Below are 144179 nucleotides of genomic sequence, written 5' to 3' on the forward strand. Positions count from 1 at the left end.
ACCAATGTACTTAGTTTTAAACTCACTCAAAATGAGGCACAAATAAAAGCAGTAATGAAAGAAAAAGAAGAGGGACAAGACCAATAATATAGAACAGATATAGAAAAATAAAGTTAACCATTTTATTTAATATAATCTACAAGTATAAAAGACAATTTACTTCCAATTACTTTGGTGAGAACATCATTGTTATAACTAACTCTTGTGGTTTGTTGTTATTACCAGAATCCCTTGAAGAAAGTTACTGCTAATGTATAGTTTGGGAATGGGATGGACACATTTATTCCCTTTGTTGGATGACAATACAGTTTCAGTTTCTCACTATATCATTGACCATCTGTATTCCAACAGACTACGGGAAAAGACCTAATGAATGTGCTCATCAGCCAATCGGAAACCTGGTTATCCATAAACATCATCATAAGTACAGCAAACTTCAACAAACTGCTTTCTGAGTGGCTGATAGGGTTTTGTTTCAAGTGGACGAGGAAGGAGCATGTGTTGTTTAATTTTCTAAGGGAAAAATGGTAAGTGATCAGCAATCAGAATGGCTAGCTGTCGGCCCATTTGTGTATGTTGGAAAAATTGTTTGACAGGAACGTATGCTATTATATTTCTGTCCTCTGAGTAAATTTACTTTCCTGCCTACTGAAGTGGCAATGCAGGTCACTACTTTGGCAGGTAAGAAGAAGAAAAAAGCAAGGCCACCTTGCAATAGTATGAAAAAATACTTTGGGTGCCAGAAACCTTCAACTCCCATCAAAGCTATACCTAAAAAAATGAGTATGAACAAAGGCAATGGGAAAGGAGAGTGCACCACTCCTTGTAGAAAAGAGCCTCAATGAACAGTCACATTCTTATAAGGCCACTTGTGCACTAAACAAAGGACAACTGAAAAGTCATTATGTAGACATTTATTTCAGGTATGCAGTTTACACGCATATTATTGAGCAAAATTGAATTGCAAATATACAAATACCATAACAAGCATTACCAAACAACAGAACTGGCACTAGTGTTCTAAGCATGTTAATGAAGTCGGTGGGGATAAGTCATGGAAGAGGACTGCAGCCCATGGCATTTTTCTTTTTACCATACCAAACTTTTGGTAGCACCATAATGGCAATACTTCCCAAGAACACAAGACAGAACATTGTTAACTGTTGTTCTGATAGCCACAATTTTTTTTTCAGTTTAATGAATTATGCAACAAAAATTGTAATAGTGCAGGCGCTTTTGCCAACTTCAGCTTGTGTTTAGTTGTGTATCTTCCATAAGCAAATGAAAAAAGAAAAGCCAGTCAGCTTTGGAACCCATCTTTTGTACTTGTGCAAGCTCTGCACTGTGCTTTAATTCTGTGACTGAAGATGTTCATGCGTTTTGCAAACAGATGTCATGTAAGAGTTATCCACTAAAGCCTGAGTGAGTCTTTGGTAGGCTAATACTTCATTATTATTATACACATTATCTACCACAGTCATTTTATTTTCTATAAAGTTTTCCTTATAGTCCAAGGTGACCAAAGAGGACATTCTGGAAAACATTACAGTAAAATCCTCAAACGACCAGGCACTTAAAACCCAGTCTATCCAAAGGCACCAAGAATCAAAGGGGCACTGTTCTTCCATTAATGAAAGGTGACTGTATCTGCTTCTCTGCAATGTTTATAAATCAATGGATTCTTACTTTACAGTTTTTATACAGTATATGTAGCCATATCTGATGCATATATAATTGAATTATCTGGACTGTTCTTCATAAGGAAATGTCACCTTTCTACCACATATTAAGTTCCAATTTTCTTTATTTCAGAATTATGCAAAATGCCATAACCTTGCTCAAGGTGTACAAGTATACAAGCACTTCTGAAACAGGCTGCACCCAGCTCTAAATGTGTGATTCATTCTAAATGCAAACATTTGAAATTTGTGTCCAGTTATGAGGCAAAATGGTCAGTACAAAGATTTATTACTGACAAAGATTTATCACCACTCAGGTCTCTGTGACACTCATTTCCCCTAACTAGCGTTCACCCTAGAATGGTTTCATTAGTTACTACTGCTGATCTATCACCCACTTATCCCAAGCCCCACATTTTTCAAGTGAACAGTATAGGACAGATTATTCAATTTAGCATTTAACATATTATGAATGAGCCAATTGTTTATCTGACTACACAAAGTATATACTTTCAAGCAAAGTTGTGGCAACAATACAAAACAAGATCATATTGTCCTGTTGTAATGCACTTTGTTAAAGCCTTCATATACTTCATACAGGTCTGTAACAAGATCCACATGACGCATTCTGCCTTACTAGACAGGCATATATAAAATGTAATTGCATCAAAACCTTGCTTCTGCTGGCCACTTGAAACTTACAGAAGTCACATGTAGTTCAACCAGCTTTCAGACAGGGTTCTTTAGTGGTAAATCTATTTTTGCAGCACTTGTAGGTCTAAATTTCAGTCTGAATTGCAGTGTTTAATTCCACAGCATGCTGTGAAAGGTTGTTATTTGTTTCTTTCAGTGTTTCGCCAAGACCTACACCTACATTAGTTGAAGTTCCATTATTAACACATTCTTCAGCAATATAACTCAGCTGTGGAACTTCAGTGCTTGGGGCAAGCACAGGAATTGCACTCTGGTGTGGAGAGTTTTCCAAACGGTCATTTTCTACCTCAGGGAGGACACTAACTGTAGTAAAGCGAGAATGATAATCATTGGAACCATGGCTACATGAAGTTTTCATACTTTCCATATCAGAGCAACTAAACTCAGAAAAATGACTTGAGTGGGAATCTGCTACAGATGGGATACTGTCACTTAGAGAGGGAGAGTCAAATTCACTGGAGTTTGTGCTTTGTTGCTCCAACAACTGAGCATCCATGTCCTCTCTGGTCTCATTTATCTTCATGCTACTCTTTTTTCTCAGTTTACCTTTACATTTTTTTCCTGCTGTCGTTTCTTTGGACCACTTGGTGGCACTAGATTTACTTTCTGGCAAGCAGGCCGATGAACAACCAGCATTACTGCGACCTGGAGCACTGCCATCATCAACACTACTGCTTCCACTATTGTGTCTGAATTTAGCTGGCTTCGATTCAATATCAACTTGCACTTCCATACTATTGCCTTCCCTAGAAAATGAAATAAATGGTCAAAGCATCCATCTTTAAGACAACTTACAAACAATTTCATCCTCAAAGCAAAACATGCCCTTGCCTGTTTTCTATGTATATGACAAGAAATCGCAATATTCAAGGTTAAACAAATCATTTTATACATTTTAAAGGTTTTTTTTTAAAATCAAAATGAATTAAAAGGAAACGAAATCTGGGATAAAACTATTTACTGTGCTACCATGACAGTATTCCCATTGGAAACTTAGTCACCCAATTATTTATCATTAGCTTGGCAGCAACCAACACTTGCATATTGTAAACTGTGGTGTGTAAGATGCATATATATGCATAATTCTGAAGGTAAATCTTGTAGATGGAATCCCTTATCAAGATAAGTCATTTGGCCTAGTACACTGGCAATATCCTTTATCAACTAGATTCATGAGTCTTCTGTTTTCATCATATTGTTCTTACCTGTCTAATGGGATATAGGAATTCAGAATGGATCCTGCCATTGCTTTGGTACTGGCATTGTCACTAACTGTTCCCAAGCTAACTGTGCCAGATTCTCCACTCAGACTGTATCGTTCTTTCTGCACATCTGCTTGAACTTCCAGCCTTAGAGAGATTTAAACAAATAAGAAAATTTCAAAAGTTACCTTCATAATATTCGCAAAAAGAACAGGAGAATTGTGGCACCTTAGAGACTAACAAATTGATTTGAGCACAAGCTTTTGTGGGCTGCAGCCCACTTCATCGGATGCCTAGAATGGAACGTATAGTGAGGATATACATATATATACATACAGAGAACATGAAAAGGTGGGAGTTGCCCAACCAACTCTAAGAGGCTAATTAAGATGAACTGTTGTCAGCAAAAAAACTTTTGTAGTGATAATCAAGACAGCCCATTTAAGACAGTTTGCCAAGAAGCTGTGAGGATACTTAACTTGGGGAAATAGATTCAATGTGTGTAATGGCTCAGCCTTTCCCAGTCTCTATTTAAGCCTAAGTTGATCGTATCTAGTTTGCATATCAATTCAAGTTCAGCAGTTTCTCGTTGGAGTCTGTTTTTGAAGCTTTTCTGTTGCAAAATTGTCCCCTTTAAATCTGTTACTGAATGGCCAGAGAGGCTGAAGTGTTCTCCTACTGGCTTCTGAATGTTATGATTCCTGATGTCAGATTTGTGTCCATTCATAATATAATTACCATAATTGATATACCAGGCTTAAGAGTCAGTATCTCATCTTGTAAAGTTATCCACCATGTGATATCAAGAACAGATGATGAGTGTCTCCCCAACACTGAAAGATACCTATTTACTGAAATGGTCACTTCTCTTTTGCTCCATCAGTCACAAATGCTGTCTCTTCAATTCAGGAAAATGAGACTCATCGTAAACTAAAAATGAACTGCCTACCAAAAGAAAATGTTGCAGGCCAAGCAGGAAAAATGAGCATTATGAGAGACTTCCAGACTAAGGTACGATCCTTTTGCAGACACTTCCATCATCTAGTAACCAAGAGATAACCACCACAAATTAAGAAGTGCAAAGAACATTTCTGTCTGCCAAAATCTAACTTCAAGCCATTACATTTCCCATGTTCCTCCTGCAATAGTAGAAGATATTGCCAATCAAGGAATGCTTTCTGTGATAGTGATATTATGTATGAACCATCGGATGAGAATTACAGAAACCAGACCATCCAAATTCAGGTGTGAGCAGGTATGTAAAGAAAAAAATCAGTTTAAACATACAATTGAGATTTTAACTATTGTCTACCCATAAATTCTGACAATGAACTGGAAGCAGAGAGAGATGTGTTATTTTTTCTTTCTAAAAAGCACTTCTCTTCACTGTAACAGAAAAGATCATCGTACAAGGCCAAGTACCTCTGCTTGAAACCTTTTCTCTCTAGAATGTATACAGTGTCAAAACACGGATTTCTATCCTGTCCTTACCAATTCAACATTTCCTGAATATCTGAATTGTTTAAACCAAAAAATGGTTTTAAAGAAACAAAGGTGAGCTCCACCCTCACTGCTAGGTTTTGACAATTCTCCCAAGAGACGTTCTACTGTCTCTGGGGCGGAGAATGGAGCATGGCCAACAAAGCAGCTAAGTGCTTCAGATTACTCAGAAGTGATTCCTCTGGAGTTAATAGTGGCATTTTGAGCCTCAGATGAAGTCTCCAGAGTCCTTCTTGGCAAAAGGAAGGTAACTGTGATGTGAGGACATAATGGTAAGGGCATCTGGGATCCAGTATGAAGGTGAAACAGCCAATGATTATACAATAGCATCACATTGTTATCAGTAAAAGAAAAGTTTTTGTTTTCTTATACAGACACATGGAGATTATGTCTGTAAAAGAAAGGTGTATGTGAAGGTAGAGTGGGCACTATAATATCATTAATGCTACATATTTGGGGTGATTATAGTACTTAAAAATGGCAAAGCCTTGACCCTTCATATTTGGAGTCTGGGAAACTTTCTATTGACTTTGGTGTGTGTAAATATGGCCCATAATGAACAATAATTAGATTAAACGTTAAGAATTTGTTTTATAACCTGGGTTACAAACAACTAGATTGTTGGAAGATAATACTGCATCTTGGATTGCTTCAGCATATGGAATTTATCTTCCTGTGTAAGGCAAAGATTTCACAATCCACGTGTGATTTCAGAACCCAAGATGGTAAGCTACATAACACAGAAGTTCACTATAGCTGCCATTTCCACATTCAGTCCTGTCAGAAAAATCTTCTCAATCTCACCCTTTCATTCACACACTAAAACTAGTTTGACTTAAAACAAGGTGTTGGTGTCATTTACTCCTTACTGAAGTCCACTGTTCAGTTTTTCTGCCTTTTTAAAAAAGAGACTTAATTCTGAAGAGTAGGTGGCAGGTATCTTCAGTATTGCTGTTCATTAATGCTTTGTTAAGCAGTGATAGCTCTGACAATAGATTGTCTGCAGCATGGATATTATACAAATCCCTCTGATTCCACTGAGACTTTGCATATTAACATTTAAATGATTAAGTGAACAAAGTGTTAATGCAAAATATTCTTGCTATATAAAATATTGGTAAAATAAATTGCATCACAGTGCTCGTTATTCATTAGTGTATAGTGTCCCATGATGTGCTATGTACTTCACAGAAAACAGGAGTAGTCCCTGGGCCCCAGAGCACTTACAATGAGGTGAGGACAAATACAACTGTGCAGTTACTCAGTTTAGGCATGTGCACATTATCCATTCAAAATAAGAATACTTAAAATACACATCATAAAATGAGACAGATGCTGATAAGTTTTTCATTGAGTATTTTAAATGTGGGTTAGTGCAAACAATTATTGTCAGTGGACTCACCTGTCAAGGAACAGACATATTAAGGATATTTAAAATTGTGACATCATAGTTACAGATAGATTATGAGAAACTACAATTAATTAACTTTACTCCAGCTTATTTTAAACATGAAATGATTTGAATATCAAGACGAGTCACACTCCTCCCCCTCCCCCACATACTCTTCCCTCAGATTTAAAGCTAGATACAGAACAGCAGAAAGCGTGTGTCTTACCTGTTAAAACAACTGACCATTGCACTTCCTGACAGACTCCCTGTTATACTAGCTCCAGCTAGTGCCATGGTGCTAGCAGTTTCACTCAGGTTGTCCCGAATGGCTCCTATTCTATCCATGTGGCTACCACTTGCACTCAGGCTTCCAGTCAATCCTCCAACACTTCCTTCCCCTATACTAGGGTTATGACGTGCCTCTGCTACTGAAGTGGTATCTAGACAAAAATGTAACAGAGTTAAAACTTTCCATTTCCTTTGAATTTCAAGCCTGTCTTAAATGTGGATAAGAAAACTGCTTCTGGAATAACATCAGAAGGAACCAGAGAAAGAATCTAGACAATTTGTGAAAACACTCTATTCACCATGTGAAGATTACAGTATGAAATAAAACAGGCTCTCAGTTGGGACTGCCAGAGTGGCTGTGGCTGAAACCACACATTTATTTGATTATTTGCTGAAAGCTGAAAGGCTTTAAAATACCTGATGCTACATAGGAATGGTAACCTGAAGCCACCTTACATGTAGGAACTCTCAGCAGGGAGTCTTGCTGTTTGATTAAAAAACAGATTTATAAAATTCCAGAAAGCAGCAGAACGACATCTGACAGGATTTGTTTTTTCCTCTTAGGCTATGTCTACATTATAGACCTTACAGCAGCACAGCTGTACCTCTTTAAGGTTTCCCATGTAGCTGCTCTTTGATGGCATAATTAAACTACCCTCAACGAGCAGCATTAGCTATGTTGGCAGAAAAGCCTCTCCTGCTGACATAGCGCTGTGCACACCAGCACTTTTGTCAGCGAAATTGATGTTAGTTGGGGTGTGTTTTTTCATACCCCTGACTGACAAAAGTTTTACTGACAAAAGAGGTAGTACAGACAAAGCCTTAGAGATGAAAACTGACCGCATCCATGAAGTAAATCATCTTATCTCGCTCCTTTCAGCCTGCGGGAGGACATACCCAGAAGTCGGCACTTGATTAGAACAAGTGAGAAGAGCTTTTTGCATCACTTCTTTGAATTTGCACTATGGAAACTAACTCTTCGAGAAGGGACACAAGCCTTTGTTCTCTCTCAACTGGGTCTAACACAAGCTATGGACTTGTGTCCAGTGATTACCAAGAGGCTCCAATCAAGTGTCCACTCACACAGATCAACGATCAGGGCCTAAGAAAATAAAATGTGCTTGTTTTGACTAGAACTCTCATTGTTAAATTATTATTTCTGAGGGAGCGGATGGTACAAAGGGAATGGTAATGCAATAGAATGCTTTTCACCTCTAAGTCACCCATTTGCATTCAGCTTAGATCAAGAGTGAGAAAGCGGTAACCCTCTGATGGCTCTTTGATGATCTTTTTCACTTCATGCACTATTAGAAGGCACTCAGGTATTACAGTGATGAGGGTTGTTTAACAACCTATATAGAACAGAACATAAGACATAAGTGTAGTGGGCTCAGTCCATGTCCCAGTAGGCAGCCAACTGTATTACAAAACACTCCATGGCATGGAAACAACTACCCTCACTGCTGGAGATGGGTCCTTTAATATGCAATTTAGGCACACAGGTAAGGCAGCATGAGGCAACTTGCATTGTTGTTACCTGCACCGGAGCTCTTCTGCAAAGAAAGATCTTCGGTTTCCTAGGCTTTCAAATGTGGCAACTATTACATAACACATTTACAGACAAAATAAAATACTGAATTCTCTTACCTACTGCTGCATTTGTTCCACCAACATTTATATCATTTTCATCATCAAATTCTATCCTGACACCCTTTCCATTGCCTGCAGACACCCCACAGCCTCCACTGCGACAGAGGGAGACAGGAACAACTCCATACACATAAGCCAACATAATAGGAACACCAATACCTACAAAGGAAAATATGAAGTTTTTCATTCAATATTATTTGCTTCAGCATCTTTTATAAAATTATCCCAGATTTTGTAACTATATTATTTAATAATACACAATTATAATAAATCTATAGCAGAGGAGAAAGAAATTAAGAAAACATTTGGTTTTCAGGTGAGATTTGAGAACAGATGGCAAATCACTAAGGTGGAGTGAAATTGGGAAACTGTTCCAGACAGCAAAAGAGGAGGGAACTGGAATGGTGTCAACTCACATGCCCTATTATAGCCTCGGCTGCAAGCACAAGGGGGATGCATGGCATGCATGTGGATCAATAGGCACTGCTATGAAAACCTTCCAACTCCAGCGCGTGACATGCATGCGCACTGCCCATTTGGGATCACCATGCAAAAAGGTTCTCCTACCAACAATGGGAGACCAAGACAAGTAGACATATATGCTATGCCCACTACAAATATATATTACACTTATTGGATTTAATAAGCTTTGCCAAAAAGGATTAAAAAACTTTTCTGACATGAAAGCATGGAACTATTTCAAAAATCTTTAAAACCACAAATGCCTACTACTGCCAATGTAATTAAAAGCTCGATCCTGCTCCTACTGAAGTCAGAGAAAGCTTTGCTACTGACTTCAATGGAGGTAAGATCAGCCATTAAGAAAGTGTCATTGTGGGGTTTATGTATCTCAGTTTACCAATGAAAAGAGAAAACTGATGAGCAAAGCCAGTGAAAAGTATAGTAAAAAGGCAGTCTGGGCTAGGCTGCACTCACACACACACACATCATCATCATTTCCCACGTGCTGTGGGAGCTAATCATTTGGCCCAGGCTCTCTAACACTATGCGCTAGACTGTTGTTCTGCTTTGCTGATGGAAGCCTGTGAAGTTGTAATAAAATGTCAGGCTGTGCCAGGCCAAACTGACCCAAATGGAGCAAACCAGCTGCAATACAGATTCAGTTCAGAGGCTCTTCAGTCTGCCCTAAAAGCAAGGTCAATAGGTTCCAATTACCTGGTGCAGAAGGCCCTAAGAGGCAACCAAAAGTAAAAGGAGTAGGGAAAAAGCCTGCACTTACCTCTGTGAAGGAGTAATAAAGAGCTGTAACGCATGAGTGAAGCCCAGGTCAATGGATGCCCATGTAAAAAAAAAAACACGTTTTTTCCCCCTCCTAACTGCTAGCCCTACAAACCTGTACTGGGATTGAGACACACACGGTTCTTTTTTCCCCTTTTACAGCCAAAGATACCATTGACTGTATTAATTATCATTATTAATGTTTATTACAGTAGTGCCTAAGGGCAAATCAAGACTGGGGCCCCATTGCGCTAGGCACTGCACAAAACACAATAGAGAGAGTTCCTGTCCTGAAGAGTTTACAATATAAACAGACAAGACAGGTACAGGATAGGGGGAAGGAGTAGAACATACAAACAGAGTAAATGTGATGTCAGCAAACAGCATTCCATGGTATTTTTTGTTTTGTTTTGTTTGTTGGGTGGGCTTACCTAGGGGCATAGGCTAGGTGGAAAGAGAAGGGAAGAGAAGTGAAATGGACAGAGGGAGGGAGAAGATGGTAAGAGGACAGGTATGGAGTGAAGCTGGGGTGAAGAGACTGTGGCAGACGTAGGGGGAGGGTTGGAGCAGAAAGCCTATCAGCAAAAGGCAGAGGAAGTCCATACAGAAGTGACAAGAGACGGTTCTGTCCAGAGGTTCCTGCTTTGGCTGCTTCTGCTCCTACTGGCTGGTGTATCCAGCTGGCTCCTCTCTGCAGTTTCCCCTCCCTCAAACTGTGGGCTGGGAGAGTAATAAGGCAGCAGCCAGGTCCCAGCACCCACAGAATGTAAGGGGTGTCTGTCCTACACAGCTCTGGGTCAGGAATGTACTAATGGTGGCACCAGCTCAACCCTACTGTTCTTCAATGCAAACCTCAGTGACACCTACAGAAAGGATGTGAGAGAAGGAAAGAACCCAATTTGCCTCCCAAAGACCAAATTTGAGCTTGCAGTGTCAGATATTAAAGAATTATTTTAAAAATTTAAACATTTTCAAAATTCCAAATTGAGCAAACTTGCTCTGGAATCACTGACACACGTAAGAACCTCATGGTGCCATTTTTAGAGTACCTCTTTAAAACAGTTTTAAATTACCTTATATACTCGTTCATTAGCCCGTTCGTTTATAACCTGACCCCCCCGCCCAAGATGGATAGGTAAAAATAGCAATAATATGACCCTTTCATAAGCCGACCCTATATTTCAGGGGTTGGCAAACTTGGCTCCTGGCCCGTTAGGGTAAGCCGCTAGCAGGCCTGGACGTTTTGCTTACCTGGAGTGTCTGCACGCATGGAGCCCCTCAGCTCCCTGTGGCCACGGTTCACAGCTCCCATTGGATGGGGATGGCGAACCACAGCCACAAGGAGCTGAGGGGCTCCATGCCTGCAGACACTCCAGGTATACAAAATGACAATGTATTAGATATTCAATTCAATGATTCCATAGAGTTTAAAAATCATCAAATTTTGGTGTAGACCTCTTTATAAGCCGAGCCCCACTCTTTGATGCATCTTTTTTTACGAAAAATATTCGGCTTATGAATAAGTATATATGGTATATTTTCTTTTTAAAGAAAAAAATGTGATGGTGAAAAACTGAGAATAGCTTCAATATGAAAATAATAAGATTAAAGAAGTGTTTTACAATTTTTCATTTAGATACAGCATCTCTAAAGTCTAGACACTAAATTGCACTGGAGCAGAGACCACAATGTAATCTGGAGCAAGTCACAACATTTTTATCCCTCCATTTCCCCATCTGTAAAAATGGAGCTAATACCTCCTAATTCACTGAGTGTGATTTGTTAATGAGTGTCTATAAAGTCTTCTCAAATGCTTGGTTGCAAAGTACTACTCTCATGCAGTGGTGGTATTTACTTACCCACAGTTACTGCAGCTACAACTGGAGAAACTATTACAGACAAGGTTACACCACCTGCAATAGCCAAGTTTCGTTTGTGTTTCGAAATGTCTTTGCCTTCATATCGATTGTGAATCTTGAGGGAAGAAGAAAGAAGAGGGTTTCAGGATACATTGCACATACCAATGTAAATAGTCTTGGCTCTGTTCTGCTATACTGTTCTACTATGCAGTCTTGTGTGCTCTCAGCTAGAGACTATACATTATTAATTTAAATCCTTACATACTCCTTAAAAAGTTAGCCTCTCAAAGAGGGACATTAAATAATACATCTTTCTTAGTGATTTTACATTAATGTATACATTTAAAAAAAAAGCAAGCATAAGTATTAGAAGGTCCTATAATCCCCATGTCTGACATTCCAAAGGGTACAATCCGGACAGATGAACAGCTGTGTCTCCTCAAGTCTCCAACCTGGGTGCCTTTTACACTGCTTCCCTGTGAGAGCAACCACTTCTGGCCTGCCCACACACAGCTTCTAGCCTGTAAATCACTCCCAGCTATACTCTACGAGTACTATAGTTAGCCACCAATGAATTATGCAGCAGCAACACCAGCAAACTCCCAGTCCCACACTTTCCCCACCAAATGTGCATCTGGTACTGCCAAACACCCTCCTGGACAATACAAGCTCAAATAAACCCCATCATTTCATAATAGAAAATATGCACCAATGTTGTTATCCATTCTGAAGTTTCCCAAACTCTTCAGTTCAAACAAACACTGGTTTAGATAAAGCAAAGTTTATTAACTACAGAAAGATTTTAAGTGATTACAAGTAATGAGGCATAAAAGTCAGAATTGGTTACACTGAAATAAAAAAGGTAAAATGCAACTAATACCTTACTTAACAAGCTAAGTGAATTCAAAGCAAAGGTCTCTCACTACATTCTAGCAGTCTTACTGGCTGAATCTTTCAGACAAAATTCCACGCTCCCCAAGTCCTATGACGTTTCCTTTATCCTTCAAGTGCTGTCGATGCCATGAGTAGAGATGAAGGGAGAAATTATTTGGGGCTTCTGTTCCCCATTCTTGACAACATTGCTTAGAAAATCATCATCTCCAGCTTAGGTTCAGGAGACAGAAATTCCATGGGATGGGAACTTCCAGATGTTCGGGTTTTTTTTTGCCAAGATGTAAATTCCTTGGCCACACGCTTTTTCCTGCCAAAAAATAGTTTCTTATCCTTTAGGGGGGAGGGATAACTCAGCGGTTGGAGCATTAGCCTGCTAAACCCAGGGTTGAGAGTTCAATCCTTGAGGAGGCCACTTTGGGTCCACTTAGGGACCCAAAATCAGTACCTGGTCCTGCTAGTGAAGGTAGGGGGCTGGACTCGATGACCTTTTGGGGTCCCTTCCAGTTCTATGAAATAGGCATATCTCCATATATTATTATTATTTATATTATAGGTGATAGTCTATTTGATTTTGTTGATACTTGGCTGAGGCATCAGTTTGCCTTTTGTTTTTGAGGAACTGGTTTGTGCTGGCTTCTCTAAACTTGGAATATGTCTCAGTAACTTCATACAGTAAAATCTTCTAACCTGACACACAATTTTGCCACACATATTTTACAAGGACACTGATGATCAGCAAATTAGGAGTGTTCAAATGATCTCTCACAAGGCACATTTTGTCCAAAATTTATCGTAGTTTTGTAAAAGGAGTGAACATATGGGTACAGACTGTCACATCCCCCTCCTTACAAAGCTGCAGGAGGGTTAGCCACTGGATGACCCATGGGCAGTAGGTCAGGGCCCTCTTTCCCGGACAGGGCATCTATCACCATATTTTCTTTTCGGTTTATCTGCACAATTTCCATATCAAATTTTTACAGTATGAGGCTCCAGTGTAGAAGTTTGGAATTTGAGGTTTTAGCTCTGTTTAGCCAGATCAATAGTGAACGATCTCTTAAGACTTGAACTTTCTGCTCAAAAGGTAGGGCTTCAGTTGCTTAACTGCTCACACCATAGCATAACATTCCTTTTCTGTCACAGAATAGTTGGGGTCAACTTTTTACTTAAGGCAGCAATTGGGGGCTTCTTGTTATTCTCCTGTTTGCAGTAGCATTGCACCCAGACCAATGTCTGATGCATCTGTATAGTCTGATGCACCCATACACAGTTAAAACATTTTGTCAAAATTAGGGTTTGCTGGGACAGGCTTTGCAGACAAGATTTTCTTATTTTTTCAGGCATGCTTTTATCCCAAATGACTATTTGGCTGGGTCTTAGGACTTGGACTTAGGAGTGGGCGCTTGCTGGCCATGCCACTCCCTCTCATTCACCGACTGTACCACCAGAGAACAAGGGTGAGGGTGAACATAGAGATACTCGTATCCCTTGGATGGTACCATATATTTCCTCTCCACCCCTCTGGCAGTAGGAAGAATAGATGCTGGGGACTGCCAGATCATATCGGCATTGGACTGGATGGTCCTAATGAAAGGCAGGGCGACACGTGTGGGTGCATCTGCTGATAAAATGTCAACCACAGGATCCTCCATTTCTGCCACCTCCTCCACCTGCAGGTTCATATTCTGTGCCACCCTGTGCAGGAGATCTTAGTGAGCCCGAAGATCTATCGCGGGGGTCCAGAAGAGGACGTGCCTGCTACTGCCTCTTGAGGTGAGGAGCAAGAGGAAAGCCCAGGGACCAGTGGATCCTGGGGAAGTTCTGGCTGTGGAGGGTCCTGGTGAGATCCTGGGTCTGGACTGGCGGAATAACAGCCGCATCTGAATCTAATGGGGGAGGGTGGCTGACAGTGACCTCAGGCATCCGATGGTTGGAATGAGCAGACCGAGAGGCACCTGAGGGGGCACCTGGGGCTTGATGGTTATGTCCAAGGCGTCCAGAAGGACCATTGTGGTGGTCCCTGATCAGGGTCTTGACCATCATATTGGCCTTGACTAGCACCCTCTACGTCATGGCCCTGGGTGTGGTAGCCGCTCCTCGCCTGGGACAAAGACAAATTGTGTCTTGAAGGCCGAGGGGCTAAACGCCCATGTGACTCTGCACTGTCCCGCGCTGTCAGCTCACGGGTTGGGGCTGGAGACCAGTGCCGGGATCTTCGGTGGTACCGCAATCGAGACTGGGACCGATGGTCGTAATGGCACCAGGAGGCCGACTTAGATCTCGACGAAGATCTGCAGCATCTGGATCGCCTGCGAGGCGACCGGTACCGGGATCGGCGCCAGGACCCGGATCGGTACCGACCGTACCGGGAGGGAGTGCGTGAAGCGGAATGGCACCGCAAGAACGATCAGCGCAGTGATGGAGAGTGGTGCTGGGACTGGGACCGTCGGCAGGATCGGGACCGCAACCTGAACCGGGATCGAGATTGGTGCTTATGTGGAGCTGGAATCGACAGTACTGAAGTCTGCGGCACTGGAGCTGACATCCTAACAGGACAGTCCAGTCTAGGCTGTTGCTCCGATTGCGGCAGGGGCGGTGCCGGAGCAGCATGGGGTTTATGCTGCTTCTTAGGCCATGCAGACAGCGAACGATGCCGCGACTGTACCAGTGCTGGAGACGGCTGGTGCCGGGGTTCTTTGCCGGTGCCAGATCGCTCCGGTGCTGGAGGGGCGCTTCGGACCGAAGGCATCTGTTCTGTGCGTGGTACCAAAGGCACCAGGCTAAGTGCCGCTTCAATTAGGAGCTATTTTAAATGAAAGTCCCGCTCCTTCTTTGTTTGAGGCTTAAAAGCCTTGCAAATGCGGCACTTGTCAGGCTGATGGGATTCCCCCAGGGATTTCAGACAGGAGCCGTGGGGATCTCCTGTTGGCATCGGCTTGAGACACACCGAGCAAGGTTTGAAGCCTGGTGACCTGGGCATGGGCCCTGGTACCGGGGCAGAGGGAAGGGGATGAACCCCGATCCCTCCAAGTACTATCTACACTACATATACACACAATTCTCTATTAGCTAAGTATAACTAGAAAAACTACTGAACTATTCATAACTAAATACTATCTACAGAAGAACGAGTAAAGTTAGGGAGGTGGAGATCAGCTATGCTGCGCTCCACAGTTCCAGCAACTCTCACGGGCGGTAAGAAGGAACTGAGGGGGCGATGGGTCGGCAGGGGCAGATATTCGGTGCCATAATGGCGCCACTCCAGGGGGCGCCTCAGCCAACCCACCGAGTGTTGCTAGGGTAACAATCTTCTGACAAACATGCACGTGGCGCACACACACCTAATTGGAATCGATATGAGCAAGCACTCGAAGAAGAAAGATTGGCCTGTACCCCGAACCAAAAACAATTTAAAATGGCTTCAACTTTCAAAGGCTATGGAGATATTTGACACTCCCCCTCACTCTCCCACAACCCAGAGTCCTAAACAAAGGACGCTGGCTGCTTGAATTTTACATTAGAGGCTTTCATGGTTAGGCCTGCTTCCTTGAGTTTTGACAGCTCAATTCCCAAGTGTTCTTTTTGATCACCCCAAGTGTCACTAAACACTGCAATATCATCCACATATGCTCTTGCAAAGTTCTGTAAATCATTTAGCACTTTGTGGACCAGCCTCCAGAACATGGCCCCAGCATTAATTAAACCAAATAGTAACACTGAGAATTCAGAGTCTATATCAGTGATGAAAGCAAACTTTTTCTGTGCATCCTCATCCAAAGGGATATTCACTATGACTCATGCCAATACTCCTTTTAAGATTTCTAAATTTCACCCTATACACTTCAGGGGTGATTTGAAACTTTTGTAAAACAGATTCCTTAAATTAAGGATACATCACAGCTTCCTGAACTGGCAATTCATTAAATACATTCAAAAATTTGCCAGACAGTTATGCAACCAGTGTGGGGATTTTCTTGTCCTCAAGAATCTTATGAATTTCACACAGATTTTCAAAAGTAGTGAAGAATTTCTCAGTGCAGTCTGTCTTTCTGTATGTAGGACACAGCCGTCCCAGCCATGGATTCCTCGAGTTATGAGAGATGTTGGTGACTCTGGGATCTTCCCATGCTTTTCTATCAGCTCCAGATTATATTTCCTCTCCTTCTCCTCAGCTTCTTGTCTCAGCTCCCTGGCTTGCTTATGGGGTTCAGCTTCCTGTTCCTTCAGCTCCATGGCTATTCTATGGGTGGCTTCTTCAGCTCCCCATGCAGCAGGTGCTTCTTTCAGTCTCATCTCTGCTTTCCACATTTGGTACTACCTTCTCTCTCTTCTTCAGCTGCCTCCACTCTGGCCAGCTCCAACTTTGTAATTGTTTCACTTTTGCTCATTTTTATACTTCACTATTTCCATTTCCCTTACCTGAAATAAGGAAACAGAAAACAACAAACTATCCCTCCTTGAACTGTCTCCAGCCACCACACTTGAGACTAACTTAAAATTGCTGTACCCATGCTTAAAATGTAAACTTCACTCAAAACAACAAGCTGTGCATATCCTCTGCTCCTTGCTGCGCCACTGAGGCATCCCCAGGGTACAGTCTGGACTGATAGACAGCTGTGTCCCCTCAATTCTCCAACCTGGGGTGCCTTTTACATTGCTTCGCTGCGAGAGCAACTACTCTTGGTTTGCCCACACACAGCCACTAGCATGTATATCACTCCCAGCTATACTGTATGAGTGCTATAACCAGCCACTCATCAATTATACTACATGGCAACACAGCAAACTCCTGTCCCAGACTCCCCCTTACCAGAAATGTGTGTCTTCTACAGCCCAGCACCCTTCTGGACAACACAAGCTCACATAAAGTCCACCATTTCATTAATAGAAAATTATTACAGCTGTCAAGCAATTAAAATAATTAATTGCAATTAATTGTGTTATTAAACAATAAATACCATTTATTTAAATATTTTTGGATGTTTTCTACATTTTCAAATATATTGATTTCAATTACAACACAGAATACTAAGTGTACGGCATTCACTTTATATTTATTTTTATACAAATATTTACACCGTAAAAAACAAAAGAAATAGTATTTCAATTCACCTAAGTACTGTAGTGCAATCTGTTAATCGTGAAAGTTGAATTTACAAATGTAGAATTATGTACAAAAACACCTTCATTCAAAAATAAAACAATGTAAAACTTTAGAGTCTATAAGTCCACTCAGTCCTATTTCTTGTTCAGCCAAACAAGTTTGTTTACATTTACAGGAGATAATATTGCCTGCTTCTTGTTTGCAACGTCACCTGAAAGTGAGAACATGCATTTGCATGGCACTGTTGTAGCTGGCATCTCAAGATATTTACATGCCAGATGCGGTAAAGATTCATATGTACCTTCACGCTTCAACCACCATTCCAAAGGATGTGTCCATGCTGATGAAGGGTTCTGCTAAGGATCCAAAGCAGTGCAGATCCACAGATGTTCATTTTCCTCATCTGAGTCAGATACCACAAATAGAAGGTTGAGTTTCTTTTTTGGTGATTCAGATTCTGTAGTTTCCGCATCGAAGTGTTGTCCTTATAAGGCTTCTGAAAGCATGCTCCACACCTCCTCCCTCTCAGATTTTGGAAGGCACTTCAGATTCTTAAACCTTGGGTCTAGTATTGTAGCTATCTTTAGAAATCTCACATTGGTACTTTCTTTGTGTTTTGTCAAATCTACAGTGAAATTGTCCTTAAAATGAACAACATACACTGGGTCATCATCCAAGACTGCTAAAACATGAAGAAAATGGCAGAATGCGGGTAAAACAGATCAGAAGACAAACAATTCTCCCCCTGAGTTCAGTTACAAATTTAATTAATGCATTATTTTAACGAGCATCATCAGCATAGAAGCATGTCTTCTGGAATGGTGGCCAAAACATGAAGGGGCATATGAATGTTTAGCATACCTGCTATGTAAAGACCTTGCAATGCCTGCTACAAAAGTGCCATACAAATGTCTGTTCTTACTGTCAGGTGACAAAGTATGTAAGAAGCGAGCAGCATTACCGCTTGTAAATGTAAACAAAACTTGTTTGTCTCAGTGATTGGCTGAACAAGAAGTAGGACTGAGTGGACTTGTAGGTGCTAAAGTTTTATATTATTTTGTTTTTGAGTGCAGTTACGTAACAAAACAATCTACATTTGTAAGTTGCACTTTCACGGTAGAGATTCCACTACAGCATTTGTATGAGCTGAACTGAAAAATACCATTTCTTTTATTTATCGTTTTACATACAAATATTTGTAACAAAAAATTATTATATAAAGTGAGCACTATACACTTTGTATTCAGTGTTGTAATTAAAATCAATATTTGAAAATGTAGAAAAACATCCACAAATATTTAATAAATTTCAGCTGGTATTCTACTGTTTAACAGTGAGATTAAAACTGATTAATTTTTTTAATTTGTCATTAATTTTTTGAGTTAATCATGTGAGTTAACTGCGATTAATTGACAGTGCTAAAATTTATATGCACAAATCCTGTTATCCCAAATGAAGTTTCCCAAACAAACACACACTAGTTTAGATAAAATAATAAAACAAATTTATTAACTACAGAAAGGTAGATTTTAAGTGATTAAAAGTAATGAGGCATAAAAGTCAGAATTGGTTACAATGAAATAAAAAGTAAAACACAACTAATAACTAACTTAAACTAAGTGAATTCAAAGCAAAAGGTCTCTTCTTACCACATGTTACAGGAGTCTTACTGGCTGAATCTTTCAGCCAGGATCCCTCCCCAGTCCAATGATTTTCCTTTGTCCTTCAAGTGTTGTTGATATCACAAGTAGAGATGAAAGGAGAGATGATTTGGGGCTTCTGTTCCCCATTCTTCATATTTTTCATAGAAAATCATCTCCAGCTGAGGTTTCTGAGACAAAGTCCATAGGACAGAAACTTCCAGCTTTTTTTTCCAGCCAACATGTAAAATCCTTGCTTACACCCTTTTTCCTGCCAAAGAATGGCCCCTTGATCAGGTGATATTCCATTTGATTTTGTTGATACGTGGCTGAGGCATCAGTTTGCCATTTGTCTTTGAGGAACATGTTTACAGAAGCAGGCACAAACTGGGAATATGCCTCAGTAATGTCATACAGTAGAATTTTATAACTTTACATACAATGCTGCTACACATTTTACCATGACAGTAGTGGTCAGCAAATGGCGAGTTTTTCAATGGTATCTCACAAGGCATTCTTTGTATAAAATTATCATAGTCTTGTAAGAGGGGTGAACAGTCTGCTACACCATATATGCTTTGCCTTTAACATATATTATTTGTGTAGCTGCAATCAACTTAAAAAGGGAGGGATAAACCATTGCTTCTTCCTTTCAATCAACTTTATTAAATATTAAGCAATGACAATATCTTAAGTTAATAACTTGTTTTTCCATATAGTTTTAGTAAAGTGGGACATGAGAAAGGGCTTCAGCAGCATAGCCTTTACCAAGGTTCGACTGAGGAGGAGAGGGACAGAAATGTTTCCAGTGCCCTTTTCCCCACTTGAGATGAACTTGAGAGGAGGGGTATTTCAGCCCCTCCATGTGTCTTACTGCTCTTACCTATGATGAGTTTGCAGGGTCAAACCCCTTAACTATAGCCTGCCTCTATAGGACTTCAGAAATTTGCCAGGCCAAACTGCTTGTTTGCAGCAAATCTTACATGAATTTGCAAAGTCTTGGTGACCACTGTTCCACAATACTTGGCTAGTAAACCATCTCCATAGCTTTTATGGTCAGGAATTAGAGACTTGGACTCAGGCTATGTCTACATTACAGCACTTTTGTGCAGCTGCTCCGCTGTAGCACTTGTGGTGGAGATGCTCTAAGGTGACAGGAGAGAGTTCTCCCTTTGGCTTAACTCCTGCCTCCACAAGAGACAGTAGTTATGTCAGTGGGAGAAGCTCTTTCACTGAAATAGTGCTGTCCACACCAGTGCTTAGATTGGTATAACTTACATTGCTCTGAAGTGTAGATTACTCACATCCCTGAGCCAAGTAAGTTAGACTGAAGTAACCTGTAGTGTAGACAAGGTCATAGACTTTAAGGTCAGAAGGGACCATCATGATCATCCAGTCTGACCTCCTGCACATTGTAGGCCACAGAACCCCACACACCCACTCCTGTGATAGACCCATAACCTTTGGTCAATTACTGAAGCCCTCAAATAATGATTTGAGGCCTTCAAGTTACAGACAATCCACTATTTACACTAGTTTAAACCTGCAACTGACCCTACCCCATGCTGCAGAGGAAGGTGAACACCTCCCAGAGTCTCTGCCAATCTGACTCAGGAGAAAATTTCTTCCCGACCCCAAATATGGCGATCAGTTACCCCCTGTACATGTGGGCAAGACCCAGCAGCCAGATACTTGGGAAAGAATTCTCTGTAGTAACTCAGAGCCCTCCCCGTCCAGTGTCCCATCATTGGCTGTTGGAAATATTTGCTGCTAGAAGTCTCAGATCAGCTACATGCCATTCTAGGGAGTCCCATCATACCATGCCCTCAATAAACTTATCAAGCTCAGTCTTGAAGCCAGTTAGGTACTTCGCCTCCACTGCTCCCCTCAGAAGGCTGTTCCAGAACTCTAACCTCTGATAGTTAGAAACCTTCATCTAATTTGAAGCTAAAACATGTTGATCACCAGTTTATATCCATTTGTTCTTGTGCCCACATTGATGCTTAATTTAAATAACTCCTCCTCCCTCCAGGGTGTTTATCCTTCTGATGTATTTTTAGAGAGCAATCATATCTCCTAAAGCCTTCTTTTGGTTAGGCTAAACAAGCCAAGCTCTTAGAACATAAGAGCATAAGAACGGCCGTACTGGGTCAGACCAAAGGTTCATCTAGCCCAGTATCTGTCTACCAACAGTGGCCAATGCCAGGTGCCCCAGAGGGAGTGAAGCTAACAGGCAATGATCAAGTGATCTCTCTCCTGCCATCCATCTCCACTCTCTGACAAACAGAGGCTAGAGACACCATTCCTTACCCATCCTGGCTAATAGCCATTTATGCACTTAACTACCATGAATTTATCCAGTTCTCTTTTAAACGCTTGAAGTTTCTTCTCATAAGGTAGGCTTTCCATTCCTCAGATCATCCTATTAGCCCTTTTCTACACCTGTTCCAATTTGAATTCATCTTTCTTAAACATAGGGCAGACAGTTTTCCAGATGAGGGCTCACTAGTCCTTTGTATAATGATACTAAACACTTCCCTATCTCTCTTGGAAATGAGCCGTCCCTTTTTTGACATTACTCTTAAGGTTAGGCTGTGATGTAAAGGGACAATACTTCTCTACCTCACAGGGCTGTTGTGAAGGTCAATTCATTTATATATGTGTGGTGCTTAGGTGATATGGGTTTACAAGAACACAGAGATAGAGGGAAGAGCTATTAGTAATTTGTATGGAAATTCAACAATAGCCATTGTTCTTCTCTTATGCCAGGGCCTAGCAAGTGGGCTAAAACATGAGGGAATAGTGTGGATTATTTTTGAAAGCAACTGCAGTGGAAAGTGACAAATTACTGTAGAGAAAGGACTGAAAAAGGAGGGGCCTGGAAGAGATGAAACTCCACAACTCCAGACCAGCACTGGAACCTGGGCAGAGGCAAAGGAAAGGAATGACAATTTCTTGGAGAACCAAGAGCAGACTGGCAGATGCAAGCATGGACCAGTCAATGGCACCATGAGTTCAAGTTGATAAAACAACATAAAATAACCTGAGAATTTAAGTAGTTCAGGATAGCATAACTCAAGCGAAAGATCTGGCATCTTAACACTTCCATAAACAGCATTTCAAAAGGTCTTTGGATAAGTTACTTTGTGACCCTGAATTACAAAACTAGGAAAAGATAGAATAAATACACAAGAATAATTTTATCTGCTATTTGTTATTTGCTTTGCACTAGTAGCCCTAGTAGTAGTCCTTATTGCTAGAGGAAAGATATAAACTACTTATTGGTTAATGTGTTAATTCCTTGTCTATTCCACATTAACAAAAACATTGAGTTTAGCTGTGGGTAGTTGCACTTGGTGATCAGTATATGTATATACCCTAGTAACTTAATGAATTTATAAGCCATTAAATACAAACACAGAAATGTGCAGGCATACGCATATGTATATAGCAGGATTTTCAACTAATATGTCAATGACTTCTTTTTTGCTCAGGATCCAGAGGGAAAAGCTAGGAAGTTTTTTTTTAAAACCACCTTTTCCTCCGTATTGTCCAGGTCTGAGTACGATTAGGGAGATTGGAAACTCAGGACTTTTAAAAATCAGGTCACTTATTTAGGTGCCTAAGTAAGGATTTATGGGCCTAATTATAGGAATCAATTTTAAAATATTTTGGGCTGTGTGTCTGCAAATGGAAGAGCCACATTTTGAAAAACATGGCCCCGCACAAATAAAATGAGGATGCTAACCATTTTCCAAGTTATGTCTGAACCTATTTGGGAAGGAATGGTGGACAGAGCCAACTGAAAGTACACCAGTGTACATGTTCAAGAGTGCTGTATTTTAAAACCAGAAGCAAGGTAAGCAGCACAGTGCACTTTACCTTACGCCCCACATACACAGGGATTCCAATAATCATAGCAGGAATAGCAATGCCAGCTATTAAAGCAATTCCTACAGGAGCTCCAACAAGCGTTCCCAGTTGCCACAGTATTTTCTTCTTACGGCTCCATGGTTTCTTCCCCCAAAACGTACAACCTGATGGGCTAATAGAAACAAACTGTAAACACACACATACAACTGCTTAGAAATGAGCCAATGATAAGTTACTTTAAGACATGACAATATCTAATAAAATTCATGTTACACAGATGGCGATTGAGTGTCTAAAAACTACTTCTTTAGACCTTTCAGATGCGCCAATGTCCTTTGAAAGGTACTATGAGTCATATCACATAACGTCTTGTACTGCTCAGTGCTAACACAAGTTATTACTTTTACATGGAAACGATAACTTCCAATTATATCAATTTAACACTCAAAATAAACGGTCAGCACTAGAATTGCAGTTAAAGTAGCTATTGTGAACATCTATACCATTTCATTTTGTCACACTAAATACGTGCTGCGTCCATCTTTCTGAGCTTGAAATTAAGTGAGAGAACATTTGATTTTTGTTTTCTGAAATAAGATGAACAAAGTGACTATCTTAAGCACCTACATGACAAAAAAAATTATTCCATTTCTCATACCTAAACACTAGAGGCTTAATTCTCTATTCTGTTGAGACACAAGATGGCTTTTGGTTGACTGGACAACTTGGCCCTAGATATTTTAGCACAAAACATTTATTCATTCAAGCAGAACTTTAAATCAGTCTGCACTAGTATAACACTCCAGTCACTCCTGAAGTTAAACAAGAAGTCAAAACAGGGAAAAGCAAAGTAATGTAAAAATCAGGAAACAGGATGTAAGTAAAATACTGAATGTATAAAATGAGAAAATATTTGTCTCAGATAATCTATAGCTATAACTATTTTTCCTAAACATACCTCAGATAATGTAAATCCGAGATCTCCTTCATGCATAACCAACAGAATTCACAACCACACACAGCACAAGTCATGTGGTTGCAGCTTCCATCATTCATTTTTATTATGTAAGCAGCACAACGTGGGCATGGCTTTATATCATCAGCTGTTTAAAATGAAACATGAAGATCATACTTTTTCTATGAAAAAGTGAAATTTACCTAAACGCAGACAAGAAATACTTATGATATTTGACTGATCACAGTAGTTCTGACGCAGACATACCTAAATCTTTGTTATAAATATGCTTTACTAAATCCTTAATTGCAGGTGGCTTTTGGTCATAATCATTACAAACCATCAATAAAGTAGAATTAATCACAACAAATTAAATATAGAAAAATATATCACATTTAGATAGATCAATAGCTTCACACACACAAAAAGATTTTCAAAGTCAATAAAACGTAAGTTAGATATTAAACAGGCACATGAATAAACATGAATGATGACAGGCAGTCTTTGCATATAATTCGCATTTTTCATACAACCCTTATTTCTTCTTCATACTTAATATGCACTTCACCTTAAATATTCCATATCTTTTGTTCTCTTTTTCACTCCTCTGCTCTTGACTCCACTCCATGGCCTCCCCTTAATGCTCTTGCTCCCCAAAGCAGATACATTTATATTTGTTACATAAACAGACAAATCAGAATCTGTCTAATGCTCCTAATTGAGCTTAATACTGAAAATATCACTAAGGGTTTATTTCTGTCACTGACAAGTATAAAAATGAAAGTTCCCCAAATGGTAACCTTAATGATAGGAAAGAGAAGATACGGCATACTGACAATACTCTTTCTGTTGCGATTTATGGACTATTTCCCAGATTGTTACGCTGATTCAGAATTACAGGACAAACAATTCACTCACCATAACAACATAAATCACCCCTGTGTAGCAATATTAGTTATGGAAAGCACGCCCCATTGGTTAGCTGGTCCAAAATAACTGCTCATGCAGAAGAAAGGCGTAGTACAGTAGGCTTTTGGTGGAGAAAATGGGGCAGTGGAAAACTCCTGCAGATTCCATCTGCTGGAGACATGCCTAGCAAGGGAGAGTCTGGAGTAGGTGTCAAGTCAGCAGAACCAGCTCCTATACCCACAGACCATGGTGCACAGGAAGCAGGAATGATGAGAGTATGGTGCATGCTGCCAATTCCCAACTGGCATGTAATCTCTAGGGGACCAGATGCAAACTGTACAAGTTAGAGCTGCTCCTAGGCTAGGATTAGGTCAGAGAATCAGGGAGACATAACGGGACACAGAACACAATCTTTCCCCTCATATGTCTAATTAGTTTAGTCAGAGAGAAAAGAGTCAGTTGGGCAGAGAGAAACGAGCAAGAGTTTCGTTTGACAAAGCTTGTGTCAGACAAAACAGGTAACTCTTGGCAATACCACAACATTGCTCCACTGATTATTCAAACCTTCCTTTTACTCAGTAACAGTTGCAATAGACTTAATTTTCACATATCTGAGTTATTTAATTTCTGGCTGGCCAATGTAGAAGCACTTAACTGACTAGCAGAAATGACCTTGATATATCCCTCACGTGGAGTAACAGTTTATGCATTCTTATACGGGTGCGGGTATCGGTAAATCAATAATCATTTTGCTTTTTCAGATCTATTTATACCAGTATTATAAACTGTGTCAAAATTCCACCTACAGGGGAAAAAAATGTGTTTCAGCTGTGGAAGCTATACAATTAGGAAGAGAGTGGTTCCAGTCAACCAGCAGTACTTCAAGAATGCTTGACTTCAAGTTCACTGCATTTTTAAACTATGAAACAACTCAAGATTTAAAAATCCTAAAAAGGTTTGTAATAATTGAAGCCATCAGCACTACACCCTCATGATTTTACCGCTACTGAAAACCAAAAATTTCCCATATTAGAAAAACTCAGCACTTTTTTTTTTTCATTTAATCTAAAGTTGTATTAATGTTTTACGGTTCTGAAACTGGTACAAAAAAAGAAAGAATCAGGGCTGAAGCTAATTAAGTCATCACATATTTCTTTCTTTGGTAATATTAATCATGTAATTGTACTAGTAAGACATTTTACAGAGACACACGATCATAAATACCTGCTGCTCCAGACTCCTGGCTATAACTAATAGATGAAGAACGAATTGTTCTCAGGCGCAGACTATGGGCTCTTTCCTGGCGAGCAGCATCACAGGTCTGGTTTGGATGCCAAATCTGTTTACAGTGGTAGCAGAACTCAGTACCGCAGCCTTCACGCCCACAGGTAAGTTTGGGACAGCTGGCACAGCCAAAAGCAATCACAGCATATCTTAAATGATCAAAAGGGGGTGGGAGAAAGATTTTTGTTAATACGAAAATAATATCTATAGATAAGATAACAGGGCAACAGCAGAAGCAGCTTAAGCATGTACTGTTGTACTAGGGAAGAATGGGGCCCCTAGCTAAGGTCACCCCACCCACCTCCTCAGATCCAAAACTGTGCAGAGCAGATACCTCCAGGGGCATGAGGACAGATGCAGAGTTTGGGGGAAAACTGCAGGGAGGAGCTAGCCAGAAACTAAAGTTGGCAGAACTCTTGTAGGAGCAGTTTAAGCAGGGACAGATAAGCACTGAAATTATTTTTCTACAACTTTGCCTGGACTCTCTCAGCTCTGCCCCCCAAAAACAATCATAGGCTAACATTATGTTTGCTACCATCACACTAAGCACTTTGCTTGTAGGTTAGAGCTCCTTCCCCTACCCTTTGTATTATCTATTGACAGTGTAAGCTCTTTGGGGCAGGAACTGTCTACTATTCTATTTATACAGTGCCTATCAGAACTGGTCCCCAATCTCAGTTGGTCCCTAAGCACTAAAATAAACAAACATGATTTATAATAATACAGGGATTCAGTATGGCATAGTCCCCTGAAACAAACACTTCTTGGGGGAAAAGTAAAGTCAATACTCCAGCACGTCTGACGCACTAATGAAACACCTACAAACATGAAATGATAAATTGCCTTTTCAGATATCTATTAAGTTAACTTGGTTTTAGAAATTTAACTTATCTTTTAGGGGCAAATGCGTGTTTGGATTAGGAATTAGAGGACAAAGCCCAGATTTTTAAAAGTTATCTAGGCCAGGGGGCAGCAACCTTTCAGAACTGGTGTGCCGAGTCTTCATTTATTCACTGTAATTTAAGGTTTCACGTGCCAGTAATATATTTTAACATTTTCAGAAGGTCTCTGTCTATAATCCTATAATATATAACTAAACTATTCTTTTATGTAAAGTAAATAAGGTTTTTAAAATGTTTAAGAAGCTTCATTTACAATTAAATTAAAATGCAGTGCCCCCTGGACTGGTGGCCAGGACCTGGGCAGCATGAGTGCCACTGAAAATCAGCTCACGTGCCGCCTTTGGCATGCGTGCCATAGGTTGCCTACCCCTGCCTTAGTGCATAGGTATTATGATAGTTTTTAATTACTTAGTCACATACTATTTTTCCACAAGACTCATCTTACTCAGTGCACAGAATGGATGGTGCCCACTTAATGAGCAGCTATTCAATATTTTGTGTTACCCTCATCGTTCAGTGTGTGGACCTGGCCTTAATTTATTGCACAGTGCTCAAACCCTGCTATGAAAGACAGAATTAAGTTCCTCCTGAGCTTTTCTGTGGTGCCTATTACTATAGCATGAGTTCTTCACAAACACCAATCAATTTATCTTCACAACACGTAATAGGTGAGGGGACGGTATTATCCCCATTTTACAGATGGGGAACAGAGGCAAAGGGATTAAGGTCAAGGAATCCACTAAATTTGGATGCCAAATTTGAGACTCTCAGGGCCTGAATTTTCAGAGTATTTAGCATTAAATAGTATTTAATATGCTCAAAGCACAGCTCTCACTGATTTTAGCTTTAACTTTGAGTGCTCAGCACTTCTGCAAATCAGACCCCTGGGTATCAAGCTGGGCACCAAAAAATGAGGAACATACCATTAGTGACCACCTATAAAAAAAGATGGTTTAAGTCATTTGCCCAGCATCCCATAGAAAGTTTGGCAGTGGCAGAGATTCAGCTAAAACCCCTCACTTCATTCACTACACATCTTCCAATTTTTGCAACAAATGAGGCAGGAGTCCAACAGACAATACACTATTACACAACCCTGATTCACCCCCAGAGCAGGTTCATCCTGAACTCAATGTGGCACACTGAATATGGAAAAAATAGTCTTTAATGGGAGAGGGATAGCTTAGTGGTTTGAGCATTGGTCTCCTAAACTCAGGTTTGAGAGCTCAACCCTTGAGGGAGCCATTTAGGGATCTGGACAAAAATCTGTCTCGGGATTGGTCCTGCTTTGAGCAGGGAGTTGGACTAGATGACCTCCTGAGGTCCCTTCCAATCCTGATATTCTATATGATCACTTACTTTCACAACCCATCAATTCTGGCATTTCCAAAAACTCTTTAGTGCTTTACAATGCAATCTTAATAATGTTATTTTAACAGTTTATTGTGCAAAATGTCCCAAGTTTTTTTTAAAAAAAAAAGCAAACAAAAACCAAATTCCATCATCTAGCATTATATTGCCACCCACATGACCCATCAGCAAGATTGGATCCACTGCCTAGATCTCTGTCACTTGAGCTGAGTAACTGATAGCAATAACAGGCTGTCGATTTGCATGTGGACCAGCACTAGAGGGGCAGGAGACACAGTTGGTTTCACAGATATTTCCTGACATCAGAAAAATGCTGAGATTCAGAAATCTTTAGTCCCATTTCAGGCTCTGATTGGGAGTGTACTCTTCTAGTGGGCAGACAACTCCTCTGTCCTTACCCACCAGCTTGAGCCTTTCTGCCTTGTCCCAACCCTCTCTTACACCTCCCACCCACCATGGCTCCTTATTTCAGTCCTGTTCTCCTTCTCTAGTCAATCTCAATCCCCACTCCTCAGGCTTTTAATCTCTATCCCTTTGTCCAACCAGGCCCCCTCTTCCATTCTGGATTTGCTGTATAAATCCATGTCCCCCTCACGCCCAGTCTCTCCTCTTCCCTACCTCCAGTCCCAGCCTCACCCACCCTTCAACCCCTTCTCAAGTCTTTGTTGGACCTGTCTCTCTTGTCCTTGCTCCCCTGCATTGGCCCCCAGGCCTAGTCTCCCTTTTAGTTCCCGCATCCAATCTCAGTCTTCTGCCCACATCCTCTCCTTGGTTCATAGATTCCAAAGCCAGAAGGGACCTCTGACCATCTAGTTTGACCTCCTGGATAACACAGGCGATAGGACTTTCTTGATCAGTTCCTTGTCCCAATCCCCCACTTCCTGCCTTCTTGTCCCAGTCTCTGCTCAGACAATTCCACTCTCTCCCTGTATCCCATCTCATTGTCAGAACTGCCTTCTGTCCCCTCTCACACACTCATTCCTACTATCAGTCTCCTTCTCCAGCCAGTTCCAGTCTTGCCCCTTCTCCCAGCACCTCATCCAATCCGTGCTGCACTCCAGCCAACTAGTCCCCATGTCCCCACCCAATTTTCCTCACTGGCTTTCCAGTCCCAGTTTTCCTGATTCCCAGTCTCCTTGTCCAATCAGTTCCACCCTCCTCTCACCTGCCAGCTCACAGTCCCAGCCTCTCCACCCAGTCCCAATTTCTCTCCCTACCCCCAGTCCCAGTCTAACCAGACTCCTTTTCCAAATCTATTCTTTACCGCTACACTGGTCCACCTTGTTTTTCCTCTGCATTTCAATGGGATTGCTTACGCCTCGTGCTGCCTGGGGGCCAGCAAAGTGAAGGAGGTCCAGCACTGAGACAACAGAAAAGACAGGTCCAGTTAGGGGTGGCTCCAGGCACCAGCATGCCAAGCGCATGCTTGGGGTGGCAAGCCACTGGGGGTGCTCTGCCGGTAGCTGCAAGGTCCGCCGAAGCCGCGGGACCAGCGGACCCTCCACAGGCAAGCCGCCAAAGGCAGCTGCCTGCCGTGCTTGGGGCAGCAAAATGCCTAGAGCCACCCCTGGGTCCAGTGCCTGGACTCCTATCCCTGCCCAGAGCAGCTGGAAGCAACCATTTCAAGGAAGTCTGTTGCCCTGGGCTGGAGCATGTTCAGTTGCTGTTTGAGGGTGGCACAAGTTGAGAGATGCTGGACCATGTAAAGATGCAATCTTTGGAGATTTTAGCAGTTAAACTCTAGACTGTCTCTACAAAGCATGTGTAAAATACAATTCTTAAAAAGGATGATTTGGCCAAAATTTGGGAGAGTTTCACTTGGACAGCAAAAGGCACATCTCTAACACAAAAGGTCACCCTGCCCTTCTTCTGTCAAATATCAAGTTCCTGCTCCCAAGCATGGGGGGTACTAAGAGATTTTGAAAGAAAAGGTCACCAGACTTTTTCTCAGAAATAGCTGAACCGTTTTGGTTGATATTTTCTAAAAATATTCTACCAGAAGCAGACACCTAGCATGGAAAATTCTATCCCAAATGGTGGAAGTCTGATGAAGTTAAAAACCACTGAAAACGGTCTTATAATGAAAATTGTCAGACAAACCTAACAGATAAGGCTAGTAGCACCACCTATAACACACGCAAACTTAAGTAGGCTCAAAAGATACTGTATTCTTATTAAAAAAACTATTAGAAAAGCATATGAAAACACTTAGCAGTACAAAAGTGTACATGCCAAAGTACTGTAAATTTTTATGACTAGTTATGAAGTTGTTTCTTGTTTATACATCAGTACAAACAAAATTATGATGAGACTGTGTGAACACCTTAAACATGTGTGTTTTTAAATGGCACTTCTCAGTTTAAAAAAAAAAAAGCATAAATTTTATAAACCCACTGTTGATACAAATTTAAAGTGAAGGAATTAATTAGGAACTCCAAATGGAAAATACCTCGATTAAATTTGCAAAGCAAGTATGTTCTTCTAAAATATACTTAAATTCCAAAATTCAGTTTTTTGTTAAAAGAGGGTTTATACAGAATGTAAAAAAGTTTTCATAACACTAAAAAAAAAAAGAAAATAATTTGTATGTACATGTTCCCCTACAACTGTAACACCATGGTAGTGCAGGAGAACAAAAATGTGAAGCTACTCTAGTCTTTGCTCATACTGAGTGAAGTACAGAATATAAAGTTATAAGTATCAGATTTAACAATTTTTTGTTTTAAGTTGCTAAGTTTTTACGATGCAAGCAAATTTTAAATCAATGATTGTACTTCAATTGAAAAAAAAAAAAAGAAAAGAAAAAAGTTAAGATACAAGCACAGCCCTAGCTTGCAGGAGTGACTGAGAAACTATCACAAAACTGGACAATCCAAAGGGGAGGGAATGAAGGGGATGAAACAAAAAAGCAAGAGACTTTTAAAAGAAACTTGCCTACCCCAAGAATTTTTTGTAAAGCTTCCAACTAGTGGGAGCTCCAATATAAATAAGGCTCCTATAGCTAGATCCATTTTTACCACTGTGTCCATAAAATCTGCTTTTCAACAGATTTAAACCAACGATGGATAAGGGCTGATGAAGACTTGCCTACACTAGGATTCTGATTTTACAAACACTTATACATGTGCTTAGCTTTAAGCACATGAGACTTCCAATTCAAGTCAATGGTACTATCCACATGCTTACATTTAAGCATGCACTTAAATATTTGCAGGATCAGGGCCTAGAATTCCTACCAGAGGTATTTTTTGGCAACATTTTTAGTGTAAATTCACCCACTGTATGTACTATTTTACTCATTTCATAATCTTACAGTTTGTAACCCTTATCATTCCTTGCTCCTCCCTGCATCCTTCTTCCCCTCTTGTTTATACGCCCAGAATGTTGTGCCATTTAGACTTTAAATTATGACATTTTGGGTCAACAAAAAGGTCTTTGCTCTGTGAGGTACCTACAGCATTTTAAAAGTGCACAATAAACAAATTTTGTGAATTAGCAAATCAATCAAGGATACATCATCACATAATGTACTAAGATCATTTGATAAGAAAAGCCCTGCTGAACTTTAATTATTTATAATAATGCTCCACAGTTCACGAGCACATATGCTGCAGTACTGTTAGTTCAACACTCTCACTATAGTTCTGTTTCTGCTCTTAAATCTTTGCTTAAAAGCCTGACAAAACTGTGTACAAATTATTGGTATGGAATTAGTGCAAATGCAAATTAGCAAAGTTCTACAATACTTCATTCTAGTGAGGAAACAGCAATCTGAAAATTCAGAGAGAGAAGTACTTCTTCATACATAAACTATCAAATACTTTCTGTCCTTATACCACTGTATCCAAAAGCAGACTTCTTGTCTTTGGCCTCAAGGCTCTGTACAAATCTGCCCCTCCCTTCTTCTATTTAACTTATCACGTCACCCACACTGCCTTCATTCTATCAACTATCCCATGTTTTGTCCACCCATTTTCAGCGTCTTACATGCACGGAATTTGTTCTCTCTAGAATGACCCGTAAGGCCATTACCCTCTCCTCCTTCAAATCCCTTTTCGAGGCTCAATTTTATCAGGAGACCTACAGGAAATCAAATAACCGATGGTGGCCTGGCTGAGCATCAGTTGAGGATAGCTTTCTTGTTTTGTTTTTTAAATAATAATATTTGGAACCATGTGAAAACATAACTGCATGATCCTATTTTCATTACCCTCTGCCAGCCTTCCTCCCTTTTTAGGGGCAGAGCGTTGGGATGCTGGAGGAAGCGAGTGCTCTAGCTGCACTGCAAGCTCTGCGGTGGGGTCGGGGACAAAGGGTTTGGGGTGTGGGAGGGGGCTCAGGCCTGGGGCAGGGAGTTGCACGATGAGGGATCCGACTAGGGATGCAGGCTCTGGGGTGATGCCACGGATGAGGGGTTTGGGGTGCGGGATCTGGTGTGGGGCTGGCGATGAGGGATCTGGAGTGCAGAAGAGGGCTCCTGGCTGGGGCCGAGGGCTCTGGACTGAGGGACGGGGTGTGGTCTCTGGTAGGCGGTTCCAAGCTGGGACTGGGGGTTGGGGCACAGAAGGGGGTGAGGGATGCAGGGTCCAAGTGGTGTTTTTCTCAGGCAGCTCCCAGAAGTAGCCAGTATGTCCCTGCAGCCACTACGCGCAGGGGCGTCCGGGGGCCACACGTGCTATCCTTGACCACAGGTTCTCAGCCATTGGGCACTACGGAGCTGGCGCTCGGTGTGAGGGCAGCGCACAGAGCCTCCCTGGCCAGTGCTGTGCCTAGGGACCATAGGGACATGCTGGCCGCTTCAGGGAGCTACACAGATGCAGGGAGCTTCCCTCAGCCCCACTGCCCAGACTTTTAACAGTTCAGTCAGTGGTACTGACTAGAGCTGTGAGAGTCCCTTTTTGAGCAGGTGTTCCGCTTGAAAACTGGATGCCTGGAAGTGCTAACAGCAGGCGTGTCTCACAACCAACAGCAAGATGACTTGTCTGCAGGTGAAGAGAATTAAAATTAAATAGACTTTTCAAGCATATTTCTTGGGCAGGGGGGAGGTTGGCATTAGATATCGATAATGCTTTTTAGCTTATTTTTAACTCAGTACATTAATTTGTTGGAAGTACTTAGTGTAACTTGTACAAAAAAATAAAATACTAAAACCATTTGATCTTATTACCACAACAAATGAATTATCACAGTTTTACACTGTTATCCTTCTCCACAAAATCTGAGTGTCTTTGGCAGGGTTTTCGGTTTATTTTTTAAGGGAATTCTGTTTCCTCCTAGCTACTGGCACTTGAAGTGCCAGCGCTTTAAGGTGCAACAATTCATCCTTCCTTTTAAAGAGCCTTACACTTAGTACTTAGAGCTCCATACATCTACCTTATCTATTTTGTCACCTGATTTGCTTTATATACACCTTATTCACAAACTAGAACAATTTGTTACCAACATTTTCTTAGTTAGAGGATAAGAGTTTATCGACAATAATGTGGAAATGATTACAACATTAGAATTACTCTAATTTACTTGTTACAAATTCAAACGTAGAGAGAGATGATGGGGGAGATTTGGTGACAGTGATTTTACTAGGTAGAGGAGTTCAAAATGCCCCACCAGATCAGATGGGAAAAGGAAAACAAAACAAAACAAAACCAAAACAAACATGCACTCTTACCCACAGTCTGGAGCTGGGCACCATCTACAATCCGGGTCTGCAACTAGCCACCGTCTAAGCATAAATTCTTCATATTTTTCCATCAAGATGTCATCATTTAATATCAAACGAATATCATGGGGATTAAACCGTTCAGAGCATTCTGGGCAGCTGATATTAACTCTGCTCTCAGAGATTTCTATCCGGAGATACTGACGTAAGCAATCCACACAAGACCTATGGTGACAAGTCATTATTTCTGGGAACCTGTCCTTAGAGTGCCGCAAAAGGCACAAGGGACACTCCATGAAGTCTCCACTAGGTTTGCTGCTAGAGGTGCCCCCACTGTCTGAAGAGGTATACGTGGAGAAAATGGAGTTCTTGTCTGTACACATTTCTGAATGTATACTTTCAATACTTGCAATTCCATCCACCCCTCCATTTAAATCCCTAGATTTGCGTTTTGTGTCCTTTTTCCTCCGAAAGATAGAGGCCAATGAAATTCTTCTTTTCTTTGGTGCCTTTTTAATTGAAGGCAAACTCACCGAGGAGGCAGAAGACTGCAGGTCCCGATCAGAACCCATTTGCTGATGCAAACTCATTTCTAGAACATTCATCAGAAGTGTATTAAAGCTAACATGTAACCCTAATCATTTTTAAGGCTCAATTCAATATGAGAGGACATATGCTAAGTCATGTTGTCAGGTAATCGCTACTGGACAGACAGTCTTCATGCAGAAACTTCTTCACACACATTTATTTCCTGCCAACTCTTCATAGAAATTACCTGAATTGGGAGGGGGTGGGGGAAGGAGCAGAGAAAGCGGGGAACAGAAAAAAAAAAAAGACAGGTTAACTCATATTCATTCAGTCCCTTTGCTAATTCTAAAAGATCATAGTACCTGCGCACCTTATTACTCCTATTATACATACTACAGCTAACTCTTCCTCCTCTCCCACCAAGAGCCTTACCTATCTGTTTGTTTCATTAACCTGCTGCACCTTTGTCATTTACCAAGATTGTAAATTCTTGTCTTTTTATTACACTGTGCTGTGAATAAAACAATTGAGCAACAGCTCCTGTAGGTACCACTGTAATACAAGCAACGATAGAAGAATGATGGAAAATAAAATATAAGCAGCTCTTCCAAACAGAAGTATAGCGTAATTAGTGCATTTATAGTGTTTAACTTATTAAGGCTACAATATTTAGTAGTTTGGGGATCGGGAGGTGGGGAGAGACATATAATAGAATTATTATAGCTAGCTAAACAAAACAAAATAAATTAAAACAAAGACAAAACAATTTGTTCTATATGAATATCCTTACACTCACGGTCTGTGGGCTTCTAGAAACAGAGTATGAGTGGAACAATCATGGGATTTCCATGCTGAAATCCAGGCAGGAGGAAACAGAGATTGGAGCTGTACTTCCTTCAGGTTTCCTTCTGTAGTTGCTACTAAGCAGCCAGGAGATCCAGCCAATGGCAGCATGGTTCTTTTACTGAATCTTGCCTCCAGGCAAAAGGGGAACCAGCAGAGTAGCAGCCACCCATACAAGACAGCATGGGTCTCTCTTCCACCCAGTCTCATGGATCCATGAAGGAGCATGGCATCCAAAATCCACAACCTCCATTTTCCACTGTCTTCTAGCAAAGGAGCCAGTTATAGAAAAATGCAGTAAAGGCACCTCCATTACTCAACCTTCCCACAGGTTTTTCCATATGGGGGCTATCTGGCTCTCAGACAACATAACACCCGATAATACAACTTTTGGTAATGAGGGGAAAATGGGAGGTGTTTCCTGGAAGATGTCAATGTTGTATAAGTGAATGTACTGGCTTGCTCCAGTGTATTGTGGACTATCACTTTGCTGGCCTTCATATTTTGTTTCTCAATGTTTCAAATTTTACGTATGTAGGAGTGCAATTGGTTTTTAATGTGTCATACTGAAGTTAACTGCTAGAAACAAAAAGGAAGGAGGAGGAGGGATTTGTAGGGTGTACATAATGTGATATATTACAAATCCTATTTTTTGAATACATTTTGGAAGATGGAAGACTAAGGATCTGTTACGTGTTGGCATACTGAGAAGGAGACCTTGAGCCAACGGCATATAACATAATTTGTATCCTAGATATAGGACCTGCCACTGGTTGAACAGTGACTAAGCGCATGTCTAGAGACCCTTCCCACAACAGCCAGATCAGCAACACCTAGAACACAAGGTCAAGAAGGGGACGTTTCAACTAGCTGTGGAAACATCAACCCACTGATCTCTCTGAGAGGAAGATTTGATTCCATGTATGTGCTACAAGAAACAGTAAATCAAGATATAAATATGGTCATATCATCGCTATGCTAGTCCACATATTTGAGAAGATCATTCATCTTTGTTAGAACTAAAAATCCACATGCTAAAAACAAACAAACAACCATCTCTCCTTAAATAGCTGTAAATCTGCAGCCAAGAGGATAATTAAAACACAGCCACTAACACAGCACGTAGTGATTACTGTGAGGAGAATCTAACATCTCACTTCCCACCACATTTTATACTTTTAGTATTTATACATATTTTCCATTTCCATTTTATTGACATTTTAATTTTGTAAGTCAATACCTGATGATTTCATCATGTGACTGCTAGGCTGTGAAAATACTCCAGAGTCAGGAAATTATAGCTGGTTTCACTAACACCGAGAACGATGGTTAGGCGCTTTTAAGTGTATTTCTTTCAAAGTTGGTATATTTCAAGTCCTGCATTTTATGGGATTGAAATATAATGTTCATATGCATCATGCATAATTCGTGCAAATGAATTCTGCATTGACTCAATATACATAAACAATATATACTAAATGGAACAAAGTATTTAAGTTACTGTATTATGCTCTGACAAACTGATTCACCAAGAACAGATTTCTGAGATCTTACAGTAAATTCATCATTCCTCTGCTGCAAACAGCATTATTAGCATTTCCATGTTGGATGCAAGTCTAGAAAATCTAGGAGAGTCATTTCCATACCAACTTTGCTGCCAGAATTTGTAAGGGAAGGCCTACTTTTAAAAACCTGCAGCTTCATACTATTATTTGCATTTATAGACTCATAGACTTTAAGGTCAGAAGGGACCATTATGATCATCCAGTCTGACCTCCTGCACAATGCAGGCCATACAATCTCACTCATCCACTTCTATAACAAACCCCTAAACAGTCCAGTCACACTCAAACCGATGTAAATAATGTGAACTAAGTGACCTTTTCCTCTCTCACAAATTGGAGACTAAAAATATCCATGACAAAATGGGTAGCCTGGGTGGCTGGAGGGGGAGGGGCTGGGAGCTCCAGGGTCCCCCTCCACTGGCAGCTCCAAGGTTCGGGGGCCCCCCCTGCCTCCCGCTTTGCTGGGAGTGGCAGGGGTCCCTCTTGCCACCCGTGGCAGCCAGGAGCTCCGGGGGTCCACTCTACCACTCTCGGTGGATGACAGCAGTGTGGATCCCCCCTGCCGCAGCCCCCCTGCTGTCTGCGGTGGCCCAGAGCGGCAGATCCCCGCTGCTGCCTGCGGCAGCTGAGAGCAGCAGGGATTCCCGCTGCTGCTGAGTGCTCCCTGCTGCCCACAGGGGTGGGGAGTGGCAAGGATACCCCCTGCTGCCCATGGCAGTCAGGAGCAGCGGGGATTACCCCCACCGCCCACAGTGGGGATCACCCTCTGCCGCCAGTTGCTGCCAGGAGAAGCGGGGATTTCCCCAGGCTGCCTGTGGTGGCCCGGAGTGGCGTCAAGGTGCTGTAGGGCTCCCCTTACCTCCACAGATGGCACGGGACCCTGCAGCTCCCAGCCAGTGCTGGCTGAGGTTATGGAGGTCTTTGGATTCCATGACTTCCATGACCTCCGTGACTAAACTGCAGCCTTATCCATAGCTGGGACACCTGGACTGCTCAGGTTGGTGAAAATGATGTACTGCTCAGGATCTGGCTATGACCTCATACTGACCTCTATGAAGTGTGACTTAAGACGTAGGGCCTGACCTTCCTGGGCACAGAGAGGCAGATACTGCACCTGGACTTCCCCCAAGCAGTACAGGAAACATTGGTGCTTGTCGTTGAGCAAAAACAAGCAAAGGCAGGATGTGCCGACCCTGAATCCTGGTGTCTTCAGGATAATCCAGTGCCCACACACAGGTGCGAGGGGACAGGATTGGTGGGAAAATACCGAAGCAATGTCCCAAAATCCCTGATCCTAGAAAAATTACTACGAACACTGAAACTACTACTAAAATCAGTAAAATCTGAACTATGTACGAGAATAAAAAACAGTTTTTCTGGAAAGTGCATCACGAAGGAGAGAAAAAGGAAGAAGCTCTGATGTGGATCTTGGGCGGTGTGAAGGAACTGAAGACGTGGTCGATCTGCTTTGCCCTTTGTCTCGGGTGAAACCACAAGGCAATGCCAGGGTGCATGTTCAGACACTATTACTTTGAAAGGCTCTGGCTTTGGGCACCTGGTGCATGCACACCTCTCTCAGTGGAATATAATAGGGACCATCTCTCGCAGAAGCAACATTTATTCTTGTTTTTGTTACGGGAACACTGTCAACGTGACATCTGGTGAAAAGAATTTTCACATACACTTGCTTGAGTTCCCCAGCTCATTTTTATGATTTTACAACCGTTAAAGTCTCTCTCTCTCTCCTGCTAATGAATTTAAGACCTACACAGAAGACAGGGGAAACGAATGATAGTCCAACTGACCAAGTACTATCAAATGCACAAAATAAACAACCTGACAAAACCAAACTCTTTCTCTAATGTTTCCCTTATAGTAATTTTTGGTGTAAGCAACAGTAATATATACAAAAGTGTTATCTTCAGGCACTAAGTATGAAACAGATCAGTTATAGTCAAAAAACAACATTATTTAAGGTGATAAACTTGTTGGCAAAAAACTCTTAAAAGTAACCAAGAATATAAACCTCCCTCCCTCCCTTTCTCCAGAGAGGAAAGAATGTGCATTACAAGATTTTTTTTGCCAATTTCAACAGATGTGTGAATCAAGAAATAGCATCTATGGTGATTCATCAACTGCACTTTTTATAAGCAAAGTTTTTCCCATGTTCTAATAAATGTTCTCTTTCAATCTTGTGTTCTCTTTGCATGGGATATAGCAAACACTCACTCTCAAGCAAGACCAATTCCTAAGAGACTTCGCCTCATTTTTGGAATACAGAAGTTGCCACTTATTTAAAGGCAACCTACAATTATCCTACATCAGATTAAAAATCTGAAAGACAGTTAACCATTCTCTCTTTGGAAGTAGATGTGGCTTTTATTATTAGTTACAAAGTTTTAAAAAGAAAAGATAACACATGAGTAGCCATGGAGAAGAGAGGGTATAAAGACTAGCTTCATTCTGATAACTTAACTAATCATGGTCAGATCTGCACAAAATAATACAAGACTTAGCAGAGCCCTGTGTTTTTTGCAAATGTGAAATACAATGAAATAAAATGAAAAACAAAAAACTAAAAGCTCAGCTTGCAGTGGTAGGTCCTGTCCCATGTGGATGATTTTTCCCACCCCTGAACAATGTAGTTATTCTAACCTAGTTTCCTAGTGTGGACCAAGTCTAAGTTAATAACATTCCTGCTAATATTTTCCAAGTTACTGTGTGCTTTAAACACTGTTGCCAGCCCTGCAGGCAAAGAGGAAGCCGGGGGGAGGAGGAGGGGAGAGAGAGAAAAAGGAAAGAAGATGATCCCAAGACAGATATTTCACCCTCACTGCCAGAGGTGCAAGTTGATGCCTCACAGTGTTTCAGACTCCCTGGGCTTCCAGCCTGCTCTCAATCCTGTCCCTGCCCAAGCCTTGTTTCAGCCAGCTTCAGCTCTGTCCTTGCCCCATTCTGACCATGCTCCAGCCCTGCTCCTGACTCACTGAGCCCTGTACTCATCTCCTGATGCCCAGAACCTGAGGCTCACTCCAATCCGACTTTGACCTTCAGCCTGCTTCCTGACTCTGATCCTGGTTTGGCTTTCCTATGGACTCTGACCCTGGTTCTGACCCATGGGCTGCCCTTGGACCAGTCCCAACTCTATGTCCAGCTTCAACCACCACTCCAACCACCAGCCTGACTGCCTAGAACCCAAAGCCTGACAGGGTGCCCACCACCCCAGGACCTGGAGCATTATATGAAATAATTAACAATTGCACACAGATGTCCATAGTAGATTCAACAAGCTGTGATCTTACCTCTCCTTACTTTGCTTTGTGTGGGTGGATTGTTTCTTATTGCATAGACGTTTCAGAAAGTAATTGCAATAATCTGGTTTATTTTCAGTGCATAGTGCAACCAGGATTGGATTGTGTCTCATTTCTTCCGGTAGGTCATTTCAAAGATGACCATTCAAAGAATATCCGACTAAAGTTCTTGAGAGCATCATCCTGGGCACTCACTGTTCCCAAAAAGCATAACAGTTTTGCTAGGTCATGGATAGAGAGGCCGTTTGCGAGATAGCTTGTCCCAATATACTTGGCACCTTAAAGGTCAAGAACAAGGTTTTGGAAGCACAAGGTTAAGGAAGCAAACTGGGAGCCACCAAGAGAGTGAGGAACACTGGTGTGACATGTTCTCAGCAGTTTTTCCTACTAAGAATGTTACCTGTGATCTCCAACCCAATTGAAGGTGGAAAGGGATATTTTTTGCCACTGTTCCTACCTGGGTATCCTGGATTAGCAAAGCCAGAAGAACTCCAAAATTCTCTCGAGTAAGAAAGATGGGATGCTTTTGATGGAGCGAGAGGTCAGCATAAGGTTAAATTATTTTATTTGGTACTCAGTTAACCGTTCTGATGTGTGGTTTTTCCTTTAAATAGGGCTGTTTTGTTTTTACTTAATAGATCAACAGTGGCAGAATAGCTGTGATTTTAGTTTGTGTGTTATGAGTGGCACGTGTAGTTTTATCTTTTTAATTTATTCTATTTAGCCACTACCTACTATGGTGATAGGTTTTACAGAAAATATTTGTGCTAATAACAAAAAAAATAGAAAGGAACATAATTGATTAAAAGCATATATTGTGTCATCTTCTTCCCGTTCTGTGGGTCTTTACATTTGGATTCATTAGCTCCTTTAACAAGAAACACTGCAGCATGCTAACAATGTCAACCACTAGTGAGCATCTCAAGCTTGGCACTGATCCACACAGGGTCTATCAATATGTTTGAGATACATTTTGCACACACACCTTTATGTTGCAAATTTCCTATTTAAAACAGGGTCCTTTTAGAGCTTTCTTGAAATAGTATTACAAAACAATGACATGTAACAAAGCACTCTATGGAAAGCACTATGTTTCACTAGTGTTTATGAGTATATCTTCAGCATAATGCAGGCTGGTGCACTTTGCCAAGTAAGTATCAGAGGGGTAGCCATGTTAGTCTGGATCTGTAAAAGCAGCAAAGAGTCCTGTGGCACCTTATAGACTAACAGACGTTTTGGAGCATGAGCTTTCGTGGGTGAATACCTACTTCGTCAGATGCATGAGATCACATGCATCCGACGAGGTTGGTATTCACCCATGAAAGCTCATGCTCCAAAATGTCTGTTAGTCTATAAGGTGCCACAGGACTCTCTGCTGTTTTTGCCGAGGAAGAAAGCTAAAAATTTTGAATCAGTGAAAGCATGTGAGGTCAAGTGTCTTTAGACAGCACTAAATTTAACAGGCCGTATTACCCTGGTTAGTGGGAGCACATCTGAAAAAAAGTTACTCATCTCTTAGAGCTGTTCTTCAAAATGAACTGCATACATCCATTACACTAGGGGAGTGTGTGTATCTCAGGTACTGATGCCAGGGAGTTTTTCCTAGCAGTAACTGCAGGGGCAGCCGTGCCTTTACCCTGGCAGCCTTCATGCTCCAAGCTCTGAGTATAAAAGGCAGAGCCACCCTGCCTTTCCTTTCTTCATACCGGTCTCTTAGATGAAAGACTCCAGTGTGCTGGGAAAGGATAGTAGATTGTAATGGAAACATGCAACGCATCAGGAAGAAGTTACAAAAGGTGAGTAACCTGTTTTTCTTCAAGTGATTGCATATGTCCATTACCGAGGTGACTCCAAGCAGCTTCCAGCAGAGGTGGGGCTAAAAGTCTTATTAGAAGAAGGACTGCAGGAGTGCTTTCCCCACAATCATGTCTTCTCTGGAGGTGGCAGTAATTGCACACTGTCTAGCAAGATTGTGGACTGAAGACCATATTGCCATTCTACAGATGTTCACAACAGGAATGTTCCCCACAAACGCTGTACAGCTGAGTGTGCTCTTGTTGAACACGCAGAGAGTTTTCAGGAGGTGTGATGGATTTGATCTTGTAGCACATAGTAATACAGCTGGCGATCCATTTGGACAATCATTGCACTGTTACAGGATGCCCTCTCATTTCTTCTATGTAAGAGATGAACAGCTGTGAAGAGACCTGAAAGAGCTTTGGTTCTGTTCAGATAAAATGTTGACAAACATTCAAAGTGTGGAGCTTTTCTTTATCTTTATGAGCATGTGACTTTGGAAAGAAGACCAGACAATAAATTGATTGGCATGGTGGATGAAACCAGGGGATCTTCACAGATTCTCTAGGTACCAATGAGGACCCAGAGTCGATTGATTACTAACAGTGAACAATGGATATAAAAGAAAAAAGAAAAGGGAGTCAAAGGGCCCAAAATATGTGTAACTAACAGCCAACAAATTAACCATAATGGCACATTCACAGAAGGAACAAGCTGAGAGCACACTCCAGCCACTGACCACAAACGGTAAAAAGAAACCAAAGGATGGGTGGGATTGCTCCACCCTTTATACCCTGGCTTGAAGCATGAAGGATGCCAGAGCATAGGCATGGTCACTCCTACAGGCACCTCTAAGGAAAACTCTCAGGTTCTGGTGCATAGGATGTGCATACACACTTAGTGTAAAGGCCATATGAAATCACTCAAAGGAGGATTTCTACCGTTTGTTTAAAAGTTTGCAGTTATAAAAAAAAGTTTTAAAATCCTGAGAGTACGTAAGTCATGACTGAAGCTGGTCAGGAATTTTTCTGACAAAACAGTTTTGTTGGAGGAAGTGCAGATTCATAAAATCCAAAATATTTCACAGAAGAACTGTTGCCAAACCACAGGTAACCATCAGAAACCTCTCTGGTTGCTGGACATCACACCTGGTTGGCTATCTTGAGCTTCCAGGGTCTGTGACTTTGAGGCAGTCCTGCCATGCAGACTACCCCAGGGTCAGGGACCCCAGAGCTTCCAGTCTCTTGGCAGTGGAGCTGAAAGCCTGGAAAACCTGGTTTTAAACAGGGCTCTGCTGCAGGTTTCAGCTTGAACCAGGATTCTCCAGGCTTCCAAGCTCTCTGCCACAGAGACGAAGAGTGGCAGACCTGACCTTGCAGCAGGCAGTCTGGAAACCAAACTATTAAAACTAAAATTTAAGCCTGAGGAGCCAGTTGGCCTGGGACTTTGGAAGCTCTGCATCCTCAGCCCAAAGCAATACACACGGCAGGGTTGCCCGGGACTCTGGAAGCCTCTGCTACTGCTGAGTGAAACTGACACAGTTAAATACCCTCACTGTTAAACATATATCTTATTTCCAGTGTGAACTTGTCTAGCTTCAGTTTACAGCCACTGGATCTTATTATACCCTTGTCTGCTAGACTGAAGAGGTCATTATCAAATGATATACTCATTAACAACTTCAACTTACGTAGCAGTATGTCATGCTGAAAAGAGAGTGTGCATGCACCAGTACCAATGGTATCAGCAATACTCTGGGGCTAGTATGTACTTACTTTGCTGACGCTGCCGCAAAGACAATAAAGACAATACCTGTCTACTAAACTCAAATATGTGTTTAAGGTAGTTTCTGGTCTCCATTCAAGAGGATGTAGCCCATTTTGAGCACAACTGTAAACAGATAGAAACCATCACATAGCAAAGTCAAAAAGGGATCAGCCAGGTATCATTTAGTGTAGGCATATGTAAACCCAAACAACCCAAAATGTACAGATCTGTGCAGTACTGCACAGCTCCAAATTAAGCTCTTATGCATAAATTTGAATTTTTCCTCCATTAAACTCTAAAACATCACAAGCATAGATTACATAAACATATTATATTTGATCCTTCTGTGACTATGGACAAGTGTTCTCACCTCTGGATTCTGAGGAGGTATACTATTTCCAGAGAGTGTCCTAACTCATTTAATTAGTTGGCTGTCTGGAAAATGCTACCAACCTAAGGGGTTAAGAACGATAAAAGAGAACCACCTCATGAAACTGCATGACTAGAATACAAATCCAACTGTAGCAACACTTTCATTAAAATGAAACACAAACTGATCTTTCCCTTCAATTGAAAAGGAAGCCAGCTTGCATCAAAGAATCTTTCTTCTTTGACCACCTTGTAGGCCAAGTTAGAACACCAAAGCAGGATTTACAGCAAATTCAGCATTTAAAACCCTAATTAACTCTAAGTGCAGACCATGTGGAAGATGGTGCTAAGGAATTCAAATATAACCTGTCTTTTCTGAGAAGATTCTTAGGGCATTAGGAAATCCTGAATGTCAGGAATTAGAGTTACCTATATAAAGGACCAAAAGTTTAACTACTTCATGAATCCATTCTTGACAAAGACCCAAATAAGCAGAACAAAATGATAGAGATGGCAGAGGTTTTCAGTCAGTAGGAAGCTTATTTTTCATTTTAATTAAATTAAAGCTGACACTCCATTCTTTTTGCTTTTTAAGCTGCTTTTGAGTTTGCCTCTGAAGTTTGTTCACCTGCACTTTATTCTTAACAGTAAAAAAATACCATGCAGTACTATATTTATACACAGGTTGGCAGCAATTTAGCAAATAAATCAGAATTTAGTCCCCCACAACTTCATTCACCTAATACGTGGAAAACAAAAACATCTCTATCACATTTAGAACATCCCTAGAAATAGAAATACTTCACCATAGAAATATCAGTACTTTTCTTAACATCTTGAATTGAAATAAATGGAGCGTCTGGCATTACAAAACTATAAGTAGTAAATTCCTTCCTGACCTCACATCTGTAGTAATGTCTGACCAAAGAGAGACAACCAGTTACTGAATTCTGTAGTATTTTACAACAAAGATTAGCATTTGTCATGCCTAGGAACCATATTACAGCTGAAGTATCCTACAGTGCCAAGGGTCCTTAAATTGTGCTCCAGGGCCTCATAATTATGCGATGCCCCCCAACCCTCCCTCTTTACAACCAATACAATATCCTCATATTTTATTATAGTAATCTTATTATAAACTGTTTCTGATGTTCAATGTGTATAGATTTTATACTGAAATACCCTCCTCCACCCACATCCAGCTGTTGGTGGAAAGATAAAGGTACTGGTTGTTAGTTAGAGGATAGCTAAAACCTTCAGGCACACATGCAAAAAAATAAAGCCCTGATCTGCAGTAACCAGTAGATAGTTGAGGCTTCTGGTACCAGACAGGAGGTGCAACTCCTTTCCCATCCACTTAGAATAAGGGAAGAATAGACTTTAAGAGGAGTGGAGGGTGCCATGCTGTCTGAGGCACTCATCTTTGAGAGCTCCTGGAAAACAGGTGAGGTCTCAGAGGGATGTAGAAAGGCAATCATAGTACCTATCTGTGTTCCCATTTAAAGAGGAAACAGGGAATTATAGACCAGTTATCCTAAATGCATAAAGGGGCATATCAATGCTTAGCATATCTGGCATATAAATACCTTGCAATGTTGGCTACAAAAGTGCCATGCAAAAGCCTGTTCTCATTTTCAAGTATGACTGTAAATAAGAAGAGGGCAGCATTATCTTCCGTAAATGTAAACAAACTTGTTTATCCTAGTGACCGGCTGAACAAGAAGTAGGACTGAGTGGACTTGTAGGCTCTATAGTTTTACACTGTTTTGGTTTTGAGTGCAGTTACAAATCTACATTTGTAAGTTGCATTTTCATGATAAAAAGATTTCACTACAGTACTTGTATGAGGTGAATTGAAAAATACTCTTATTTTTGCAGTATAAATATTTGTAATATAAAATAATATAAAGTGAACACTGTACACTTCGCATTCTGTGTTGCAACTGAAATCAATATATCTGAAAATGAAGAAAAACATTCAAAATATTTAATACATTTCAACTGGTATTTTATTGCTTAACAGTGAAATTAAAACTGCAATTAATTTTTAACTGCAATTGATTTTTTTGAGTTAATCATGTGAGTTAACTGTGATTAACTAACAGCTCTACAAACCAACCTAATTTCCTTTTCTCTCAGAGTTACTGGCCTAGTGGATTGAGAGAAGCAATAGCTGTGAAGTACCTTGATTACAGAAAGGCTTTTGACACAGTTCCATATAACATTCTCATAAGTGAACAAGGGAAATGTGGTGATGAAATTACTATAAGGTAGGTGCACAGCTGCTTGAAAGACCATACTCAGAAGAGTAGTTATCAATGGTTTGCTTCAAACTGGAGGGCTAATCTACCGGGGTCCTCATAGATACTTCCAATACTAGACAATATTTTCATTAATAACTTGAATAATAGAGTGGAGAGTATGCTTGTAAAATCAGCAGACGACACCAAGTTAGGAGGCAGGCACTTTGGAGGTTAGAATTAGAATTCAAAACAACCTTGGCAAATGAGAGAATTGGTCTGAAATCAACAAGATGAAATTCAATAAAGTGCAGAGTACTTCACTTATAAAGGAAAAAAATGCACAACTACAGAATGTGAAATAATTGGCTAGATAGTAGTACTGCTGAAAAGGATGTGGGGGTTAAAGTGGATCACAAATTTAATACGAGTAAATGATGTGATGCCGGTGCAAAAAAGCAAATATTATGGGGTGTTTTAATTGGAGTGTCATATGTAAGACATGGGAGGTAATTGTCCCACTCTGCTCAGCACTGGAGAGGGCTCAACTAGTGTACTATAGCCAATTCTGGTTGCCACACTTTAGGAAAGATGGGACATATTGGGGGAAAAGTCCAGAGGCGAGCAACAAAAAAGATAAAAGGTTTAGAAAACCTGACTTATGAGGAAAAGTTAAAACAACTGGCATGTTTAGCCTTGAAAAGAGAAGACTGAGGGGAAACCTGCTAACAGTTTTCAAATACATTCAGAACTATAATAAAAAGGACAGTGAACGGTTGTTCTTCATGTCTACTGACAGGAAGAGGGGCGAAAGATAACTCAGTGGTTTGAGCACCGGCCTGCTAAACCCAGGGTTGTGAGTTCAATCCTTGAGGAGGTCATTTAGGGAACTGGGGTAAAATTTTGTCTGGGGATTGGTCCTGCTTTGAGCAGGGGGTTGGACTAGATGACCTCCTGAGGTCCCTTCCAACTCTAATATTCTATGAAGACAAGTAGTAGTGACTTTAATCTGCAGCAAAGGAGATTTAGGTTAGATATTAGGAAAAAAAAACTAACTATAACAACAGTAAAGCACCTGAATAGGTCTCCAAAGGAGATTGTGGAATTCCCATCACTGGAGGTTTTTAACAACATGTTGGACAAAACACCTATCAGAGATGGTCTAGGTTTACTTGGTCCTGAGCCTCTGTGCACAGGGCTGGGCTTGAGGACTTAGAGGTTCCTTCCAGCCCCACATTTCCTTTATTTTGATTCCATACTTCAGCAAACTTAGCAGGGTATTTCCCCACCACCACCACCACACATCCTAGTATCTCTTACTACATTCAATGATAGATTAATATTAATATAATAGCTTGGTGTTTGTTTCAATGATTAGCACAAAATTAGCTAATGTTTCAAGTATTAATCTGAGGCTTTAGAGTTAACAGCCCAGAGAAATGAATGGAATCATTCACACATCTCAGAGCTATTCTTTCATACTGACTACAGACTCAGGAACACAATACTGTGTCAGATTTCACTTTGTATTTTGCAACTTTCTTTGCAACCATGAAAGCTACTTTAAAAAAAAATTGAAAGCTTGGATTCTAGAGCAGAACTGGACAGTAACTGAAGAAAAGTTGTGCAATTATTTACATCAGTGGTTCTCAAACTAGGGCCGTTCAGGGAAAGCTCCTGATGGGACGGGATGATTTGTTTACCTGCAGTGTCCACAGGTTCAAACAATCGTGGCTCCCACTGGCTGCGGTTTGCCACTCCAGACCAATGCGGGCTGCAGGAAGTGGTGCAGGCTGAAGGACGCGTTACATAGTCATATTACCCAATGGGGAGTTGAGTATTGTTCAGTGCTTTATTTGAGCCAGTGTGACCAACTAGCACTTTCTTTCCTTTTATCATGCTCTCAGATAAGTCAGGGGCACTGCTCTCTAGCTTCCTCACCATTCAAGCAAGCACTGTTCCTTCCCACCAAGCCTAATATGGAGCACATCTTTATGTTGTTTCACATCTTCTGTTGCCACACAACATCAGACACAGCAGCCAGTAAAGAAAACAAGGGTAAGGAGTCTAATGATATTCCCCATTCTTCAGCAGGCAGGGTAAGGAGAAGGGAGAAAGACATAGAAATATAAATGTAATTATTTTTTATCACCCCAAAGGGTTGTAAAGTACCTGTAATACTGCAATACAGCCACTTCTGGGGGAGAAAACAGCAGCCTATACACAACATATGGCACAACAGCATGGAGAAGGGAAAATGTGAGGCAAGATCTAGAGGACAGAAAAATGTTTAAATATACTGAGTTCTACATAAGGTGGCCCAATTACTATAGCATTTGAGTGCCTCAATCTTTTAGTTGGTCAGGCTCGCACAGCCTTGCATTCAACACGACGGCATTTCTGTAACACAATAACTTTTCAACAATACATCTGATCATTTTCAAAACTTCAGGGAATGTTCTAAGGCATTATGAGACAGAATCCTATTGATCTTTGGCGGAAACTGGGAAACCAAAATGGTGAGCACAGGGGACACAGGGAGTCCTGCCAACTGTTCAGAACAAATTTAACACAATCACAGCTCCAAACGTCTCTGCAGTTTTCTTTACATCAAACAAAAGGTTGATGGCACATATTATGTCTACCAGAATACAAATGCCCTCATTTATCTTCATCCTCTCATAGAGTTTAATCACACCAACACTCTGAATGACTTATCTTCCAAACAAAGACAACAAATAATGGTGGATGGATGGAGGAGAAAAACCATGGCAAGCACACAGAGGCCCTGGCTTAAAGGGCACCCTTGTATGGGAGGAGGAAGACATAGAGCACACGCACAACCCCTAGAAGGGAGAGATTGAGAGGAGTTGCAGTGAGTCCCTGAAATAGAGGAGGAGAGGATGGCACATAGGGAGCTTGTGGGTAGGAGTGGAGAGATGCAAAGAGCCCCTGGTGTGTGCAATAAGCTCAGACTAAAGATGATACAAAAAGTATAACTCCCTAGTGTATTCAGCCTCATAACCAGGAACCCTAGAAATCAGTTTACCGTGGAAAAATGTAGAATTTGCATTTTGTACAGTAAAATCCCGTTTATCCTAGCCTCCATTACCTGGCTTTCTGTATTAACCAATCTGAGGCTGTAAATTCCAAAATATACTAAAGGATAATAGCATTCTACCCACCAGGGTCGCCCAGAGGATTCATGGGGCCTGGAGCAAAGCAATTTCAGGGGCCCCTTCCATAAAAAACAAAACAAAACAGTTGCAATACTATAGAATACTTTATTCTCGTAGGGGCCCCTGCAGGGCCCGAGGCAAATTGCCCTACGTCCCCCCCCCCCAGGCAGCCCTGGGAAAAATAAACATTTAAAAACCTTCCGCATCTCGGCACAAACCTAGTTTTGAGAAAACTTCTTTTCAAGTCACCTTTACAAGGTATCACTGGTTCTCAGCATCCGCTAGTGCTAAAGGGCACTAAATACCCACTTCATCGGATGCATGTATTCACCCACAAAAGCTCATGCTCCAAAACGTCTGTTAGTCTATAAGGTGCCACAGGATTCTTTGCTGCTTTTACAGATCCAGACTAACACGGCTACCCCTCTGATAAAAGGCACTAAAGCTCATTAAAAGGGTTGGACACATATTTTCCGTCAGAAATTTTTTTGGATGGAAAACTAGGGGTTTTTAAAAAGCAGAAAAAAAAATCACGGACAATGTCGGCTTTCCTTCAAAATCTGTTGTGGTTTTTTTAATTGAAAAGCTGAAATTAGTCCACCAAAACCTGAACATGGTTTGGGGTTTCAGAAGTGTGTGACCAAATATTTGCTGCTTGCTGTGTTTGTTTAAAGAAACAATAAAAAAAATTCTGCTTAAAAAAAATCCAAAACTTTCGAACCACCTCAGCTTGTGACTAAATCCCTGACCCATCTATTTAGAGATTTTTCCAGGTTTCTGACACTCTGCTGGCTTCCTTGGCTCATATCTGTCTCCATAACTTTGGGTTTATTTAGCTTAGAACATAAGAACGGCCATACTGGGTCCATCCAGCCCAGTATCCTGTCTACCAACAGTGGCCAACAACAAGTGCTCTAGAGGGAGTGACCCTAACAGGTAATGATCAAGTGATCTCTCCTCTGCCATCCATCTCCACCCTCTGACAATCAGAGGCTAGGGACACCATACCTTACCCATCCTGGCTAATAGCCATTAATGGACTTAACCTCCATGAATGTATCTGTTTCCTAGAGACTGGCTCCACGGGGTCCCTCACAAGCTGAAGACAGTTACTGTGGGTTTGTCCTCAGTATAGACTATGTACATACTACACGAACTGAGCATTTGAACTTGTTCCAGAGTCTGGGATGAGCCTATGTTGTGAAAACTGAAATGCTCAAAATAGCACATGCATGTGAATGGACACACGGGTGCTAAAATTAAATTAATCCAAGGGTTCTCAAACTGGGGGTCGGGACTCCTCAGCAGGTCATGAGGTTATTACTGGGGGTCGTGAGCCTCCACCTCAAACCCCGCTTTGCCTCCAGCATTTATAATAGTGTTAAATATATATAAATTAAAAACATTTTTTATACATAAGGGGCGGGGGGGGGATCACACTCAGAGGTTTGCTATGTGAAAGGGGTCACCAGTACAAAATTTGAGAACCACCGAATTAACCCTTCTGGAGCCCCAGGGAATGTGGGGGGGGCCCTCCCTTGGTAGGGTTGGGAAGGAGGTAGGTGGTTTAGGATCCCTCCCCCATGGAAAAGATAACAGATTGGCTCTTGGTGTTAAATAGCTGTTTGCAAGCCTCAAACTGCTAAGTGAGCTTTAGGGTAGGGAAGGCTGTGCCTCCCCAGACAGCTTGGCTCTGCCCCCTATCCAACCCCCATCCACTTCCTGCCCCCCAACTGCCCCCCTCAGAATCCCCAACCCATCCTGCCCCTTGTCCCCTCAGCACCCCCGAGACTCTCTCCCCATCCACCACCCCAGGACCCCACCCCCCCACCAACCCTCCTGTTCCCTGACTGCCCTGACCCCTATTCACCCCACCCCCCGCCGAGTCCTGACAGACCCCCGAATGCCCACAATCCAACCCCCATTCCCCATCCCCTGACCACCCGCGCCCCCCGAACCTCTGCACCCTCCCTGTCCTCCAACTGTCCCCGGGACTCTCTGCCCCTTATCCAACCCCCCCGGGCCTGGCCCCCTGCCATGCTGCTTACCTCCGCTTCCCCCTTCTCCTGGAGCCTCAGCGTGGCTCCAGTGGGGCCTGAGCTCCCGCCGGTTGACCCAGAGCTCGCATCCCCACCCCTTACCATGCGGCTCCGAGCGGGGAGGAGCTCATGCCCTGCCTGAGCCATGACACTTAAGCTCTATCCAGGGCCACTCCTGGGTTACCCTCATCTCTCCTCTCTCTCGGAGCCTCAGCATACCGCGTCCAGGAGCTTCCCTGGCCCCTGGACTGTGCTGCAGTGGCCTGGCTCCAGCAGGAGCTCAGGCCCTGCTGGAGCCATGTCACTTTAGCTCTGTCGAGGGCCGCTCCTGGGAAAAACTTGAGCGTGATGGTAGAACACAAAGGCTGAAACAGACAGGTTTAAAATGAAGAATTTCTCAAAGCCTACACCAAGACAATCTTCCTCAGCCTCCACAGAAGTGCCACATCTCACCTTAAGGAGCTATCCAGAGTGGTAAACGAATTCATAATCCTGACTACCACACTCCACAGCAGAGCCCAGCAGCAAGGACTATCATCTTACTTTGCTGAAAAGATCAGGAGCATTTGTAAACACGTCTCAAACTGCATGGATCCATTTCCCCCTATACTAGCCAATAGACTCAAGACCTGCAACTCTGAGACCTTGCCTTTCCTGGTTGGTGAAAGAGTCACAAGTAACTGGTTTCACTCATGACTGAAGTCAGACAATGCTGCCTTCAGAGAGAGAGAATCTTCCCTTCCTCATTCAAACTTACAACAGTGACTAACGCTGAAGAAAACTACCTTGGATAAATAGGAGCTAGGTAACTGCTGTGCTGCATCGAGCCTTCCATTTCTGAACTATTTCATACAGATACTAACTACAAGCTTATCTAAGTGAAGCCAATGTCCTAGAGTTGGCAGAATCTGGTTTCAAGTCAACACAGGATGAAAACAGCTTTAATGGCACTGACGGATAACTTCCTGGTATTGATAGATAGAGGGCAGACATCTGGCTTCACTCAGCTACACCTCTCCAGCATTTGACACTGGCAGCCAAGAGATACTACTTTCCTCACCTGAAAGGTGGCAGAGGTCCAGGGAAACAAGTTAAAATGGTTTAAGTATTTCCTAGAGGGATGCACCCAAAGGACAAATGATCAGAAATTGCATCTCTCCAACCAGACCCCCTCACCTCTCCAACCATTCCCATATGGCTCAATTTTCTCTGGGCCAATTCATCACTGACATGCAGCCATCAGAAAAACTGCTAAGATGACATGGACTCAAAGTGCTAGCAATACGTAGATGAGACATTGCTCTATTTAACCTTTACCACATCCCACTAACACCAAGTTGGCCCATTGCTTGGACATGTTCAGCTTATGAATAAAGAACAGGCATTTGATACTCAATACATGCACCAGAGAGGTGATACTGGTGAGCAGAGGAAAGCTTTGAGGAGTTGGAAGCCACGGTGCAGTCTTCTTTGGTTGATGGTACACATCCACAATGAGTCAAATCTGTCTTCAGGTTAAGTGTGCTCCTTGCTGACACTAAACTCTGACACAAAGTCAAGTAATGCTTTCTACTGGACTAAGGCCATGTCTACATCTAAAATTTTGCAGCGCTGGTTGTTACAGCTGTATTAGTACAGCTGTATAGGGCCAGCGCTGCAGAGTGGCCACACTTACAGCAACCAGCGCTGCAAGTCGTGTTAGATGTGGCCACACTGCAGCGCTGTTGGGCGGCTTCAAGGGGGGTTCCGGGAACGCGAGAGCAAACCGGGAAAGGAGACCAGCTTCGCCGCGGTTTGCTCTCGCGTTCCCGGAGCCACCCAGCAAACCGCAGGGAAGGAGACCTGCTTGCTCGGGGTTCCGGGAACGCGAGAGCAAACCGGGAAAGGAGACCAGCTTCGCCGCGGTTTGCTCTCGCGTTCCCGGAGCCACCCAGCAAACCGCAGGGAAGGAGACCTGCTTGCTCGGGGTTCCGGGAACGAGAGAGCAAACCGGGAAAGGAGACCAGCTTGATTACCAGAGGCTTCCTCCTTCCACGGAAGTCAAGAAAAGCGCTGGTAAGTGTCTACATTGGATTACCAGCGCTGGTGATCCAGCGCTGGATCCTCTACACCCGAGACAAAACGGGAGTACGGCCAGCGCTGCAAACAGGGAGTTGCAGCGCTGGTGGTGCCCTGCAGATGTGTACACCTTCAAAGTTGCAGCGCTGTAATTCCCTCACCAGCGCTGCAACTTTCTGATGTAGACAAGCCCTAAGAGACTATCTCATCCTGCATGTATCTGACAAAGTGGGTATTCACCCACAAAAGCTCATGCTCCAATACGTCTGTTAGTCTAGAAGGTGCCACAGGACTCCATTGCTTTTTACAGCTCCAGACTAACAAGGCTACCCCTATGCTACTTATCCCATTCTGGTAGGTGATGATCTGCCTGTAGTTATATATACATACGTACATTTTTGTCACATCCCAGCTGGACTATAGCAATGCAATATAGTAGGGCACAAAGCATCAGCCCTTTCTTAGGTAATTCCACCTAATTCAGAATGCAGTAGTATATCTTCTCAGCAACATGGGCTATTGCAAGTACATCAAAATTATCCTCTGCTCTCTATCCCTGGCTTCCCAAAGAACAGGGAGTCAAGTTCAAGGTCGCAGTCCCAGTCTTCCAGGCTCTAAATGGATATCTAAAAGATGGATATCCAAGGATACCTAAAAGATTTTCTAAAGCTGTAAGAGAGACTGTGGTCAACAACTTTGTTCTTCAGCCACTACAGAACTTTCTACCGCAAAGGCAATGATAATTTGCACAGGAGACAGATTTCTCAGTGGCTGGTCCCAGATTGCAGAAGAAACATCCACGGGAACCAAGAACTATGCCAAACCTCACATTCTGCTCCTAAATTCTTCCCCAATATAAAACATGTGCCTATTTAAAAAATAAACTAGACTGTATACAATTTCCCTGCTGAGGAGGGGATGAGAGAAAAAATGAATCACATATGACAGATGTTAGTCACACTGCTTAATACATTACTAGAAGGTACTCAAATATTACAGTGATTATGGTTATACAAGAACCTTCATGCAACAGAATAGAATTATACCAGGCCTATAACTCCAACATTTAGCAGAAAGTTTCCTTTTGCCAAATTCAGTGGTCCATCTGCATACAGAGGGAAAACATGGTGAACATAGTAATTACATTTATTTTATTAATTTCAGTTATTTTCAAATTTAGTATTTCATGTGAAATTAAGTGTGTAAGATAATGACATGGAAAAGTTACAGAATTTAAAAGATAAAAGATTCTAAACATGGTCTGCAAAATTCAAGTTTCTTCTTATTAAAACAGTATACTTTGCATAACGGTCAACTGGAGATTTTATTTAGCTTTAAGGGTCTTAATTTACAAAAGTTCTAAAATTATTCACTCTTCTCTAGAAAACCTGTGACTGTTGAAAAACTGTCACAATTTATTCAAAAATATTCTAAAAATGCACCAAATTGTTATTATTCAACCAGACACACTGCATGTGATACCGTAAGAACTGCTTAATGTTTTTATAACCTTGTCAATTACCAGCGCATTATATCATATCTAGTAGCCTATCCCAGGATGGGCTTGATCACTGCTGCTCTGCCTCTCTATTTTCTCAAGTCTTCTCTCTGCCCTTTGTTCTGCTATTGCCTATAAAATGCTCATTGCTGGGTGATGATACAGAGACAGAAAATTATCTTACCTACCGTCCCCTCACCTTGTTAACTCATAATTTGCAGTTGAATTGCCTAAAATGTTTTTTACTCCAGAACTGTTCTACTGATCAAAAGGCATTCAATTGCTGCATATTATATAAAATGTCATTTACAGAATAATTCTTTCAAATTGAATCATACAGACACCATTCCAAAAGATACTTCATAGATGGAGCAGCCATACAACTATTACTTGGCCAGACTAATAAAGAGATTTACCCCCTGGCCATCAGGGAGCTTTGTTCCATGACGGTGACATTAGTCACGAAATGGGATTTAAGAAAAAAGGTACACCTATAGTATTTTAGTCAATACAAGTACAGTATGTGTATTAATACAAATAATGATCTGCCAAGTTATCTCTGATGTCACAATTCTGCTACCCAATAATGAACTGTTCTGTCTTGGATCCTAAAATCTTCTTTGTCTGCTAATACTAACAGCTTCAGCCCAAGCTATAACGTATGCTGAGCAAAGCTGTCAAATAACCATGGGTCAGGCTGGCATTGTACCATAGTACTCAAATCAGCAGTTAAATTTAACAAACAAAAAATACCACTGTTCTACTCATGGGAGGCAAGTTTGTAGAAATTTTGGTGGTGCCCAGAACCCACCCCCCCCCCAACTCCGCCCCCTCAAACTCCGCCTCCACCTGCCTAAGGCTCTGGGTGGGGTTTAAGGGGGGAGGTCTGGGGTGCAGGTCCTGGGCTGGGGATTAGGGTGCAGGAAGGGTGCAGGCTTTGGGAAGGAGTTTGGGTGCTGGGTGCAGGCTCCGGGCTGGGGCAGGGTGTGAGTGTGCAGGTTTTGGGACGGAGTTTGGGTGCAGGCTCGGCTGGGGGTGGGGGTGCAGGAAGGGGGAGGTAGTGCATGCTGGGCAGAGAATCAGGCTGCAGGGGAATGAGGGTTGGAGCTGAGGATGAGGGGTTCATGATGCGGGGGGGCTCACAGCTGGGACAGAGGCTCAGGGTGCAGGGGAATGAGGGTTAGGGCTGAGGATGAGGGGTTCGTGCTGTGGGAGGGGCTCAGGGCTGGGGCAGAGGATCAGGGTGCAGGGGGATGAGGGCTCTGGCTAGGGATGAGGGTTTTGGGGCATTGGAGAGGCTCAGGACTAGGGCTGAAGGGCAGGGTAAGGGCAGCCTGCCTTGCCATTAGCGGATGGCAGGCGCTATGACCCTGGGGCAGCAGACAGCAGTTCTGCCAGAAGCCGTTGTCTGGCAGCACAAGCAGGCAGGGACGCGGCGGAGGGGGGACGCAGGGGGAGGGGTGGAAAGCAGAGGCTAGGACCCGCTCCAGGCAGGGACGTGGCAGGGCGGTGGGGGGAGACCCAGCCCCAAATATTGCTGGAGCAGGGCACCCGGCCCTGAATATTCCTGGAGCCCAAGCACCGCAAACATATAACCTGCCGCCTATGGTTCTACTCATAACTTAGTTTAAATTTAAATAAATACAAGTAGAAAATTTTAGATCAGTCCACTTCCCCACTAACATTAAGAGCAGCTTCAGCGAGATTTGTGGCTACTCCTCAAGTAAATGAAGCAGAAAATAAGGCGGGGGCTAAATCAGAATCAGCCAGTGAGATTGCTTCCAAAATGTAAGAGCTTTGACTGTGCATCCAATCCCCACATGGTTGATATAGATTACATATTCCTACCACCAGCTGCTTACCTCTGATGTCACAGTGCCGCATAACAACTAGGACAGGTGGAGGAGAAAAGGGGAAGGGACAAGGAGAAAGAGGGAAGTGGGGGCGGGGGCTGCAGGTCAAAGGTAAAGCTATCTCCGAAGTCACAGATCTACCAGTATCAACCAGTCTGTATATAAATGGCATTGTTGGCATGTGAGCCCTTGATGCAACTTCATTTGTTCACTCATTTCACCCCACTAATGATATCATAGCATGCAAATGATCTGAACAGGCAGAGGAAAAGAGTGAGGCGGAGGGGTCTGATGCCAAATGGCAGTGAGAGGATAGAGGAGCACCTCTTCCAACACCAGTTCCAAAATCCATGAATTTCATTGTGTAAGTAGCTACTTCAGCCTACTTTAAAAATATACAACCTCAGACCCTCATTTCCCTTTCTTAGGTTTGGTTTTAACAAATAAATTAATATAACAAAGTTCAATTCAAATCTTCTCTGCAGCTATGTCCACTGCTAAGGTTCTACCTTAGGATTTCTTATGCCAGATCCTTTCTCCCAAGAAAGCAATTTCCATCCCCCTTACATATGGCTGAGGTAATGAGCCTTACTGCATCTTTTCCTTGAAAAAACACAGCTGCTAAATGGGTACGGTGCTGCAGAGAGACACTCCCTAGGTGTTCACGCACAGGTACTATTTTATTTAATTTAAAGGCATTTTTAATGTTGGGAACAGATACTTTCCATAATACATTCAATCATAACACATCTCATTGTTTTGAGATATTGACATATATATGCCATTGAATGTCTCTCAGTTAAATACTCTATTGCAATTTTAAATGTACAGTAGATATATTCAAATACAGGGGAAAAAAAATGCTGAAGGAAAATTAAGGTTGCACAGTGAAGCAGTGTAAACTTGGCAAACACCACAATTAAAGTTTCCTGTGAAACCTTAATGCAAGCGCACAAGGGAGCTGAATTATGATGATGTTTAATTACAGGATCACAAACTGTATTTTTCAGAGGACCCTGGCCCCATTTAGTACACAGGATGGAGCTCACTGAATAGTTAACTTTTTTCCTCGTCATTCAGTGTGTGCTTTTATGCCTTTACCACACATCATCCAAACCCTGCAGTGAAAAAAGAATTACTACTTTTCTCATTTTCTATAGCATTCACCACACTATTTAAGTGCTTCACAAACATTAATGAATTAATCTCCACAGTACTCCTGTAAAGGAAGTATATTATCCCTATTTTGCAGCTAGGGAATAGATGCACTGTGATCTTAAGGCCAAAACTGTCAAGCGTCCAGCAATGTTGCATGCCCAACTAGAGATGCCCTGAGCTGGATTTTTCAGAGTACTTAGTATTTTTAATATTACCCTATAGATTCAAAGCCACTACCAACTTCAGCTGCATCTGAGAGTGCTCAGCACTTGTGCAATCAGGCCCTGGTTATCTTAAATTGGGCAGCCAATAAATGAGTAACATGCAGTCAGTGATCACCTGAGTAAAGCTTGGTTTAAGTGACTTGCCCTGCATTACATATGAACTCTATAGAGGAAGCAGGCATAGAATTTAATTCCATAGTGTGGCACTGCATTGCCATAACCACAAAACCTTCCTTTCCTGTCCTATAATCCTCTGCCTCAATCACTACACACCCTCTAAGTGAGGCACTGGTCCTTCAGACAACAGCCTCATTCCCCACAAAACCGTCCAAAGCACTGAATGTGGCAGGTATCCTATGGGTACAATAGTATGTGATCATCTAGTTAAAAGATATACCATAATGTAAATGGCACAAGGAGTCCAGAACAATGGTTTCATGGACCCTTAACTGTTGCATTCCCTAATTTTTGAGTGCTTGACTTTATCACCTTAACATTTAACATGGGGGGAAAGGGGATTAATGTAATTTTTCAAGCTTAAACACCCCCCTGACCAAACACACATTCCATCATGTGGAACCATCCTTACCCCCACATGGGTTATTAGCAGGGTTGGGAACTCAAAAACTTTAACACAGACCTCTGCAATCTAATTAATGGAGTAACTTAAGAGGATAACAGCTTACTACTACCATGTGCACCAACCACTAGAAGATGACGACACACACCTTACCAGTGGGTTTCACAGCTATTTGCTAGACAGATGAAAGTTGGAACTCGGGAATTCTATTCTATTCCAGGTTCTGGAGGGAGTGAATTCTACTGGCTACAGACCCTTCTGTTGTTGTTCCCCAGTATGCCCTCTTCTGGGCCTGCCCATTGGCATGTCCCCAATCCCCATCATCTTCACTTTTTATCAAACCCACAACCCTTCCAGGTCCTCCCTCTCACTCAGGTTGCTTCCTCTTTCTCCTTTCTGCATGGACACCAGCAAGAGGAACACAGAGTTTGTGAGTCTTCTAGCACTGAATTCCATGCCCATAATCACAGTAGCTCTCTGGCATGTGGGAGGAGCAACTGCAGGGAAAGATCTGCTCAGCTTCAACAGCCCTGGCTGGAGCATGCCATGATTAAGGCAGACAGAATCTTTGGAGAATTTAGCTGCCCAACTACCAAGTCTCTGAGCATGTGTCAACAATGATTTTTCAAAAGTTTAATCTTCTGCTAAACGTGTGGCTCTTCAGAGTAATGACAAAAGGCTGCTTTCTGACCCTAGGGCAACAGCTCTGTCAAATTTCAAATCCCTGCACCAAAGCATGGAGGCAACAGAGATTCTCAATGAAACAACTCAGATTTTTGGTTGTGCCCCCCACCCACCAATACTGGCAATAAAACTTTCTTTCCATATTCTCAGAAACAGTTGAGCCATTTGTTCTAAAACATTTTTTAAAAATTCAGCCTGAGGCAGATACTCACCATGGAAAATTTCAGCCCCGTTAAAGTTTAGCTAAGTTTTGAGCAACTAAAAACAAAGTCTTGTAATAGGAAACAGCAGCGAGCAATTATTTATTTACAGGAGTCACTGCCAGTGCCACTGCTATCTATTTCATATTTTTAATATGAATAATATATAATAAAATAAAATAGATGGGGATTGCTAGTGAATCCTATAAAATAAATAAATAAATAAATAAATATGGGGGAGGGTTGTATATATAATATAAATAAAACCACACACACTCTTACACATACTAATTTAGAACACCTAGTGATCACAACCAAGATCAGGACCCACTATGTTAGGCACTGTGGATACACGTGTAAGACATTCCCTTTCCCAAATAAATAGTTTACAGTCTACACTATTCCTAAAAGACAAAAGCACTCTTTCAACATATGAATCACAGATCATATGTTTAGATTATGAAACTTAACCCTTTCTTTCTCTCTCTTACACATACAAGTATATTTTCCTCTTTAAAATATCCAGGATTTGTAAGTACAAAAATATCATATTCTTCCTTTTTATAAATCACCAATCTTATGAATGTCGCCCCTACTACCAATATCACTGCAGGAAGAACCCTGCTGGATTTCTAACTGAGAAAGGAATTTGGGCTGCAATGGTATCTTAGAAGTTTAATGTGCTTCTATGTAAGATCTCTTTCCCCACTGTCAAAAGGAGATGCATGTTTAGGAGGAAAGAAAATTTCAATATATATATAAACAAATATGCAATCCTTTATGATTTGTGACATATATATTTTTTTTCATTAGTCTACAATAAAGTAATTTTTATGGAACTCTTAATATTTTTTGGAGGAAAAAAGGAAAAATTAACTATAGGTAAATACTTGTCACAAGAAACATTCTTTAAATGCAGTTGTACTTTCTCCACACAAATAATCTGAAATTTAAAAATGGATTTGTAGCTTTATTCTGCTGTTTTCACTTTAGAGAAAAGTTTTTCCATGTTAAAAAAACAAACAAAAAACTAGGAAGACTAACAAGTTGGCAGCACTGTCACCACACCTAAATTTGAAATACTGAAGTCTACAAAAATTAACATTCTAAATATAATTAAATATTAATTACAAAATTATACTTCTAACCTACCTCTACCTGATTATGTTCTGTAAATAAAGTGATTTTCTGTCATTTCTTCATAGTCCACAATATTATGTACTAAAAGGAGCTGTGACATCATTAGACGTTCCTGACACACATACTCCCCCCTGCACATTACACATGACCCGCATACAACTGGGCTGACTTGAAAAACAATAGAAAAGGTGAGAAAAGACTGCGATCTAAAACGTCACTACCAGGTTAAAAATCTGTAAATATTCACAGAGGCTGAAGAGAGATGTTGCTTCTCAAAGAGCAAAGTGATCTGTTTCCTATCCCCACCCCTCATTATAAAACCAAAAAAAGCAAATGCACCCTCTAATTTTAATGTTGCAACTTAAATTTTTACTGATAGTACATAGTAATTTTCTTGGGAGTGAAAGCTATGTACTGCGCTAACTTATAAGAATGATATTTTCCCTGCTGAAATTCTGTTTAGTCTATCTTCTATCCATTCTGATTGGATACAAAGTATGTAGTGACATCTACAAATTGACAAAAGCTATTAAAGTTTAAAAAAGTAATTTCAGTAGCAACTCTGGAGCTACTGCTCAGAGGAATTATTTTTAAGACTCCATTTTAGGACATTTAACACTTTCTGTGGAAAAAAAAATCACTAAAATGTCTTATGTTTGTTCTAAATACGCTAAGAAACTTAAGAAGTTTGGTAAAAGCCTGTTCAGGCATTTGAGTTACCAGGAGTGTGAAAAGGAAGACTATTTTATACTTTAAGAAGTTTTAGATCTCTTTATATGCTCAGATTAATTCTAATTTCTGCATTTGAAGTTGTGTGTGGTAAGTGATGCGGGACTCACCCCTGCGTTGCCTCCTGCTGGTCGTCCAGGGAATTAGTTCTTTTCCAGCATCTGGAGCACTCTCTGCAGGCCAGTGTCCTGCTGCCACTGGCCCCTGTGTCCCTCCTGGACCCAGTGCTCCTTTACCTGGGGGCTGCCCCCTGGCAATACCCCCACCAGTCTCTATGGGTCTCCCTTCTCTGGGAACCCCCAACCCTCTAATCTCTACCTTGTCTCAGTCTGGGCTACTACCACTCATCACCAAGCCCCCGCTCCCTGGAGCAGAGTGCAATGTAAAAGCCACTCATCATAGGTAAGGCGGTTTGGACCTGCTGCCTTCTTCTGCCTCCCAGTACCACTACGGGCCTTGGACCAGGCCCTGCAGCCTGGGGAGTTGCCAGCCTGGAGCTCCTCTGCTCCCCCCAGCCCTGCTTCACTTCCAGTACCCTTACTGCAGGCTGCCAGGCCCTGCTCTCTCCCAGCCTGGAGAGACTCCCCTTGGGCCTCTGGCTCACAGCCTTTTTATACAGGCCAGCTGTGGCCTGACGGGGGCATGGCCCCGCTGCCACTGCTTTCTCAAATCAGTCTAGTAGCTGTTTTCTCCCAGTCACGGTCCTCCCCAGGGCTACTTTTAACCCCTCCCAGGCAGGCGCAGGTGATCACCCTGCTACATGTATGTATTAAAAAAAAGTCTTCAACGAGGAATAAGATTTAAAAAGGCTGGCTGAGAAAGTTCAACAACCGAATATGTAACTTTATGGCTCAAATTTTATGTGTCTGAAAAGTCAAAAAACTGATGATTTCCGGGGATCCATAGCTATCACTTGGCCCACTTTGAAAATACTGTATTCGTGAATCATCTTAAATTCATGAAATATTGCATACGTACAAGAGGGTTAAATTCCAGCTGTAGTGGGAATCCTATAATTTGATTACTTTTGTACATGTAAAAACCTCTAATGTCACATTAAAGTACTTGCTTTTTGCTTGTGGCATAAGATTCCATGTCACATCTGCTTTTTGTCTCATTTAATGCATGCACAATACTTTGAAGCTATAATCCACTATACAAGTGCTAAGTATGTAACATTTAAGTTAATTCTCATGCTTGTAAGAGGTGCCAGACTGATTGAACAGGTACACCACAAATAGTACAAATATGCTCACACTATTCTAAACATATTTCTACCTTGAATACATTTTTAAAAGGCTGCTTGCTTTCTAAGAGGGCATATCCCCAATTAAGGCTATGTTTTAGTCTCTCCCACCAAATTCCACTCCTCCTCTCCCAGCAGAAACAAAGATTCTTTCTAGGTAGAGGGAAACAAGAGGATAAATTTGCTCTACTACTCCCACACAGCTGCTTGGATCAGCATTAGCATTCTAACAGAAATGTAGCTCTATCTTTCATCTCAACTGCCAGGGCAAGAAGCAGCATGTACAGAGGAATGAAGACATGACAAAGCACAGGTAAGCTACAGTAATGTCTCCTCTGGACTGATAAAAGTGGAAAAACAACAGACCTGCTTTGTGCCTACAGATGGCACAGGCATACAGTAGAACACTTTTAATTTACCCTAATGACTGGGAGCTCCACTGACAATACCAATTTGGTGAATTAGCAAGAGAACAAACAAACATCTATTATGATACTTGTAATAAATCAGCCAATTAAAAGCTGGCAAGTAAAGGTCAGATGGGGATAGTCAACTATTCTACCTATAAATTTACTTCTTATATATTTCTCTCACCTGTCCTGTCCCCTTCCCTTCCCAGGATTCATTTTATGTTCTTTTCTTACATTGCAGGTTCTCTGACTCAGGCATTGTATTTTCATACAAATCAGTACACTACCTAGGGCCCAAGACCTGACTTGGATTCCAAATGCTACCACAATTTTTTAATAATAATGGTAGTTAGATGCAGTGTATAACAAAGTGTATTTTGATCATCAACAATACTTTAGCTTTATTATACTTCACAGTACTTTACTAAGTGTATTTAGCATGTTTTGTAAAAAAATAATGAAACCTTATTAATATAAAACCTTATTACAACATCTGCTATTCAACCCATGAAAGGAATGGAGAGAGAACCATTTTTTCACACAGATTAAGAAGTGTGCAGTTCAGCAAGGTTCTATGGAATCTGATGTGATTCATGGCACACTGCTGTAAAAAATTTTTTTAAGAACCTACATTTAAACTAGACAACCTTTCATGCATTTTTACATAGAACTTGAAGTTCACATTTAAACATTTGGAAGTTAACGTGTTCTTAGTTACTAAAAAATTATAGCATAGATCTATTGTGTCTTTCAAACTCACACTGATGTGTTTTATTTCCGGAAGTCAATAAAGCTGTTAGTTTTTTAAATTGTGGTTGAGAGAGAGATTAAAATATCATCTTCTACTGAAAGAAACTTCAGACTCTCACATTGCAAATATGAGAAAGCACCATTTTGTTTACACAAATGTAATACGGTTTTTTAAAAAGAGCTATCAAGTTATTTAAAGCTCCAGTATTATAGAAAAAATTGAGAGTGTGAAACCTGGGGGAAAAAAAACCAGTCCACTTTTTTGTAAATAAAGATCTTCAGAGTTGAGGAGATTACAAAGGATGAATACCTACATAAATGGTGCATTTCTTAATGTGACTGTTCTGTTTTGGAAAAATATTCTCTTATGAGGTCTTCCCTTTGCCTATAGAGCCAGAAAAGTAACTAAGAGACTGTCTTCATCTGTTCAGCTTTTTATCTGAACAATGCTAGTCAGACATTCCACAATCTCACAAAAGCCAAATAAATACAAAGGTCGATTGTTACTGTTAAATGTTTGCAAATATGCAGCAAAGAGGATTAAAGTTTGGAAAAAAGAAAAGGCAACAAAATAGTTTAAATATGGCTTTTATGGTTATTTCTATGGGCAATTGGGGGAGGAGCAGAAAAGTGTTTTCTTTAGACCTAGGCTCTACTTCAGTATTTAAGAACGTGTCAATAACCATGTGCGTCTGTATTTTCTTTTATGCAGTCAGGACAATGTCATCCTGACATATGAACTTCTATTTTCAGATTATGCTTTCCTTTATTGCTGTCAGGAAGAAACATATCATAATCAAAAGATATGAAGTCTGTGTAAATTCAACTGTACCATACTCAGCAGGCAGAAGAAAGGCAGCCTTTCTTAAAATTCAGAGTATTTCAACTTGATGATGGAGGGGGGAAAAAGTGTTCAAATGAGTTTATCCCACCATAAAGAAATGTGAAACTTCATTTCTGCCCTGAAAGAGATGTAACTGAACATTATTTCTTACATTTGCAAATTCATGGAAAAATGTCACCATTTCACTTGAAAAAATTAAAGATTATTTTTAGAAATTGTATTTATTAGTAATTAATATCAGTTTATACCATAGCTACCTAATGCCTGATCCTAGGAAGTACAAAGCAAACCTTCAAAACTCAAATTGACTTCATTCAATACCTTCCAGGATGAGGCCATTAACGCCTACAATCATCTCCTTTTGGAATTAAGTTGTGCAAGAACGGTTATAATGCTGACAGTGTACATTCTATTAAAAAATTACAACAGGGACAGAGTGCTCTTCTCTAGCAACTGGCTTATTTCTTTAAAAAGAACTGAAAGGTATTTATGAAATGTAAGGGATTTGATTTTTAAATATACTTTAATCTTTAAAAGTGCTGTACATTAAGAATAGCTAGAGATAGCTATAGCCTAGTGTAGTTATAATCTTTGTGAAATTCCAATGTTTCAGTAACTTTTGTTTAGTTCATGAATGCCCGAAGATGATACAACAGCTAATATTTACTTTATATCCTAATATTATTTGTTTATACTGTAGTAGTGCTCAAACCACAGGGTCCCACTGTGCTAACATTCTACAAAACACAAAGTGACAGTCCCTGTCCATGAACAGCTTCCAATTTTAGCAGAGTAGCAAACCACACATGCCTGTTTTAGTAATTAACTATAGCCTACTGGGGGGAGGGGGCGGGGTGAGGGGGAATGCATTCACTTTTCCATGACAGTTCCATTTTATAAAATGGAACATGTATTTTGTGGAGATGTAAACCTGCTGAATGGTTTGTGAGCAAAAAGCCCTAGAGAAATACTTTTAAAAAGAATTAAATAACTAAAGTATAAGAGGGGTAGCCATGTTAGTCTGGATGTTTAAAAAGCGACAAAGAGTCCTGTGACACCTTACAGACTAACTGATGTATTGGAGCATAAGCTTTCGTGGGTGAATACCCACTTTGTCAGACGCATGTGATGGAAATTTCCAGCACGCACATCTGATGAAGTGGGTATTCACCCACAAAAGCTTATGCTCCAATACGTCAGTTTGTCTATAAGGTGCCACAGGTCTCTCTTTGTCACTTAGATAAAGAAAGTAGAGCATGTTCTGATCTAGTCTTCACGTTTGTTTTTTTAACAGCTCAGTGATTTTGAAATTACAATAGAATCTATTAATCAGGGAACCCTGATAGAAAAAGTTATCAAAGGCCATCTGACTGAATTACTGAACCAAAGAGATCATTTAATATTTAAATATGATTTTCATATTGACATATTTAATTCATATCAAACCGGTTTGGTCAACAGAGACCCATGTAACATCTTATTAACACATAAAGAGGTATTTTTCGCCACACACTGAGGTGAAGTGCACCTGAACTAAAAGTTTGGAAATAACACAAGATTTCTAAATCTGAAGAGAACAAACTATCGGGAATACCTGAAAGATTATAACATGGCATTGATGTGGTATGCTTTGCTAATCCAGCTTTGACAATGGGATTGAGTGGACACAAAAGCAACAGTCTCTGAGCATCCCAAAGAAATCCTGGGGCCTGATTTTCAAAAGGTACTGAACACCTAAATTCTACCTGAAGTTGCTAGAAACTAAAAGTACTCAGCACTTTTAGTTTCCACACCCCTCACTGATATAACTATACCAACATAAACCCAGTGCTGACACAGCTAGGTCATCGGAAGAGTGCTTCTGTCGACATATATAACATTGTCCAGAGAGGTAGTGATCCTAAATCAACAGGAAAGTCCCTTCTGTCAGGTTATTTTTACAATAAATATTTTAGCGCAATATTTATGCTATGGGTCTATGCTGGCATAGCTATGCCGGTACAGTCTCTAATGCAGACATACACACTGTACAACATGCAACATCACTACAGAAAAACTTTGGTGGATTGCCTCTTTCCTGCATGGGAACTCATCTCCAAAGCCAAGTATGGCCTTTTAAACCTCATAATGCAATAGATGGGAATAAATCTAGTGGGGCTCTTCCTGTAGTAACTCCTTCCCTAAAGGACCTAGAAGGAAAGTGTCTCAGTTTACAATCTAAGACTTGGCACGCAGCAAGACTTAAAAAAATAAAAATAATTTAAAAAAAGTTGTTTTACTTGTCAAAAAAACCAAAATAGCTGCTTTACTTTTGAAGGAAGTTCTCCCAGAAACCAGGAACCTCACTGTTTACTTGATGCCATTTATTTCCTCCTACAGTTCCAAGGAAAATAATTACACAAATACACTAGAGGAAGCACTTATATAATTCCACTTCAAAGACATTAACATTGTATTAAAAGGGACATTTTATGCTATGAAAGGGGATCTTTTAAAAAAACTTAAGTGTGTTTGAAACTGTTTGCTATGGTATATGTATTTTAAATATGTATCTTGCCATTTTACAGTTAAGCAAACATGAAAACTACATAGCACAAGCTGTGCCATCCCTACACAACCAACACTACACATATAAGTGTTACAATCAGTTTTCTTTAGCACTTTAAACCAATCAATATATGAAGTTCTAGTTATACAAACAAAGTTCCTAATATCAAAGCAATTAACGTAATCAGTCAAATGTGTCAACCAGATACAGGAGTGCTTTACAGTTACTAACCCACAACCATAAACTGAGTGCAAAGGAATGAGTGTTAGTCTGGATATATTTTTGTCTTATAAATAGGAAATACCTGCAAGTTAAATCACTTAATTTATTATTTGAACCACAATAGCAACTAGAAGCCCCATTGTGCTAGACGAAGAACCTGGGGTTACCCAGTGAAATGAACAGGCAGAAGATTTAAAATAAACATAAGGAAGCACCTCTTCACACAATGCACAGTCAACCTGGTAAATTCGTTGCCAAGGGATGTTGTGAAGGCCAAAAGTATAACTGGGTTCAAAAGACAATTAGATAAATTCAGGAAAGATAAGTCCATCAATGACTATTAGCTAAGACAGTCAGAGACGCAACCCCATGCTCTGGGCGTCCCTAAACCTCTGACTGCCAGAAGCTAGAACTGGATGACAGAGGATGGATAACTTGATAATTGACCTGTTCCATTCACTCCCTCTGAAGCATCTGGCACCAGCTACTGCCAAAATACAGGATACTGGCCTAGACCGACCATTGGTCTGACCTCGTATAGCCATTTTTGTGATGTATAAACACATTATACACAACTACACTTTGGGACTTAGGCTATGTTTATGTTTTAATTTTCATAACAGCATCTTTGCAAGTAAAAATAGAATGTTTAAAATATTTTAGAAATTTTTACAATTAGGTGGTCTACAGAAAACTAGTATTAGTACAGATATTTTAATACCCTATTCTTTAGTAAGGCACTGAATAACAAACAAATGCAAATAGAAAGGTAACAGGAAAGCCTACTGGAAGTAGATGAAAATAGTTTGGGGGGGAAGCAGAACCCCATTTATTTAATTAACTGGGATCGGGGTCAGATAGGATATTCAAAACTGTGCAAAGCTCAAGAAGAGGAAAGTGCGAGGCTGCAGCGCCATCTCGTGGTCACATGAAAGATCACCCGCTTCTGGACCTGTGCGCTGGTTGTTCGGTCAATATGGAGAGCCAGATAATTGAACGGTGGATAAACGGGGTTCGAATGTATTTAAAGATCAAGAAAGAATATTACCTTTCAAAAATATGGGGAGTGGAGGAGAGGAAAGGGTGTTTGTCAAGCATTTTTTCCTTGATTTCTAGCACTATTTTTAATAGATTATTCCCTGTCCTGCTCTGTTCCAATTTATTGTGCTGTGTCTGCAGTTAGCCTCTCCATTCTACGACTTCATAAAGTCTTTGATAAGTTTCACTTGCAGTTCATAGCTCAAAAAAAAAAAAAGTAAGCTTCTGAGCACCCAAGATGGCATTCTGTCCTTTTATGGTGTACGATTCAGGGCTGCAGTGTGAAAACAGCATACTACTTTGTACATTTAATTGGCTGCAACATGCAACACATGATGGAGTGAAGCAGTAATTAAGAAGCTGGCTGACCCCAAAAGGCACAGCAGGATTGCAAGAAGGGTGGATGTAGTGTACTGTAGTTAAGCAGCAGCTCCCTCTAAGGCTGAGGGGAGGCTAAGCAAATAATCATAAGCTAAGCTGGAAAAAAAAAAAAAAGTAATAACCTTACATTGTTCAAGTTGCAGTAACAAGCAGTCAAATGTGTTATGACTCACCCAACTTCTACAGCTTAACAACACTCTATTTCTTATTTCTGTGCTGGTCTAGAAGTGCTGCCTATTATGATTGCCTGACTCTTCCCATTATAAGACTCCACTTTAAATTACGTATAACTTCACCAAACTTTAATCATTTGGATATGTGCCTGAGGCAATTTTTTTTTTTTTTTTTTTTTTTGGTTTTTTAAATTGCCACTAAGGTCAGCCATTCCCAAGAACAAGGCTAGGGAAAAATACACTTTGCCTATGTTAAAAAATGTTTGCAATCTTTTCTTTGAAAGGTTCTAGGAGCCCCATACTCTGAAGCAGGCACTTGAAATTTGGCAGAGGGGGCCTTTGTTTCAAGGATGTGCCTTTTGGCAATCCCTGTGAAAATCCAGTCAAATTTGGTCACGTTATAAGCATTGGGATGGTAGGGGGGGGTCCACAATTCACACATGCTTAGTAGAGACTTACAGTTTAAAACAACTAAAACCTCCGAAGAGTCTATCCACACTGAGCATGCTCCAGCCTGAGGATAAGCAGAACTTTCCCTGCAATTGTTGCTTTGGGCTGCTGTGGTCCATGTAGTGGCCAGTCTTTGCGCTGGAGGTGAAAGCAGAGAGATTCTCTCTCCTGTGCTCTCAATGACCACCCTCCTGGGCCCAAGAAGCATGAAGCTGATGGATTCAAATGCAGAGGGGATGCAAGATGGGTCTGCAGGGTCTGGGGGAGTAGATTGGGACAAGGATCTTGGTGTGGGGGCAGACTAGGACTGGAAAGTGGGAGGAGGAGGACAACTGGGACTGGAAATTCAAGTGGAAGGGGAGAAAGGCTGAGATTAGATGAGGAACAGAGAATGAGAGACTGGGAACAATTGGGATGGGGAGGCTGAGGTGAAGGGGAGACAAATCTTACAAGGACCCAAAGGGAGGGGGACTATCTAGGCACACAGACTGGAGCCTGGTCTACACTACGAGTTTCTCGAATTTAGCAGTGTTAAACCGAATTAATCCTGCACCCGTCCACACAACGAAGCCCTTTATTTCAATATAAAGGGCTCTTAATATCGATATCTGTACTCCGTACAAGGGGAGTAGCGCTGAAATCAGTATTGCCATTTCGAATTAGGGTTAGTTTGGCCACAATTCGACGGTATTGGCCTCCGGGAGCTATTGCACAGTACACCATTGTGACCACTCTGAACAGCGATCTGAATTTGGATGCACTGGCCAGGTAGATAGGAAAAGCCCCATGAACTTTTGAATTTCATTTCCTGTTTGCCCAGCATGGAGAGCTGATCAGTACAGGTGACCATGCAGTCCCAGAATCAAAAGAGAGCCCCAGCATAGACCATATGGGAGATACTGAATCTGATCTCTGTATGGGGAGATGAATCTGTTCTATCAGAACTCCGTTCCAACAGACGAAATGCAAAAACATTTGAGAAAATCTCCAAGGTGATGATGGACAGAAGCCACAGAGACTCAAACACAGTGCTGCGTGAAACTTAAGGAGCTGAGACAAGCGTACCAGGAAGCCAAAGAATGAAATGGATGCTCATGGAGGGAGGGGCAACTAACGACTGTAGCTATCCCACAGTTCCCGCACTCTCCAAAAACCATTTGAATTCTTGGCTGAGCTCCCAAAGCCTGAAGGGTCAAAAACATTGTCGCGGGTGGTTCAGGGTGTATGTCGTCACCCGCCCCATGAAAGCAAAGGGAAAAAATCTTCTCTTGCCTTTTTTCAATGTCATCGTATGTCTACTGGATACTGCTGGCAGATGCAGTGCTGCAGCGCTACACAGCAACATCCTCTTCCCTTCCCTTATGGACGGCAGACAGTACAATATGACTGATATCCGTCGTCATCCCGTGAGTGCTCCTGGCCAGCCTCGATGAGGTCAGCCAGGGGCGCCTGGGCAAAAATGGGAATGACTCCAGCTCATTCTCTTCTTTAAACTTTGTCTAATGGAGATTCACTCCTGCCTGAAATATCATAGCAGCTGGAGGCTGCCCTCCCCTCTCCCCTTTGATCTCTGCTTGCAGAGGCAATAAAATCAGTGCTGTTTCTTATTCATGCATTCTTTATTACTTCATCATACAAATGGGGGAATAATTGCCACAGTAGCCCAGGAGGAGTGGGGGAGGAGGGAAGCAATAGGTGGCACCCCCTAGAATGGCATGCAGCTCATCATTTCTGTGGGATGTCTGGGGCTCTGACCCAGAGCGGCCATTTGCCTCTCTGGTTCTTTAGTAGGCTTGCCTGATATTCTAGGCAGGACTGACTCTCCATTAGACAAAACTTAAAGAAGGGAATGACCTGGGGAGTCACTCCCATTTTTGTCCATGCGTCCCCAACTGACCTCACCGTGGCCGGCCAGGAGCACTCATGACAGCAGCAGACAGTATAGTATGACTGGTAACCATCATTGTCAACTTGCAAAGCAGCAGACAGTACAGTAGAGCTGGTAACCGTCTTTGCTAACTTGCTGTGTAGCGCTGCAGTACCACGTCTGTTAGCAACATCCAGTAGACATACGGTGACAGTGAAAAAAGGCTGAACGGGCTCCATGGTTGCCATGCTATGACGTCTGCCCGGGCAATCCAGGGAAAAGGGCGCAAAATGATTGCCTGCTATTGCTTTGATGCAGGGAGGATTGACAGACGACATAACCACCCGTGACAAATTTTTGGCCCCATCAGGCATTGGATCTCAACCCAGAATTCCAGTGGGCGGGGAAGACTGTGGGAACTATGGGATAGCTACCCATAGTGCAACGCTCCAGAAGTCGACGCTAGCCTCGGTACATGGATGGACACCGCCGAATTAATGTGCTTAGGGTGGCCGCATACATTCAACTTTATACAATCTGTTTTCAAAAATCGGTTTCTGTAAAATCAGAATAAGCCTGTGGCGTAGACATACCCTGGGACAAAGAACTGGGGTGGGGGCCAACACAGGACTCTGGGAAGAAAGACTGGGAACCAGTGAGACTGGGGAACATGGGAAGGGCACAATTGTGTGCAAGAGGGAAAGGAGAGAGGGAGATTAGACAAGGAACAGGGCCGCCGAAAGTGGTAATACTGAGCAAGGCAAGTGGGACTGGGAGCCTGAATAGGGGAAGAAAGGAAAGTGGGCCTGGAATGAGAAACCTGTGGAGCAGAACTGGACTGATCTGAGGAAGAGAATGGAAATGGAATGATGTGCCATGGATTTGAAAGAGGCAGGACTCTGACAGGGAAATGGTCAGAATAGCTCAAGCTTGGGAAGGGGAGAAATCAGGTCACAGGTGGTCACTAGTTGTGCATTTCTCATTTTTTAGTTGCCCAACTTGATATTGTGGGGTCTGATTTGCAGAAATGCTGAGCACTCACTGCTGCAGCTGACATCAGTGGGAGCTCAGCTTGAATATGAAGGGCTACATAATGTAAGTACTCTGAGGGAAAAAAATAAAATCAAATCAGGTCCTAAGTGTCCCAAACTGGGAACCTAAAATTATTGGATACTTTTTACCTTTATCTCTGTCCTCAGTTCCTCATCTGTAAAGTGAGGTTAACACTCCAAAGAAGTTTTAAGAAGACAAATGAACGTTTGTAAAGCATTTAGACACATAGTGATGAGACTGAGGAAATTAAAAATTCTGTGTAGAGCGGTGTTTGAACAGTATGTCATTGAGTAAGGCATGGAACCACACACTGAACAAATAGTAAACAAAATACTGACTAGCATTTCATTAAATGTGCACTGAATGATTCAAGGGACCTGGGGGGCGGGGGGGAGGAACCATAAACTAAATATAATTAAAGACTGACTACATACAGGTGGATGAATTAAGGATGCACAACCTTCCTTAATTCTGGCATTTGTTAACTTTTGACTTCTACAATTTACAAACCTTAACAACATCCTTTCAAACACCACAATTAGAAAAAGCCAACCACTGGCCTGAGAGAGCCCCTGCCCTAACACACAGCAAGAGTGCATTCCCACATTGCAGTGCATTACAAACAGCTAAGCCGTAGTTCAACTGAAAACAGAGTCTTCTTTAGAGAGAACAAAAACAGTCGTACACCGAAGAATAACAAAGTTGATATATTTTACAGAAATCAAAGTTCTTGCAAATACATACTAAATCTGGCTTTAGACAAAAAGTGGTTACCTACTTTAATGTAACACTTGTTATTTGAGATGTGTTGCACGTGTCCAACCCACTGCAGGCATACGTGCGCACCTCAGGCATAGTTGTCAAGAGAATTTTTTCCCTTAGCAGTACAGGTCCGGGTGGTCGAATACCCTCCACCGATGTGCACCACTGCATGCCTGTATATGAGGGAAGTGCCACCCCGATCCTCCTCAGCTACTTCTTACCAGATCAACTCTAACAAAGTGGAGAAGGACAGTGAGGTTGTGGAATGGACAAGTGTGTCATCTTTAAGAGTAACAGTACGGAAAGGCAGGTAACCGTTTTCATTTGAGTGATTCCACATCCGTTCCACTGTAGGTGACTCATAAGCAGATTAATGTGGAGGCAGCCTCAGACTCTACCTCAACAGCAACAGTAGAACAACTTGTCTGAAACTAGCATTGTTCTGGACTGACAGAAAACAGCATAATGAGTAGCAAGAGTGTACTGATGATTAACCAGGTTGCTGCTCTTCAAATGACTCAAACAAGTGTTTGCACTAGGAACACTGTTGAAGCTGCTTGCGCTCTAGTCGAATGAGCCAATGCTCTAAGGAGTGGTATGTCATTAGCTAATTGGAAGCACCAACAAGAGGAAATGCAAGAGGAAATCCAGGAGGAAATCCCAAGTTGAAACCAGTTTGCCTTTCATCCTATCTGCAATTGCAGCAATAACCACACTGAACACCTACAGGGTCTGGTGTGGCCCAAGTAGAAAACCTCTGCTCTCCTCCCATCCAATGAATGAAGCTTCTGTTCATCAGGAAAGACATTGGTAAAGACATTGCCTGATTAACGTGGAAATTGGAAGCCACCTTTGTCAATTCTGGGTGAGGGCAAATGTAAATTTTATCCTTATGGAAAATTGGATAAGGAGGGTCTGAAACCAAGGCTCCCAGTTCACCCACTCCCCTTGCTGAGGCTATTGCTACCAAAACCATCACTTTCTTAGAGGGGTGAAGTAGGGAGCAAGCCACAAGAGGTTCAAAGAGAGGCCCATTATTTTGTTAGCACAAGGTTGAGAACCCATGAGGAAACAGGTTCTTGTATTGGAGGGTATAGTTTGTACAACCCCTTTTAGAACTCTAATAGTTATGGGGTTGGAAAAAAGTTATTTACTACCTACTCACAGGAGGGTGGAATGCCAAAATCGCTCCCAAATATACTTTAATGGAACTGTTAGACCTTGCTGTTTTAGGTGCAATAGATAATCCAGAATGTGGTTAATGGAAGCATGTACTGGAGACACACATTTCTCTGCTGAAACCAGATAGAAAAATGTTTCCATTTAGCCAGATAAGTATGCCTAATTGAAGGCTGTCTGCTATTCAGAAGCAGCTCCTGAAATTTTCTTCAAACCAGCGATTCCCAATGGTGCTATCCAGGAATCAGTCACGCTGTCAAGTGGAGGGCCTGTAGGATGTGGATGGAGCAGACAGTCCTGAGAAATCTCATCTGACTCTAATGGGAGGGGTAGAGGAAGCCTCACTAATAATGCTAACAGAGTTGAGAACCAGGGCTGAGGCTATGCTGCTGCTATATGTATGCAGCAAGCATGATCCTGCTTGCCCTTGAACAGGACTCTGGATAGTAATGGTACCAGAGGAAAGGCCACACACACCAGGGAATTCGATGGATGCTTTCCTGTTATCATGGATGAAGACCCAGTACTGTGACTCTCCTTGGGAGCAGAACTTGTGGCATTTTCCGTTAACCCTTGTTACAAACAGGTCAACTTGGGCAGTTCTCCACAGCTGGACGATGGATATGGTCACATCCAGATGAAATGACCACTGAAGGCTCTCTTAAGCAATCTGCCAACTTATTCTGCTTGTTACACAGAACTCCCAAGGCAGAATTGCCTTCTGGCACAGTTGGGAAGAATGCACCGCTCCCTGTTTGTGAACAGAGAATACAGAAAAACTCTCTCCCTCCCCCAGACATGTGGGCAGAAGGCTGAGCAGGCTAGATGGGTAGCATATATAGTAGAACCTCAGAGTTACAAACTGACTGGTCAACCACAGACCTCATTTGGAACTGGAAATACACAATCAGGCAGCAGCAGAGACCAAAAAAAGCAAATACAGTACAGCACCGTGTTAAATGGCTAAAAAATAAGAAGAAAAAAGTTTAAAGATGTATTTGAAAGGTAAGGAAACTGTTTCTCTGCTTGTTTTATTTAAATTAAGATGGTTAAAAGCATTTTTCTTCTGCATAGTAAAGTTTCAAATCTGAATTAAGTCAATATTCAACTGTAAACTTTTGAAAGAACCACCATAATGCTTTTTTCAGAGTTACCAACAACCTCTATTCCTGAAGTCTTTGTAACTCTGAGACTAACAGATTTATTTGGGCATAAGCTTTGTTAGTCTTTAAGGTGCCACCAGACTCCTTGTTGTTTTTGTGGATACAGACCAACATGGCTACCCCTCTGATACTTGTCACTCTGAGGTTCTACTGTAGTTCCTAGATGTCTGTACTAGTCCTCAGATCCTGTGAGGGCAACATCCCTTGCACTTGTAGGGTTTTGATGTGTTCCCTGCAACCCCAATCCAAGACATGTAACCGATGTGAGTAAGTGAACTCCTGTACAAACGTTCTGAGGACTTGTCCATCAGTTCAGAGAGGACAAAATTACCTCTAGAATGTGAAATAATCTGTCTAGACATTGACAATGGGGGGCATAGAATGAAGCTAGCCAATCCTCAAGCCTCCTGAGGCTCAGTTTGGTGTGTTGTGCCAGAGAGGTATATGCTGCCATCTACCCCAGAAGTCTGAGGCAAATGTGTACTGTAGTAATGGGATATGCTTTTAGATTCAATAAAAGAGTTGGAGCACTTGGAATCTTCAATGGGGCAGAAACACTCCAGTTTGTATAGCACCTGGGAGTGTTCCAATAAACTCTATTCTTCACATAGATTTTAGAATTGATATATGTCTTAACTGAGTAAGACCCAGTGCATTGAAGGTGGACAGAATGATGGCCATGCTGGACAGCACTTGAAAGTGAGATTGGCCCCTCACCAACCAGCGACTCAAGTAGGGGAATACACAGATTCCCAGTCTTCTCAGATATTCAGCTACTGACTCCATGTAACTTTTGTGACAGCTAATGGAACACATTACCAATTCACAGCACTTCTATTTGGCCTATGAAGCTGAGGAACTTGGAGCAGTCTGGACGGATCACTGTATGGAAGTAAGTGTCCTTTAACTCAAGGGCAGCGGTTGCCCTGTTCCAGGGAAGGAATTATGGGAGCTAGGTGTAACCACACAGAACTACACTTTCTTCAAGTACTTATTTAACTTACTTAGACCTAAAATAGGTCAGACTGCCTTTCGCTTTGGGAATAAGGAAGTAGAGGAAGAAAAACCCTTCGCCTTGAGGAACTTCCTCTATTACTCCTGCTAGAAGTAGGACCCTCTACAGAAGAAAGGTCTCATGAGACCGATCCCTGAAGAGGGACTGGGGACAAAAACAAATTCAGATCCACTATGCTTACATTGAACCAATCCAGTATGACGTGAGTCCAAATATGGAGGAAGTGGGATAGATAACTGGCAAAAGGTATGGGTAGGAACAGATCAGTCTGCAAGTACTGGTATGCTGCCCTTGACAAGCCTGTCAAAATGCACATTTATACTGTGCTGTTGGTCGAGAGGAACCTGCTGTTGCATGATGGGGGCAGTGGTCACCTCCGGTAATTCCTGCACCTTTTTCTCAGCAGATTTTGGGGCCAAGGTATAAAACTCTTATATCTATGAGCCTATTAAGAGTGGAATAGTTCGTCTTCGTTGCTGATGTGTAAATTCCAAGGGATTTCAGTGCTACCTTTGAATCTTTTAGGCTATGCAGCTTATTGTCCATCTTTTCCAAAAAGAGAGAATGGACCCTCAAATGGCAAATCCTGGATGGTCTACTGTACTACAGGACAGAGACCAGAAGATTACAGCTATGAACACCACCTCATAGAAACAGCAGATGCCATGGAACAAGCTGCAGAGTCTGCTGCATTCAAACTGTTTTGATGAGCTGTCCTTTATACCAACTTACTCTTCTCTAACAGAAGAGTGAACTGTTGCCTGGAATTCTCTTGTAGCCTATCTTTAAACTTCATGATGTGTTCCCATAGAGTGAAGTGGTTAAAACTTAGGAGAGCTTGCTGATTAGCAATTCTTAGCTGCAGCCCTTCTGTCAAAGTTTCTGGCCAAATAGGTCCAGCCTCCGACTCTTTACTCTTCACAGTTGATGCGGGGAGACCCTGCCTCTCCTGCTGCTTAGCTGCTGCCACCACCCAAGAGACAAGGGGCAGGTGAAAGTAGAGGTCTTTGAAACCCTTAGAAGGGCATAGTATCGCCTCTCTGTCTATTTCAATGTAGACAGTAGAAGGGGTTTGCCAAAGCATTTTAACTGGTTCCAGAATTGCTTAGTTAATCAGAAGCACCACTCAAGAGGGTCCCGCAGAAGATACGTCGACTGGCTTGGAGGATTTCTGGTGGACCTCTTCTACTTGAATACTTAACTGAGTCATTTTAAGCACTTCTTTGTGAGCCCTGTAATCCTCTGGTGGTGAAAAAAAAATTGCTCATCATTTCTACAAACTCATCTGGAGATGAGGAAGGACACACACCAGGACACTGAGGCAATGATTGATCTGCCTCTTTCAGTGGAGCAGCTGTCTAAGCAACTGCCAGTTGCATGGTACCAGGTATCTGAGAACCCTGTCTGAGGTGCTGATGAACTTGGTGCACCCTTGAGGAAGTCAAGTCAGACTGGTGAGGAGAGGTTCTAGCAAGGGGAGGGACATCCCATAGCATCCAGAATGGTCACAGATATGGTGGTGGGCCCCGTTTCTGAATCTGACAAAGATGACTGAGTCCTGCAATCACGGTGGAGCAGAACCTAGGTGGACAGGAGACAGGTAAACCAAACCCAGAGGTAGCAGTACCAGGCATATTAACTGAAGCTTGCCCTTGGAATATACTGGCCTCTTAGGTACCAGAAGTAGAATTGATATTGAATGTTCTTGTGAAGCTAGAGTACAGATTACAGTCACTGATACCATCTGAAACCCCTCCTGCACAGATGGGGACACTGGTACCGAAAGGTTAAGTAATTCTTTTATCAAAGCATATGCTTGTGCTGGCATAATACCAGAACTGAGTCTTACGTCTCACAAATAGAAACTTCAGGGGTTGGCCTTGATGGACCTGGCACAGGTTCTGGAGTTGATGAACTTCTCTTTGCAGCAGAGGAACACTCTGGGGAAAGCTTCTCCTCAGAGTCCCTCCCAGAGATCTTGCTTTTAGCTGGACTAGGTATCAGGTCCGTGTCAGATCTGTGTCTCTTCTTCGGTACTGAAGACACAGAACGTAGTGCTGAAGACACCTCAGGAGGCGCACTCTGATCCAATAGCGCAATACTCTGAGTACGCTCTGAACCTACCAGCTCCGATGAAGGGCAAAGTGCCACCTCCATAAGGAGACAAGTTTTGCTGCTCTGTCTTTGAGTGAGCCTTAAACTCTCTGCAAATGTGATATTTGTCACTAATGTGAGACACCGCTAGACAAAATTCAGGCAGCTGAGGTGTGGGTCACTGACTGGCATCAGTCTGGCATATAACCAACAGGATTTGGCCCTCAGAGAACGAGGCATGGCTCTAATATTTAAAAAAAAAAAATTGGGTAAAACCTCTGTCTAACTACTAAGTGAGAAACATACCATAGACAAAGAGTGAAGGAAATGAACTTGCAATAGCAAGTCTGGAAGCACTTCAACAACAATCACTGGCAGTCAGTAGAAACCAAGTAAACTCAGGGGCCGCTCTGCCCTCTTATACCAGCAGGCAGTGGTGCACAGTAGTGGAGGGCACTTGAGCAGCCCTGACAGGTACTGCTGAGGGAAAAAGTTATCTGACAATTGTGCCAAAGGCATGCACACACCTACTATGGCATAGACAAGTGCAATTACTCTAAAAAGAATTATTGCTCAGAGCCATACTCTGATTAGCTAGTTTGGCCTTTCTGGTGATTTGAGAGTAATGTACCAACTACTGATGAATGCAACATTGGTACCGCTCATCACTGACAAATTAATTAAATGCACTAACTGGAAGTCACTCAAACATGGTTCATCTTCCAGTCACTCATCTCTCAGAACTTCCTTGTCTAAGACAATTCTGATCAAGAAAAGTGTACACCTAGGAACAAGTTTAACTTCACATATCTGAGTCATCCCATTGAACTTGAAACAGACTATTTGCATGAGTGAAGTTCAGCATGTGCCTCAATCTTTTCAGGATTGAGTATCTCTAACAAGCTACTTAAGCTTCCTTTAACTTCCACTGCCATATTGTCTACTGTGTTGAAAATTGAAGCCCCCCAGCCCTGCTCCTTTTAGAATTCTAACAACTTCTCTCTGAAGATTTGTTTTAAAAGCATAGCAAAATTGGGGATTGAAAGGAAATCAAACACAACCATTAAATGATCAAAATTGTCTACTATATTTTTGACATACTTCAGTAGCACTAAAACATGTCAAAGGTATGTGTTTCTTTATTACTGATGCACTACTCTGGTGGTTGGCAGCAAAAACCAAGGCATGAATCAATAGCCAAATAGAGCTAAATAAAGCATAACTGCAGTGAAGTTAACGAAGCTTTGCCAAAAGACAATAAGGCCTATAGAATATAGCTTGCTGCAGTTTACTGCTTAGTTATCTATACATCTTCTCTATCATAATGGCACTACTTTCAGGCCTACTAAGCCCCCAGCAATGTTTGTCAACTAACGAAAAAACCTAATCAGGGCTTTGAAAATGTACTGCAGTATTATTGCATGACCTTCCTTGCAAGGCTTTAGAAAACAAAAGATATGGCTTAAAAAAGTACACTAGTCATACTGCAGGTAGTGAAAACAAAAAACACAAGTATTGTGGAGATCATGATTTGAATATGTTCTTGTCCTAGTTTTTTTAATCAAATAATATTAATACCTTGCATCAGCAATATAGAAGAAACTTATCTGCAGCAGTATAGCTGTTTTCTATGATCTGGCTAAACAAGTGCTGAAAACAAAGAGTTTTTGTTCTTCCTTCCTTAGTCAGGCAAGGTGCAGACTGTCCCAGTGAAGATATTTTGCATTCCTGCAAGTCAGGGTGCATCCTTCTCTTTATTTCTCTTGAGTTTTCCATAGCTGAAAACCAATTACTTAATCTATGACCTACTTTTTCATGGAATGGTCACTTAATTGTTAATAGTGAAAAAACTCTATATTCCTCCACTGAGACTAGGAGGCTTTCTTGTACTCTTACTCTGGTTGGATGTCTGCAATGGTGTCAGATCACAGAAGAGGTAGAAAGGTTCATTTTTCTGTGACTCACTGCCACCAGAGCAGATAAGAGTTGTGACTAGAAGTCCACCACACAAGAAAATGTAAACCTGGGCAGCAAAAGGGAGAACAAGCAAAGGTGGCGAGAAAAACCACCAGTCAGATAGGAATTCTGAGAAAGATTCTTGGCATCCAGTAACCAGATTCTTGGCATCCAGTAACCAAATGCAGTACTAGTTCAGGTGTGGACATTTAAGCCCACAGAGTTTTGGAAAATGGGGGAAGAATCACTAGGATGTAGCTTTGCACTGTTCATCTCTACATTCTCCTAGCCTCGGATGCATAGGATTGTTGAACGGGGATCCTACACATTCCCAGGCACACCAGCACTTTGGCTTTGTAGGCTGTGGATACCATTCAGGATATATTTGGTTAGAGATAATCTGAAAATGTGGCAGCTCCATTTATGACCTTCAAATTGAATGAACAGGGCTTCTGACTTCCTGTGGAGACGTGATTTAGGCTTCTCCTAATATTAAAACAAACAAACAAACATCTCGCTATTTAATTTATAAAGGTAACAAAAGTAAACAGCTATATCCTTATGTGGAAGTGGGGGGAAAAGACCACTTTTGGTAGGAAGCTGATACAAGTGCAAAGTACTCCCTGGAGAAAAGTAATAAATAATTATTCCTAGCAACAAGATAAAAGAATGAGTACTGATTTAGACCTTCTAAGGTGGGGTATTTGGTGAAGGACATGAGGATTCCTTTTGTGGAAAAGATATCTTCTTTGGAGGATAGTTATGAATTGGTCACAATTAAAGAATTTAGCTTCCAGACTCAGATCTCACAGCTGAACTTGTTTGCAAATCAGCAAATCTACTGTGAAATTGTTGGCTCTGAAAACACGAAGAGCAGATGGGGAAAGGGAGGATACTGCTGCACAACTGACCAAAAGAAGCAGTTTCCTGTTGGGCTTTACTCTTCAATCCCCTTGCCAATAAGGCAAAAAGGATCAGTGAGCATTCTTCCTCGCTCCCATTCCTGTTCACCACTAAGCTAATTAACTAGAATATACTGAAAGTTCTACATCCTTCTTCTGCTCCTTCACAGAAAAGGAATTGGATGAGCCAAGTGTCTAGGTAGGGCCACATCGACATTTCCCCTTTTTGAAGGGCTACTACTGTAATCATCATGATCGTGGTTAACGTTCTGCAGATTGATGAGTGTCTAAAGGGGAGGGAAGGAATAATAATAATAATAAAAAAAGCTACTGGTATACCATACTTTAGGTAACACTGGTGCTGTAATAACAGAAACCATGGACAGTAAACTTCCCTTAAGTTGATAGGCACTATAAAAGCCCCATGTTCAGTAACCAATGTTCACGTGGTACAGAGTTTCCAGCCCGAACCTCTAGTCTCTAATAAAATGATCTATTTGAGGTTCACAACCATTATAGTTCACCTTGAAAACTGTTTCTCCAAAAATTAAATAGGGTAAAGGTGGCTCCTAGGAACTATTCGTGTGCGCTGATGTCTTGGGAGCTTTGGCAGTTAAGGAATTTTCCGTTTTGGAAAAAAAGTGTCAAATTCTGTAAAATACCTTTTCGTCAAAACTAGAAAGCATAATTTTTGCCCAGATTCCATCAAAAACAGCTAATCTACTCTCAATGAAATCATCTGATTACGTGGTCGACTGCTAAAATTGATACTTATTTAAAAAAAAAAATTCCCAAAACTTGGTATCACTGATGACTTGTGAAAAGGACAAAAGAAGAGAATTCCCCAGAAACAGCCTTGAGGGCATAGTTTAGTTCCTTCACAAAATATGTGGGACTGTTGAAGGGAAGGGCGATGAGCTTTAGCTTAAAAGAAAAGCTCCACCCTCCATGTGCCAGAAAATCCAGGGGACTACAAATGAGATGGCCATAATATTGTTTGGCAGCTATAGAAAGTCCAGAGCTATGACAATTAACATATTAAAAGCCAGTAGGTATTTTATAGAGCATTTTCTAGATTATTTAGATAAAATGAAGTATATGTCCAGGAAGAACCACTTAGAAAATATACAGGAACCATCAGCTATGATAAGCAGAGCTGCAGCAAACTCATGATTCCTGATCATAGAATATCAGAGTTGGAAGGAACCTCAGGAGATTATCTAGTCCAATCCCTGCTCAAAGCAGGACCAATCCCCAATTAAATCATCCAACCAATTTTTGCCCCATATCTCTAAGGCCCCCTCAAAGGTTGAACTCACAACCCTGGGTTTAGCAGGCCAATGCTCAAATCACTGAGCTATCCCTCCATCCCTGATGGATTTTCAATTTTCCTTTTGAAACTTTTCTTCACCCTTCAATTTTCTTTTTGAAGACATGTTTTGTAAGGTTTGAAGTCTTTTTCTGCAGCTACATTAGGACAGCAGCAGCCATAAGCCAAGAAGCAGAAAGTCTCATCCTCACATTCCATCTAAATTACATTAAAACAATGAAATATCAGGCTGTTAAGGTGGCACTCCTGTCCCAATAGTACCCACCATCACCAGATAAAGAAACAAATCTTAAGATATTTAAAGAAAACTTTGATAGCATTCTGTCAGGCAAGGAACCACTTATCAAAGTTGTGAATGTGAAATCTATAATTCTTTATTGTTTTATTTTTATGGTCCCTACTTCTCTGTTGTTTGTCTGTATGGTTTCTGTCTGGTTCTTTGATTAGTTATGCAACAGACAGAAACAATTTAGCAAGATTTATATCAACTAAGGCGGTGGGGTATGATTGGATAAAGAATTGTTTCGTAATGGGCTAGGATTGGTTAAAAATACTGTTTTGTAGTACTTTATTTTAAAATTATTGGCTAACGTATAGCTAAGCAGGACTGAAGTTTAACTACATAAACTGGGGTCCAAAAGGAAGTTCTTTGGAACCAACTCCAGGACACAACCCAAGATCAGAGCTGCCAGACCTCAACACCCTACCAGCTATATCATGCAGAAGCTGGAGTCCCCAGATAACCTGATCCTGACTGGCCACTAGGAAAAGTTCATCTGCCTTATTGGGAATGGTGAGCGTTATATGCTTAGTGTGTGCATTCTGTTTTGGTAACTGTTAATAAACAGAAGCTAAGGATATTATTGTGTAAGGTTCTTTCACTGGTAAAAGGCCCCACAAGTCCACAGAATACTATGCCTTGAGCCCCAGGAACTGAGTAAGGATGGCCCTGAGCCTTTGGAACAGGGTAATGGTAGGTTCCTTTTTCTCGGAGCCCTAGGAAGGGGGTGGGGGAGGAGGGTGCCTAAATTAACTGGTTACACCTTGAGCCCATGGAAGGGTAAAGGTGGGGTGCCATAGAGTTTACAGGTAACACTTTAGGGATACACTGGCCTCCGGAGAGGGGATGTTGTAGAACATGAAGCAACACCTGTGTACACTTATTAGAATTCCTGTTAGCCACGTTACACATGTTGACTTACAGAACGAGACCTTCTAAAAACATTAAAATGTACTACTGGCACATGAAACCTTACATTAGAGTGAATAAATGAAGACTCAGCACAGCACTTCTGAAAGGTTGCCGACCCCTGCTGTAAACTTTCCCATTCTTTGAAAAGGGCTGAAGGAGTGGAAGCATTTTAGCCTTTTGAGTTCAAGAACAAACCTTTTAGTTGAAGGTAGGGTTTGTGACTTCCTTAGAAGTATATTGCACCTTCTGGGAACGTCAAGTAAAGGGATTAGAGTCAAAGTTCCACCTTGGTTGCTAGGAAAGCTTCATTCAGCTATGAAATCACACCAGGCCTCTCCTATCTCACATCTACCTGACGCTGCAAAGGATCAAGATGGGATTTTTGCCCTTCCAATACCTCAGCAAAGGAATGTGTGTGCTCAGTGGCTTCTCTTAAGGAGCAGTCTGTGATAGTACAGATATTGGGCTCAATGGGAAACTAATGAGGTTCCTCTGAACAGCAGCCTGAGTGTAAATGCCACAAAAGAGACTGTAATCAAGGCCTGCAACATACTATTTATATACAAATGCATTTATGGTTCTCTTTGGAAGTCTTCTACTTCTTTCTTTTAGTTTCTTGAGCCAAAAAATGAAAAAAGTGGTGTTTCACTAAAAGAAAAAAAAAATATGCAGAGTGCTACTGAAACACCATTTTGAATGTAAAAACTATGACACAGTGCACAAGAACTGTCAAAAATACAAGTGAAACAGTTAGAGAGGGGAACGTTACTGAGAAAAGAAAGACTGACCCCTCCAGACACACAAAAACTCTTCATTTAGATTGGCTGCTACCTCTCTGACAAGGAAAAAACTGTGCATGTAATGGTGGTAGGTGGTCACAGAAATTAGAATTTAGAAGTGATCAGATGAAAACAAAAATCAATTGACTGACATATTACCATGGAATCTATATATGTACTACATCACTACAGAAAGTTAATGAAAATATCTGTCTGCTCAAAAAAATGTTCAGACGTTAAAGTTTTCAGTGAAAAGGGTTTACAGAGTACCAGAATTTAGTTACATTTTAATAATGTTACCAATCTTCCCCTTCTGATAAGGAAAGTACTGAGGGTAGTGGCTATATGGGATCATAACTGTATTCTTTTTAGCAATGGTCTTTAGTTTGGAAGATCCTAGGTTGGGTCATTTATCTATATTTGATAAGTGATTAGTACTTACATGGCTACTGATTTTTTTCCATTTTTTTATTTTTAGTTTATTGTATGGCCCAGAATAATGGAAATCTACAAATGAAATGAGATAGCCATATCTCTTGTGTTTTTCCTGAAAGTGTCCTCACTCAAGATTAATAATTAACACACACACACCATGGAAGACCGAGTATCAAGAAGGCAAATCGCATATAACTCTAATGAGTCAAAGAAAAAAAAAAGTCACCTTCTGCCACTAATTAGATGTACTGAAAAAACTGTATCATACTAGGTATGTATGTAGCCTCTTTGTACAGAAAATAAAAACATGCACAAGTCATTGAAAAACAAAATGTAAAGCGTCTTACCACCTTCTTGGTGGAAGTTTATCTCCATGTGCAAGTCAGTGGTACTTAGCAATACAACATACACCACCATTCTTATCTTGAAGTTGTGCACGTGCATTGGTTCATCCACAGTTACACATCTTCCATCAGCTAATGCAGAAGAGACACTGGAAACTTACAGCTGGAATAAATGCAGAGGGAAAGGAAAGTAGAAATTAGCTCCCTTATGAGTAAACAACCACAAACATGAACATTAGAACTGGTCCTCTGAAGAACTTTTATTAACCGTAAGCAAGAATCAGTTTGAATCTTGGCTCCTATTACAGATTAGGAGTCAGACCAAACTCTTTGGAATTTAAGTGCTTGTGTGTCTAAGCTCCTGTTTTAATTATTAAAAATTCTCCTCCAAAATCTGGTGACTTATCAACAGCATACTGCATTATAACTCAGGGTGCAAGTTAGAGAATGATTTCTAGACCTTTGACCAAGGGCCAGAGTAAATTAACAACATATCAGAGACAATACACTTGGGCATAAGAGGATATGGGTGCAAAAAAAAGTAGCTGCTGCACTTGAAAGCTTACAGCCCTTTGTCACTAGACTCAAAGCAAGGATTCAGATGTCCTGCCTACAAAAGCATTGTGGTGGGCACCACAAAAGGGTAAAGTGGGGGTGGGGAGTGGATCATAAGATGTAAGTAGGTTGCTCTACCATACTGGACAAATAAGATAGGAAGCACTCATAACATTTTGTTAATTCTAAGTGATCGGGCAACAAAATGGCAAATGAAATTTAATGTGGATAAATGTACAGTAATGCACATTGGAAAAAATAACCCCAACTATACATACAATGCAATGGGGGCTAATTTAGCCATAACGAGTCAGGAAAAAGATCTTGGAGTCATCGTGGATAGTTCTCTGAAGATGTCCACGCAGTGTGCAGAGGCGATCAAAGAAGCAAACGGGATGTTAGGAATCATTAAGAAGGGGATAGAGACTGAGAATATATTATTCCGCTTACATAAATTAACGGTACGGCCACATCTCGAATACTGCATACAGATGTGGTTTCATCTCAAAAGAGATATACTGGCACTAGAAAAGGTTCAGAAAAGGGCAACTGAAATGATTAGGGTTTTGGAGAGGGTCCCATATGAGGAAAGATTAAAGAGGCTAGGACTCTTCAGCTTGGAAAAGAGGAGACTAAACGGGGATATGATAGAGGTATATAAAATCATGAGTGATGTGGAGAAAGTGGATAAGGAAAAGTTATAGATTCATAGACTCTAGGGTCAGAAGGGACCAATGTGATCATCTAGTCCGACCCCCTGCACAAAGCAGGCCACAGAACCCTACCCATCCACTTCTATAACAAACCCCTAACCTATGTCCGAGTTATTGAAGTCTTCAAATTCCCATAATACAAGAACTAGGGGGTCACCAAATGAAATTAATAGGCAGCAGGTTTAAAACAAATAAAGGAAGTTCTTCATGCAGCGCACAGGCAACTTGTGGAACTCCTTACCTGAGGAGTTTGTGAAGGCTAGGACTATAACAGTGTTTAAAAGAGAGCTGGATGAATTCATGGTGGTTAAGTCCATAAATGGCTATTAGCCAGGATGGGTAAAGAATGGTGTCCCTAGCCTCTGTTTGTCCGAGGATGGAGATGGATGGTAGGAGAGAGATCACTTGATCATCGCCTGTTAGGTTCACTCCCTCTGGGGCACCTGGCATTGGCCACTGTTGGTAGACAGACACTGGGCTAGATGGACCTTTGGTCTGACCCGGTACGGCCGTTCTTATGTTCACTCAGGGGCTAAGACAGACATACTTCATAAAGGTATACATTTACATCTGTCAAATGCCTTCCGTCTTCCTGATCCACTGCTGTCATCACTAAATAGAAATTTAAGAATTCTGATGACTCTTGCATACAAGTTCTGCCATTCTGCATACAAGACAGTTATTTTTCAGTTCCTACTTTTAGAATTAATGATCAAACCTATCCTCATTTCTGCAAAGCTAAAAATGGCTGGAAATTCAGAGAGCTTGAGCCAGGCACTAGACTTCAAATCATTTAAAAGCAACAACTACATTTTACCTTAATATTTATATTTTGTTCAAAAATAAGAGTTTGAAAACACATTAGAAATGTTTGCCAGATTTTTCTAATTTCAAGACTAATTTTTTTTTTAAACATAAGCCTTTTTCTGTAGAACTGTAGTCCCAAAGAGCAGCAGCATTACTGCCTGTGCATGAGAAAGTGAAACTGACCAGTTTATTTTCATTTTCCAATCTGAATAAAATGCAAAAACAGCACTAATTTTCAGGGAATACAGAAAACAAAATGCCTACATGTTTTCCTGATTTTTAACTGTATTTACACTTTCACAACTCAATAGGAGTAAAATTTATCAAAACAGTTCAGTCACATAGGGCCATCACCATTTCTGAAGATGCAAATTAATTTTGTCAGTTTGTGCAATTTCCATTTTATATTTTACTTCCATTTGGACCCCTCCAATTTGATCTACAGGTCAGCTGACAAGACAGATCTCTCAAAAAAAGTGAATTAAAACACTTAATTCTCAATCACACTACTAAACTGAAAAATCTTCCTTTGTAGTGGACAAAGTGAAAAGTAGGTCAACATATACTGAAATCCAGCCTTTCCACTGGCAGTAAAGTTTTAGAAGCTTTATTGGAGGTGAGTGGGACAAAAGAAAAATATCCAGGGAAATAAAATAAGAAAATCTAAAGGTTCTGATTAGACACATCTGCAGCATTGAGACCTGCAATTCCCCACTCCCCAAATACACTTTGCCCTTTTCATGATTTTAACCTTGGTGATGATTAGCATCACATTTTGAGTAATAGCGGATATAAAACACTAATCAAAACCAATACCTGTTAAAACATTAATAGAAATGAAAGCTGTTGTGCCCACCATGTGGTAATCATCATATTGTATTAAGAATCCTCAAGAATACCAATGCCAATCTCCTCCCCTGCTTGTTTGCTCCATGCAGATACTAGCATTCTACATCTTGCTTCTTAAAACATAAGTGAAAGACATAGGAGGCTCCCCCCAGCAGAACTGCCCCTTATGTCCTTATTTATGGGTGGAGCCCCAAGGGATCCCGCCTTCAGACCTGCACTGGTTCACGTCCCACAGTCATTTGGGTCTCAGAATTCCTACCTGGATATTTAATTTTAAGGTTGTTCGTGTTTCCAGCTCTATTTTCCTACCCCAACCACACCCTCACCCACTAATTTTAAGGCTCCATGGCTATGTCCACATCAGACTTTTTTGGGAAAAATCTCCCACTCCTACATTACCATCATTGCAAACCCACTGGTAAAAATGCTAGTGTAGACAAGGCACCAAAGGGGCATTAGCCACTTAACCACACACCAAACTGGTCTACATGTTAAACATGCCAGCAGCAGCAGCCCCTGGAGGCTTGTCTACACTAGCACTGCCCCCATTACACCGTGCCAGGGGTGCATGACAGGTCTTAAGTAGATGTAATCCAGTCTCTTGTGGTGGGGGCATTAATCTCTTTCCTGCTCTCCACCCCGGGTTACTTTTAAGGTTCAATTCGAAAGGCGTGTTAGTTGCTGCTCCAGATCCATTTTTAGGTGGGGGTCCTACAGGCTCCCCACAAGGATTCTTGGGGGGGGTCCCTCTCTCCGCCTGGGGATTAACGGCAAATCGGGGCAAAGGGCTGGTAACGTGGTAACGTCTCCCCACCCGCTGGCCATTCCCAGCCCCGTCTCCCGCCTGCAGACCCTGACCCACCCCGTACGGGGCCGCCGCGCCCCAGCTCGGCCCTGGCGGAGCTCCCGGCTGTGTGCGGCGAGGGAAGGGGACGCGCCCCCCTTGGCGCCGCAGCCCGGGCTCCCCCCGCTGGCGCCCGGGCCGGGAGCTGGCGGGAGACAATGGACACGATGACTTCACCCGCCAGTCATGCGAGGAGCCGCCGCCGCCTCCGGCTGCCAGGACGCTGCTCCGCTGCCAGCGCCCGGGCGCAGCGGGGATCCCGGCCGGGGTCTGGGGACGCGCTACCTGCCCAGCCTCTCACTCACCGACCCCGGCCCGAGGGGCCCTGCCCAGAGGCGGTTCCGCCCGCGCCTCCCCGGCGCTCTGGGCGGCTCCCTGCCGGGCACGCCGCGGAGGCCGCGTCAGGGCAGCTCCCCGCGCAGCAGGGGCCCCTGCGGCCGCGCCAGGCCGGCCCCCCGTACCTTTACCTCGGCAGCGGCAGCGCGACCCCGCTGCGCCCGGCCCCGCGCAGGAAGCGTCTGTGTGTGAGGCGGGAGGGGCGGGAGGCGGCGCTGCGGGACCGGGGCGGGCCGAGCTGGTTGGTTTCCGAGCCCCCACCCCCACGCGCGGAACTCACCTCACACGCGGCGGGGCCCTGTGCCCTGAGGCCGCTCGTCCTGCCGCCCGGCTGCGGGCGGGGTAACGTGAGCTGCTGGGGCTGGCTGTTTCCATGGCGAGCCAGCCCCCCACCCCCGCCACACACACATTAACAGCTTCACTGACTTCCCAGCTCGGTGACTTGTTGCCTGCCACCCCGCACAGCACAGGCCGCTTGCCACCCCCAGGCGTTCAAAAGCCAGGAGCCCTTCTTCCCTCCCTCACACTTACCACTGGGTTCAAATCACGAGCTGCTAGAAAACAAGCAGTTTGACGGGTCCTTGTATTTGCCTGCTGGGTCTTGGGACTCTACTTTGTCTTCTCAAGTGCCCCCTGCCCCCCCCCGCAACGAATAGGGCTACAAGCACCCTGATTTGTTAAAAACAAACGCTCACGACTCCAAGAGCTGGAGCTTTAAAGGAAAATACCAAATATCGTGAGATCCATGATAAAAATCACAAGAGTTGGCAGCGCTCCCTGTCTTAAAGAAGGAAAAAGCCTGTGCATGCATCCGTCTAGCACCACTCCCAGGCCGGCCCTACTTAGCACTCCTCCCAGCTTTTGGAACCAGAACACTGTCTTGTCCTGACTTGTCACCAGGTGGTAGCTTGTTGCTGTTTTGAGGCGGGAAGGTGACACAGCATTACTTCTCAATACCACAACACATACCGTGGTGACTGGTCCCACTAGATAAACTCCAAACAAGAAAGTGCTAACCCATTTAGGAGATTACAGCTCCCATCCCAGCATTTGATGCTAGGTCTCCAGCCAAGTAGTCTGGGGCTGCTTTATAGAACTCCATAGGCTGCATTTTGGCCACTCCAGCAGTAACTGAAAAGAAAGGAGGAAAGGGAGCAGTTTACTTTATTTGCAAGAGGATTTAGGGCAATAGTATTGTTAATTTATGCAACCACTACTGAACTAGTGTGCAGGGACTTCAGTCTTGCCTGCAGCAGCACCGACACAAAGTAATTATTTACTATTCTGTGGACTTCATATCCATTAAGATGTAAAAGTGCAGTGAGAAGAATGAACTATTGGAGCATTTCTGTAGGGAAACATTGTTGAGTACTGATCCTTGAGGGGGCCACTTAGGGATCTGCAGCAAAATCAGTACTTGGTCCTGCTAGTGAAGGCAGGGGGCTGGACTCGCTGACCTTTCAGAGTCCCTTCCAGTTCTATGAGATAGGTATAGCTCCATATATTTTATTAGCACCAACTACATGCTGCAAAATATAGACTTTTCCTTCATTTCCATCCCTCATACTGTTGCTTCAAAAATAAACTTTCAAAATAATTTTTAAAAAGTCTTGTTTCTTCTTGCACAATTCCACAGTCAGTGGAATGTTCTGTCAGCACTTGTTTTATGTTCCTATCAATCCTTGCAGAATTTAAAATCTGTCACTTCTCTGTACTTATTGCCAAATCCCTGATTCAAACCACTGTTCTCTCTCATTTGGTTTATTGTAATCTCCTCCGGCCTCCCAGATTCCAACATTTGGCAACACAAGTAATCATCTGCCTCTTCTACCACATCACACCATGCAAGTTCCTTAACCAATACCCAGACTTTTTTCAGAAAAAGTTCAAATGCTTTTAACTCACTTTCAAGACTGGTTAGCTCTTCATCTGCCTACATCTCATCTGCCCACCCATTACATTCTGCATGTTGCCCATTCCCCTTGTCTCATTTATCTCTTCTCATACTGATCTTCATGCCTTCTTTCATGCTATTCCCTATGTCTGGAATTATAACCTCAAATGTGCTCACTTTCCTGCAAACCTGGCCTCACAACCCACTTATATTTCTTTGTTTGCCACCACTGATCTCCACTCCTATACTATCATATTCCTCTACTCTTCTCTCACCTTATTCAGAGATATAATTCACTTTCAAGACAATTTACATTATCTATGTTTTAACCCTCATCCTGCCTTTCTCTAGCCCTTCTTTATTCTGTATATTCATCTTTTCCAGAATTGTTCTTTACTTGGACCTTTCCTCCATGACTGTCCTTAAATACTGCAGTTAGAAATATTCTGTTCTGCATAGGTTTTTATACCATACTCAGTGCCATCCAGTAGTGCATTAAGAAACATGACTACACATCTGTCACATGTTGTTTGTTCTCTCCTCTTTTCCCCAGAGAGAGAAGGTGTGCAGTGGACTGTCTTGTTTTTGTAGGGTACTGTGTTTAGTGTTTGTTTGTTTTGGGTTGGGGGAATGGAATAGTTTTGGGGATTGTTTGTTTTAAAAATACATGTTGCTATGTGTTTATGTTACAGAAGGCAAGGTCAAAGTAATGCACCTTGCACTTGGAACAGAAAGTGGTGAGGTTTATGATGGCCCTTAGTTCCTGGGGGAGTTCTTTAGTCTTGGACTGGCCCCTGAGAAAACTCTGTCTCCTGCACAAATGAGCTTTACACTTACTGTTGAGAGTTCCATTGTATCTGAGGAGCTTAGCTGTCAACTAAAGACTTCACTGCTGAGTTTTAGGAGGCTTTTTAGATATATTGGCCCAGGACATTGGGGGCCTTGAAGATAAGGACCAAGACCTTGAACTTGATTTGAAATCATCTGGGAAGTCAGTGTAGACTCTACTGTAGAGAATGGAGGAGGGCAACCAGCTGTTCTTCATCCATGAGCTGATCTCATCCAGCCACCAGGGCTGGCTCCAGCATTTTTGCCGCCTCAAGTGGCCAAAAAAAAAAAAAGCCGCCATCGGCAGCACTTCGGCGGCAGCTCTACCGTCGCCGCTTCATTCTTCAGCAGCAATTCGGTGGCAGGTCCTTCCCTCTGAGAGGGACTGGGGGACCCACCGCCAAATTGCCAACAAAGAGCCATACGTGCTGCCCCTTTCCGCTGGCTGCCCCAAGCACCTGCTTGCTGCGCTGGTGCCTGGAGCCGGCCCTGCCAGTCACTGGGTCATCTCAGTAGTAATGGTAAGGTCAACTGTGGTGAATATAAATTGTGTACATATAAATGGTTCAGCATGTTTTGTTTGTTTGTGGTGTTTTGGGTTTGGGTTTTTTGCTGTTGTTGATTCTGTTTGTGGGGTTTTTTTGCTATAGGGACAAGACCACTCCTAATCATGACTATGTAAATAGTTTGGAGGGTCCTCCTTCCCCTTAGGTCTCTGTGTGAGTGTTAGGGAGACCAGAGAGAAGGAGGTTATGATGGTCAAGACAAGAGATGATGAGCTGTTTGACAAGAGTTCTGGCTGTCTTAGCAGCAAGAACAAATCTTAGAAATGTTATGGTGGAAGGAAGGGAAAGATTTGGACACAGCCTGGGTATGTTTGCTAAGAGAGAACTGAGTGAAGATGATTCAGTTATGGGCTGAGTAACAAGGATGATGATGGCAAAATTTTTTTAAAACAAAACCATCTTTTGGCTTGGACAACTATACTTGACATTTCCACTTTTATATAATGAAATCATATCTGTCCCACTTACCATTCCAATAGTAACGCAGGAGGATGTTAAACAGAAGCTACTAAAGTTAGACATCTTTAAATCAACAGATCTTGATCATTTGCATCCAAGAGTTTTAAAAGAGCTTGCCGAGGAGTTTGCTGAATCGTTAATGTTGATTTTTTAATAACTCTTGGAACACCAGAGAAGTTCTAGAAGACTGGAAAAAAGCTAATGTTGTGCCAATATTTTAAAAGAGTAAACCAGGGTAATTATAGGCCTGGCAGCCTGAGAGCGATTGTAGGCAAAATAATGATTCAATTAGAATTAAAGGAGGATAATGTAATTAATGCTACTTGTAGTAAAGAGAGAGAGCCTGAAGCATAAGTCTGGTGCAATGCCTGAGGCCTGAATCAAAGTTAGCAAAAGTTATGCTCTGAGCAACAGTCACGGCCTGTCAAAATCATATGCTTGCCTGCAAGTCAGTGTCCAGTACACGAACTCAGCACCACTATTTCTAGCATTGCTAAAACACACTGAATATGTAAACACATTCCAGCAAGATAGCACAAGAACACCCCAACCTAGCATATGATAAAATGGTTTGACAAAAGTGATGAATACAGATATTTTGTCTGAAATATCAGGAGTAAAATTACAAAGCCAGGTGGTAAATAGGGATATTTTGTCTGAAACATTACGAGAAAAGTACAAGGGGAGGTAACAAACATGTCATGAAACACATAAGCTGACACGTAAGTTGTTGATCCCAGATTGTTTGTGTCAGTCTATAAATGTTGGGATACCTCGCCTTAACCCTTCATCCAGCCTAGGTGGCAATGGAAAGTCTTGCCATTGACTGAGCTGTGTCCATTGTCATGGGCCTACATGTGCTAGTGTAACTGTAGACATTGAACAGGGGAGCTTGGACCATGCTTTGTCGGCAATAAACCTGACCGAGTTCCTTCACTAATAAAACAGGTCTTGTGGTCTTATTGGGCAGTTCGATCAAGGTCCGCTGTACGGGCTATCTAATCAGAGCCAGTGCAGAATGCAGAAAGAACACACACACGCAGATGAACATCTGACGACACCAATCAACATGGGTTTATGTAAAATAGATTCTGTCAAACTAACGATATTTTTTTTATGAGATTACAAGCATGGTTGATAAAGATGTTGATGTAATATAGTTAGACTTCTATAATGCATTTGACTTGATACCACAAAACATTTTGATTGAAAAGCTATAACAGTACAAAATCCACATAGAACACATTTAATAGATTTAAAAGTGGCTAACTGATAAGTCTCAAAATGTCATTGTAAACAGGGAATCATCACTGAGTGAGTTTGTTTTTAATAGGATCCCACAGGGCCTAGTTCTTGGCCGTATGCTATTTAATGTTGTTTTTTAAATGACTTGGAAGAAAACAAAATCATCACTGACAAAGTCTGCAGATGACACAAAAATGATGGGGTGTTGGAGGTGGTGGTAAACAATGAAGAGAACAGGTCATTGATATAGAGTGTTCTGGATCACCTGGTAAAATGGGCAGAAGCAGACAATATGCATTTTAATATAGCCAAGTGTAAAGATACACATCTAGGAACAAAGAATGAAGGCTATACTTGCAGGATGAGCTACTCTATCCTGGGAAGCACTATCTCTGGAAAAGACTAGGAAGTCATATTGAATAGGCGTAGGGGGATTATATTACCTCTGCATTTGGGACTGGTGCTACCACTACTGGAATATTGTGCTCACTTCTGCTGCCCACAATTAAAGGATGTTTATAAACTGCAGAGGGTCCAGAAAAGAGCAGCAAGAATTCTTAAAAGATTGCAAAATATACCTCATAGTGATAGACTCCAGGACATGGGCAGTGAGTATTGCAGGCCTGGGGAGGCTAAACCTCCACAAACAGCCAGACATGGCCCTGCCCATTCTATGCCCTGAGGCCCCCTCCTGCTTCCCACTCTTCCCCTGTGGCCCCAGACCAGGCTGCTCCTCTTCTCTTAAGTGAGCTGGGGTTAGGGACTCGAGGCAGCTTAGGCTGGTGCTTGGGCTGCCTGGCAAAGGGGACACCTAGTGCTCTGTGATTGGAGGTGCTGGGGCCACTCGCTCAGCGCTCTATGACTGGGGTCTCTGGGGCCACCCACCTGGCAGTCTGGAGCCAGGGGCATGGGGGCCGCCCACCTGGTGCTCTGAGCTGGGGGCACTGGGGCTGTGCTGCCCGGGGCTGAGGGTGCTAGAGCTCTGCCACCTGGCACTCCATGGCTAGGGGTGCTGGGGCTACCTGCCTGGTACTCCAGGGCTGAGGGCACTGGGGCCGCCTGCCCAATGCTCTGGGACTTGAGGGGCTGGGGCTGAGGGGGCTAGGGCTGCGCTGCCTGGTGCTCCAGGACTGGGGATGCTGGGGCTGCCTGACCAGCAGACCAGGGCCTGGGGCACTCAGGTGGGCTGGCCAGGGTGGCCCAGGGTGGGGGGCTCAGGGCTGCAGCAGGGAAGGAGGGATGAAGGGGTGGGGAAAGGCTGGGGTCTCAGGCAGAAGGGGTAGGGCTGAGGCCTAGCCTCCCCGAATGGGCAGTTCATGCGCCACTCATGCTGAAGGAGCTCAATCTGTTTAGTTAATAGAATGAAGGTTAAGGGATGACTTGATCACAATTCATAAGTACCCATATGGGTAACAAAAAATTGATAACAAGCTCTTAAATCTAGCCATCAGGCAGAGGTGTAGCGAGCACCCTCCGTACCCTCCAATCGGAGGGGGCCCCACAAGGAAGGGGGCCCCTAAAAGTGGCAAAAAAATGTAAGGTATAACTAGGTAAGTGACATTTATTGACGCTATTGCACAATCCATGTCGGTTTTACTGACAAAACCATGAAGTCATTATGATACATCATAATGCTACTGGCTACATCAGTTGTCTGTTGGTCAGTTTCGAATTTTAGTGTCACCCATTCAAACAATGTGTATTTGCGTTCATAATGGCGGTCGGCGGATAAATGTTATTAATTTAGTTGTTTAGTTTTTTATCGTTTCCAACGCAGAAGTCTAAGAGAATGTATAAGAGTGGAGCTAGTAAACGAAAGGCAGAAAAAGAGTAGGAACTTGAGAAAATTCCAAAGTTGTCAATGTATTTTGCCCTGCAATCCAATGTACAGGTACAGGCACATGAAACGGACAGCGCTAGCAGCGACGAATCATATCCAGAAGTATCCAGAAGTGCTTCAAGTGAGGTCGAAGGTGAAGCCAGTTGTTCTACCAAACAAACTGTGACAGATATTCCAGCTGCTGCCAGGAAAGAAGTATCTGAATCAGAACCACTGACTGATGATCCAGGAGATTGGCCGTCTATAATAGCGGACAGGCAAGTGTGTGACATTGTTGCACGTGGCCCACCGCAGCAGAATGAAAGTTACGAATTTCTATTTAACGAGGAAAGACGGAGGTTCACAAGTACTCATTTCTATCGAACCATGGCAAATGGCAAGAAAATAAGATGTTCATGGTTAATGTACTCAGTTCAGAAAGATGCCATTTTTTGTTTTTCTTGTAAATTATATGGCACTGGCGACATACCGCTACGTCGTGGAACATCTGCTTGGAAAGCACTGTCAAAAAGACTTCAGCAGCATGAAACAGGCAAAGGTCATCAAGACTGTATGGTGAAATGGTTTGACCTTCGGTCAGGCATAGTAAACCATACATCTATTGACCAACTCGAATTGCAGGCTTTTCTGAAAGAAAGAGATTTCTGGAGAAATGTTGTCAAACGCATGGTTGATGTCGTTATTTTCTTGTCCAAAAGAAACTTGGCATTTCGAGGAAGTAATGAAAAGCGCGCCGATCCTTCGAATGGCAACTTTTTGGGACTGTTTGAATTGCTTGCAAAGTATGATAATGTCCTCAGCAAACTTTTACAAAGGATTAAAAAGGCAGAGACACCTGTTCAGTACCTCAGTCCACAGATCCAAAACGAGCTGATTCAACTTGTTGCCAGTAACATTCAAGAGGCCAACATAGCGCAGCTTAAAAAAGCAAAATATTATTCAGTTAATTTGGACTGTACACCTGACGTGTCACATGAAGAACACATGTCTGTGGTGTTATGCTTTGTTGAATGCAACGGTGAAGATGGTGTCAATATTTGTGAAGTGTTTGTTGATTTTCTTAATGTTCATGATACAACTGGTGAGGGCTTATTGGAAGCATTTCTTGAAAAGGCAAACAACTTAGGAATAGACATTGCTGACATGAGAGGTCAAGCTTATGATAACGGCGCAAATATGAGAGGAAAGAATAAAGGAGTTCAAGCCCGCATGCTAGAAATAAATGACCGTGCCTTGTATGTACCATGTGGAGCTCACACTTGGAATCTTGTGATCTCAGATGCGGCAAAGTCATCGAAATATGCCGTTGACTTTTTCGGTCTGATTAACAGAATATATGTTATCTTTTCTTCTTCACCTTCACTTTGGGATATACTTCAAGAACATATGCCAATATCTGTTAAAGGGTTATCGGACACTCGTTGGGAGTCGAGAATTGATGCTGTGAAGCCATTGCTTTATCACCTTGAAGAATTGTGCAATGCTTTGTCATCTTTGCGCGAATATGCGCTCGAAAAGAAAGATGGCAATACAGCAACAGAAGCCGGTGCACTTTTAGACCATGTTACTGCATGGCCTTTTGTTCTGACTGTGTACACGTGGTACGATATACTATTTCATGTCAATAAAACCTGCAAATTAATTCAGTCACCAGATGTGTCAATTGATGTACTGCAGGCAGAAGCTGGTGCTACAATGAAGTTTTTGGAAGACTATCGAAATATAGGCTATAACTCTGTGGTCACAAATGCATGTGAAATAGCAGAGCATATGGGTATTGAGCAGGTGTTTCCAGAAACCAGGGTGCGACATAAGAAGAGAATGTTTGATTATGAATGTGCTGATGATTTGAGTCGTCTTTCTGCCGAAGAAAAATTCAAATCGCAGTTCTTTCTTGTTTTCACTGATCAGGCCATATCTTCCGTTTTGTTGCGATTTGACCAACTCGTGGAGTGGTATAAGTTGTTTAGATTTCTGTACAATGCTAACAGCCTGAAGCAGTGTCACAGAGAAAATGAACTGGAGAATCACAGCAAAAATTTTGAAAGAAAAATGGGAGACATTGATGCCAACGAACTCATAATGGAATTGAATCGTTTTATTTATGTCATCGAGAAAGAGAGAGGACTTGTCACTGCAAACAATTTTTTAATGTACATATACAAGAACAGCCTTCAGGAGATATATTCGACTCTTTGCATTTGCATCAGAATTCTTCTGACCGCACCAGTTACTGTCACTGGTGCTGAAAGGAGCTTCAGTAGAATGAAACTGATCAAGAATATCATGCGCTCAACCACGACAGATGACAGGCTTTCTGCGCTTGCAGTTATCTCAATCGAAAACAAGATTGCCAGATCTCTGGACTATGATGCATTGATTAACCAATTTGCGGAGAACAAGGCTCAAAAGAAGCGCTTTGCGTAAATACGGAATATATGTACACTGTAGGCCTATGTATACATAATATGAACCCTGTATATTGTATAAAATAAATACTGCATTCCAGTTTCTGCATTGTAAGGGGCCCCGGACATATGTTCGGAGGGGGCCACGTTCTTTGTTGCTACGGCCCTGTCATCAGGGGTATAACACTGTCCAATGGCTGGGCGTTGAAGCTAGACAAATTCAGACTGGAAATAATGTGTAATTTTTTAACAGTGAGGGTAATTAATTATTGGAACAATTTACTAATGGTTGCAGTGGATTCTCCATCACTGGCAATTTTTCAATCAAGATTAGATGTTTGCTCTAGTTTAAACAGGAATTAATTCAGGGAAGTCTTATGACCAGTATTATACAGGAAGCCAGACTAGATGATCACAATGGTCCCTTCTAGCTTTATACTGTAATTTGTGAATTTTATTCTACTGTTTCATAAGTAGAATATTAAAACTACACTAAATCAGCACCCTATACAAATGTAGATTATTTGAAAGATATTCTAAATTAAGAGCAGAAGATTATCAATGTCATCTCCCTCCTCTTTTCTCTCAGCTTGGATAAGAAGCACTTTTCCTTCCCAGGCCTCTCTTTTTCTCATGTTTCTGTTGTGTTTTCCTTTCTACTCTATGATAGTGGTGCTGCATGTTAATAACTTTTCGGACTACACCAAGTGTTTCATTTTGAGGGTAATATTTTTGGATTCTGAACAATCACTCTGTATTTTCTGCTAGCAGCTGAATTCAGCCATCCAGTTACACAGGCTGAGTATTTCAGTTCTAGATGCTATCTAGAAAGTGTTGTGAAAATAGATGCTAATCTGTTTTCAAAAATCATGTCATCATTGAATATTACAAGTGTGAGGTATTTCCTTTCCACTTCATTTAAGGGTTTTGAAAGCTGACACTTTATCTTAATACTTCTCTTCCATCTCATTCTGTAACAAATATAATAATAATAATAATTAATTAAATTATATGTATAAATCTAAACAAATGTTACTAGCTTCTGTGTATACTTTGTACAAAAATAACACCCTTTCTGCATTAAACTAATTTATCATTTGAGTATTTTTCTTAAAGTGCACTGGCTTCACTGACATCCCACTAGCCTCGCAGCAGTGGCACCCCATGGCTCCAAAGAGGTTTCTGAGCCTTCCAACTTTTTATTGTTCCTGATATCTCCGATTTCCTGATATCATCCACCCTTGCCACTTAGACATGATATGGATTTTTTTTAGCCTATAAATCAATGGTTGGGTTTTGGTTTTGGTTTGTTTTTTGTTCCTGTAGCCAGTAATTGCCATTTCCCCTATCTGAATTTCTTAAAATGATTTGCTACTGGCGATCCAGTCAAATGGTGTTGCCTTGTTTTACTGTGCAACCTACAGACTCATACTCCCTGATCACTTCTCTTTCCCACCCATTTCCACGTTTTCCCCTTCAAGCCATACCTCTCCCCTCACCTTGTTATGGATCTTCTACTTCCCTTACTCTGTTTTCCTCTTTCCCAAACTCCATAGGTTAAAAAAAAAAAGTGTAAGCGTCCATCCTGCAAACACTTATGTTCATGATTTCTTTTCTGCATGCGTTATACAATAGAACTCAATGGGACTAGTTGTGTGTATAAAATTACTTATGTGCCTAAGCATTTGCAGTATTAGGGCCTAAATAACTCACTTAGCTACCAGCATCTAGAAAGAAACAAGGAACTGCTATGATTTGTACACAACATACGAGTACACCAACATAATCTTATTGCTGTTACTCTTATTTTGCATCTCCCCTCCCTCTTGTTCTTTGTTCCAATAATTTGTTCTGTAATTTCCAACAAGTCTCTGATCTTTCAAAGACTTACATGATACAAACACTGTAACAACTGTAATGAGACTATACACATGAATAAAGTTAAGCATTTGTGTCTTTTCAGGATCAGGACCCTTTGGTTGTAAACTCTCTAGGACAGACTATGCATGCTACTTGTCTATAAAACACTCTGCACATTTTCAATGCAGTATACATCATATCATTAATAATCATAGCAGATTTTTTGGAATTCCACAGCAGCTAAGTGGAAGCCCCATTGTGCTCTGCAAAAAGAGGGTGATACAGAGAGGATCAAACACAACAAATTCCTCAAAGTCTATACCAAGGCTATATTACAGGCCAAGAGAACCTTCCTATCAACCTCTTTTTGAAGCTGCCAAATCTGCCCCACGGAGATATCCAGTGCGGTAAAACCACTTCATCAATCCTGAGCACCTACAGTCTGCAGTACCTAGTTTGTGTCAACTGTACTGAACATAATGGACTAAAAAATATGCATACAGTATGAGGAAAAAATCTAGATGGTTTTTCTCAAAAGACGTCATCAGCTTTAAGCTAAAATCAAAACAGCGGTGAGCACACTACAAATACCTAGAGAGATAGATTAGGGAAAATGGAAGTAGATTAGCTAGACAGAGCCCCTTCTTATCAATCATCAAGGATAAAAAGATACTAAACCATCTCGAAATAACAGTTGAAGGAGAAAAACTTTCAGGATTCTCCGTGTACCAGAAAACACTAAGGATGAATATTTGCATCACATTTTCAAAATATATTTATTAAATCTTTGATATCTTAGCGTTAGACAGTATACCTGACCTACTCAATGTACACAAGTTGCACCAGGTTCCTCTAGTAGTCAGATGAGGAAAAAGCAAGAAATGGCAATTTAAGGGTTCTGGAACTGCATTCTTCAGAATATCCCTGTCCCTGAAGAGGAAAAGTCACTTGAAAATAATCAAATATTTATTTCCAGATGTGAGTTTTCTTACTGAAGCTAAAAGGAAGGAACTTTTATCTAAGGGCCTCATCCCACATTGTTTACTATGGCAAAACTTCTATTGACTTCATTGTCTGAGTAATGAGTTTATGTTTGGGCCTGCTATCTTGAGAATTAAATTCCACAGGAAAACCTAAATTTTTAGGGCTTACCTGCAGCAAATTTATGTATTGGCAAAACTGTTTGACTACTGGTGGATATCTGACTCCTAACGAGAGTGATGACTCTTTTTAGGAACATTTTTCAAGACACACTATATCCTTCTTAACTGACCTAAATCGCTAAGCTAAATATTTTCATTGCAATATTTATGCCAGGCTATGTGGCTTTTGAATTTAGATTGAAAGTTGTGTTTTGTGCCAATTCTTTCCAACAGTTAATCATAAAGTTAGAGATGGAAAAGACTAGAGTAAATCATCCAGCTAATCTCCCTGCAAATGCCTATGTAAGCATTGTCTGAATGAGCTCTCCTCTGATATCTAATGATACACTGGGGGAAAAAACTTCAGGAGGAGACTGTATTTGCATAGACACACCTACTCTGCCTAGGTGCACAGTATGATGGAACTGATTTGCCAAAATGATCCATTTTTGACTGGTTTCAGTTACAAATCACTTTAGTATTTGCATGCAGGGGTAGTGAAATGTTGTTTTCCTTATTGTATGAGTAAAAGGCAGCAGAACTGAGATCCTGTATGGGGACTATGAAAGACAGCCCAGAGAGTGTGCTGGCTGACAGGTTCTCCACTACCTGCTGAAATCACTAAGAGCTGGGTTAAGTGGCGGAACCTCAGAACATGACATTCAGCAAGCAGTAGTGGCAGAGAAGCAGCAGCAAAAGAGAAACAGTTGCACTGCTTGATTGTCCCTCCCACCCCCCCAGGGGTAGGAGGTGTATGCACCTTTGAACCCTGTATATCCACTAACCAAGGATAGCCAACAGTGAGTTGGGTGCAGTGGAGGGAAAGGGAGTGATGTGTTAAAGGGACATTCATTTGTCCAACTTGCTCACTGCAAGGTGGGAAACTGAGGCACAGGACACTCTCCAACATGCTATGGGGTTGGGTTTGCTTATGGTCACATGCTTTAGAATGTGCTTGCGGTGTTTTCCAAAATTAATGCTTGGTTTCCTTTCCCTTTTAATAAAAGTCTTGTGTTATACACAGACTCAGTACTTGTGAGTAGGGAAGTATTGCCTCTTAGATGCGCCCCAGGATAGTGTTAAGTTTAGCTGATTATGGGTGGGAGCTCCAGCCAGTTCTATTTTCTGTTGTTGAGAGAAACCCCTAGACACTGAACCCAGCCCTTGTTGCTACCAACTTCACCTGACAGAAGAGTTACACCTACAGTACATTTTCTAGTGATTTGTTCAGAAATGTTACATTTGGTATATTCACTGCTTCTAACATTGAAATCCTATTTTGTTTTGAAAATTATGAACACTCAGTGTTTGCTTGAAATGAAATATTTGAAATGAACAAAAAAGTTATGCCAGATTGTAAGATCACAGTATTTTCCAGCCAGATTCTTATGGATAAAAGAGCACAACTATATAGGGAGGATAGGGATAGGATACAGAGGGACCTAGACAAATTAGAGGATTGGGCCAATTACAGCCGCTGAGGATCTTCTCCCAAGTGTCTACAAGCCTTATATAAGAGTCCATCCTTCACTTGTCTTTCCAGCCCAAGAATGAAGAGAACAGTCCCTATTACCTCTGTTCAGCCATTTATATTTACTAGGACCAATAACAGGTGCCCTTTCAGATCCTCAGCCTAATCAGTTATTTGCACTCTTGGTTCTTTGTAGGAAGAAAATGACTCTTCTCGTAGCCCTGCTGGAGGAAGGGTTAAAAATCACTATTCCTTCACTAGTCTCTTTTTTTGCTAAAGTGAGTTTCCTGCAGAAGAGCTATTCCATCATTAGCCCTTTTTAATGTAGTTCAAAGTTTTTTCCATTTGAAAGGGGACAGATTCCTTTCACTTTTAATGATGTCATTTAGTGTAAAGACTACTTGCTACTACTCCCTGCTCTCATATAAAGCCAGATACTCATAACATCATACTTAATTATGGACACTTTCTGAGGTAGAAAGAACGTTCTAGAAGAAAAGAGAACCAAGTAGCTGTTAAAGCAAGAGTAGCGATAAATCTTGTTGTTTGTGTTGCTTAATACTGTTTCCATCCTAGCCCCCTCTTTATTTTTCTCCACTTGCTCACAACTTTCTGAAATTTCAATTTTCTTGGGTTGAAAAAGTCTATGCTTAGTCTCCACCCAAAGGTGAAAATGTTTTTGGAAAGCTTGAGCAAAAGTGGTTCAAGTATGAGAAGAATGAGAAAGAAAAAATTTGCATAATAAAAAATGTTTTAAAAACAGCTTTTCGATCAAAGTAGCTGGTGGCAAGTGGAAAATTGTGAGGGAAATAGCCCTGGCCAAGGAAAGCACCTTGGCTTGTTCACAAGTGTCATAGTATCTTTCCCCAATCTGAACCTTAGAGTCCAAAAGTTGGGGTACTAGCATGAATTCCTCTAAACTTAATTACCTGCTTAATCTGATAAGCTGCCACCAATCAGGAATTCCAGTGCCTGATACACTCTGGTCCCCCCAAAACCTTCCCTGGGGACCCCAAGATCCAAATTCCTTGAGTCTTACAACACAGGGGAATAAACCATTTCCCTCCCCTTCTCCACCCCTCCAGGTTTTCCCTCCCTGGGCTCCTGGAGAGAGATACAGATTCAAGCTCCGTGAATCTAAAACAAAGGGATTCCACCCTTCTCCCTCCCTGTTAAGTACAGACTCAATTCCCTTGAGCCTCAACAAGGGGAAAAAATCAGACAGGTCTTAAAAGCAAAACTTTTAATACAAGAAAAAAAGAATAAAGAAAAATCACTGTAAATTCAAGATGGAATATTACAGGGTCTGTCAGCTTCTAGATACTGGAGAAAAAGCCTCCTCCAGCAGAAATACAATTTAAAATACTTCCAGCCAAATACACATTAGACCTCTACCAGCCAGATACACATTTGCAAATAAAGAAAACCAATTAAAAAGACTAAACCGCCTTTCTACTTTCACTTGCTACTTGAATAGAAAATTAGAGCCTGTAGTACGTCCAGTCACTCTCAGATCCCAGAGAGAACAAAGCCAAATCCAAAAAACACAAACAAAGGCTTCTCTCCACCGAGATTTGAAAGTATCTTGTCTCCTGATTGGTCCCCTGGTCAGGTGTTTGGTTCCCTGTTTGTTAACCCTTTACAGGTAAAAGAGACATTAACCCTTAATTACCTGTTTATGACAACAAGAAAACTGCTTTTAACCACGTTATGAGCTCTTGAAAATCATATCTTATGCAGGCCTAGGCAGAATCAGATTTGCCTTCCTCAGGGGATGAATTTTGGCTCAGGCACAGTTACCTCCAAAGTACCTTGGACAACCATGCTTTCACTGAGATGAATCAACCCCCAATACTGTATGTGATAGATTATTTAGAGTCTGAATCATAGCATCCTAGAATATCAGGGTTAGAAGGGACCTCAGAAGGTCATCTAGTTCAACCCCCTGCTCAAAGCAGGACCAATCCCCAACTAAATCATCCCAGCTAGGGCTTTGTCAAGCCTGATCTTAAAAACTCTAAGGAAGAAGATTCCACCACCTCCCTAGGTAACACATTCCAGTGCTTCATCCTCCTCCTAGTGAAAAAGTTTTTCCTAATAGCCAACCTAAACCTCCCCCACTGCAACCTGAGACCATTACTCCTTGTTCTGTCATCTGGTACCACTGAGAACAGTCTAGATCCATCCTCTTTGGAACCCCCTTTCAGGTAGTTGAAAGTAGCTACCAAATCCCCCTTCATTCTTCTCTTCTGCAGACTAAACAATCCCAGTTCCCTCAGCCTCTCCTTATAAGTCATGTGTTCCAGCCCCCTAATCATTTTTGTTGCCCTCCGCTGGACTCTTTCCAATTTTTCCATATCCTTCTTGTAGTATGGGGCCCAAAACTGGACACGGTACTCCAGATGAGGCCTCACCAATGTTGAATAGAAGGGAATGATCATGTCCCTCAATCTGCTGGCAATGCCCCTACTTATACAGCCCAAAATGCCGTTAGCCTTCTTGGCAACAAGGACACATTGTTGACTCATATCCAGCTTCTCGTCCACTGTAACCCCAAGGTCCTTTTCTGCAGAACTGCTGCCTAGCCATTCAGTCCCTAGTCTGTAGCAGTGCATGGGATTCTTCTGTCCTAAGTGCAGGACTCTGCACTTGTCCTTGTTGAACCTCATCAGATTTCTTTTGACCCAATCCTCTAATTTGTCTAGGTCACTCTGTATCCTATCTACCACTCCTCCCAGTTTACTGTCATCTGCAAACTTGCTAAGGGTGCAGTCCACGCCATCCTCCAGATCATTAATGAAGATATTGAACATAACTGGCCCCAGGACTGATCCTTGGGGCACTCTGATTGATACCGGCTGCCAACTAGACATGGAGCCATTGATCAGAACCTGTTGAGCCTGACGATCTAGCCAGCTTTCTATCCACCTTATAGTCCATTCATCCAGCCCATACTTCTTTAATTTGCTGGCAAGAATACTCTGGGAGACCGTATCAAAAGCTTTGCTAGAATCAAGGAATAACACATCCACTGCTTTCCCCTCATCCACAGAGCCAGTTATCTCATCATAGAAGGCAATTAGGTTAGTCAGGCATGACTTGCCCTTGGTGAATCCATGCTGACTATTCCTGATTACTTTCCTCTAAGTGCTTCAGAATTGATTCCTTGAGAACCTGCTCCATGATTTTTCTAGGGACTGAGGTGAGGCTGACTGGCCTGTAGTTCCCCAGATCCTCCTTCTTCCTTTTTTTAAAGATGGGCACTACATTAACCTTTTTCCAGTCATCTGGGACTTCCCCCGATCACCATTAGTTTTCAAAGATAATGGCCAATGGCTCTGCAATCACATCTGCCAACTCCTTTAGCACCCTCAGATGCAGTGCATCCGGCCCCATGGACTTATGCTCGTCCAGCTTTTCTAAATAGTCCTGAACCACTTCTTTCTCCACAGAGGGCTGGTCACCTCCTTCTCATGCTGTGCTGCCCAGTGCAGTAGTCTGGGAGCTGACCTTGTTTGTGAAGGCAGAGGCAAAAAAAGCATTGAGTACATGAGCTTTTTCCACATTCTCTGTCACTAGGTTGCCTCCCTCATTCAGTAAGGGGCTCACACTTTCCTTGACTTTCTTCTTGTTGCTAACATACCTGAAGTCTGATCATAACCTTTCATGGAGAACCTATAAGAAGGAAAAAGATAAGTAAATTCCACACAACATCATATCTGGAGGGCAAGGTTTGCTGGTCTACATTGGCCTTTTAACCATCCATTTGACACAAAAGTCATGGCAAAATCCCCGGAGATTCGCCAGAGGACCGTTGGTTTTCAAACTGTAGAGTGTGCCCCCCCAGGTAGAGTACAATGAGGTTATATGGGGCACAAGGAGCTGACTCCTTTCACTCATTATGGCTTCTGCTGCTGCTACCAGGCTGGACGAGCAAGGAGGAGGAAGGGACCAGGAGTGAGGGGGCCCGGCCTCTCCCTGCACAGGAGAGGAATTCCAGCTCCCTCACATATCAAGAAGCTGATGTGGTGTGCCTCCTTGGGAGGTAGTTCCTCTCCGCTCACACAGTCTCTTGCACATGCATGCTGGGGATTGCATCAGGGCCGGAGAAGCCTGTGACCTATGAGTTATTCTGTGAGGTGCTGGGGCAGGGGCACAAGGGAGGGGTGAGTCACCCCCTTCCTTTGGTCAGTTTGGGACTGCGATGAACTAATCCTCACCTGACTCTGAAGGGGGTGGGGCAAAGCCAAGAGGGAAGAAAGAACATGATAAAAGGGAGAGATGCCTGCCATGCTCTTCCTCTCTCTTCCACCTACATCTAATTAACACCACACCAAGCGACTGAAGTGCTGAGCAACCAGCCAGCCTGTGGTGAGAAGCATATAAGTTTGTAAGGGCATTGAAAGTGTTAAGATCAGCTTAAAATGCATTTTGCTTTTATTTCATTTGACCAAATCTGACTTACGTTTTGACGTATAATCACTTAAAATCTATCCTTATAGTTAATAAACCTGTTTGTCTATTCTACCTGAACAGTGCGTTTAGTTTGAAGCATGTGAGAGACTCCCCTCGGGATAATAAGCCTGGTACATATCAATTTCTTTGTTAAATTGACAAACCCATATAAGCTTGCAGCATCCAGTGGGCATAACTGGACACTGCAAAATGGAAGTTCCTAGGGTTATGTCTGGGACCGGAGACATTGGCCAGTGTCATTTGGTTGCACAATCCAAGGAGCAGCTTACATGCCAGATGCTGTGCATGAACAGCCCAGGAGTGGGGGTTCTCACAGCAGAGTAGGGTAAGGCTGGCTCCCAGAGTCAAGGATTGGATTGACCTAGCAGCTCACTGGTCCAGATAACACCAGAGGTGAATGTCACACTGAGTGCCTATCATAGTATGTGTGTGGAGAGGTTTTTGTGGATTCCGACAAATGGTGGGGGAGAAAAATGCTGCTAAGTTGCCAGGGAAGGTTGGTTGGTTGATTGTTTCCCCCCCTACTCCTCTATTCAACAGTTTCAGGGTCACAGAAGTGAAACTTCCGTGCTTGTCTTCTACATGCAGGAGGAAGGATGATGATGCGGCCCGTTAATTTTCAACACTGAGCCATACTTTGTCTGTCACTATCATAAAAAAAATCAAAGTAATTTTTAATATATACTTGGCATTTTTTCTAAGCCACAGTTGTTAAATTCTAGAACTGGCACATGATCTTTGGGGGTTAGCCTCTTATTTTCTTTCATATTGGAATTTCCATTCTATCCCAAAATAATCAGTATAGGAGCCAGTGGATTTGGCATCATTGAGAATTGTTTATGCCTCTCTTTGAACAGTTCTGAAGGAGGTGCTATTTGCCAGAGGTTCTTCCTTTTCTTTTCTTGGCGTGTGTGTGTGTGTAGTGTTTTTCCCTCCTAATTATTTTCTATTTTTGCACTGCATCAGCCTCATGCTGTATACACAGAACATTCGTGTCTCTTTCCTTTATTCTGGCCAAGACACAGGGACAGAAAATTCTTTTCACTGTAAAATAATGACTCACTAAATCTGGCATGACATGAGGAAAGCAATCGGGTTTCAGCTATCTCTTAGGCTATCATGTTCTTCCTCAATTCCCATTTGTACTGCTTTTACTTATCACTTGTTTGTAAGGTTGCCAACTTCCTAATTGCACAAAACCGAACAGCCTTGCCCCGCCCCCTGCCCTACTCATTCCCCGAGGCCTCGCCCCCTATCTTCTATCCCCCATTCTGTTGCTCACTCTCACCTATCCTCACTAACTTTCACTGGGCTACGGTAAAGGGTTGAGGTGCAAGAGGCAGTGAGAGTTCCGGCTGGGGGTGTGGACTCCAGGTTGGGGCCAGAAATGAAGGGCTCAGGGTGTGGGAGGGGGCTCTGGACTGGGGCAGGAGGTTGGAGTGCAGGAGAGGGTGAGGGATCCGGCTGGAGGTGTGGACTCTGGGGTGGGGCCAGGCATGAGGGGTTTGGGGTGCAGGAGGGGACTCAGGCCTTGGGCAGGGGAGTAGGGTATGGGAGGGGTGCAGGCTCTGGGAGGGAGTTGGGGTGCAGGATGGGGTTCCAACCTAGGGCAGGGGAGTTGGGATGCAGGCTCCGACCATGGCAGCGCTTACCTTAGGTAGCTCCAGGTCGGTGGCACAGTGGGTCTAAAGCAGGTTCCCTGCCTGCCCTGGCTCCGTGCTGCTCCTGAAAGTGGCTCCCAGATGGATGCACGGCCAGGTGGCTTTGTGCAGCCTGCAGGCGCCACCTCTGCAGCTCCCATTGGCCATGGTTCCCAGACAATGGGAGTTGCAGGAGCAGTGCTCGGGGCGGGAGCTGGATGTGGAGCTTTCCTGATCACTCTTGCATCTAGGGGCCAGATATGCTGGTCACTTCTGGGAGCTCAATGGAAGTAGGGCAGGCAGGGAGCCTGCCTTAGCGCTGCTGTGCCACTGACCGGACTTTAAGAGCCCTGGTCAGCAGTGCTGACCAGAGCTGCCTGGGTTCCTTTTTGACCAGGCGTTCCAGTCGAAAACTAAATTATGCTAAATTATACCTAAATTATGCTACTCTCTCTGCGTGAACAACGTAGCTGGAGTCAACATAGATTAAGTCGACTTACCCCAGTGTCTTCACTGCGCTGCATCGATGGGAGACGCTCTCCGGTCGACTTCCCTTACACTTCTCGGAGAACTGGAGTACCAGGGTCGACTGGAGAGCGCTCTGCTGTCAATTTAGCGGGTCTTCCTTAGACCCGCTAAATCAGTCCCTGCTGCATCAACTGCAGCAGCATCAGTCTCCCAGATAGTGAAGACTAACACATACTGTCTCTGTAATGTGTGTTTTGCCCAAGAGTCTGAATTTAGGCTTAAAGATGGATCCTCCATGGCACTTTTTTTGTTGGTTTGAATAAAAGTTTAACCATGGGCAGCCCTAGTTTATGTTTTAATAAACACAAGGGCTAGTACCCTGTTCAACAGGCAAACTCCCACTGATGTCACTGTGAGTAAGTATGAGTAAGGACTCAGTAAAAATGGAGGGCCAAATTCTGCCCTGCTTTACTCTCTTTGCCATACCTTTAGCTTCAATGGATTCAAAGGGTATAAATCAGGGCAGAATCTGTGCCTGAGTAAGGACCTAAGGGTTTGATCATACTTAATTTTCAGACTAATGGTAAAATACAGATAAAGCTCTCAAAATCTGAGTTTTCAATTAACTCAGTGCTAATTCTCATAAAATATTACAGATAGACTCATGTCATAACTCTTTCACCTTACTTGTTATGTCTAGATTTTTCTTTCTTACAGTTAGGACCAAGTTCTGAGATCCTTGCTCAATTTTGACTTACACTTTCCCTTCAATAGGCGTGTTGACTAAGTAAAAACTAAGCAAGGACCTCGGAATTTGGCCCAGAATTATTAGCTACTATAATAACTAGTAACAAGTGCCAATGTGTTCCTTTCTGTATGTGTGGAAGAAGAAGTCACTCTAGTAAGGGTGTACTGCCAAAACCTTGTGTCTCAAGGCCCAATTTGTCTGAATTGTACATACATATTGCTCCATCAAAGCTGTTCGTTGTGACAGGGGAACCACAATCGTATATTTTAAACGTTATTTTATGAACTAGTGTTATCAGCCACAGAAATTCACTGCCATGGGACATACAGTCAAATACTTTGCTGGAATTTAGAAAAGCCTGGATGAGTTCACAGTTGTATAACTACACATGTTAAGATAAGGATAATCAAATTGCATGCTTTACAGCATAAGCTGGTCACCACAGGTCAGACAGGACTTTTTCCCTCCCAAACGCAGCATTACACAATTGGCTTAATTTGTTCTTATTTGGATGGGACGTGGGGAGGGTTGTCTGCCAGGGACAGGGCTCAGTGGACTGTGACCTGACTCAATGGCGAAAACATTGATGCCATTGATTTCAAATCTTTTCATATAGTGAATTACTCCTTAAAGACAGAGTTCCTGTCACAAACCACTTACTCCCCAGTTCTGATTCCACACTTTCCCTGCAACAACTATATTTCTTGTGCATATGAAAAAGTAATATTAAGATTTAAGAAGGAGACAAGATGAAAATAAACTTATTTTGATGCCATGGGCACTTGGCTATGACCTCCCCTTCAGTCTTTGTGCTATTTGTCTTTTCCTGGTCTATAGGGCTTTACATTTATTAGAACTGAATACCCTGAGTGCCTATACCCCACACTGTTCTAATCTCATCCAGTCGTTTTGCAGTTTGTTACCTTCCTCTTCTGTGTTGACTGTTATGCCTCCAAATTTGATGTCACCTGTAGTTTTTTTTATCAAGTTTGAGCTTACACCAAAGAAATATCCAGCACAGAAAGATATAAGGCACCTGTGCAAGGTGATGAGCGATGCTTGTTTATTTTTAGTTTAGTTGATCAAAAAAAAGGAAGCCTCCAGGAGCCCTATGATGCCTGGACTGAGCTACTACTATCAGATAATATCAACACATGAAAACTAAGATTTTTCATCACTGTCACTGAAGCAGCTCTGTGGAATACCTGCATGTGGCACATGGAACATGATTTGAGAACTATTCTTCTGAAGAATGGTCATATTGTGTAGGACTTAAATTGTGACACTGAAGTGACATAGCATGATCTTTTGCCAACACCTAGTAATGTAAAAAGAGGTTGCATTAAACCTTCATACATACATACACAATATTCAAATCTTGTATTAGTTTTCAAATGCTAGCTTCCTTCCTTTCTCCCTCAAGAATGTAGCTAAAAATCAAGATGATGATTCTGATAGATTCGATATTATAAAAACTCATACTTCAAGGCAAATTGCAGTAATTAATTAGTTATAATAGCATATATAGTTTCACATACTAACAAACTCTCCTTCCCCTTCCAGGTTCCAAGGCTGAGTTACACTTACAAATCCAGACCCAGGCTCACGTCACATGAAACAAAACAAAATCATTCTAAACATGATTCTAAAACCAGAATATATCGTTATAATTGATGCACTATAACAGCAAACAAGAGAGTGCATGGGGATGAATAAAACTCCAATATCTTGAGACCTGTTAGTCTGCTTTCTTTGTGACTGCTGTTAAGCAAAGTATAGGAAGCATAAATAGAAGAACTGAATATAGATTGTGGGAGATTTTAGCACTGTATAAAGGAACTAATACCTTTAGCCCTGTAATTTAAATACAAATTGTTGTTGTAAGGTCTAGTGTTTAAAAACACCCAAAGTTTTCTATTTTTGTCATAAAAATATAACCGCTGCAAGAAGCAGAGAGAACACTGCAGAAGATGACTAAAATATTGCATTCATTTGAGAAACTGAGTTATTCAGAAAGCTTAGAGGAAATAGATTTTTATCTATGGAAAAGGGGATCCTAAAGGGAAGTGGAACTTCATGGATGTATACCAACTTCTGAAGAGAACAGAAAAGTAACCTGCCAGAAGTCTATTTGAGCTAGGGTTCACAAACATGAAAAGTGATCCAGAGGAGCTAAATATTATTATTCTATAAAGAGGGATGGGCACTAAAAGAATGTGGGAAACACTTAAGGCTTCTCCACAGGTTACATTAGTCCGCACTAGAGGGTGTAAGTTCTAGTGTGCACTAATATCTTACGCGTTAACTGTGCCTCTAGGGCCTTTGGTGCACATTAAAAGTTCCATAGGGCATTTAACATAATACTGTTTGAAACGGGACTACATTAATGCCACTAGGGAACATTTAGTGTGCACCAGCAGGGTCCCCAGGGGCCAGTTAGTGCAAAACACACTAATATACACTAGAATTTATACCTTTCTAGTGTGAACCAATGCCATATAGCCAAGTCATTAAATACTAAATTTCTAGGTTAATAGAGTAATTTATATTTGCAAAGAAGTAGCAAGGGCAACAAGAAGTATAACTAGTATACAATATTTTGAATAGGAGCTAGTCAAATATTTAGGCATACACAAGTGTTTGGTTACTACTGCTGCTGCTCAAATAAGAGGACCTAGATGGACAATTTGGACATTTTCCATTCTAAAATTTCCTTCATTGCCTGAGGAGCTCATCATATCAGGTTGAATCAGTGGCCTCTTTCTGTGTCACAGCACTGACGGCCAATCTGTAGACCCAAAGGGTACATTGAAATTAATTCTCTGTAAGAAAGACTTTTCTCGTCCTCTGTTTCCTACATCACACACAACATGGGCTTTGAGCAGAGGGTTGAAGGAATGGAATCCACCCTCCACCTTTGGGGAAGGTGTAAGGTTACGCAAAACTCCCTCTGTGATAAATGAAGGAGGTGAGGGGCAGTCCCCGTTTATGAACACCCAGCCAGCCAGTTAGCTGTAAAAACCCTCTTGGTTTCTGTTCTTGGCTTGCTTTATCTGTAAAGGGTTAACAAGCCCACAGGTAAAAGAAAGAACAGGAGTGGGCACCTGCCCAAAAGAGCTAATGGGAAGGCTAGAACTTTTAAATATGGGAAATAAACTTTCCCTTTGTTCATTGTTCTCTGGGCTGCAGGGGGACAGAGCAGCAATGCTATAAGCAGAAATGCTGTGTAAGGTTTGAACCAAGTATGATCACAAATCATCAGATCATGCCTAGAACTACTTCTCTGAAACTCCAACCCTGTAAGTAGGTGAGAATGTTTAGCTAGATGCAATCAGGTTTATTTCTATTTATTTTTTAAGGTTTGTGGATCTCCTCTGTGCTAACCCCAGTTGTTTGCTTGTAACCTTTAAGCTGAACTCCCAAGAAAGCTATTTTGGGTGCTTAATTTTTGGACTTGCTCTTTTAAAATCTAGCAAAAGACTAAGTTCCAGATGTATTTTCTTCCTTTTTGTTTTTAATAAAATTTACCTTTTTTGAGAACAGAATTGGATTTTTGGTGTCCTAAGAGGTTTGTGTGTATGCTGTTTGATTAGCTGGTGGCAATATCTAATTTCCTTTTTTCTCTCTCACCTCTTCCCCGGAGGCGGGGGGTGAACGGGCTTGAGGGTACCCTCCAGGGAGGAATTCCTAAGTGCTTCTTCCTGGCTCCAAAGTTTTGTTGTTTTTTTTTACATTTGGGTGGTGGTAGTGTTTACCAAGCCAAGGTCAGAGAAAAGCTGTAACCTTGGGAGTGTAATACAAGCCTGGAATGGCAAGTATTATTTTTTAGAATTCTTGTGGGCCCCCACTTTCTGCACTTGGAGTGACAGAGTGGGGATTGAGCCTTGACACCCTCCATGGAGCTAGCACAGACCCCAGCATTGCCATGCACCACAGTTCCACTCTAGTGGCTGCCTTCCATGTCTCTTATGTCCCTAGCTGGAACTGTACAGTGTGAAAAAGACAGCACACAAATTTAATGAGTGAATCTGCCTGCGTCCTTTGCAGTTTTTCATGTCCTCATTAGTTTTTCAGATGAATCTCCACGTGCGCCATAATCTCACCTAAAATGCCAAGACCTGTGTATGGATTTGGAAATAATTGTGTGCTGTGCACCTTCACTCGTTTCCTGTTTGCTCCTTCTTCTAGCTAATTAATAAAGATGTTAAAAGACCCAACTTAACACCTGTGATACCTGAGTAAACACTTTCTTTGCCACAACTAAATGCAGTTTGTTTATCACTGCCCATTTTTAGAGTGAAAGTGCACATATAGTGAGTCCCAGTTCTTGAAGTCAGTGGTGCCCACTGTGCACTGACACTATTCAGCTACGCCAGAAATTGTCTAGTCTGTAGAGCACTTGCTGGTGGTCCACGGTGAGCCAGCTGATCATTGGTTCCTGGCTTCTCCTCTTTTCCAGTCGCTAAACTACAATAAATGCAGGGGGGGAAATACTTTTCCATATAAACAATTAATGTGCTTGGGAAGGGGTGTGATATGACTGTGACTAGGAGGAGAGATGTTCTGCACAATCCTGAAAGGGTAGGTAGTGTATTGGCGAGTCAATCTATTAAAAAGTGCTCCTCCATATGAAAAAGTTGAACAACTGAACTAGGTCTTTTCACTTCTTGCTAGATTAGCAGCCTGGGGACACTTCCTCCTTTTCTTCCCTGTGAGAGTTACAATATATTGCCAAACACAATACTGCATACCATACAAACACTACCTTTACTCTAATTGTAAAATAATGGAAGTTAGAGATGGAAAAGATTTATTAGATTCTCGAGTCCATTTGTCTCCCAGTGCAGAACTGTTCCGTGTATTCCAGGAACACTAATTTTTAATACAGCACTTGGGCCAAATTATGATCTCGCATCCATGAAACCGCACTCAAGTCAAAAGTGTTGCATGGGTATGAGAGCACAACTTGAGTGCAAGGCGATTAATTCCAGTTTCCACAGACGTGCTGTCGAACTTTTTAGTGGAAAGTATGGTCAGGTCTTTTGTTCAGTCTTGTGCCAGTTTTATAGCTCATCTTAGTGCTGAAGCCAGTTAGAATGCTAATTCACACTGTTCACAGCTATAGCTGTTTGAGAGCCTAGTCAGCACTGTAGATACTCAAGGCCCCAGTATTCTGCCAAAATTTTCCACAGAACTTACTGTATCACTGCCACTGAATTAGGGCTCTGTCACCAAATTTGCTATTACATCCAATGACATTGTTTCGCTCTCCTTTTGTGAAATTCTCTCTGGTTGATCTCCTTTTTTCCCCACTTGGCTTTGTGGTGGCATTTCTTCAAGACTACAAAGAATTTGTTACAAATTAATGTAACCGGTGAAGCAGACAAGGTAGATAATGCTGTACCTGTTGGACCAGAAAATAGCTTTTTAATACAAAAGCAAATCTATCTGTGAAGAGTATAATTCAAAAGATGACATCTGTGTGTTCACACTCAACAGTGCACTTAATACTGTCATTTAATCAACTAACACCTGTTGTAGCCCAGCCCTTTTATGCTGATTCATTACTATCCAGCTTTCAAGCAGGATAGATGGTTCTTTCAAGGTCAGGGCTGGCTTTAAGGTTAAACAGGCACCTACTTACAGCACTGTATTTCTAAAGGGGCACTTGAACAATACTGTGGTCGTTGTGGTCACCCACAAGCCAATCCCAAGCTGTTTCCACCAGCTGTGGTGTTTCTGCACATGTTCCTCATTTTCAAAAAAGGTGCCCCATTTCTCTTTAATCATGGGAAACAGGAGCCTTTGGATCTTAGATGCAACCCAGAATACTTTGCATCCGTTGTTCTGGGAATCTCTTTGAAGCAGCCTCACAGCTAATGAAAGGAGTTTGGAGGAATGTTCCCATTGCAAATGCATGAGCAGAAATAGGGGCACCCTTTTGGAAGGAGAAATGAAGCCAACAAAGCTGGCTGATAGACACAGACACTTACACGTGCATCTGACAAAGTGATTATTCACCCACGAAAGCTCATGCTCCAAAACATCTGTTAGTCTATAAGGTGCCACAGGACTCTTTGCTGCTTTTAGATATCATAGTGATAGTTGTGATAAAAACGATGCAGAACATAATAAAAAACTGTGGGCTGGAGGAGGCAGCAAAGGAACAACATTTTGGAGGCTTTTTTTTTTTCCCCCAACTATACATACAAAATTATAACAGTAGCCACTGAAGTCAATGGATGTCACCCTTTTTTTTTCCCCCTGATCATTCATCTCTCTGAGTAATTGTTTCAGGCTTTCTGCCAGCACAGGGAGACATCATTGCATCAGGTAACTTGCAGTTCACATTTACATTTTTTTCACAGCCCTAAGGGCTCAAGATTTAATTGTGTTAAAAATGAAAGAATTATGCAGCAATTTATGGGTCAAATAATAGCATTATACAGGAGACCCAGAGCTTAAGAAGTTCTTGACTAGAACTAAACCTTAATTACCACCAAAAGGACAAAAAAAATCAAAAAAACAAAAAAAAAAAAAGAGAGAGACAAGGAAGACAACCCCCCCCCCCCATTTACTGTTAATGACTGCGGCCCAATAATATAAGCCCAAAAATTAGGTTTTAAAAAGAGTATGTTTTACAAGGCAAAAGCAAGCATGTCTGACGTGTAAACAACTTAGCACAACAACATTGATTGCAAGAGCAATTTGAATAATTACATATGGAAATGACCATGATTTGCCAGAAATGTGCAAGAACCTTGCAAATGTTCACATACTCAAGATTTCCAACATCGTACTATATGTATGCTTAGTACAAACTCCTCACTATATGTCAGTAAAAACATGGTTATTAAATAAAGAGAGTCTGTAAAAAGTGTATAAAGAATTTGCAGTGTAACTATCAAAATTAAAAAACCTCCTTTTTGAGAAGATTCTGGGTTATTAAACTTGACAGTAAGGATCTTATTATGGAGTCTGTGTCAATATTAGTAATAGAGGATCCAGAGGACATACAAAACCAAATTTCAATATGTGAGGGTGGGAGGGAGAAGGAATCTGTACATTTTATGTTACAGTTCTTCTGTTTGGTATCATGTCACAAAGTTCATTTCAGTGTGGTGAGAAGAACAAAGAGAAAAAACCACCACAGAGTTTAGATAGGGTTTTATATTTTATTCATATTGAGATTTTATTCATATTGAGATTAAGTATCAGAGGGGTAGCTGTGTTAGTCTGGATCTGTAAAAGCAGCAAAAGAATCCTGTGGCATCTTATAGACTAACAGACGTTTTAGAGCATGAGCTTTCGTGGGTGAATGCCCACTTCTTCAGATGCATGTAGTGGAAATTTCCAGGAGCAGGTATATATGCAGGCAAGCTAGAGATAATGAGATAGTTCAATCAGGGAGGATGAGGCCCTATCTCATTATCTCTAGCTTGCCTGCATATATATACACACCTGCTCCTGGAAGTTTCCACTACATGCATCTGAGGAAGTGAGTATTCACCCACGAAAGCTCATGCTCCAAAACGTCTGTTAGTCTATAAGGTGCCACAGGATTCTTTGCTGCTTATATTGAGATTAGGTTCCAGAGAAATGGAGAAAATGTTAATTGATCTGTACAAGGAGACAAACATTCTCACCAATAAAAAAAAACCATTACCTCAAGAAGTTGGGTGTTCTTGTTAAAACTCTGTGATGCAAGGCCAGAGAGCAGCTGAAGCAAGCAGTCAAAAAGGCACAAAAGCAAATGCCGATACACTGAATAGATAAACTCCACTGATCACAGATATTATGGCAGATGTTCACCAAAAACACAGTTTTCAGAGCAGACAGAAACATTGGAGAGAACAGACACTTTTTAAACAAATGCTCCTATGATTTTTATTGGTTGTTTTTAGTGCTCTACAGAGGAAGAGATAAAGATGACAGAGGTGACTCTTGGCAAATGTTGAGGTGAGATAGTGGTACTACTGAAATTCTACCCTCCCCATAAAATAATGTGTTCATGAGCTGTATAAATATTTTGTTTTAATAAGTGCTCCCCGTGATAGGTTCCCAGTGGAATGCTCAGAACAGCTGCCTGTGATCTCACTACTCTTATAAGTCTCAAACATACAGGAGAGAGTTATGGTTTTGGAAAAATCTACCCCCTGTTAATTGCCACAGTGAACTTCCTCTATAAAAATCTCCCATGTTCCAGCTGTTCTTAAAATAAATACGATGGACCACAAACATTAATGTGCTAAGTGAAAAGGAAAACCAGAGAACATCTTCTTTAACGGTGCTGGTCAGCCCTCAGAGGGAGGGCACTCATTAATTAAAATCACTTTTCAGCGTTGTTTCAGTTGGACACAATATACTTTACTTTCTGCCTTTGTTTCAGTATTTGTTATACTTTATTTTTTAATCTAGCCATTATTTTTTCCATTGAATTTTATTGCTCCATTGCAGCTACTCTTAAAAGAGAAAACAAACAGAGGGTCCAGTTCTGCAAAGTCTTAAGTGCTCTCATCTACCATTCAGTTCAATAGGAGTTGAAGGCACTATTCTATTCTGATTTATACAGGTTCTTATACCATGCTCATCAATGTAGTAGCTGAGCACCTACCAGCAGTGCATTGAACAATGTGACTAACATCTGTTACCTATTGTTTATTCTCTCATCCTCTCATTGGGGGGAAAAGTGTGTGCAGTGGAATGCACTGGATTTTTTAAAATATATAAATATATATGTATATATACATATTGCTATATGCTTATGTTAGAGAAGGCAGGTCAAATAAATTCACCTTGCACTGGGAGCAGAAAGTGGTGAGATTTGTGATGGTCCTTAGTTCCTGGGAGAGTTTATTCAGCAGTCTTGGGCCAGCCCCCAAGAAAGTTCTATCTCCCGCTCAGATGAGCTTTACCCTTATTGCAGAGTATTCCATTGTGCCAGAGGAGCAGAGTTCCTGAGTTTCCCCAGAGACATTTCCCTGTAGCATCCAATCCGTTGGAAATGAAGTCCGCTTTCTCCAAAGAGACAATGTGCACACACACTTCCCTGTTAGTCCAGCTGAGGACACACTTTTTACCTTAATACACAGCACTGAGATGGTTTATAGTAAAACTAAGCATGTGTTTTTTAATAAAAAACAGACTTAGGTGATACTAAGCAAGAGAAAAAGAGACAAGTATCATTACAAACAAAACAAAACACACTTTCTAGTTTCTAAAACTTAACTTTTGCTGGTTACAATCTATGCCTAAGTAGCTTTCTCACATCAAACCATCACCATCTCCAGTCCCTGAGGCAGGAGGCTACACCATTCACCAAATCAGACCGTGCTGTTCCCTTTGTCCCTTCTCTCCCCTTCTTTTTTATAGAAACCTATTCCTTGGAAATGTATACCCCCAACGGGGTACTTCTCCCCTGCTGGTGTGCAGATGCCATGCTATCTGCCTCATCCGCTGGTCAATTTGCTTTTCCGATTGTTTACCTTAGATGTAATTGTATTTTCATTGTCCTTGCTTGTCATCAAGTCATGCAGACAGATAAATCCATATTCCTTCATCTAGGTCAGACTTCTTTATCATCTGCTTCCACAACATATTTTAAGACCATAGTTCAACCACAGACATAAAGGGGCTCTGAAACTCACAGAGCAGAGTCTGTGGTCATAGTAGCCTGTGTTGCAGAGGAGATGCACTGCAGGATTCTATATCAATTGTACTTTCCCAAGTCCTAAAGGCTTCATGCCCAGGTATATCTTGCTGCTGTAGTTCTGCCAAGAGGTGACAAAGTCATGAATAACCAAGGCAAAATCATTGTACACTGGGATGGGACTGAGTCTGCTAGACAACTGGAGATGGTAGAAAAATATTACTCACAGATGCACCTATGTGAGAGTTTAGCATCAGTGAGAAATTCAAGAGTATCTTTAAATTACAGGTTGAATTGACCAACTGTGAATATGTACTTTCAATCAAAGGAGACTGCACCATAGCTGCAAGCATTTCAAAATGCTTTTCTCTGTCCAGCAGCATTACCTCTGTCTTGCTTAGGTTCAGCTTCAACCTGCTGCTCTTCATCCATGAGCAGAGCTTGTCCAAGCAGTGGGCCATCTTGGTAGTAGTAGTGTGGGTGTATGTGGTGGAGGATAGGTAGAGCGGTGTGTCATCTGCATATTGCTGGCACTTGAGTCTATGTCATCTGACCAGTTCATCTAGTGGTTGCATGTAGATACTGGAAAGGGATAGAGAAATATTTGGTCCTTATGGGACACCAGAAGCAGGGGTTTAGAGTTGGAGGTGAGTTTCCCATCACTACTCATTGGGAAGGGCTGAAACCATTTTGCCACATTTCCCAGGACTCTTGCTACTTCTCTCCGGCAAGACAGCAGTATCTTATGGTCTACAGTGTTAAATACTGCAGAGAGGTCAAGGAGGATGAGAATGGATGTCTGCCCTCTGACATCAGTACCACTGAGGTGGTTTCAGCTCCATGTCCTATCCTGAATCCAGATTGTGCTAGGTCTAGTATGTTAGGTTCAGTTAGATGAACGTGGAGTTGGCCTTTGGCTAATTGCTCTATGGACTTCTTCAGGAATGGGAGTTTACTAGACCACTGGATGGTAGTTTACTAGAACTGAAGTATCCAGCGTGGGTTTGTTCAGCAATGCTGGGGAAAATCAGTTTTGGGTCGACTAAAACTATTTGGAAATTTAGGTTAAGAACATAAAAGAGTGGGTTAGACCAATAGTCCATCTAGCCCAGTATTCTGTCTTCTGGCAGTGGCCAATCCCAGAGGCTTCATTCAGAGGGAATGAACAGAACTGGGCAATTTCAAGTGATCCATGCCTTGACATAAAGTCCCAGTTTCTGGCAAACAGAGGCTTAAGAACACCCAGAGCATGAAATTGCTTACCTGACCATCTTGGCTAATAACCATGATTTTCATCTCATTCTTTTTTGAACTCACTTATATTTTTGGCCTTCAAAATAGCTCCTGGCAATGAGTTCCACAGGTTGACCATGTGTTGTGTAAAGAATTACTACTTTATGTTTGCTTTAAAGCTGGTGCCTATTAATTTCATTCAGTGACCCCTAGTTCTTGTTTTATGTGAAGAGGTAAACAACATTTCCCTATTCACTTCCAATTTGCCTGATTCTGAAGGTACGCTTACTGGCCTGTAATTGCCAGGACTGCCTCTTAAGCCTTTCTGAAAACTCAGCATTATATCAGTCATCAGGTAAAGCAGCTGATTTAAGCGATAGTTCACAGATCACACTTAGTAGCTCTGCACATTCATATTTGACTTCCTTCAGAACTTTTGGGTGAATACCATCTGGTCCTAGTGACCTATTACTGATTAGTTTATCAATCTTGTCCAACACTTTTTATGGATGACTCATCTGGCACAGCTCCTCAGAACTGTCACCTAAAAAGAATGGGATCTCCCCCACATCCTCTGTACTGAAGACTAGTGTTGAATTAGGTGAATATTTTCAGCTAAAATAAAATGATTTTTTACATAAAGTCAAAACATGTTTTGACAATTCCAGAACAAAATATTTTGTCTTTTTGCTTAGAAACAATGTTTGATTTTAAAAATGAGCTAGATTTATTCTAAAGAAAGGGTAGAAAACACCCAATTTCTAAACAAACAGAAAAACTGGGGGAAAATTATTTCAGGTTGAACAAAGTGTTTTGTAAGAACCAAAATGAATTATTTTCATTTTTTTTGTTTTAGCATACCTCCTCCACAATCCAATTTTGGATCAACCCAAAAATAAACATTTCTTTGGATTTTTCAGTTCAGCCACTGAACAGAAAATTCAATTATTTGCTCAGCTCAATTCTCCAGTCCATTCTTGTGTGTTTGAAAAAGGAAGAGAAGGTTCTTTCCCTGTCTAATGCATTGGCTATTTTAATCACGAGTAGCAAAGTAGCACCAGTAATGGAGAATCTGCCACAACCTTTGGCAAGTTGTTCCAATGCTTTATTATCCTGTCCAGGGCTGCCCAGAGGATTCCGGGGGCCTGGGGCCATCGGCGGCAGGGGGGCTCCAGTGGACCTCCCGCAGGCTTGCCTGCGGAGGGTCTGCTGGTCCCGCGGCTCCGGTGGAGCATCCGCAGGCATGCCTGCGGGAGGTCCACCAGAGCCACGGGACCGGCAAGCGGCAGGGCGCCCCCGTGTGGTGAAATTCTAGAGCCGGCCCTGTTCGGAGGTGGGGGCCCCTTCTGTCCCGGGACCCACAGCTGAAGTGCCCTGAAAACCCTTGGCGGGGGCCCTCCGCTGGCAAATTACCGTCGAAGTGGGACCCGCCGCCAAAGTGCAGCCCGCTCTTCAGCCGTAATTCGGTGGCGGGGGACCCCGGCCACGGGTCTTCAGGGCACTTCGGCGGCGGGTCCCGGAACGGAAGGGCCCCCCACCGCTGAATTACCGCCGAGGACCGGGTTGCACTTCAGCGGCAGGTCCCGCTTTGGCGGTAATTCGCTGGCGGGGGGTCCTTCCCCCTGGAGCAGAAGGACCCCCCCCCCCCTGCAAAGACCGGGAGTGGAAGAAGTTCTGGGGCCCGGTCCCGCAAGAGTTTTCCGGGCCTCCTGGAGCAAGTGAAGGACCCCGCTCCAGGGGCCCTGAAAAACTCTCGTGGGGGCCCCTGCGGAGCCCGGGGCGAATTGCCCCTCTTGCCCCCCACCGTCTGGGCGGCCCTGATCCTGTCAAATTTAAACCTTATTTCCAGTCTAAATTTGTCTAGTTTCAGCTTCCAGCCATTGGATTATGTTATACCTTTCTCTGCTAGACTGAAGAGCCCATTATTAAATATTTGATTCCCACATAGATTATACACTGTAATCAAGTCACCCCTTAAACTTCTCTTTATTAAACTAAATAGATTGACTTTTTGCGTCTATCACTTTAAGGCACGTTTTCTAATCCTTTAATCATTCTCATGGTTCCTCCCTGAACCCTGTCCAATTTATCAATATCTTTCTTGAATTGTGGGCACCAGAACTGAACATAGTATTCCAGCGCCAGAGCGCACGTTCACCTGATTATTCAAAGGGCCCTACCAGATTCATGGCCATGAAATCTGGTCCGCATCACAGACCATGAAACCTGGTCTCTCCCCATGAAATCTAGTCTTGTGTACTTTTTACCTATACTACACAGATTTCACTGGGGAGTCCAGCATCTCTCAAACTGGGGCTCTGAATCCTGACTCAAAAGAGAATTTCAGGGGCATCGCAAGATTTTAGGGGGATCATGGTATTGCCACCCTTACTTCTGCAGTGCCTTCAGAACTGGGCAGCCAGAGAGCAGCAGCTGTTGGCTGGGCAACCAGCTCTGAAGGCAGTGCCCCGCCAGCAGCAATGCAGAAATAAGGGTGGCATTACCATACTCATGCCACCCTTACTTCTGCACTACTGCCTTCAGAGCTGGGCGACTGGAGAGTGGCGGCTGCTGAGGGCCCAGATCTGCAGGCAACAGCACAGCAGTAAGGATGGCAATACCATACCATGCCATCCTTAATTTTGCACTGCTGCTGGCAGCAGCTCTGCCTTCAGAGCTGGACTCCTGGCTAGCAGCTCTTCAGCTGCCCAGCTCTGAAGGCAGCGCCACCACCAGCAGCAATGCAGAAGTAAGGGTAGCAATACCGCAACACCCACTACCGTAACCTTGCAACCACCTCCACAACTGCTTTTTGGGTGAGGACCTCTACAATTACAACACCACGACATCAAGTATCAGAGGGGTAGCCGTGTTAGTCTGGATCTGTAAAAGCAGCAAAGAGAATGACATGCATCTGACGAAGTGGGTATTCACCCTCGAAAGCTCATGCTCCAAAAAGTCTGTTAGTCTATAAGGTGCCACAGGACTCTTTGCTGTTAACACCATGACATTTCAGATTTAAGTAGCTGAAATCAAGAAATTTATGATTTTTAAATTCCTATGATCATGAAATTGACCAAAATGGACAGTGAATTTGTAAGGGCCCTAATGCACCATGACACACATTCCCCTCCCCATCTCTCACTGCTTCCCATGATAGAGTACACCATCTTGAAAGTATGGCCAACATTCTTACGTATGTTCCTAGATACATTTACATATAGCCATATTACCCAGTTTACAAAGCGATCCATATTGTTCTGAATTAGTGACCACTTCTACAATTTGTGTCATCTGCAGACTTTGAGTGATGATTTTATGTTTTCTTCCAGGTCATTGACAAAAATCTTAAACAGTTTAGGCCCCCCAAAAGAACAAACAAACAATCTCTGCAGGACCCCTCTGGAAACACTCACTTGATAATGATTCCTTCTTTACAATTACATTTTGGACACCTATCAGTTAGCCAGTTTTTAATCCACTTAATATGTTAATGTTAATTTTATATCATTTTTATATCATTCTACTTTAATCAAAATGGCATGTGGTACCAAGTCAAATGACTTACAGAAGTCTAAATATATTAGATCAGCACAATTACCTTTATGAACCAAACTTGTAATCTCATTAAAAAATAGTTTCACAGGGTCTATTTTCCATAAACTTATGCCATAGGTACCAACTCTGAGTACTCCAGGGCTGGAGCACCCACAGGGAAAAAATGGTGGGTGCTGAGCACCTACGGGCAGTCAGCTCCCCGCATTTCCCCCAGTGCCATTAGAAAGTTGGCACCACTGACCTAGGCTGCTTTGCAGTAGTTACATAACTCTCCTTTGATTCTTTATTAAAGAAGTCACCTATCAGCCATTCCACTCCATTATTTTAGCAGAGATCAATGTCAAGCTGACAGTCCTATGATTGTGTCATCCTGTTAATCCCATTTGCTTTCTTCCAGTTTTCTGGACCTTCCCCAGTGCTCCAAAACTTGTTGAAAAATAATATTAATAGTCCAGTGAGCTCCTCAGCCAGCTCTTTAAAAACTCTTGAATGTAAGATACCTGGACTTTGTGAATTAAAAATGCCATACTCTGCCATTCTCCAGAGAGACTAGTGGAATAGAGAGTTATCACCATATGATGTGAAGATCATCTGTTTCCCCCAAAATAGAGAACATATTTATTGAATACTTCTGCCTTTTCTTCATTATAGTTGATAATTCTACCATTTCCCAGGATGTTTTTTTAAAACTGGCTTGGTCTTCTTCCTCTGCTGTACAATTGTGATTTTTGAGCAGCTAGTAAGGAGTTTCTAAAATGATTCCCAATTATCACATTTTTCTGATTAACTTTTCTCCCAGCTGATTTGGCTCATAATTATTTTCCGTTTTGTGAATCTGGCCCTATTAAAGCACTCAGTATATATATTACTGGTCTGGACTTTATTTTACTTGCACATTATAAATGATCAAGTAAGTTATGATCGCTTGTACCTAGCCTACCATTAATTTTTAATTCTGGGATAAGATTTGGGGCAATCTTCTTTCCACACCTATAACCTAATTTCTCAGAAATGGACTTGAAAATTACAAATGCAATTTTGAATATGTATTTACATCCTGGTGCAAAATTGCTCAACAATTTTCACCCATTTAGCTGCCTATTTACTCCTGCAAGATAGCTAAGAGTCTAAATGGATGTAATTCAACTAACCATGCCTGCAATTCCATGACAGCACATAACTGATCACAGAACTGTGCTGTCAATACCGGCAGCTAAATGGAGTACTTGCTTAAAAATCCGAGCCTCCATTTTAATGGATACACATTTATATGAATAGTCTCCGATGGAACTGGTAAATAAATGTGCACAGAGTTACAATATATAAAATATGTTCCTAATATTCTTATTGATCAGTACCTAAAAAGCAGTATCAGCCTTAATTTGCCAGGAATTACTATATAATCTGTTTACCAGTTTTAAATATTTCTAATATGTCCATATCTGTAGTATCTAGGCACAATCCATTTCCTGGCTTTTGTTAGCTCGTGTCACAAATTTTCCCTTCTTTAAATAAGGGGTGGGGGGGGAAGAATCGTATTTGATAATAAGCCTGTGTGGGTGAAATCCCAGCCCCATTGAACTCAGTGGTAACATTCCCTTTGACTTCAATGGGAGCAGAATTTCAGCAGCTCTGTATGCTAATTGTCAGTTTGCAGCCAGAAATCCTGTTTACCCATAAACTGGAAGAGGAGGACACCTCTCACTGCTAAAGTGCTACATTCAGAAATATGGTGCCATTCTTTGCAGAAATGAAACAAATACACATACCCACATGCATCTGATGAAGTGGGTATTCACCCATGAAAGCTCATGCTCCAAAACGTCTGTTAGTCTATAAGGTGCCACAGGATTCTTTGCTGCTTTTACATACCCACTTTGGTTCACATGGCACAGAAAGCAGCAAGCTCTTCAGTAGTAAAGAGTTTTGTGGATAGATTAATAACAGATAGCATTAAAGACAGCCTCTACTAAGAGATGTCCCCTAAGATTTGTCCATACGATGGTTGAAAGCTGTGCTAGCATCAGTTGCATTTAAAAACAGCTGAACGTAGCTATTACTAGCCTAGTTTTCCATTGTGAACAGAGTTTTTTTATTCTGATAACCATCCCAGGCAAATGATAGATACCACCACTGAAAAGCCATTTGTAGGGATAGGAGTACTTGTGGCGCCTTAGAGACTAACAAATTGATTTGAGCATAAGCTTTCGTGGGCTACAGCCCACTTCATTGGACGCATAGAATGGAACATATAGCAAGGAGACATACAGAGAACATGAAAATGTGGGAGAACACTTCAACCTCTCTGGCCATTCAGTAACAGATTAAAGGTGGCAATTTTGCAACAGAAAAGCTTCACAAACAGACTCCAACGAGAAACTGCTGAACTTGAATTAATATGCAAACTAGATACAGTCAATTTAAATAGAGACTGAGAATGGCTGAGCCATTACACACATTGAATCTATTTCCTCATGTTAAGTATCCTCACACTTCTTGTCAAACTGCCTTAAATGAGCTATCTTGATTATCACTCCAAAAGATTCTCTTCTCCTGCTGACAATAGCTCATCTTAATTAATTAGCCTCTTAGAGTTGGTAGGGGAACTCCCACCTTTTCATGTTCTCTGTATGTATGTGTGTGTATATATATATATATATATAAAATCTCCTCACTATATGTTCCATTCTATGCATCCAATGAAGTGGGCTGTAGCCCACAAAAGCTTATGCTCAAATCAATTTGTTAGTCTCTAAGGTGCCACAAGTACGCCTGTTCTTTTTGCGGATACAGATTAACATGGCTGCTACTCTGAAACCTGTCATTAGTAGTGATGTTGGACCAAATTCTGCCTCCCTTCTTAGGGTGACCAGGTGTCTGGTTTTCGACCTGAACACCCGGTCGAAAAGGTGGTGGTTCCGGTCAGCACCACCGACTGGGCCATTAAAGGTGCTGGCGGTGCTGCAGTGCTAAGGCAGGCTAGTCTCTACCTGTTCTGAGGCACCACACTGTGCCCTGGAAGTGGCTAGCAGGTCTGGCTCTTAGGCTGGGGGGTTACAGGGCTCCACGCACTGCCCCTGCCCCGAGCACCAGCTCTGCCCTGCAAAGCTCCCCCCTTCCACCTACTAGTGCTGGACCTGCTAGCTGTTTCCAGCGTGTGTGCAACATGGTGTCAGGACAGGCAGGCAGCCTGCCTCAGCCCTGCTGCACTGCTGACCAGGAGTCACCCGAGGGAAGCCCGCGACCCAACCCCAAGGCCCAACCTCCTACCCCAGCCCTCAGCCCCCCCCCCCCAAACCTGGATCCCCTCCTTCACCCCAAAGGGGTCATTCCTGGCCCCACCCAGAGCCTGCCCCTCTAGTGCAGAGCCCTCACACACCCCCACACCCTAACCCCCTGTCCCAGTTCTGAGCCCCCCTAAACCTGGAGCCCCTTCCTGCACCTCAAAGCCCTCATCCCTGGCCCTACCCCAGAGCCCTCACACCCTCCTGCACCCCAAGCCCCTGCCCCAGCCCTGAACCTCCCCCCTAAACCCAGAGCCCCCTCCTGGACCCCAAACGTCTCATTTCTGACCCCAGCCCAGAGCCCGCATCCCCAGCCCACAGACCTCACATACACACTCACCCCAAACCCCTGTCCCAGCCCCCTGAAACTGAGTGAGGCTGGGGGAAAGCAAGCAACCATGGGAGGAGGAAAGTAGTGAGCAGGAGTGGGGCCTCAGGGAAGGGATCAGATCTGCTGTGAAAGTGTTCTTAAAATGAAAAACGTGCTGAGTCATCATCTGAGACTGCTATAATATGAAATATATGGCAGAATGCAGGTAAAACAGAACAGGAGACACAATACTTCCCCCAGGAGTTAAGTAAAAAGTGTAACTAACACAATTTTTTTAACGAGCATCAGCAGCCTAGAAGCGTGTCCTCTGGAATGGCGGCCAAAGCATGAAGGGACATATGAATGTTTAGGATATCTGGCATCTAAATACCTTGGAATGCTGGCTACAAAAGGCCCATGCAAATGCCTATTCTCACCTTATGGTGACATTGTAAATAAGATGTGGGCAACACTATCTCCCACAAATGTAAACAAACTTGTTTGTCCGAGCGATTGGCTGAACAAAAAGTAGGACTGAGTGGACTTGTCGGCTCTAAAGCAGGGGTGGGCAAACTTTTTGGGCAGAGGGCCACATCTGGGTGGGGAAATTGTATGCAGGGCCGGGGCAGGGGGTGGGGTGCGGGAAGAAGGGAGTGCAGAGTGTGCTAGGGGGTGCAGTGTGCAGGAAGGGGCTCAGGGCAGGGATTGGGGCAGAGAAGGGCTGTGGGGTGCATGAGGGGGCTCAGGCAGAGGGTTGGGGTGCAGGGCACAGCAGAGGCTCAGGGCAGGGGGTTGGGATGCACAGGGTGCAGCAAGGACCTAAGGGCAGGGGGTTGGGGTGCAGGAGGGGTGCGAGGTGCAGGCAGCGGGCTTAGGGCAGGGAGTTGAGGTGTGGGGTGCAGGAGGGGTTCGGGCTTACCTTAAGCGGCTCTGGGGTGGCAATGGCGCACACTGGGACCAGGGCAGGCTCCCTCCATGCCTGCCCTGGCCCCTCACCACTCCAGGAAGTGCTGTGGCTCCTGGGGGACAGAGGGCTCTGTGTGCTGCCCTTGCCACACCTCCAGGCACCCCGCCCCCCCAAAGCTCCCATTAGCCACAGTTCCACATTCCCGGCCAAAGGGAGCTGCAGGGGGCGGTGCCTTCACACAGGAGCAACTCATGGATCCCTCTGCCTTCCCTTCCCCCGACTGGGGGCTGCAGGGACGTGGTGCCAGCGGCAACACGGGCCGGATCCAAAGCCTGGAGGGGCTGGATCTGGCCCGCAGGCTGTAGTTTGCCCACCCCTGCTCTAAAGTTTTAGAATGTTTTGTTTTTGAGTGCAGTTATGTAACAAAAAAAAAATCTACATTTGTAAGTTGCACTTGCAGGATAGAGACTGCACTACAGTACTTGTATGAGATGAATTGAAAAATACTGTTTCTTTTATCATTTTTACAGTGCAAATATTTGTAATAAAAATATAAAGTGAGCACTGTACACTTTGTATTCTGTGTTTTAACTGAAATCAATATATTTGAAAATGTAGAAAAACATCCATAAATATTTAATAAATGTTTATTGGTATTCTACTGCTTAAAAAAGTGTGATTAAAACTGTGAATAATCACAATTTATTTAATCGCAATTTTTTTTTAAATTAATCACATGAGTTAACTGTGGTTAATTGACAGCCCTAGTTTCAAGTAGATTAAAACAACAACAGCAACAACAACAAAAATGATCTTCACTTCAGATTCAAAGAGGCTCAAGAATCAACTGCAAACTAAGCCCTCTCTGCAGTGCTGCTAGGATTCTCCAGATCATCTAAATACTTTAACTGCATTAAAACGAAGTCCATGCAAGAGGAAACAAACGGGCAAATTGAGAGCTACTCCGTTTCTATAAACTGCAGGATTGATTAACAAGCGTGTTTGCATAACTCCTTGTGTAGGCTGAAGCAACCTAAAAGCTAATCGCTGCAAAAGAAGATTTAGATCAGGGGTTCTCAAACTGGGGGTCGGGATCCCTCATGGGGTCGCGAGGTTATTATATGGGGAGTCATGAGCTGTCAGCCTCCACCCTAAACCCCACTTTGCATCCAGCATTTATAATGGTGTTAAATATATAAAAAAAGTGTTAATTTATAAGGGGGGGTTGCACTCAGAGGTTTGCTATGTGAAAGGGGTCACCAGTACAAAAGTTTAAGGACCACCGATTTAGATAAAGAAAGGGATCCCATACTCTCATAGCATGAGACACTTCTTAGCAGTGAGAGCCTCATGTTGACTCTCTTCTCTCGCAACCTCTCAGTCATGTTTCATATCCACAAGCCTCCCCATTTTTCTCCTTTCCCCCCCAATGCATACAGAAGGACTTCTCATTTCGTCACCCAGTCAGTTTCCTTCCATTCAAAAGTAATTCTCCTTTCTCATACTCCTTTACAATGGGTCCTCAGTAATGGCTGGGGCCTTTTGACACCACTGTTGTACAAATAAACTATACGTAAGAGCAGTAAGAATATTAAGAACAGATGAAATTTCTGTTAATTTCTCTCTATGCTCAGGATCAGACCAGGGATTCCATGGGTCTAAACCTATAGATAATAAATGTAGGCTCTACAGTCTTTGAGAAAGTCTAGAAATTCTGATGCAGAGTGTGTATTTTTAAGCTACGGTCTATCCACTCGCTGTGGACCTGCCTCTTATCTTGCTGCACACTGGTTTGACATGGGTGTATCTACTGAATTCAGTTGAGTTATTCCTTATTTACACTGGTGCACATAAGTGCAGAATCAGGTTCAGAGTGTGCAGTGGACTGCACAAAAACAAAACAGTCTTCTCCTTGTACACACTATAAACAAATGAGCTTTTGTCTTGAATGGAGGCTGCAACATAAGCCAACACTCTAGGCAGTTTGCTTTGTAAATTTGTACACAATAAAATCAGGCATTCGATAAAGCAGAAGAAAGTTTCTGTTGGTTTCTTTGTTTCCTTCACAATTCACCTTACTTGTAAATCTTGATAATGATTTTACTGCAGTTCAGTTAAGACAGATGATTGTATTGCTCAATAAATAAAACCAGGAACAAACCACAACAGAAATTATGAATACTAGCATGCAAAACTCTATGGACAATGACAAGCAAGGGAACGTGGGTATCACAGGAAGAGCCCACAGCCCTTCACAGAGCATGCCCATTAGAATATGAATAAAGGACCTAGTGTCATATCTAAATATTCATATATAATAAATGAGGAGCACTTGTATAGACCTTTTCATCCATAGACAGGGCTGCCTGGGGGGGGGAGGGGGGGCAAGTGGGGCACTTTGGTGGCAGTGGGCCCTTCACTGCTGCCGAAGGCGCGGAGCGACTGAAGGGCCCTCCGCTGCCAAAATGCTGCCGAAGACCCTAACCGCCATTGGGTGAGTACAAGCGCCGCAGGTCCTCACCTCTGCCCCAGGCCTCCTGAATCCTCTGGGCGGCCCTGTCCATAGATCTCAAAACCCTTATAAAAATCAAATAAATAATAATTATAACAACTAGCTTTTGTATAGTGTTTTCCACCAAGATGGCAAAGCCATTCACAAAAGTGGGTAAATGCTGTTGTAGTCATTTTATAGATGGGAAAACAAAGCTACAGAGAGGTGAAGTAGCTTGTCCAAAACATATAGCAACTCAAGTGACAGAGCCAGGAACAGAAGACAGGGCTTATTCCCAGTCTGGTGTCCCATCCTCTGGACCAAACTATATGTATATTGGTATGCATGTATGTAATTGTGTACACACATTTTTTATACATGAACATCTATAGGTACATTATAACTAGAGGTGCTCAGAAAATCAGAGGGTTTTTCTTCAGATTTATTTATTTTTGTCAAAAAAGTTTCAGGTTTTGGCAACCAAAAAGCAGAACATTTCAGCCAAACACTGCTGCAGACTGAAAAATTTCATGTGAAAAAGAGAAACCAGTTTTTGGCCTAAAAGGTTGGGGTTTTAGCTTTTGATGAAAAATCAGAAGTATTCTAGGAAATCAGACTTGTCCTGTTACAAATTTTTAGTCTGAAACCCAATTTTCCATTACAAGTTCCAACAGAAAAATTTTGACCACAGTTAATTATACCCCTAATTTCCTGAAATGTTTCAGAAAGGTTTCTGCTCACTTGTGCCACCCACAAATGTCTTTGCACTTTTTTTCAGACTTCACTTATGCTTGTAACACCTTCCCTGACCAGATGTGCAAGGATGCCTTCTACTCTTTCAGAACCCTTTTCACATACATGAAAGCCACCCTGTGTATGACAGCAAGGCAGAGAAGCAGTTGGAGCAAATCAACCCAAAATTACAAATCTAATTTGTTTTTAAAATAGCAAATGTTTATAGTTATATAAAAGTTGTACACGGCCGATGGTCTCTCTTTCCCCACCCACTGTATATCGCTCATCTTCTAAGATTTCACTTTTCAGGGCAGAATCTGTGTCTCACTGTGTTTGTTCTGTACCTGCCACAATGGAGCGGACTGGGGCCTCTGAGTGTCATTGTACTATAAATATCAAATTATACACAAAAAAGCTGCGTTAGAAGAACATTACTGAGGTTGCAAAGTCAAGCACTCAAAAGTTAGGAAATGCCAGAATAAGGTTGCCTGTGCATTCAGTCCCCTTGTGCATATGCATTCTGATACAGTCTTTAATTACATGATGACATTTGATTTTTCCACAGGATCCCTGCCTCAGTCAGTGCACAGAATGGACAGTGCTCACTGAATGAGCAGCTCTTGAATATTTTGTTTTATCCTCTTTGTTCAATGTGTGTCTTATTTACAAGACCCAAGTCAAACACTGCTCTGAAGGCGGAATTATTAATTGCCTCATGGCTTTTCTAAGGCACTCATTAGTATAGCATTTGAGGCTCAGATTCTCAAAATAAGAGTGAGGTACCTAAATATCTTTGAGGATCTGGGCATGAGGACTTCACAAACATTAAATTCATCTTCACAACACCCCTGTGAGGTAGATGTTGGTAATACCCCATTTTACAGATGGGAAGCTGAGGCCCAGGTCCACAAAGCTATGTAGGCTCCTAACTCCCACTGAAATCAATGGAAGTTAGGACACTAAATACTTTTGTGGCTCTGAGCCAGGGAGATTAAGATAAAAAAATTTCCACTAATTTTGGGAGCCCAATTTGAGATGTCTACGACCTGATTTTTCTGAGTACTTAGTGTTATAGAGCATTTAATATGTTCAAGACACAGCACCCATTGACTTCAGTTCCTGCTATGAGTACTCTGCACTTCTGCAAATCAGACACAGTGGTACCCAGAAAAAGAGGAACACGCAATTAGTGACCACCTGTGAGAAATCTGTTTTAAGTGACTTGGCCAACATTGCACGAATTCAATGTCAAAGAGAGGGATAAAAATCCAGTTGCCCAGAACAGTATTCAAGTGCCTTAACCACGAGATCTGCCTCTCTCTTCCTGCAGGCCCTTACCTCATTTACTACATACAAGGTATTTACATGACAGATATGCTAAACATTCGTATGCCCCTTCATGTTTTAGCCACCATTCCAGAGGACATGCTGATGATGCTTGTTAAAAAAATAGCGCATTAATTAAATTTGTGACTGAACTCCTGGGGGGAGCACTGTATGTCTCCTGTTCTGTTTTACCTGCATACTGCCATATATTTCATGTTACAGCAGTCTCGGATGATGACCCAGCACATGTTATTCATTTTAAGAACACTTTCACAGCAGATTTGACAAAACTCAAAGAACGCACTGTGAGATTTCTAAAAATAGCTATAGCACTCAACACAAGGTTTAAGAATCTGAAGTGCCTTCCAAAATCTGATTGAGACGGGATGTGGAGCGTGCTTTTGGAAGTCTTAAAAGAGGAACACTCTGATGAGTAAGCTATAGAACCTGAACCACCCCCCCCCCCCAAAAAAAATCAGCCTGCTGGTGGCATCTGATTCAGCTGCTGAAAATGGTCCACTCTGCTTTAGATTGTTCTCAAGCAAAACCCGTCATTAGCATGTCCTCTGGAATGGTGGTTGTAGCATGAAGGGACATATGACTCTTTAGCACATCTGGCATGTAAATATTTTGTGACACCAGCTAAAACAGTACCATGCAAACTCCTGTTCTCACTTTCAGGAGACATTGTAAACAAAAAGAGGACAACATTATCTCCTGCAAATTGTAACCTAGCTTGTTTGTCTGAGTGATTGGCTGAAATAGGACTGAGTGGACTTGTAGGCTCTAAAGTTTTACATTGTTTTGTTTTTGAATGCAGTTTATGTAACAAAAAAAAATCTACATTTGTAAGTTACACTTTCAGAATAAAGAGATTGCACTACAGTCCTCGTATGAGAGGAATTGAAAAATACTATTTTTGTTTATCCTTTTTACAGTGCAAATATTTGTAATAAAAATATAAAGTGAGCACTGTACACTTTGCATCCTGTGTTGTAATAGAAATCAATGTAGAAACACATCCACAAATTTAATAAATGTTTATTGGTATTCTATTGTTTAACAGTGAAATTAATCGCCATTACATTTTTTGCGTTAATCATGTGAGTTAACTGCGACTAATCGACAGCCCTAATTCTTTCCCTGCCCTAAACATACACACACTTGTGATTCTACTAAGATGCTGTGTGGGCTGTCAGCTCTGATCTTTAGTGCTTCATGCTGCAACAAAATAAATTTGATTTGTCCTCCCCCAGCTGAAGAAGACCATTAAAGCAGTTTTAATTTTTACCCTACACTGTGTGGCACTCTCCTGGGAAAATCACGAATAGCTAAATCTGCTTCCACAAGTTCCCATTGTTGGGTACATTTGGTCCTATATCACAGTATATAAGGAGGGAAAGAGACCCACAGTCAGCTGTCATAGTGATCAATTACTTTTACATCTCACTGTGCATGTCTACTGCAGTTGTCAGAAATGAAAGCCAAAAATTTTCTTAATATACCCTCAAGGTTGAGATCCGGAAAACAAAAACATTAGGGTTTTGTGGGGCCTCTGGCCCAGAGGAGGTAGGGGAAACTCCCACCTCTTCTGCCTGTAGTCCCCCCATCCTCCTCCCTGGCACTCCGGCAGGAGAAATGGGGTTAGGGCACAGGGACCACTGATCATGATATATCAAGTGTCATCTATTTCAGAACCCTGGCCTCAGTTAGATTGCTATGGTGATAACCATAATGTGCTCAGGCAGTATGGGGATGGGTGCAGTGGTGCCAGAACCTGTGCCACCTGCTCGGCACTCCGGCTGGAGCGTGGGGACTTGGGGCATAGGGTATGGGGGGCAAGAGGGTATGTGGAGTGGGGCAATCTCTCATGCCTCAACCCAACTTCATGGCTGGAGCACCTTGTGGGTGGAGCGGGGAAAGCCCCCATGCCCTGACTGGAGTGCTAAGCTGGCAGAGCGGGGCAAGCCCCCGCACCTTGACCCCGCTGCCTGGCAGGAGCGCCTGGTGGGCAGAATGGGTCAGGGCATGGGGGCACCCATTTTTAGGGAGGCTCCCTGTGCATGGGTCCTGTTGGCTCAGTGGCTAATCTGCCACTGCTGCCTGGGCTCCCCAGCCAGGCTCCACACCAGCCTGGCTGGGGGGTAGGGCCTCAGGGGGGAAGTGCAGGGGAAGGGAGCAGGATTCGCCCCAGCAAAAAGTGGACAGGAAAGACCTCTCCCTCCCACTTTTTGAAAGTGGACAGGCATAGCCCCGTGGGCCCTCCCAGTTCCGGCACCAGTGCACCCATCCCCATACTATCTGAGCACATTATGGTTATCACCATAACTAACTGAGGCCAGGGTTCTGAAGTAGATGACACTCAGTATATCCTGATCAATGGAACTGACATGAGCATGCCAGTGTTCCCTGGGGTGACTCATTGACAGGCTGCCAGAGGAACAGGAAACATGGGGCATTAGGCTAGAACCAATGCAGCCACATGGACAGAGCAATGCACTGCATTTAATAAAGTTTCACTTGTTCAGTTTAACCTGCATTCAGCTTCACTCTTTGCTAAAGGAACATAATGACAGCATCTGAGCTAAGTTTTCTGCAGTGCAGCTGCAGGCAGTGTGAGTCATGGAACTTGATGTGAAACCCACTGGGGCCCTGGATTTTGTGAATACTATCCTAGCTCAACAATGGATCCGGGGGAAGGAGGAGTTTGAGCTATGCACAGACCTGGCCATGCAGGAGGACGACAGTAACTGGAAAGTAAAACTGCTATTTTACCAAACTGGGGAATAAGGTAGAGAGATCTGCAGCACTCTAAGCTCACCATTCCCTCTAGCCTCACAGCAGTCCTGGGACCTATTGTTCCCCAAAGCAGAATGAAAGTGTGAAGTGATGAGGTTTTCACTAGTGACCAGTCCAAAGGGGAGGGGATAGACCCACGTTACTGCCTTCTGCACTCTTGCTGCTACATGCAATTTTGGGGACTTGATAAACTGGATTCAGGACAGAATTGTCTGTGGCACTTGGGAATCACCATCTGCATAAGTATCAGAGGGTAGCCGTGTTAGTCTAGATCTGTAAAAGCAGCAAAGAATCTTGTGGCACCTTATAGACTAACAGATGTTTTGGAGCATAAGCAGCTGCTCCAGGAAGGTGATCTCACATTAGACAGATGCTTAGACATGGGGTGTGCAGCAGAAGCCTCCAGAGAAAGGATGAAAGCCCTAGGAGCCACAACACCCCCAGAAGTACATGCAGTGAGACAACAGCAAAGGAGAGCAGATGGCAAGGGTTCCATGCCCCTAGTGTTATGCATTGACCATGAGAGACAGCATGAGCAGGTAAGAGAGAAGTACCTTACACTCATAGGTGGCAAGTTATATGGGCTCGAGGTGCCTGGGCTCCAGGAATATTCAGGGCCGGGTGCCCTGCTCCAGCAATATTTGGAGCTGGGTCTCTCCCCCGACCCTGCCTGGATCGGGCCCTGGCCCCCACGGGTCTCCCCCCGTCCCACCCCGCCACATCCCTGCCTGGAGCAGGTCCCGGCCTCTGCCTTCCACCCCTCCCCCTGCATCCCCCCACCGCCGCATCCTTGCCTGCTCGCAGATCGGCTCCGGCAGAACTGCTGTCTGCTGCCCCAGGGTCATAGCTCCTGCCATCCACTAATGGCAAGGCAGGCTGCCCTTACCCTGCTCTTCTGCCCTAGCCCTGAGCCTCTCCAAAGCCCCAAACCCTCATCCTCAGCCCCAACCGTCATTCCCCTGCAGCCTGATCCTCTGCCCCAGCATGCACCACTTCCACCTTCCTACACCCCCACCCCCAGCCGAGCCTGCATCCAAACTCTGTCCCAAAGCCTGCACCCCTCACCCCTTCCTTCACCCCCACCACCAGCCCAGAGCCTGCACCCAAACTCCATCCCAAAGCCTGTACCCCTCCTGCACCCTAATCCCCAGCCCAGGACCTGCACCCCAGACCTCACCCCTGAAACCCCACCCAGAGCTTTAGGCAGGTGGAGGTGGAGTTTGAGGGGGCGGAGTTGGGGGGGTGGAATTGGGGGGGCGGGTTCTAGGCACCACCAAAATTTCTTGCCTCCCATGCTTACACTAGGGCCTTGGCTACACTGGCGCTTTACAGCACTGCAACTTTCTCGCTCAGGGGTTTGAAAAAACATCCCCCTGAGCGCAGCAAGTTACAGCGCTGCAAAGTGCCAGTGTAAACCACTCCCAGCGCTGTAAGCTAATCCCCATGGGGAGGTGGAGTACCTGCAGCGCTGGGAGAGCTCTCCCAGCGCTGGCACCGCAACCACACTTGCATTTCAAAGCGCTGCCGCGGGAACGCTCCCACAGCAGCACTGTACCGCTGTAAGTGTAGCTACACCCTAGGCCAGCACTGCAAGGACTGTGGCAAGTTGCACCATTTTAGCAGTGAGTGCAAGAACAGAGGAAGGTCCCAGAAAGATTCAGTCAGACTTGCACCAGAAGGGAATGGCACATGAGACCAGGGCTGGCTCCAGGAACCAGTGCGCCAAGCGCATGCTTGGGGCGGCATGACGCGGGGGGCGCTCTGCCGCTTGCCAGGAGGGTGGCAGGTGGCTCTAGTGGACCTCCTGCAGGCGTGCCTGCGGAGGGTCTGCTGGTCCCGTGGCTCTGGTGGAGCATCCACAGGCACGCCTGCAGGAAGTCCACCGGAGCCACGGGACCAGCAGACCCTCCGCAGGCACGCCTGCAGGAGGTCCACCAGAGCCGCGGGACCGGCGAGCGGCAGAGCACCCCTCGCAGCATGCCACCATGCTTGGGGCGGCGAAATGGCTAGAGCCTGCCCTGCATGAGACAGCAGTGATGACATCATGATTCTCTCCTTGAATCTGAGAGCGTGTCAGGTACAAGCTGTCGTGACAGGAAAACAACAAGGGACAATACCAACTTCTGCACATATGACAATGTTAGGAAAATGCCCTGTGCATTTTCAGCTGGATAGCAGGGCCTATTGTAATGTGATTCCTCGGTGTCAGTTGGACTCAAACACACCCATTAAAAAGAGCAAGTGCAATCTATGCTCTCATTGTACATTATTAATGTAGCCTGTAGGAAAATGTGACCTCATACTAACTAACCTGAAAAACAACAGACAGTATCAGCTAAAGTTTGTGGCTGTGGATGGCAAGCACCACATAGCATTTTGGGCCAAGGTGACAAATTTTTCTTTCCCCAAGGCAGTACCAGATTAAGGTATAAGCTAACTAAGCTGTAGCTCAGGGTCTTGCAGTATGAGGGGTCTCTAAAAAAAGAAAAAAAACTGACTCCATTTCACATTTTATCAAAACTGATTGATAAATAAAGGAGATATGGGGGAAAGATTCTCTCTAAATATAGAGATTTTTATTCAAATATGACAAAAATACACACATCTGGCTACACAAATACCCTTTCCCTACCCTTACCCTTCATTAATTGTCCATTATTGACAGGCAGGAGGCCTGGGTTGAGAAAAAAGTGATAACTGCACTTGTAAAATTAGTATTTCTACGAGTAAGTCTTTCATCAATCTCCTAAGGCAGCGTTTTGTTAGCCAGTTGCTACAGGTAAAATTCTGACCATGCCTTCATAATTTTTTTAAATAAATGAACAATCTCTCTGCTGATAAAAATCGGGGGAAAATGTAAGGTCGGAGATGGCAGTGCCATGAAACAATCCTGCGAAGCTCATACTTGTATGTTAGTGTGTTCTTTCTTCTTTTGATCTGTACATATGTACAATTGTGTATTTTAGTGCGCACGCCGCATTCTGCTTCATGCGCTATCTTGCTTCACGTGACTAAGTCTGAGGTGATTGTTTTATGGACTTAGGTCAAGTGGATCTTGAGGAGGATAATTTATGTTGGCTTCCCTCCATCAGTTTTGGGAACCTTCACAGTAATATCAGAGAGTGCTGATGAAAGGATAAAAAGAGGGTTTTGAGAGAAGTGAATGAAGATATACATATGTGACGTTATTGACATGAACTGTGACCATATAGATCATTGTTGCAACCAAGGTCCTCTAGTGGCACCAAATCTTGTACAAAGGGGGTCAAGTAATCCTAGTCAAGGTGTCTATGAAAAGGTTATGATTTGCTGGTTATGATTATGCTATCTGTATGCATGTATCATTTTTGTATTTAAAGTTATAAGTATTGACTCTGTACTGTCTGTATTTCAAACTTGTGCTATGCTTCTGGGTGACAACCCAGACAGTTTGGCATCAGCACTACCTAGCCTGCTTGATTGCCCATTAAGGACCATGAGCTATACATCTGACCCATTGAGAGAAGGCAGATACAGCTTGTGACACAGCAAGGCATGCAGGGACATGCCTATGGACAGAACTCTAACATTTTTCTATGCTATGTGCTGAGTAGCTTGTGTTTGGAACAAAGGAAGCACAAGCCACATGACAAAAGGATTATAATAGGCTGCTGCATCATCTCCATTTTGTCTTCAATCCTGCTTCTTACCTCTGGAGGAACTTTGCTACACTGAAGCTCTGAAACAAAGGACTGAATGACCCATCCAAGCTGTGGATGTACTCCAGAGACATAGGGATTGGCTACACTAGAGAGTTGCAGCGCTGGTGAGGGGGTTACAGCCCTGCAACTTAGGATGTGGCCACACTTGCAAAGCACAGCCAGAGCTGCAACTCCCTGGTTGCAGCGCTGGCTGTACACCCAGTCGAGCCTCGGGTGTAGGGATTCCAGCACTGGTCAGCAAGTGTGGATGCCCACCAGCGCTTTTATTGACCTCCGGGGTATAAGGAGGTATCCCAGAATTCCTGTCCACAACAAACTGAAAGAAAGGGAGAGCTCGGAGTTCAGCCAAACTGCTTATTTAAAAAACAAACAGCTCCTGTTTGCTGAGTGAGCTGAGGCAGGCAGGGAAATTACTTGGGAATGTTCACAGCTGTTTGCTTGAAGAGAGAAACAGCACTCTCACACGGCGGGGGGAGGGGGGGGGAGAAGGGGGAAGTCCGTGTTCAGCAGTTGCTGATCTGGTCTGACAGGTATTTAGCAGTACATAATTTGCATTTAGTAAATGAGAGAGGAGTGGGGGAAGGGAGTTAGAACTTTTAAAATGATTGAAGGTAGGCACAGTCCTTAGAACTTGCAAGGCAGGGAGCTGAGAACAGTGTCAACTCCAGAAATCCATTCTGTCTGTCTCCTCCACGCTCCCTGTCACATTCCACCCCAGCCCCCTCTTTTGAAAAGCACGTTGCAGCCACTTGAATGCTGGGATAGCTGCCCACAATGCACCACTCCCAACAGCGCTGCAAGTGCTGCAAATATGGCCACACTGCAGCACTGGTAGCTGTCAGTGTGGCCACACTGCAGCGCTGGCCCTACACAGCTGTAACTACCAGCGCTGCAAAACTAAGTGTAGCCATACCCTGAATATGAGCCAGCAGTTTATTCCATCACTGCTACAAGCCTGAACCAAGAACTTTGCCATTACTGTATGTAATTGATTACTTTGACCAATTTTAACTCTCATCTATCTCTTTTTATGAATAAACCTTTAGATTTTAGATGCTAAAGGATTGGCTACAGTGTGATTTGTGGGTAAGATCTGACTTTTATATTGACCTGGATCTGGGGCTTAGTCCTTTGGGATCGGGAGAACCTTTTTTCTTTTACTGAGGTATTGGTGTGCATAACCATTCATCCCCATAAGGAATTATGCTGGTGGTGATACTGGGAAACTGGAGTGTCTGAGAGAATTGCTTGTATGACTTCTGGTTAGGTAAAACTGAAGTCCTCTCTGTTTGGCTGGTTTGGTGTGCCTTAGTAGTGAAGGACCCCAGCCTTGGGCTGTGACTGCCTTGCTCTAAGCAATTTGTCCTGAATTGATACTCTCAGTCCCACCAGAGGCTGCTTTGTTACAAACAAACATATATATCAAAATATTCTGAGTACTTGGTGAGCAAGTTATTTCAAACTATGTGCATATATGATATATAGGCTATTAAAGCTTATAATAGTGATGATATTTGCTTGAATATAGGCTAGTTATTCTCACTGCCTATCTCAAGATTGCCAGTCTTTTTTCTGGTAAATTCTCTCTCTTTCCTGCATATAGCTTGTTATCACTCTGTGTCCGAGGTGTTTATTCGAGGTTAATTAGTGGTCCTGGGGGAGACAGAGGCTAGAGAAGCAAATGTGAAGAGAGATGTCTGCCTAGAAAAAAAAAACTGGGATATTCTGCTTGGCAGGTTTGGAGTGTGCAAAATAATATTATAGTAGTATGCTATGTAAAAATTCATTATATATATATATATATATATATATATACACACACACACACACACACATATATACTTATAAATCAGATATCATGCATAATTCACTGTATTTTTATAGTATGAAAATTCACTGTTTCATAGCAAAAATTAAATTGGAATAAACATTTGTATATAAACCTCAATATTTATAATGTAAAAATAATTTTTACACTGGTTTCAATAAAAACTTTCGGCTGCTAATTTTAGTATCAGTATTAGGTAATTCAGCATAAACTTCTACAAAAACAAAACAAATCAACTTATTTGAAAAATACAACCCACATACAATTTTATGATGGTTTGCTTATTATCTGGGTGTAATTCATTTTTTTTATATTAGATTGTTTACTTTTTACTTACATACACAATTAATTCAAAGAATTTGTCTAATATTTATTTCTGTCATGATGTCATCATTACAGAGAGGGCTGCTGAAAATGAAGATTATTCTGTTTTTACAACTTTGCCTTTGGGTATATGCAAATATAAAGCTTTACTGTTTATATATTCAATGTCCTCTCTCTGAAAATAGTAAATTCATTTTTTATGGTATGGGGCCTCTTACACTTGACATATCTTAGGGCCTCAGAATGTCATAATCCGGCCCTGTCCCCGTGGGTGCTTCACTCCCACTCCATGTGAGGCCCCATCCCCACTCTGCCCCTTTCCCCAAGGTCCTGCCTTAGCTCTGCCTCTTGCCACTACTGCTTCGCCTCCTCCCAGAGGGTCTGCCTTCACTCTGCCCCTCCCCCAAGGCCCCAACTTTGTTCCACCTCTTCCTGCCCCCACTCTGCTCCCTCCCTGAGGCCCCCACTTGCCTGCCACTTGCTGCTCTCCACCCTCCCCTAAACCCATCCCCAAGCTGCCAATCAGCTGTTTGGTGGCACAGCCTATCAGCAGTGTCTGATGGGTGCTGAGCACCTACTTTTTTTTTTTCCATAGGTGCTCCAGCCCTGGAGCACCCACAGAGTTGCCGCCTATGCTTCTTGGGAAATACAGCCATACAAGTCATGGATCTGATCAGGGTCCAGCAGTGGAAGAAGCGAAGGGGGAATGCCATGGACAGTGGAGACAGCATAAAAATCGTATGAGGACGTTTTCAAAAGCAACATATGCCTCAAAGGACAGCTGAGACTGGATGTAGACCTCACAGTGAAACCTGGGTTTACCATGACGAAAAATTCTAGTGGCACTATGTAATAGAGTCTGTAATGAACTCAACAGTCTG

At 42.4% G+C, this 144179-nt stretch overlaps 1 protein-coding gene across 6 annotated transcripts; it reads right to left on the reverse strand.

Moving 5' to 3' along the window:
* Positions 1-898: 898 nt before the first annotated feature.
* Positions 899-91014, reverse strand: RNF19A (ring finger protein 19A, RBR E3 ubiquitin protein ligase). 6 transcript variants are annotated; one of them, XM_030553576.1, is made up of 11 exons: positions 90640-91014; positions 86008-86167; positions 34119-34884; positions 26118-26326; positions 23988-24132; positions 23039-23201; positions 11522-11636; positions 8421-8582; positions 6712-6925; positions 3599-3742; positions 899-3139 (listed from the first exon to the last, which is right to left on the reverse strand). In XM_030553576.1, the coding sequence occupies exons 3-11, from the start codon at positions 34712-34714 to the stop codon at positions 2458-2460; spliced, it is 2430 nt and encodes an 809-aa protein (XP_030409436.1). In that variant the 5' UTR covers positions 34715-34884; positions 86008-86167; positions 90640-91014; the 3' UTR covers positions 899-2457. The 6 variants fall into 6 exon arrangements, with proteins under 6 accessions (XP_030409436.1, XP_030409440.1, XP_030409438.1 ...); XM_030553580.1 differs by lacking the exon at positions 90640-91014 and adding an exon at positions 90389-90482; XM_030553578.1 differs by lacking the exon at positions 90640-91014 and adding an exon at positions 90234-90315.
* Positions 91015-144179: the final 53165 nt, after the last annotated feature.

Source organism: Gopherus evgoodei, chromosome 2 (genome assembly GCF_007399415.2).
Source record: "Gopherus evgoodei ecotype Sinaloan lineage chromosome 2, rGopEvg1_v1.p, whole genome shotgun sequence".
NCBI classification, from domain to species: Eukaryota; Metazoa; Chordata; order Testudines; family Testudinidae; genus Gopherus; species Gopherus evgoodei.

Coding starts and splice junctions, on each gene's coding strand:
- RNF19A (XM_030553576.1), bottom strand. CDS start 34,714: ATGAATGTTCTAGAAATGAGTTTGCATCAGCAAATGGGTTCTGATCGG. Junction 8,583..11,521: donor TGTAGCTGCAGTAACTGTGG/GTAAGTAAATAC, acceptor TTTCCTTTGTAG/GTATTGGTGTTCCTATTATG. Junction 6,926..8,420: donor TGGAACAAATGCAGCAGTAG/GTAAGAGAATTC, acceptor ATTTTTGTCTAG/ATACCACTTCAGTAGCAGAG.